This window comes from Crinia signifera, chromosome 8, assembly GCF_055691185.1.
Source record: "Crinia signifera chromosome 8, ASM5569118v1, whole genome shotgun sequence".
NCBI classification, from domain to species: Eukaryota; Metazoa; Chordata; class Amphibia; order Anura; family Myobatrachidae; genus Crinia; species Crinia signifera.
This window is the reverse complement of record NC_139224.1, coordinates 58,117,225-58,261,403: the sequence shown is the minus strand read 5'-3', so window position 1 is coordinate 58,261,403 and position 144,179 is coordinate 58,117,225. Positions and strand designations below refer to the sequence as shown.

Sequence of the window (144,179 nt, the reverse complement as noted above, 5' to 3'; positions counted from 1 at the left end):
TAGGTTGCATGACAGACCCCCTGGCAGAGATGATAGGTCTGCCAGGGGGTTTGTCCAACCTCTTGTGGACTTTTGGCAAAGAATATAAAATCGGACAAATGGGAGCATCAACCTTAAGATAATTGGCCACCATATCATCAATCCAGCCAGACACAGTGGCTTGTTCGATCAGACGATCAATTTTATTTTTGATTTGATACATTGGGTTCTTATTAACCCTCTCATATACTGTCGTATCGCTTAATTGATCACAGATATCCGAATGATAGTCAGTATAATTCATCACAACAACCGCTCCCCCCTTATCAGCGGGGCGTACAACTATTTCTCTGTTGTTTTTCAATGTACAAATAGCCTCACGCTGAATCGGGGTAAGATTGTCATGCATGTTGGTATCTGCACACTCATTCAGATCTATGTCAATCATGCGGAGGAAGGCCTTGATATTGGGGTTGTTGGTGGGGGGTCATAGGTACTAGGTCTTTTTAGTACCTGATTTAGTGTAGCACCAGTGACCTCTACAGTATCATTGAAGTGGTCTCTGAGCCTTAGTTTTCTGCCCAGTCTATAATGATCAATGACTGTGTCAAACTTGGGTCGTGAGAATATGGGCACAAAGCCCAATCCCATACTCAGCAGATTTTCTTCCCCCATAGTCAGAGTGTGATTGGAGATATTAATGACTGGATTTACCTCTGTCGATCTCTTCCCCTTCTTTTTGTAGCCGCCCCGCCGCGTTGGCGTCCTTGGGCGTTTCCCCTTTGGTGGTCCCTGGATGGACCACTCCGCTCCCCTAAAAAATGTTGCCTATTACCACTAGGTGGGAGGCTTTCAGACCCGTCGTTGTCTGTAGATGACTGTGAGGAGCAAGTGTCTACAGTGTATATTGGTCTACGTCTGTAGTTCCTACGGGGCCTATTCTGATTATCTCCCATGAGCCATCTATATACTGTGTGTTGTTTATAGTCCAAATTTACGGTCTCAAGTTTCCTCCTCTTAAAACTCACTAGTTCATTTTTATATTTCTCAACAGCGTTGTTTAATTTATCCAACCATTTTTCTGTTTTGTCCTCAATGAGGATGGAGTGGGCAACTTTTTTAGCTTCATTCAGCTCAATTCTGACTTTTGTTAGTTCTGTGCCTACTTCCTCCACCACCAATAAAACCAGATCCAAGGAGCATTTATTCAATACCCCGCACCATTTTGAGCAGAAGGTCGGATTAGTACGACCTATGGTGGGGGTATTGGATATCCTAAATCCCCTTGGAATCTTCTTGTTCCGATAATAATCGGACAAGAATTGTCCGTGCAGGACCAAATCGGTCTCCTTTTTAGTTAGACGCAACAGTTTATGATACTGATCAATTGGTGTCTCTGCCGGAAGACTGCCAAAGTCATCCTGCTGGAATAATACCTTGGCAGCATCATCCTCAGACAGAGAGATCAGGCCAGTTTCTGCTTGGTATAGCAATGCTTCATCCAATACTGGTCTCTGAGACATACCAAATGAATATTGCACAGCCGACACAATTAGTGAATGTACAGGCAAAAAATATACAGTAATAATATGCTCCAATTAAAAACAATTGATATACAGGGTATTAGTCATCTACATGTATTCTATTTTGCTTAGTGACACATCCTTTTACCTCCTGTATATTCCAAAAAAATGTTGTTTTACTATTCACAGCAAGACAATCGCCTCATAGAGAAAAAAATCATCCTCAGAGAAAAAAACCTCATATATCCAGGTGCAGAGTCTCATATATCCTCCCCATAGGTTGGTATATTTTTCATGCAATATTGTTTCCAGTGCACTCACGGTAAAAAGATCAACATGGGTGGTGCTCCCATCAGGCACATGTTACTCCAACATGGTCCAAATCCACATAATTTGAAATCAGGGCACTCACCAAGCAGCAGTATTTCAAGTGCTTTTTTATTCCACCATATTCATTTGCTGTAAGCCGACGTTTCGGACCTGTTACAGGCCCTTAATCATGGCGTCCTGTGTCCCACATAGAAGGCAAATGATCTACAAGCCACAAACAACACACCTATATAGGGCAGTAATTAAGCCAATATAATCCACCTGTACAGACAGGGAATACCCAATTACATGTACCCTACCACAGCACATAATGGGTTAACTCCAATATCACAGGACATAAAATCAATACTATAGATGGAGGGTCTGAGTTGCAAGAATATCGCTATGAAAAAAACAGTGTAAAAATAATAAATAACATACCCAGCGTCTAATGAGCAAATCACGAAGAAAGCACTCACTTCCGGGTGGGTGGTGACAACCAACTTGTCATTAATGACACTATCAGGTATTGCACCAATAGCGCCCTCTATCCCTTCAAAAGTGGGCCGTCATACTCCTCTCATAGGTCAGTGAGTAACATACTCAGGTGCGCCCTTTTCCAATATGGCGCCTCAGCATTCAATCACATGTTGCGCATGTCCCAACTGGTATGCACCTCACTGAATTCACTACGTGATGCGCATCACGCGTGCGCGTCATCGCGCATCACACACAGTGCGTGTCCCTCTGTATATTGTCTCCATATGAATCAGCCTCATAAAGGAAGTGGGCTAATAAAACGTAAATGTGCGTTCCAACACAATGGAACGCAAATCAGGGGGAGTATGTATATAGTCTCTGGCATGTCCTCAAACAGTCTGTTTTAGAAAAAAATCTGTTTTAGAAAAAATGTATCCCCATAGGTGGTTTGTTCATGGCTTACAGTCAATATACCAATAAAACAACATATATAGTTACAAACAATACAAACATATGTACATATTAAAAAGAGCAAGGTATACTAATATGGTCACATCAATACCATTCTAACTAGAATACTTTCCACTTTTTAATATGTACATATGTTTGTATTGTTTGTAACTATATATGTTGTTTTATTGGTATATTGACTGTAAGCCATGAACAAACCACCTATGGGGATACATTTTTTCTAAAAAAGACTGTTTGAGGACATGCCAGAGGCTTTATACATACTCCCCCTGATTTGCGTTCCATTGTGTTGGAACGCACATTTACGTTATAGCAGCCCACTTCCTGTATGAGGCTGATTCATATGGAGACAATATACAGAGGGACGCGCACTGTGTGTGATGCGCGATGACGCGCACGCGTGATGCGCATCACGTAGTGAATTCAGTGAGGTGCATACCAGTTGGGACATGCGCAACATGTGATTGAATGCTGAGGCGCCATATTGGAAAAGGGCGCACCTGAGTATGTTACTCACTGACCTATGAGAGGAGTATGACGGCCCACTTTTGAAGGGATAGAGGGCGCTATTGGTGCAATACCTGATAGTGTCATTAATGACAAGTTGGTTGTCACCACCCACCCGGAAGTGAGTGTTTTCTTCGTGATTTGCTCATTAGACGCTGGGTATGTTATTTATTATTTTTACACTGTTTTTTTCATAGCGATATTCTTGCAACTCAGACCCTCCATCTATAGTATTGATATTATGTCCTGTGATATTGGAGTTAACCCATTATGTGCTGTGGTAGGGTACATGTAATTGGGTATTCCCTGTCTGTACAGGTGGATTATATTGGCTTAATTACTGCCCTATATAGGTGTGTTGTTTGTGGCTTGTAGATCAGTTGCCTTCTATGTGGGACACAGGACGCCATGATTAAGGGCCTGAAACAGGTCCGAAACGTCGGCTTACAGCAAATGAATTTGGTGGAATAAAAAAGCACTTGAAATACTGCTGCTTGGTGAGTGCCCTGATTTCAAATTATGTGGATTTGGACCATGTTGGAGTAACATGTGCCTGATGGGAGCACCACCCATGTTGATCTTTTTACCGTGAGTGCACTGGAAACAATATTGCATGAAAAATATACCAACCTATGGGGAGGATATATGAGACTCTGCACCTGGATATATGAGGTTTTTTTCTCTGAGGATGATTTTTTTCTCTATGAGGCGATTGTCTTGCTGTGAATAGTAAAACAACATTTTTTTTGAATATACAGGAGGTAAAAGGATGTGTCACTAAGCAAAATAGAATACATGTAGATGACTAATACCCTGTATATCAATTGTTTTTAATTGGAGCATATTATTACTGTATATTTTTTGTCTGTACATTCACTAATTGTGTCGGCTGTGCAATATTCATTTGTTATGTCTCAGAGACCAGTATTGGATGAAGCATTGCTATACCAAGCAGAAACTGGCCTGATCTCTCTGTCTGAGGATGATGCTGCCAAGGTATTATTCCAGCAGGATGACTTTGGCAGTCTTCCGGCAGAGACACCAATTGATCAGTATCATAAACTGTTGCGTCTAACTAAAAAGGAGACCGATTTGGTCCTGCACGGACAATTCTTGTCCGATTATTATCGGAACAAGAAGATTCCAAGGGGATTTAGGATATCCAATACCCCCACCATAGGTCGTACTAATCCGACCTTCTGCTCAAAATGGTGCGGGGTATTGAATAAATGCTCCTTGGATCTGGTTTTATTGGTGGTGGAGGAAGTAGGCACAGAACTAACAAAAGTCAGAATTGAGCTGAATGAAGCTAAAAAAGTTGCCCACTCCATCCTCAGTGAGGACAAAACAGAAAAATGGTTGGATAAATTAAACAACGCTGTTGAGAAATATAAAAATGAACTAGTGAGTTTTAAGAGGAGGAAACTTGAGACCGTAAATTTGGACTATAAACAACACACAGTATATAGATGGCTCATGGGAGATAATCAGAATAGGCCCCGTAGGAACTACAGACGTAGACCAATATACACTGTAGACACTTGCTCCTCACAGTCATCTACAGACAACGACGGGTCTGAAAGCCTCCCACCTAGTGGTAATAGGCAACATTTTTTAGGGGAGCGGAGTGGTCCATCCAGGGACCACCAAAGGGGAAACGCCCAAGGACGCCAACGCGGCGGGGCGGCTACAAAAAGAAGGGGAAGAGATCGACAGAGGTAAATCCAGTCATTAATATCTCCAATCACACTCTGACTATGGGGGAAGAAAATCTGCTGAGTATGGGATTGGGCTTTGTGCCCATATTCTCACGACCCAAGTTTGACACAGTCATTGATCATTATAGACTGGGCAGAAAACTAAGGCTCAGAGACCACTTCAATGATACTGTAGAGGTCACTGGTGCTACACTAAATCAGGTACTAAAAAGACCTAGTACCTATGACCCCCCCACCAACAACCCCAATATCAAGGCCTTCCTCCGCATGATTGACATAGATCTGAATGAGTGTGCAGATACCAACATGCATGACAATCTTACCCCGATTCAGCGTGAGGCTATTTGTACATTGAAAAACAACAGAGAAATAGTTGTACACCCCGCTGATAAGGGGGGAGCGGTTGTTGTGATGAATTATACTAACTATCATTCGGATATCTGTGATCAATTAAGCGATACAACAGTATATGAGAGGGTTAATAAGAACCCAATGTATCAAATCAAAAATAAAATTGATCGTCTGATCGAACAAGCCACTGTGTCTGGCTGGATTGATGATATGGTGGCCAATTATCTTAAGGTTGATGCTCCCATTTGTCCGATTTTATATTCTTTGCCAAAAGTCCACAAGAGGTTGGACAAACCCCCTGGCAGACCTATCATCTCTGCCAGGGGGTCTGTCATGCAACCTATGGCTCAGTTTGTGGACCAGATCCTTCAGCCTATTGTTAAAGCTATTCCTAGCTACATTCGGGACACCCCTGATTTCCTTATGAAAATAAGGAACATTGAATTCACAGGATCAGAGATAATCTTAGCGACTATGGATGTCTCATCCCTCTACACGGTAATACCGCATGAAGAGGGGATTGAGGCAGTAAGAAATCGTATGATAAAAGCCAATCATAACACACCACCTATTGAATTTATTTGTACCTTAATTGAAGAGGTTTTGACTAACAACCATTTTCTATATGGCGCTAATTACTATGTCCAACGCAGAGGGACGGCCATGGGCTCAAATTTGGCCCCCGTATATGCCAATATCTATATGGCGGAATATGAAGAAAACAATATCCTAATCCCATATGGTTGTAACATCATGCAATATTATCGATTCATCGACGACGTCTTTTTGATGTGGCGAGGCACCATGGATACCTTTGAGGAAATGGTGCACAACCTAAATGAACTGCCTTCCCCCATTCGTTTTACCCACACTGCAAGTGCCACGGCCATTGACTTTCTGGACGTAACGGTCTACAGAGATGGTGACATGATTGGCACAAAGTTATACAAAAAACCATCTGACCGAAATTCTCTTTTACACTATACGAGCTATCATCCTACTAATTTGAAGAATGGACTGCCAATATCTCAGTTCTTGAGGGTGTTCAGAACGAATTCTGATATAGAGAACACACAAGCCCAAGTTGAAGAGATGTGGATAAAGTTCGAAGAAAGGGGGTACTCACCACAAATTATAAATAGCAGCTTGAAACGTGCTAAAGAGATCCATCAGAGAGAAAAGACCGCGAAAGATAAAAAGAAGTTGGATCTCATGATTGTGACAACAACACATGATACAGGGGCACCAAGATTCAGGAGTAATATCAAAAGACATTGGGATATAGTGTCATCCGACCCAAAGCTAAAACTGAACAACAAACAGCCCATGATTGCCTACAGACGGGGTAGGAATCTCCGTGACCTGTTAATGAGACCTATGTTGAATTTCAAGGAATCAACTGGCAGCCAATGGCTGAGAACACCACGTTTGGGATGCTACCGATGCGTCGGTTGCACCACATGTCAATCGATGAACACGGGAGAATTCTTTTACCATCCACAAAGTGGTCGCAAAATTAAGATCAGATACAGGCTCACATGCTCGTCTGACCATGTAATATATCTTTTGAAATGCCCGTGTGGGTTGACATACGTGGGGAAGACGGTCAGCTCATTCAAGGAGCGTATGGCCAACCACCGCTCGAGCATTAGAGCGGCGTTACTGACCAAATCCAGTGATAAACCAGTGGCGCGCCACTTTCTGGAGAGACAGCATGCCTTATCCACATTGAAGAGCATCATTATTGATCAGGTCCCGGTGCTGGATCGTGGTGGAGACCGAGCAAAATTGCTCCTCCAAAAGGAGGCGAGATGGATATACTCGCTGGACACCATCAGCCCTAGAGGCCTTAATGAATATAATTCATTTAAATGCTTTTTATGATCCTCAACCTTGGAACTTACTTTTTCACGATTTTTTCATTTTTTCATTTTCTCAATTTTCTTCAATTTTTCATTTTTTTTGACCATCCTCTTTATCCTCCTTCATAATATTTGAAATATTGGTCACTGCTGGCCTTTAGGTGGATGTGTGACACTAAATGGAGCTATATAATAGTTAGGGATCTATATGGTTTACTGAATTACTAGTCTACCCTTGATAGTGGAAAGTATTCTAGTTAGAATGGTATTGATGTGACCATATTAGTATACCTTGCTCTTTTTAATATGTACATATGTTTGTATTGTTTGTAACTATATATGTTGTTTTATTGGTATATTGACTGTAAGCCATGAACAAACCACCTATGGGGATACATTTTTTCTAAAACAGATTTTTTTCTAAAACAGACTGTTTGAGGACATGCCAGAGGCTATATACATACTCCCCCTGATTTGCGTTCTATTGTGTTGGAACGCACATTTACGTTATAGCAGCCCACTTCCTGTATGAGGCTGATTCATATGGAGACAATATACAGAGGGACGCGCACTGTGTGTGATGCGCGATGACGCGCACGCGTGATGCGCATCACGTAGTGAATTCAGTGAGGTGCATACCAGTTGGGACATGCGCAACATGTGATTGAATGCTGAGGCGCCATATTGGAAAAGGGCGCACCTGAGTATGTTACTCACTGACCTATGAGAGGAGTATGACGGCCCACTTTTGAAGGGATAGAGGGCGCTATTGGTGCAATACCTGATAGTGTCATTAATGACAAGTTGGTTGTCACCACCCACCCGGAAGTGAGTGCTTTCTTCGTGATTTGCTCATTAGACGCTGGGTATGTTATTTATTATTTTTACACTGTTTTTTTCATAGCGATATTCTTGCAACTCAGACCCTCCATCTATAGTATTGATATTATGTCCTGTGATATTGGAGTTAACCCATTATGTGCTGTGGTAGGGTACATGTAATTGGGTATTCCCTGTCTGTACAGGTGGATTATATTGGCTTAATTACTGCCCTATATAGGTGTGTTGTTTGTGGCTTGTAGATCAGTTGCCTTCTATGTGGGACACAGGACGCCATGATTAAGGGCCTGTAACAGGTCCGAAACGTCGGCTTACAGCAAATGAATTTGGTGGAATAAAAAAGCACTTGAAATACTGCTGCTTGGTGAGTGCCCTGATTTCAAATTATGTATATATATATATATATATATATATATATATAGACTTTTGGTTTGCAGGATGGCACTCTAAATAGAAAAAATCCCGGTGCCAGGAACATAAAGTTTTAGATCTTGAAAAGCACTTACCCCTCTTGGTTGTAGAAGGATAGAAACCGGCACACGGGTGGATGGTAAGGAAAAGTTGATTTATTGTACAAACATGATTGCACACAACGACAGCTGTACACCTGACAGCTGTTTCAACCGAAATAAATGGTTTGACCTCTGATGAAAACCGTTCATTTTGGTTGAAACAGCTGTCAGATGTACAGCTGTCGTTGTGTGCAATCATGTTTGTACAATAAATCAACTTTTCTTCACCATCCACCCGTGTGCCGGTTCCTATCCTTCTACAACCAAGGGGGGTAATTGCTTAATATATATATATATATATATATATATATATATATATATATATATATATATATATATTAGGTACAGCACAGCACCAGAGGTAGGCCCCAGCACAGAGGAGACAGTAGTACTACAAGTACACAGTTAGAGCCGACTGTCATCCTTGCTAGGGTGATCCCACCCTAAGCAGAGAGGAGAGCAGTACTGAGGGAGACAGACAGCAGACAGCCCCAGCGAAAAAAATATTGCGGTTTCAAGGTCAAGCTCAAGTTTAAGTTTAAGCCCCAGCAGCAGCACCAGCACACCCTCTCCCAACCCGCTCCTAGACTGGAGTGAAGATGGCGGGCGCGGGAGCCTCTATTTAAAGTCTCGAGAAATCCGGCGCCAGGCGATGACGTTTTGCCCGCGCGGCCGGACCCTCAGCGCTGCTCGGACCTGTGCTCTGATTGATGTCGTCCGTGGGGGCTCGGATCTCCGGAATCCGAGTCCGCACATGCCTAATAAAAACCCACATATTATTTAAAGGAAGGTTGGAAAGATGTCATTATCAGCACACTCATTGAGTAACTTGAAATAACAAGACTGACAATATGAAAAAATCAAGGTCACATTTAATGTTACAGTATGAACAATTATACATAAAATTAAAAAAAGTATTTCACAAAATTAATACATGGACAAATGACATTCTTATGGTATGTGGTGTAATGAAATATGCTGTGTGAGGCAGTGGCGGAACTTGTGAGTAGTTGGCCCAGGTGCAAAAATATAATTTAGGCCTCCCACCTCCAGTCCAACCTAAGTTCAGAATATGCCACACAGCAGTGGTTGGCAGCAGTGGGCCCCTTAGTCCTTATGGGCCCCGGTGCAATGCACCTGCTGCACCCACGACCCCTCCTCCCATGATTCGCGGACACCCCTCCCCCCCCACCCCGCACGCGATTCAAAGCAACCCCAGGATTAATTGGCACATGCACGGCTATGGTCGACAATGAAAAAGGTTGACATGAGTTTTTGAAGATTTATTTTTCTTTTTTTGAATGTTTTCATATTCATTCTCATGTGTCGACATGGACACCGATGAAGTGCCACACTTATGTCAACATTTACATGTGTTGAACTTTCTATGTTGATTTTTTCTTGTGGCAATTTTTTTCCAGTGACAACTATGTGCACGTCAATCTAGACATCATCAACCAATTCTTTGTATAATATATAACACCTGTTCTGTTTTACTGTAGGTGCCCCCCCCTCCCGCAATTCACAGACCCCCCGCGCACCCCCCTCCCGCGATTAGCAACCCCCCCTCGCGCAATTCACACCCCCTCCCACGCTTTGTGGACCAACGCCCTCTCCCGCGATTCGCCGACACCTGCGCCCCCTCCCTCCCTTGATTCACGGCACCCCCCGCGCCCCTCCCGTAATTCACGGCACCCCTAAGCCCCTTTTTAGTCCCCCGTATACTCACACACCCCTCATCACTACCCAGCTTCCTGCTCTCCTGAACCGTAACTTCCACCACTGGGGAGTCGCCGACGCTGTTTTGCCCACATGCCCCTATCATGCCTCATAGCCCAGCCTCCTGCTCTCATGCACCCGAACTCCCACCCAGTAGGAGGAGACACTGACTAAGGGCCACCATCCTGTACTGCCACGCTGGACCCTCACCCACTGGCAGAAGCTGCACAGTATCTCCTACCCTCCTCTTTAGTCCCACTTATGCCCACACACCCCTATCACTACCCAGCCTCCTGTTTTCCTGTGTCGTGACCTCCGCCAGTGGGGAGCCGCTGACTCAGAAACACCCTACTATACTATTGCACACACACACACACACCTAAACAACATGTACACACAGCCCCCCCCCACACTCACAAATGTCACTGTACCCTCCACACTATCAATGTACATCTTACTCTGTAACCGCTTTTTAATTAAACAAAACAATACACACCCCCTTCCACATCATATGCTCTCTATTTAACACATTTCACCTATAACTGAAGTTGCAATACAGGCCATCTTTCATACAATTCTAACCATCTTTCTCATATAAAAATGTTCACAAATTAAGGGGGCACAGCCCCTTACGCCGGTGTGAAGAGCGCCCGTAGGGCGCAATGAATCACCTAGTATATATATATATATATATATATATATATATATATATATATATATATATAGACTTTTGGTTTGCAGGATGGCACTCTAAATAGAAAAAATCCCGGTGCCAGGAACATAAAGTTTTAGAACTTGAAAAGCACTTACCCCTCTTGGTTGTAGAAGGATAGAAACCGGCACACGGGTGGATGGTGAAGAAAAGTTGATTTATTGTACAAACATGATTGCACACAACGACAGCTGTACACCTGACAGCTGTTTCAACCGAAATAAATGGTTTGACCTCTGATGAAAACCGTTCATTTTGGTTGAAACAGCTGTCAGATGTACAGCTGTCGTTGTGTGCAATCATGTTTGTACAATAAATCAACTTTTCTTCACCATCCACCCGTGTGCCGGTTCCTATCCTTCTACAACCAAGGGGGGTAATTGCTTAATATATATATATATATATATATATAATATATATAAGGTACAGCACAGCACCAGAGGTAGGCCCCAGCACAGAGGAGACAGTAGTACTACAAGTACACAGTTAGAGCCGACTGTCATCCTTGCTAGGGTGATCCCACCCTAAGCAGAGAGGAGAGCAGTACTGAGGGAGACAGACAGCAGACAGCCCCAGCGAAAAAAATATTGCGGTTTCAAGGTCAAGCTCAAGTTTAAGTTTAAGCCCCAGCTGCAGCACCAGCACACCCTCTCCCAACCCGCTCCTAGACTGGAGTGAAGATGGCGGGAGCGGGAGCCGCTATTTAAAGCCTAGAGAAATCCGGCGCCAGGCGATGACGTTTTGCCGGCGCGGCCGGACCCTCAGCGCTGCTCGGACCTGTGCTCTGATTTATGTCGTCCGTGGGGGCTCGGATCTCCGGAATCCGAGTCCGCACATGCCTAATAAAAACCCACATATTATTTAAAGGAAGGTTGGAAAGATGTCATTATCAGCACACTCATTGAGTAACTTGAAATAACAAGACTGACAATATGAAAAAATCAAGGTCACATTTAATGTTACAGTATGAACAATTATACATAAAATTCAAAAATGTATTTCACAAAATTAATACATGGACAAATGACATTCTTATTGTATGTGGTGTAATGAAATATGCTGTGTGAGGCAGTGGCGGAACTTGTGAGTAGTTGGCCCAGGTGCAAAAATATAATTTAGGCCTCCCACCTCCAGTCCAACCTAAGTTCAGAATATGCCACACAGCAGTGGTTGGCAGCAGTGGGCCCCTTAGTCCTTATGGGCCCCGGTGCAATGCACCTGCTGCACCAATGGTAGTTCCGCCTCTGGTGTGAGGGTTATCACCATACCTCCCATCTGTCCTGCTTACTGCGGGAACGTCCCGGTATTTGTCCCGTGTGTGTGTGTGTGTGGGGGGGGTCAGTTGGGAGTCCCCCCTAGCCTGAAGAGAATAGATGCTGTGCGCATGCGCAAAACGTCTATTCAGCGGTGAAAAATGGGGGCGCGTCATCCCATGAGGCCACGCGCCATTTTCATAGGCCACTCCCCATTTTTGGGCGCGCGTCTGTCCCGATCCAGGAAGACAAAAAGTTGGGAGGTATGTAACACATCAGAGCAGATTACAATAAAAACGATAAAATTTATTTAGTGAGATTCAGATCTCCAGTAACCAGCAGCAGGATGATACAAACAATGTCAGTTCACAGTTCAGCAAAGTCTCTTAGCAGCACTGTCAGCTATAGCAGGGCACACAGAATGGCTGATCACTGATAGCACTGAGAGAGGATGGCACCCCAACCTCCAGTGAGTTTAGCTGTGCACCTCACCTCACACAGTCTCCCCCTCTCTCCACTTCCTCACTCCCACAATCCTCCTCTGCTGGTTTTTCCCATTTTCTCCTTTCTGATTTGTGGTACAAGCTGTAAATCTTTTTTTATATTTCAGTAATTTTTATTGCGATTTTTTGCATAGAACACAAACTACAAACACCCCATATATATATATATATATATATATATATATATATATATATATATATATATATATATATATATAGGCAGTTAGGGCAGGAGAAAATACAGCATAAATATATGGTCGTATGTGGATGAGCAAGGTTTGTGTATCACATGGACACAGACTACAGTAACTCCGGAAAACAATCATGGAACTTCATTCCCCGAAGGCGCCATTCGGGCATGACCGAGCAAAAGCATTATAGAGTGTATAGTGAAATATTAATTGCAGACTGGGGTGCGCAGCATCCTCCCACACAGAAGGGATCGCTTATTATATTTTGCAGTGACCAAGTTAACCGAGAAAGAAAAATATATGCCCAACTACGCAAAATAGAAAGTAAAATGAATCCCAAAGCAACCCTTCCCCAAAACCTTCCACCCTGTATATCCTACCCCCAACTTAGGCATACCTGGAGCCCTCAAACCATCTAACCCCCACCCCACTAACTATACTATGTCCTAAACTACAGTATACTAACCTAGTTAGACCCTCCCTCCCCGATAAGAAGCAATCAACTAGTGGTTCTTAACTAGACTAATATAATACCCAGCAGGATAGAAACATCTACATCATAACTAAACTATACCAATCTAGTTAACCCCTTCTAACCCCCCACCATCCCACCCACCCATTTGAAGGATAATAGCATTATGGATAGACTGGGACAGTGGACCTGCGGTATTAGGTAGGGCGAACCTAACCCTCTAATAGCAAGCAGGAGAAAAGTCTACTTTTGCCCTGTTGCACAAAAACATAAGAGCAGGATAATAGGAAGAAGCTATAAGTAGGATATACTTGTTAGACCGGCCAGGTCCTCCAGAGTAAACTAACGGTCCCTAGCCAGACCAACTTGACTCCCATATCAGCAATAGGATACAAACATCTTCATCTGAGCTAATCTATACCATTCAGACATATTTTTACGATAACTGATAGGATATAGTGCACAAGTAAATCTATGAACATAAGAAGGGTACTCAAAATATGATAATAATAATAATAATAATAATAAAGGAACAAACAAATGCTATGCACTGAGGAAAGGTATGGGTATGTGCTGGAAGACATAAGTCTGGCCAAAGTTCCATGTTTGGAGAGGATGGAAACGATACACTAATCCGGCCAGTGCTTGAGATTTTGAAAGGATTGAGGTGAGATGAGGGACTCACTTCCAGCCATACATAGATATTTAGGAATTAGCCCAGGATGTGCATACAACAAAATGTAGAGAGAGTAGCAAAACATTAGAATCATATAAAGGAGCCATTATTCAAGCAGACCAGTAGAGCATAGGAGCTAAAAATATTTAGTCTAGCCAGGCCCTTTTCCCATGCGTAGCCATATGGGTAGCAAACCGTCCATTGTATGCCCTAAAACACACACAGAGAAGTCTGTAGTACTGGGATAAAAGTTCCCGGGCTATCCCATCCAGCCAAGGATATGGAAACACATAGAAGAAGTAGGCAAAGAGGGATTTTTTTATCGACAACACAGCCGTTGGAGCCGTAGGATGGATCACAGGACAAGGAGTAAGGAGAGAGGTCGGAGATACCTGCTGGATACCATGGCAGGGGTCAGCAGGAGCCGTTACTGCCGCTACTCAGGACAGCGGAGGAGAATGAGAGCAGGATGGGATGAAAAAGCCCATCGTCATGCCTGGGCAGAGGACCAATAAATCCACCTCTACGGTCTAAAATTTTTTTTATCCGAATCCGGACAACAAATGTATTGCCATATGTAGCTTATGTAAAGCTCCAATAAGCAGGGATAAGGATCTTGCGCACCTAGGGACATCCTCCCTTATATGTCACCTGAAGACCCTACATAAATCCCTGGATTGCGGCTAGCATAGCCAGGTTACAAGGGTGGTCAGTCTGTTAAAGTCCGAGGAATACATTCTGGCCACCGTGCTCGATCCTCGGTTTAAAGCATATGTTGTGTCTCTGTTTCCGGCGGACACAAGTCTACAAAGGTGCAAAGACCTGCTGGTCCGGAGAGTGTCATCTGAAGGGGACCATGACAGGGCCCCAGCTCCTCCTTAATTGTCTCCCGCACCTGTGTCTGCAAAGAAACAGCTGCAATTTCCCACACAACCCGCTGGCGGGGATGCAGGGCAGGCAGGAGGGAGTTTGGACATATGGTCCGGACTAAAGGACCTGCCAACGATTGCTGAATGTCTACTGTGGCTGCATTGGATTAAAAAAAAAATTGTGGAGGATTACTTTGGTGACAGCATCCAAGTAGACATGTCAGACAGCCCTTACCTGTACTGGCAGGAAAAAAGGCTGTTTGGTAGCCCCTGTACAAACTGGCTCTATTTTACCTGAGTTGTCCCCCCTCCAGTGTGTACTCCGAATTAGGTTTTAGTGCAGCGGGGAACCTGGTCAGTGAGCGGTGAAGGAGGTTGCTTCTGTGGTGCACCGGAAAAGACGGCCAGTAACCCTTTACCTTTCTCTTGACTGCAGGAGCTTGACCGCGACGTGTCCTTCGGGCTTGAGGCTCGGCTGAGACAGGAATGAGGCTAGAGTAACGGTTCAAGGGTGTTTATTAACAACAACGACAATATCTGAGCCAGATAGCCAGCCGGCTTACCAGCGATATTAATCAGGATGACAAAGTGAAATGAAACTCTATCGAATGCGATATCACAGGATAAGGCACCAGTGACTATCCAATCAGTTCCTAAAGGCAACTTACATGCAATTACAGTGTTTTAGTGTAACATCTAACACTTCATCTTTGGTAGTCACTCTCCTTGGCGTAGCCGACCAACACTGGTACAATCGACCCAATAATGCAGGGACTGGCTTAGGGATAAAGTGACGCTAATTAAAGATTGCAGTCCTGGTGCGAATCCGCTGAGTCGCCAAGAGCGTGCTAACAACTCTCCCTAATCAATTACCAAGTCTAAGGTGGTCAACGCTAAATCAATACATTCACTGTAACGGCAAAATATGGCAACAAGAAGTTATAACAAATTGCTATATCACATCAATCGCAGTATCACTTAAGACCACACGTTAATACTATACTGTAAACACGGTCACGTGACTGGGTACCCAATGAGTGTGTCCTTAACCACTGCCTCTGAGGCAGGCCTGTGCACAGGGCTAGCGTGGAAGTCTGTTAGAGGCCTCTATTCCGCTACTGCGCAGTCCTTTAGAACCTGAAACAGTCTCCCTGGTTGGATACCGATGACACGGAAGGAAAAATGTCCTAAATCCGGAAGCAAGTCTCTGCCTGAGGGTTGGCAAGGGGAGTTCCTGATTTGAGCCACAAGATGGCGCTGTAGGACCTCTAATAAGTAAATGACAGTACTCTGTCTAGCGAGGTGGCCTGGTTTCACAGGGCAGGGGCCACTTGGATATCAGGAGAGTTCTTCAGCCACTATGGAGCAATGGGGTCCCTGGGATGGGGGAGTAAAGGTACTAGGCTGACAGGAGAGTACATGAAGGGGCCTCAGCCAGGAGGGCAAGGTGTCGGTCCTTCTGGGCTGGCCTGTGGTGAGCCTTGGGTAGTGTCCCTGGGTCCCCAAAAGATAGGGGTGAGCTGGGGAATCAGGCTGGCTTGGGGCTGCTGTGCAGCACTTACGTTTAGTTGCGGCACCTGCCGTCTGGGTCCGCTGCTGGGCACTTGCAAGGAGCTGGTCCCTGGAGCTATCTGCCGGGTGCTGCTCTGGCGCTATCTTCCAGGAGGACTGCGGCGCTGCCAGGGCCGCGTCACTCACTCCGGTGGATCTGTGTGCAGCTTGCGTCGGGTCCCTCTGCGGTCAGCTGGACTCAGGGCAGTGTGCGCTGTGCTTCCTCTCGGTGTAGCAGCCAGGCGCGGGTGACGTACGCTGCCCGAGCTGCTGCTGGATCACGCCGCCTTCTTCCTTCCCCGCCGAATCTTCTCCTCAGCGCCGGACTCTGCTGTGGATCGGGGACCTTCGTGCACGTCACGCACCGCCGGGACCTCTCTCTGCAGGTAACGCTGTTCCTGCCGCGCCACCGCACACTCCTCCCCTCTCCCCTTCACGCTCTCCTCGTTCCACCAATCACTGGGCGCCTCCGTTCGCGCCCTTCTCCTCCTGCATGGTTAACCCTTCAAGGTCCTGCGACCCCTCTGTGGCAGTGAGTGTGGTTGCCTAGCAACCCTCCGGTGGTGCCTGGTGTGTGTAATATGCTGGGGGGACAGGGTACTCCCAGCCAGGGCAGTGTAAAAGGGGCACCCCCAAAGTCTGGGGTGTCACACTTCCACAAAATGTGGAGAAGATGATGTTTATAAAAATGAATTATCAATTATTTAATGAAGACCAGGAATTGGCTTCAGAGATTATAACGGGATCTGTGATTGTGGAGTCCAGCAGGGACGAATTGATAATGTGTGAGGATGAGGAAGTACACACTGAAGGGGGCGAGGAATCAGAGGAGGAGGAGGATGATGAGTGACGATGACATCTTTTCTCTGTAGAGCCAGTTTATACAGGGAGATATGAATTGTTTTTTCTGTGTGGGGGCCCAAACAAACCAATCATTTCAGCCACAGTTTTGTAGGCCCTGTCGCTGAAATGTTTGGTTTGTTAAAGTGTGCATGTCCTATTTCGCAAAATAAGGGTGGGTGGGGGGGCCCAAGGACAATTGCATCTTGCATCACCATTCATTAATCCCACTGCTGAGAGTCATTGATATGTGAGATAAGTGGACTCGTCTTTAATCACATACAACTGTTTGCGCTCAAGTGGTAATAATCACAATTATTCACATCAATAATGCATTCAAATAATAATCACAGAGCTGACCAATCCCACTGCTGAGAGTCATTGATTGCTGCACAAATCACCCACTGCTCCTTAGCTGGTGGTAAACATGATCAAGCCATCACCATTCATTAATCCTACTGCTGACAGTCATTCATATATGGGACTTGTCTTTTGACGCATAAAACTGTTTGCATTCTTGACAGTGATAATGGAATTGTCTTTAAATGCATACAACTGTTTGCATTCAAATAATAATCACAGAGCTGACCAATCCCACTGCTGAGAGTCATTGATGCTGCACAAATTGCCCACTGCTCCTCGGCTGGTGGTAAACAACACAATCAAGCCAGATAGTAGTCTTATTAGATATTAAACTGATAAAAACAGATACACAGCACAGCACACTCGCAGACCAACTCAGTGCTGCACCAATCCCTCACTGCTCCTCGGCTGGTCGCTGCCTGTGGTCAGAAGATTCCACTCCTTTGCAGCTATTGCATTGCTGCACCAATCGCCCACTGCTCCTCGGCTGGTGGTAAACACAATCAAGCCAGATAGGGGTCTTTTTGGGGCTTAGTTATTCAAACTGCCATCATGTCTGCCGCTGCAGTGCCACTCCTAGATGAGCCACGTGTTTGTGCCGGACACTTGTGTGGCTTAGCATAGTTATCCAGCTACCTTGGTGCAACCTTTTGCCCTAAAAACAATTTTGTGAGGTGTTCAGAATAGACTGGAAATGAGTGGAAATTAATGTTATTGATGTTAATAATAGCGTAGGAGCAAACAAACCACAATAATTCGGCGATTTTAGTCGTTTTTATGTTTTAAAGAAAAAAATCAGAACCCAAAACCCAAAACGTTTAGGGGGTGTTTTGGCAAAACCCATTAGAACCCAATACCTGAAGGTAATCAGAACCCAAAACCCAAAAAGTGGCCGGTGCACATGCCTAGTCAGAATTGTGTTTTTTCGTAATGGGAGTAATCAGAATCAGAATCAACTTTATTGGCCATGTGTGCTTGCGCACACTAGGAATTTTTTGTGGATTACAGTGCAGCATCAATCAGGGATGAAGGGGGGGGGGGGGGATTTACAAACATTACATTAAAACATTGCGTGCGGGGGACACATGCTCACCAAGCTGCACAGCGCCTAGGCAGCCATCAGCGGCGCCACTGGTCGTTGCAGCAGCCAGGTGGGCAACAATATAAGCAGGGAACGGGAACACATACTGACCAAGCTGCACAGCGCCTAGGCAGCCATCGGCGGCGCCATTGGACGTTGCAGCAGACAGGTAGGTAACAGTATAGGCAAAGACAGTACAGTTATAGCGGACAGTACAGTTATCACACTGGGGACACAGGGTTACATATGGCTGCAGCAGCCAGGTAGGTAACAATATGAGCAGAAACAGTAGACTTTTAGCGGAGACAGAACAGTTATCACACAGGGACACTTACCCGCAGAGCTGCACAGCGCCTAGGCAGCCATCAACGGCACCATTGGACGTTGCAGCAGACAGGTAGGTAACAGTATAGGCAAAGACAGTACAGTTATAGCGGACAGTACAGTTATCACACTGGGGACACAGGGTTACATATGGCTGAGTGCACAGTTCCTAGGCAGCCATTTGCGGCGCCATCTTCCTGTAGGGGGAGCCAGCATGGGGGGGAGGAAGAGTTGGTCAGTGAGGCTGGGGGAGAGTCAGTGATAGGGGGGGGGGGGGGTGCGCTGCCGCAGAGTTCAACCATAGCTAGTGCAGCCTACTGGGGGTTGGGGGCTTCCATGGGGAGAATCCTACCGTCCTCTGGGTGTCATACAGGGGCCCCCGTGGCTGATGTGCCTCCTGTCCCCCTCCTGTCCGACGGGAGGGGGGGTTTTGATGAGCCCTCCTCACCGAGTGCTGGGTCCCGCTTGCCTGTGTGTGTGCCGGGCCCTCCCATCCATGGAGGGAGCTACATGTGATCTTCCACCTCCGGTGGGGGGTCCCCGGGTCGGTGATGCCGCCGGGGGATGGTGCCGGGGTTGCAGCGCTGCGATCCTCCGGCCGGATGCCGAAGCACTCGGCGCTCACCGGCAGACACAGCAGCCTCCTCTCTCCTTCAGCCGGGTCGCCGCAGCAGCAGCCTCCGCTCTCTCCCCCTGCCTCTTCTCCGCCACTCCGCACGCTGCTCCGGAGGCCGGGGATAGTGGAGCTCCGTGGATGGGGGATCGGAGCTCCACGTGCATGCGACCATCCCCGGCCTCCACCGGAAGTAACAGCTCACTGCATGTTTGAACTGAGAAGGAATAGTACAAGTAGCAAAAGAGAGATTGCAGATTTTTGTTAAAGTTGGGACAAGCGCAGGAGATACTTTTAGTTTTTTTTAGATCAAGGGGAGAGGTAGTGGAGTAGGAGGACACGAAGAGTGTGTATACAGTACTTCCTTTTCATTCATGTGCTCAAATGAAGAGAAAGTATCAGAGGGTTCAGGTGGGGAAGAAAGTGGGTTAGAGGTTGTGGAAGCGCATACCATTTCATCTTGGATGTTATCAATCTTGTCCTTAAAGTATCTACGCCTGCATGGGGTGTAATGGGAAGCTGGAGCCATTTCATCAAGGGCTGTTTCAAGAGTCTGGTACAGGGGGGAAAAAGCAGCGTCAGGATTGGTAACTGTAGAGATTGGCGAGAGCTGTTGTTGCCGAGTAGTTCTAGGCTTGCATGATTTCAGTGTCAATTAGCTTGGGTTAATGTAGGGGAGTGAGATGGTAATGACATTGTGATCAGAGAGAGGGATTGGAGTGTTAGTAAAATCAGAGACTGAGCAGAGCCTGGTGAAAACAAGGTCTAGGCAGTGGCCTTCCTCATGAGTAGAGGAGTCGGACCACTGGGAGAGGCCAAGAGAGGAAGATAGAGAGAGGAGTTTGGAAGCATGCAGAGATGGTGGACTGACAATAACAATATTGAAGGTGGGGGAGCCAGGCAGAGAAATCTTCCAGAAATTGAGTGTCACGGTAGAAGGTTCTGATGGGGTGTGTGATGTTCAGGAACTGGAGACGAGGCAGCAGCAGTAGGGTTAAAATGAGCGGGTTTAATAAATTAGGTCATACAGGTGCTCAAATACTTCTTTGAGGGAAAGGCAGGCAAAATAATAATAAATAGCAACTTGCTGAATATTTGACAAATACTTATGGTGCTTCAGTAGGAGAAATAAAGTCTCTGCAAAGTTCTGTAACAAGAAAATGAATGTCCAGATAACAATGATGAGGAATCTCCAGATAACAATGATGAGGAATATCCAGATAAAAAGGTGAAAATATGGCAACAACAATGGATCCGGTGACTGAAAGAATTATGGAGAATAACTGAGACCTGAAGATTCTGGAACTGTATTCCTGAGGTCCGGGAACGGATCTGGAGTTGGGAATCCAGGAGATAGCACCCAGGAGTTCCAGGAGGGAGCTGGCGTCCAGCGTGACTGGAAAGAAGCAATGGGGTCTATGGGCCAATAGCAACAACAGCGGGAACAGCAAGGGCACAATGCGTCAGGAGCCTTCCAGGAAGTGCACAGCACAGAAGACTTTTGCACTGACACTGAGCTACCTAGGTAGATCCCCTTTATGCATAGAGGGCGGCTGCCATTGGCTGTCACAGTGGAACAGGTGAGTATACCTGACCTGGCCCAATTCCCTGTTTGCCCTCAATCAAGATGGCGGCGCAGGTCTCCCGGCGTCTATAGCCTTAGAGCGGGACCACGCTGCAGACTCCCATGCTGCCCTCCAACACTGATGGACCTCTGCCTGCCTCCTCACCTGTCATGGAAACCGACAAACACCAGGCGGCGGCGGGCACAGACGGGTGAGTACAGTACCTGCCGTGCACCGATGCAACGGCATGTGACATTGAGGTTTGAGAAGCCCAGGTGGCTGAAAGTTAGCAGCAACACACGGGCCCTTATTCTGATCGGTGCGGCCCGATCAGAATAACCGTGCAGGCGAATCCCCGCCTTCCATACGGATCGCCACCTGCCGTCCGTATGCGGATATGTGGCGATCCGCATGAAATTGGACGGGGATACGCCTCCTCCGTCTTGGGAGCAGCCCCTGCATTCGATGGTCGCCGAACATCGAATGCAGGGCCGCACGCTCCACCAGGTCCCGCAACACAAGACCACACGGACACTTGTCCGTGTGAAATCATGTATGGGGGCGGGCAGCTGACATCCGGCGATGTCAGATGCCCGCCCCGTACCCACGCGTCACGGCCTCATTACCATGCATACGCCCCGCGTTTGCATGGGAACGCCCATGAAACGCGGGGCGTATGCATAGGGTAATGAGGCTAAGTAGCCCCTCACGCCCCTCTACGCCCCCTGTGCGGCGTATAAAGAATCCGTGCGGCGAAATCGCCTGCACATGCGCAGATTGACCTCTGCACATGCGCAGACGAGCAACATCGGCGGTCCGTCCGCATGCGGGAATTTCCGCACCGATCAGAATAAGGGCCACAGAGAGAAAGGATAAAAAATCTTATTAGAATGAACTTCAAATGATGTAAATGTGAGTGAAGGAACTGGTGGTAGAACTGAGTATGTGAAGGATTGGGACAGTAATATACAAACACCACTTCCTTTACAGTTACCAGGCCTGGAGGTGTGAGTGAAGTGGAAACAACCACAGTACCAAATTCTGCTTAGATGTCTGAATTGAGGTAATAGCCCCTAGTTCATAGTTTTCCAATAGCTTTCATTAATTCATTTTTTATTTCTTAATGCCTTCAAATAGCCCGTACATCAGAGAACTAGACTAAAACAATTCTAATGCGTGTTTCTCTGTGCTGGAAAAGCAAACAGGAGCCTGATCCATTTACCTAAACTATTTTCGGAAAGTCTCCTAGCAACATCTGATAGCTGCTTTGGGTTCTTTTATAGGTACTAGGTTTGGTCGTCATTTACCAAAATGATGATCAAGATGGTGATGTGATTAACCCTTTGAAGTACATTTTTTTTTTTTTGCAATCCAGTCTGGATTAAATGTTTAAATTGTAATTTTTTTTTATTAAAAAATGGTCTACATTGATTGTTGAACAATGTTAATGTTCTTATTTTAAAGTGGCTCACCATTGGATGTGCTACTAGCGCTAGGGCTGTTGAGCCTGACTAGATGTTGGACCTGAAAGGTTTAGATTAATGTAATGCCAGCACTAGGCATGGAATGGGTTAAACATCCCAGGCTGTGTGTGTGACCATTAGGGAGCATGTGACTCAGGGATCCTTTCCTGAGGACGCCCAGCTGCCCGCCGCCGCGCTTACCACGCGGTCGCCCACTGCAACGGCGTCCGCGCCTCCCGCAGGTCGGCGTGTGAGGAGGGCTGTGTCTGCTAGCCCCAGCCCCCGGGCTGCGGGTGCAGCTGCAGCCTCCTCCGGGTCGGCTGGTGGGCGGGGGCCTAATGCTGCCTCAGCTCCCCCGGCCCCTGCTAGGAGTCGGCGGGGGGGTCCCGGGAGGGGTGAATCCGCGGGGTCCCAGAGGAGCGTGTCTCCTCTGCCTGATAGGGGCCTCATTCAGAGCACCCAGCCTGCTGCTTGGGCTCAGAGGGCATTGCTTGCACGCACGCCAGCTAGGGCACGGGGAGGTGTGGGGGCACGGCGGTATCTGGGAATAGCGAGGGATTCCCCGCCGGGGTCCCCGAGGCCATATATGCCCACCTTGCTGGGCAATAGGTCCCAGCTTGCCGGGGGTGACGCTGCGGAGGGGGGTCCTGGGCGTTCTGGACATGCTCGGGGCAGTAGCTCCGCCCGCGGGGGTCGACACGGTCGGAGGACTGGTCGGGGCTCTGCCGACATGGCCTTTGACACTGAGGCCCTCTCTGCTGCTTGGTCCTCGGTTGCTGGGGCTCTGGCTCCTTTGGTGCAGGCAATGCCACGGGACGCAAGGGGTGACGGTGCTAGTGGGAGGTCACCTGCTTCGGCCAGTAGGAGTGTCATCCGGGGCTGCTCCCAGTTCATGCGGGTCATTCAGGATATGGGGGACGCAGTAGCGGTGCTGGGGGGGGAGGTCTGCCCGTAACCCCAATACTGTTGATTCCACCCCACGGCAGGCCAGTAGGCGGGGTCCCTCACGCCGGGCCTCAGGCCGCTCAGCCCCCGACCCGGATGAGCATGATACGGCCATGGAGGAGGATTTCCCCGATGTCGATGAGGAGGTCAACACGGCAGACGATGCCCACACGGATGATGATACCTGGGCTGCTCAGCCAGAGTTGGCAGGTGAGGCCTCTGATGAGGACGGGGTGGGTTTGCTTCTGGGGGTCTTCAGGCAGTTCCCAGGGTACCCGATCCACCTCTTCTTCCTCTTCTTCTGCCGGTGGGTCTGACCACGGCATCGCGGCGAAGGACCGCAAGCGGGTCTCCAAGTATGCTAAGAAGGCCGCAGGGCGCTTGGCGCAGGGGACAAAACGGAGGAAGAAGGCGGCCTTATCACGTAGGGAACGCAAGAGGCGTAACCTTCCCGGGGTGGTGCACTGTGACTACACGGCGGTGTTGAGGGGCCTTAGAGAGAGCTGTAGGGTAAAAATTCAGAAAGGAGATTTTGTGGATGTATTTAGCCTTACGGAGGAGTCCAAAAAGGCGTTTAAAGAGGCCAAGGGTAAAGGGGGGATAGGGGCGGAGGCGTACCGCTCCTACGATCATTTGCTGGCAGGTTTCTGTGTCTTCGCGGCCTGCTATCTGGAGGACAGGCCAGAGGAGCATATGAATGTCATAAGGTACATCCATATGGTCCATGACATGCACCTCAAGTATGGGGGCACTGCTTGGCGTACTTACGATGAGCAGTTCCGACGCAAGCAGGATTGTTTGCACATATTGGACCTGGGGTGTAAGGATGTGGAGGTGTGGATGGAAGTGGTCAGGGTCCATCTGAGTGCAGTCGAGGGTGTAGCTACAGCGGCAGCCGCGGCCCCCTCCACTGCTCCCAGGGTTTCACCGGGCACCCCACAGGCGCAACGTCCTGCCCCTGGGGCCAGGCCTGCAGGAACAGGACAGGCGAAGGGGAAGTGTTTTGCCTATAACAACTCCTCTTGCCAGCTGGGACAGAAATGCAGGTTTAGACATGTCTGCATCAATTGTTCCGGGAACCACCCAGCCTCCAATTGCTTTCAGGGGGGCCGCCCCGGTAGAGGGGCGGGCGCAGGTTCCTCCTCCAAGGCGGGTCCCTCCGGGAACCCTTGATAGGGCTCATACCCCGGTTAGGGTCGAGGCGATGGCCGGCTGGCTTAGCCGATACCCAGATAGGGCGACTGCAGAGTTTTTGTTTCAGGGTTTTAGTCAGGGGTTCCAGTTGCCAGTTCAGGGCATAGTTAGAGGGGGCTCCTTCAGAAACCTGCAGTCTGCTCGTTCACTCTCTGAAGTGTTAAGGGATAAAGTGGACAAAGAGTTACAGTTGGGGCGTATGGCTGGCCCTTTCGATCAGCCCCCAGTTGATGGCTTGGTTATCTCCCCCGTAGGAGTCGTGCCCAAGAAGGTCCCTGGCAAATTTCGCCTAATTCAACACCTGTCTTACCCTGCGGGTTTCTCTGTCAATGACGCCATCCCAGAAGCGTGCTGTTCAGTGGCTTGTCAGTCATTTGACGACGCCCTGGCTATGGTTAGGTCGTACGGCGCAGGGGCCCTTATGGCTAAGATCGATGTTGAGTCCGCGTTCCGGCTGCTCCCTTTGCACCCCAATGCTTTCAGGTTAATGGGCTTTCGCATAGGAGAGGAGTATTTCATCGACAAATGCTTGCCGATGGGGTGTTCGGTATCCTGTGCGTTTTTTGAAAGGTTCAGTACCTTTTTGCATTGGTGTGTGGTGCAGTCGTCAGGGGAGATCGGGATCGCTCATTACCTCGACGACTTTCTGTGTGTGGGGCCGGCTAGGTCCACCCGTTGTGCGGCCATCCTAGAAAATATCCGTTCTCTTTTCCATCAATTCGGGGTTCCGATTGCGGAAGAGAAAACGGAGGGCCCTGTCACGTGCCTTTCCTTTCTGGGGATCCAGATTGACTCAGTGCAGGGGCTTTGCTCGCTGCCTTTGGATAAGGTCACGAAACTCGGGGAGGCCATAGAAGTGTGTCGCCAAGCCAGAAAAGTCCCATTACGTCAAGCTCAGTCTTTGCTTGGGCAGCTGAATTTCGCCTGCAAAGTTGTCCCTATGGGCAGGTTGTTTTGTAGGAAGTTGGAGCGTGCCACTGCTGGGGTGGCCAGAGCGCATCACCTAGTCCGCCTGTCGAGCGAGATCAGGCGAGACCTGGAGGTCTGGGCTGCTTTCCTCCAGCATTTCAATGGTGTGCGGATCTGGTTGGCTCCGGTAGTGGACAATCTTCAGTTGCAGTTGTTCACTGATGCCGCAGGTTCCACTGGTTTCGGTTGTTTTTTAGCTGGTAGTTGGTGTGTTGCTCCTTGGCCCCCTGTTTGGTTTGAGTCTGACCTGACGCGTGACTTGCTGCTGTTGGAGTTGTTCCCCATTATAGTTTCCATGGAAATCTGGGGGCCTCGTCTGGCAAACAGGAGTCTGCTTTTCTGGTGTGATAATTTAGGGGCGGTTCACGCCATTAACAACCAGAGGGCCAAGTCGCTTGTTGTGTTGCGTGTGTTGAGCCATCTGTTTCTTCAATGTTTGCGCTTCAACATATTGTTCAGGGCACGGCACGTGCCCGGGGTCGAGAACGAGGTGGCTGATGCCCTTTCTCACTTCCAGTGGCAGTGCTTTCGGGAACTAGCCCCCGATGCTGACTCTGTGGGGGTTCCCTGTCCCTCTTCTGTTTGGCAGGTGATCGGGCCGGAATGGAGGGGTTAGCCGAGTCCTCCCTGGTGCCTGCTACCCTTAGGACATATCGTCAGGCCTGGACGGAGTGGGAGGAGTTCTCTGGAGGGGCCATGCGTGCAGGTAGGCAGGGGTACAAGCGCTTGTCGTCCTTCTTGTGGCATTTGTACAGCTCTGGCAGGTCCAGGGCAGTGGCGTCCCGCTATTTAGCAGGGATATCCTTTTTCTGTAGGCTTAAGGGCTACCCTGACTACACAAAAAGTTTCTTAGTTACCAGAGCAATGAAGGGCTGGTCCCGTGTTTCCCCAGTCCCCCCAGGTGCCCGGCGTCCTATAGATGCTTCCATGCTCCCGGCCCTGATAGATGGGGTGGGTCGCTGCGCTGACTCAGTATATGAGACCCTCTTATTTCGCCTGGCTTTTTCTTTGGCATTCCATGGGGCTTTCCGGGTATCTGAAATTGTGGCACCGGCTAAGACCAGGGAAGCAGTCCTTTTGCTGTCAGATGTGCGTTTAGATTCTGGGACACTATGGGTAAGGCTTAGGCGGTCCAAAACAGATCAAGCGGCTAGGGGTAGATGGGTATCATTAGCGCCCGTGAGTCCGGAGGGGGTCTACCCGGTGGCTCTTGCCTCGCAGTATGCATTAGTGCGGCCGCCCCGCGAGGGCTCTTGGCTCTTGCATTATGATGAGTCCCCGGTGACTCTTTATCAGTTTCGCTGGATGTCGCGTCACTGTTTGGCAGGGATGGGTCTCTCCCCTCGGGAGTTTGGTACCCATTCCTTTCGCATTGGGGCGGCCACATCTGCTGCTGTGGCCGGGCGATCTATTGGGGACATTAAGGCCTTAGGTAGGTGGCGCTCTGCTAGCTATAAGAAATATATTAGGCCTCACCTCCTGCCCTAAGCGCGCTGTGCTGTCTTGTTTGTTTGTTTGGATGCTGAATGATCCTTTGTTACCCCTACCCTTGTCCTTCCTACTCGGGGATTAGCTATGCTCTGCTGTTGTTTCTCGCATTTTGCCTGACCTGACGGACTGAATTGACCTTTTAATTCGGCTATAGTCTTAATTAAGAGTCCCTCAGCAGGTCCAGTCGTTTTTTCTCCGGCCGGGTACACCTTTCATTCCGCATTCCCCTTCCACGTATTTGTTACCCCCAATTGTTTGTGACTCTTCCCTTTTGTGTCCTGGTATGGCTTCAATTGTGATTGAAGCAAGTCTCCGGCACCAATATGTGCCACAATCAGAATCTAAAATTTTTTTTTTTTTTGGCAGATCCTCTAGTCCATTACCATGTCCCTTCATAACAATTCAACCGTACTAATGGCTTATTTTTTCTTCTCCTTTATAGGTGTGGGGTACGATAGGTTAAAGGTGTGGGTAGTGGGTCACTCCTTTATCTATTGGGCTGCTAGGTTGGTTGCCTCTGGGGGGGGGCCTGAGTTTCCTTGCTCCCAATCCATTAGGTGGTTGGGTGTTAGGGGAATGACTTGGGGCGCCCTGAAGTCATTCCTTATGGTGAATGTTCACAGGTTTGGTGTGCCCGAAGTCCTGGTGCTTCATCTCGGTGGCAACGACCTCGGGAAAATGTCCCAATTGAGATTGCGGGCCCAGATCTTGAGTGATCTGGAGGCCATTTGTGCAGCCTGGCCACACTGTACGTTAGTGTGGTCTTTTATTGTGCCTCGTATCTGTTGGAGAGGGGCCAGAGATGCTAAGGTGGTTGACGAGGCCAGACAGAAGCTTAATTCGGCTGTTACAAGGTGGGTTTTAACGGCCGGCGGTGCTGTTATACCTCATACTCGGATTAAGTTTAAGTGCCGTCACCTGTATAGGCCTGATGGGGTTCATTTAGTTCCAAAGGGGCTGTTTATGTTTCTGGAGGATCTGCTTCTGGTTGTTGCTAGGGTGTCTTAGACTGGTGGCGGGGCTGTACCCTGGGATCAGGGTTCATGCCTTGGCGGGAAAGAATGGCAGGTTAATAGTTTATTAGCCTTCATTAACCGTTTATGCAACGTATATAGATTGTTTTCGGTGCGCTCGCCTATTCATTGACTTAGGCCTTTCGCGCGATCTCCCGCTCGGGGGCAGCGAGACCACCTGGCTGGGTGGTAGTCAATGTAGTAGGTCGAGTGGATACCGCTTGGTAGGGTAGTTTGATTACGTATGCTGAGTTTGGGGGTGGAGTTTAGTTTAGTAGCCGTTCTTTCTTGGCCACCATTTATTTAAATTAGTTTAATCAAATCAAAAACTAGCTTAAATATTCAAATAATAAATCAGCTAACAATTTCTGCCAAACCTATGTCTCCGAGTCTTTATTTCAGGTTTAATGTTAAGATAAGTTAAGTTAAGGTTTAACATGCTAGAGGTACACACACATGAGGTGCTAGGATGTTTAGATTAATGTAATGCCAGCACTAGGCATGGAATGGGTTAAACATCCCAGGCTGTGTGTGTGACCATTAGGGAGCATGTGACTCGGGGATCCAATAAGGTGCTTGGGAATGGCAGAGCTAGCTGAATATGGGGTCAGGAAAGGGAGGAGTCTTCCTCTCTTTCCTGCTGAGATTTTCCCGCCCTCCCTTCCCTGTGATAATCGGTTTTAAATGTGTTTTTTTTCGGGGTGTTTTAATCGCGTTGGCTGATAGGCGGGAAAGAACGGCAGGTTAATAGTTTATTAGCCTTCATTACCCGTTTATGCAACGTATATAGATTGTTTTCGGTGCGCTCGCCTATTCATTGACTTAGGCCTTTTGCTCGATCTCCCGCTCGGGGGCAGCGAGACCACCTGGCTGGGTGGTAGTCAATGTAGTAGGTCGAGTGGATACCGCTTGGTAGGGTAGTTTGATTACGTATGCTAAGTTTGGGGGTGGAGTTTAGTTTAGTAGCCGTTCTTTCTTGGCCACCATTTATTTAAATTAGTTTAATCAAATCAAAAACTAGCTTAAATATTCAAATAATAAATCAGCTAACAATTCTGCCAAACCTCTGTCTCCGAGTCTTTATTTCAGGTTTAATGTTAAGATAAGTTAAGTTAAGGTTTAACATGCTAGAGGTACACACACATGAGGTGCTAGGATGTTTAACCTAATGGTGCCCTGACCGGATACAAAATATTTATTGAATAGTTTAATCTGCTGTTGATTCCGCAATGTATGATGAAAGATTCGGCCTTGGTGGAATCTACATATTTGGCCATTATTAACATACGCGTTCAACTTTATCTGGCTTATACAGACATTCCTCACTTAACAACCTACCTGTTTATCGAACACCCAGATTTACAACCCGAGCCTTCATTCAGCAACCGTGCTGTGCCTCCTCGGACTTACGACCCCGCCTGCTCTGATTTACGACCTGCCTGCCTACCCTCTCCCAGTTACGACCTGCCCAGCCTGTTTAGCGACCCAGGTCTCAGTAGTATTAAGGGGTATTATATAGGTTTGTTTAACGACCAATTCGCTTAACGACCGGGTCGTAGGAACGGAACCTGGTCATTAAGTGAGGAATGTCTGTATATAAAAGGGCTTTCTAAGTATGAAGGAGTTCATATAGGTACATTATTACTTGTTAGGTAAAGCAAACCATGTGGTGTCATTGTGTGCTACACATAGAAAATCATGCATAACAAAGAATAATAATAATATACTGTAACAAGCTAAATATAACTAAAGTTTTGCTGGGCGTTACATTTCACCCCTTTTCCATCCCCTGAGGAATTTCAAACAATCCCTGCTTAGTTGGTGGCTGCAAATAACTGTCACAGTTAGCACACCCCTTGTAATGCTTCTAAACACATGTGGATGGGCGCTCAGGGACTTCCCAGTCATACTGCCCACATGCATGTAATGAAGGTTATACAACTGGCATGTAGGATCAAATTCCAAGCGGTGTGTGAAGGAGACTTGCCTTTAGGCAGAATCAGTGGAGTCGAGACGGTGGGGAGTGGGAACTTTTTACCCATGCCCAGGCTGATAGAGGCGCCCGGGTTCCATGCCCCCCTGTGGCCCGCTGTAGAGAGCTGGGCAGTGGGAGTAGAGTAAACAGTGTCTCTCCCCAGCACATGCTGCTCAGTGCTGTGTGCTGAGCGAGGGAGAGAGAGAGGCAGCTGCAGCAGACTACCGTCCTCTCTCTCCCTGAGCGGGTGTACCTTCGCCGGATGGTCGCCCTCACATGGCCCTCACCCCCTGCTTATAATTTATTTTTAACAGGGGTGTGACCATACCCCCTCCCATTATCCAAGTCTCTTTTTTACCAACCCTTAGTGGCCCTGGGCAGAACAGCTGGCACTGTAGCCCAATGTACATAAAATAATGGTTCCATTAAAGTTACATTGGCACAGCCATCTGGCAGTCACTTTAAGAACTGTACCCCCCCCCCCCCCCCACAGTACATCGGGAGGGTGATAGATAACAGGCATGGAATAAATGAGGCATTCATTTTATTCCTAGGCTGTCACCTGAAAGCCCCCCCCCCCCCCCCCCCCTCCAGCCTATTGGTTAATCAGGCACTGGTAACAGCTTCCAGACCACCCAGCAAGTCCAATTTTTCATGTCACATGTGTGAACACTTCTCTGTGTAGTGAAGAACTTGCACTTTATTGAACGGCCCGCAAAATTTAACAGGCACATATCGAGGAGGGACCCGGTGAATGGGGTCATCCGTGCACTGTGCTCTAGACTCCTCCCCCCCCCCCCCTGCAACCTGCCTCCATGGGTTGAAGTAGCCAAGATACACAAAACCACAACCCAGAGTGAATCAAGCTGCAAGACCTTTAATTTGGTATATAAAGTACCGAACTCAGAGAATGGCATCATAGAAATATGTCACTCATCCTTCTGTTTTTAATATATACATAATATCCTGTTTAGAACAAACTGTCTTAGTCAGAATCTAATTATATAAATGTAATAGAACAACCTGCTTTTTCCTCATCAAATTACCATATGGGAGAATTCCTATTCATTCAATAGAAATCATTGGAGATCATTTGCAAGGAGAAGGAATATGTTTGGACCTGCTTTATACCTTACTTTGTATTTTGTTGAGTAAGATATCATTGCAGAGGCAGAAAGGGGGGATTTGGGCAAAGTGAAGACTTGGTGCTTTATGTGGTGTTACTTTGGCAGACTAGGTTTTTTTTTTGCATTCTCCAAACCATTTAATACAACGATTCGCACAATTAGGACAGTCCCGATGTCCCCTCACTCATATAACTAATGAGCCATAAGGCATTACTGAGTATTACATCACTTCAGGCATAGGCGTGCGCAGCACATTTTATTAGGGGGTGCACCACCTATTGTGCATGTCTAACAACACCCATTGGGTGCATCTAACACCACCAATCAGGCGTGTCTACCATCATCTATTGGCACTCACTACAATATAAAAGTCTCTCGGCCACAACATAATCTCCGGCCTTTTTCAGTCAGTTTTTAATCTTATTACTATCTGTAACAGTTCATGCAAATAAAGTCACAAACATATATGGATGACACAGGTATGTAGTGATATGACAATGGTCTAGTACAATTAACAATGCAAAACATACATAATTGAATGATAGGCTCTTCTTTTAATAGAATACAGTTCTAAAAAGCAAGAATCTTTGGTAAAAGGTATTGCTTGTTGCTAGCGGCAGGGAGGTGTTTATAAGGGCGGGCACAGCATTAGGGGGTGCCTGTGCACCCCTGACACTATATGTGTGCACGCCTATGACTTCAGGCATCGAACTGAAAAGTTAATCTTCCCAGTCATGGTGGTAATAAAGGCTAAGGGGTCCAATTCATCATTCATTTCATCTTCTTTTCAAATTAAGTATCAGTGCAATTAATTTTAAAGGTAATACAGGAGATGAATAATAAAACATACATATTGAATTGCTTTGGCACGCACAGGGAGCTCAATACTTAATTATCAGCGGCCATCTTTTGCATACGATAAATCGCATGCGATCCCAGCCAAGCCTGGATCTCTCCTGCTGGTATGCAACATGCAGGCTCCAATGCAATGTGCATGGGAATGCGCATCGCATTGGACGTGCTGTCAAATACATATGATTTTGATGCTTTTTATGCGTTTTGATCGCCGCAATAGCAGAACGAGAGGAAAAAAGGAGAGTGAGAAGGAGAGAGAGAGAGCAGAGAGGGAGAGAAAGAAAGAGAGGGAAGAGTGGTGGAAAAGGAGAGGAGAAGGTTGAGAATTGTATGTGTCCCCCCTCCCACACGTGTTGTACAGAACTCAGCAAACCCCACTTCTTCACTTCTTCACATTCAATATACAAGACAAGTAGTATACCTAAAGGCCCCCATACATCAGAAAGATATTGTAATCAATCGTACAATCTCAGCTGGTTGTATGATTGATTGTATGACAGATTGTGAGTACATTGTGTGTCCAAAAGCCACCAACAACTGCCGGGGAGTTGAAGGGAAAGTTGGACACAATCGTGATTGTAAGACAGGTCTTTCTGATGTATGGACACCTTAATACTGGTCTTTCTGATGTATGGCCACCTTAAGGCAGCAGGGCAGCAGCAGGGGTTCCAATGATTAGTGCTGGGCAACAGTGTGTCTCACAGAGGAGGCTGAGGTGGCAGGTCCAGTGGAGGAGGTAGAGGCGGCGGGTCCTGTGGAGGAGGCGGCAGGTCCCATGGAGAAGACAGTCAGTGGGTTCCATAGGGAAGACTGAGGTGGCGGGTCCCATGGATGAGGCAGAGGTGGTATGTTCCATGGAGAAGACTAAGGCAGTCAGTCATGTGGAGACAGGGCCGACAACAGAAACTCTTGGGGCCCGGTACACTTATATTTATGGGGGCTCCCAACCCCACACCCCCTTGAATCTCAGACCCACACCACAAGATTGAGGGGGGTATTTAATACCGGCCATGAGAAGGCTGCTGAGAGGCGGGGCGGCTATGTGGCGGGGTGCCTGAGCAGCGAGGAGGCTGAGAAAGAGGCTCAGCAGGTGGCTGAGTGGCTGGGGGAAGTGTACATGGATGAACGGCCGGGGAACTGTGCAGTCAATGGACGGCTTTGTGACCAGAGGGCTGAGCAGGCGGTCAGGTGATTGATTGCGCAGACAGGCAACTGAGTAAGCTGCTGAGCAGTCGGAGTCTGTGCAGGCAGTGTGGCCAGGGTGAGAGTGAGCATGCAGCTGAGCGCCCTGTCCTCTCGCTGTCTGCTGTAGTGCTTCTAGCAGTGTGGTCTGTATATCAGCACTGATATGCAAACCAGACCAGTGCTAGAACTACCACAGCAGACAGCGACACCCCAGGCAGGGAACAGGAACAGCATGGGTTTTCAAAGATAGCGGGTGCTAGAATGAACACTAGGCTGTGCGGTCGGAGGGCAGAATGGGCTGTCGAGTGGCTGTGAATCCGAAGGCTTAGCAGGCTGCTGGAGGGACTGAGCAGTCGGAGGGCAGTGCAGGCGGCTGAGCGGATGGAGGGCTGTGTGAGGCTGAGGGAGATGAGCATGTAGCAGGTCACATCATCAGCTCCTCTCCTCTGTTTCTCGCGCTAGGGCAGTAACTAGAACATGACCTCAAGCCACGGCAGCAGCATTAAGAGAACAAGGGAGGGTCTGAAACGGGCTGTACTGTAGCTGTAATAGGGGAGAAAAATGACAGAAATGACAGGAGGGGGGGAACTTGTCCGGATGCCCCCCTAAATCCGCCAATGTGAGCTAATCGCCAGCACATTTCAAATGGCAAACAAATGCTTGTGTGGAGCTTTTCACCCTGGTGGCCTTAGCAAATTACATTTTTTACAGTGTTTACCTTAGCCCTGTGGACCATCTGTGCTTGATCCAATGTATGTCAACCTTATTTTGTTGGATGGAATCACATATATCCCAACAAATTACACCACCGCAGCCTCAAAGCTACCTGCTTCTATAAGCAGTTGCTTATATAAAATGCTTATATATATATATTATTAGTACATTTTTAAATTCCATGGAGTAAATGGGAAATGCAAGTCGTATTCTTTTGATGGCGTATATATTCATATTATCGGCCGTTAAAAAGGAAAAATGCTAATGACCTTATCCATTAGTAAATTTCAAAAATATGAGTACGAGGCCCTATTAAAATACGACTGCATACGAATATGCCAAATCCAACCGCGAGTAAGAGGCTCTACATGTGGTGGATGATCTGATTTAATTGTTCTCCTGAGCATTCGCACAGCAATGTTTCTTGACTGCACATGCGCATCAACATTACTGTACATGTGCAGCCGCTTGGTGCGAGCGGCCACGGCGAATTGATTATTCACTGGCCACTCACACACAGCACTGCGGGTAGGGGGCATGGGGTGGCGGGCCGTGGTAGCACCCATGGGAACGTCCAGCGTTTCATGGGCATTCCCATTGAAATTCGGCTGTGGCATGGGTGCGGGTGGTGGTGATGATGTCAGCTGCCCGCTCTCTTCGAGTACAGGGAGTCCTCAGATCGGGTGTGGTATATTTCCCCGACAGTAGGGATTCCGACAGTCATTACTCAGATGTCGGAATCCCGACTGCACAGCAGGGGGAGTGCAATGAAGCCCCTTGCGGGCTCGCTGCTCTCACCACCTATTTTATTCTCCCTCTATGGGGGTAGTGGACCCCCACGAGAGAGCAGTTGGGATTCCAATGTTGGAGTAATGACAGTCGGAATCCCGACTGTCGGGAAGCCGTCCGGCACCCCTCAGATATAAGACACCAGAGAGGTGTCTTATATCTGCGATCGCTGTCGATATGGTTCAAAGGGAAGGGGAAATTATTTCAACCCCCTCCCAATGACCACTTTAAGCCCTGAACATAGATGGCTCCTGATTCCCCTTACATTCCACACTGAGTGGCCCTCATTAATGTTAGTCTCCGATGAACGTTTTATGTATCATAAAAGTAATGCCCTTGAAAGTTTGATAGGATTTGGAATCTCTGGTAAGAATCTTGGAATGCTCTTGAACCCTCTTCCCCAGATAATTTCTAATCTGTTAATGACTCTGTATGTAGTGCAACCACCAGTCCATGCCCCTTAATATGGTATCACTGCTGGCACCGAGGGAGTGGAGTGGGGGGGGGGGGGGGGGGTACCTTTTACCTGGGCCCAGGTCTGATGGAGGGGCCTGGATCTCACTCTCAGCATACAGCCTCTCTCCCCAGCCCAGCACATGCTGCTCAGTGTTGTGTGCTGAGCTGGGGAGAGAGGCAGCTGCAGCAGCAGCCTGTCCTCTCTCCCCTGTGCTGGGGTGCGATAACACCCGCTGCCCCTATCAGCGCCTCGACCGCACTTAAAAACAATGTTTTCCCACAGGGGTATGACCACGCCCCCTTTGCAGTAGACACGCACCCTCTGGTGGCCATGCCATTCATTTTACTGGGGCCACTACCATATATCGTAATGAAGAGAGGGCATAACCACATTTCTTAAAATGGGACGCTACAGGTTGGTCCATGGGCTTGTCTGCCAGGGCAGCCTTGATAGCTGACCTGTGCATAGCCATGCACTCTTTAAATTGTCTAGTCGACATTCCGACATAGTACAGTCCGCATGGACAGATAATATAAATGATGTACTTAGTACTACAGGTTAATACATGTCTAATTTTGTATTCCTTGTATTCCTTATGGTTACGAATTGCCGGTGATGAGATATTGACAAGTCACACATTTCACACATTTATAGCAGCCAGGCGCTTTGACTCTGGAATTAGTGCACAAACTATTATCAAACCCCGTGATGTCGGTGTGGACCAGTTTATCTCTCAGCTTTCTTCCACGATGGTAGCAAACCATGGACCTAGTAGAATTGAAACATTTAAGATCTTGATCGGTGGCTATAATTGGCCATAAGGCCCTGTTTGCCACTGGTAGTACTGTACTATTAGAGATGTCAGTGGTGGTCCATGGGAAGACATTTGTCGTGCTACGTTTAACTGGTTTTAGTAATGTATTTCTATCCAGTTTGAGAACCCTTTGTTTAGATGCCTTTAGCTGTTTCAAAGGATAGTTTTGCTGATAAAATCTGGACCATAGTTTGTAAATGTCTTATTTATCAATAAATGGCTAACATATCATATAAAGTTCCTATCGATTTTTGATCATTGTCAGATTTAAAACCTGCTCCAGAGTGCTCTGAGTAGAGATACTTGAATATTAGAAGCCCTCTGTAAGTCATACTTGCCTACTTTTGAAAACTAGTTTCATGGAGATTATAGTTGGTTGTAGAATTTTGCACAGCGCCCCATTGAGGGGGCGTGTCATTCTTCACCCAAAGGGCGTGTCTAGTTCCATATATGGAAAGATTGTGAAAAGAGATTGTCAACGTGGCACCTAGAATCATGGGTGTGTACTGCCAGAGGAGTATTTAGGATTCAGGCCGCCCCAAGGCACAACTGTTTTGCACCCCCGTATACACACACATACTGTGAAGGCACCGGCTGAAGTACTGGTATTTATTGGGAGTGCCGGACCCCACGACTGCTATACATATACTGTATATATATATATATATATATATATAAATACTGTGTGTGTATGTATGTATATATATATATATATTTATATATATATATTAGAAAAATGCTGGCACTCAGCCCCTATGTCTGTATCTTTGTGCCCGGTGCCTTCGTTGTGGATACTGCAGCAGTACCATGTATATAATAGATAGAGACACGGCACTCAGAATTGGACAAAAAATCAATACGTATAACTCGGTTAACGTTTCAGCCTTTAATGTGGCTTTTTTCAAAACAGCTTACATAATGAAAAAGTGGACACTCACCTCTATAAGTAGAGTTGAATCAATAATCTGTGTAGGGACAGCGGCCATTGATTGTCACCCTCTTTGGGCGTGCTGTGATGACCTCACTGTCCGCGTGAGTGCCGCTTCCTCGACCCCTATCTTCATCTTCTGGTGTGCACCCCGGCAGATATACAGCATCATTATTATACCCACGGAGTGCCAGCTTATTGCATCCCTGTTTGTTGGCTGAGAGACCTTGGCATTCTCACCCCAGCCGCGCACCTGTGAATTTATCGGCTTGGGATTGCCGATTTGCACCTTGAAGTCTGCACCGCCGTTATTTTCTCTACTAAGAGGCATCTAGCATGGATTCAGTATTAAATCCCGGCGGTCGGGATCACGGCGTTCAAAATCCCGATGCCGGAATCCCGACCTCCAAAATCCCGACAAGGGGGGGGGGACATGGATCGCCCCCCCCCCTTGCGGGCTCGCTGCACTCGCCACGCAGCGGGCACGGTGCCTCGCCACGCAGCGGGCACGGTGCCTCGCTACGCTCGGCACACTAATTTATTCTCCCTCCGTGGGTGTCGTGGACACCCACGGAGGGAGAAAGTGTCGGGATTTCGGCGGTCGGGATTCCGGCTTCGGGGTTTTGAACGCCTGGATCCTGACCGCCGGGATTTACACTGCATCCCTCCAGCATAACGGCTGACTAACACACCTGGGTGAAAACTGCAAGTATCATCACAGAGACAGTGCGTCAGAAGCGTGTGGCAAATCATGATGGAAGCTAGACGAGCTGCCTCTGATTATGATGGTATTAATCCAACTGCGTTCCCGATAGGAGAACGTCTAAGGTTCTCTGAGGAAGAATCATCTGCAGTGGTATTTTCTGAAAGACTGATTGAAAGTTCAGAGCCTGCTACTCCTTCAGAGATTTTTGACAACCTATTTAAACTTAAAAAGAAAGAGGTTGAATTCCTGATGCACGGAGTAACGCTCTCTGAGTACTATCAAGAAAAAAAGATACCCAGAGGGTTCAGGATCAAAAACATGCCCACCATTGTTCGCTATAATAGCGATTTTTGCAGAAAATGGGTGGCGGTTCTTAATAACTGCTCTTTCAATTTAATGACTTTAGAGATTGAAGAGTCGGCTCGTGAAATGACACTCATGCAGTCTAAGATTGCTAATTACGAAAAAGATTTCAAACAAGTTTAAGTGGACGACAAATCGGACGATTGGATGGTTAAATTGGATGCACAAATAGTGACATTCAAAAAAGAGCTAGTTGCTTTTAAAAGACAAAAGACAAATTTGATAAAGTGAACAGAGACTATGCTGAACAGAGGGTTTACATGTGGACATCTGGCTCTACCAGAGCAACAAGGAGATATGGGTGACAAAGAAATCAACATCGTTGGAATAAAGGGACTGACTCCAGCAGTGAATCTGTGGCGTCTCAAAACGAATCCAGCAATGAGCCTCAGTCGTCAAAAAACCCTCAGCGCCCCCCAACAGGGGTACGTACAGGAGCGGGCATAGGAAAAAATCAACGACCCCAACGCAGGGGCGGGCAGGGGCGAAGGATCAAAAACAAGGAGACGCAACAACAAACCTTAATCTTTAATCTTTCTAAGAGGATCCTGACAGACTGCGATTGGGGTACTAAACCAGGGATTATCCTTTGTACCCACTCAAAGATTTGACAATTTCAAATGGAAGACAGACCTCAACAGACTTCATAGAAATTTAAAATTGAAGGACTTTTTCAAACAAGAGGTGGTATCCTTAACTCCAAAAGCCACTACTCCATTTGATTCATTTAAAAGAAAATCTCACTTTGATCCTCCATCAAATAATACAGCTATCCAAAGCTTTATTAAAGTATTGGATGTACAAGTTAACACAGCTGCGACCCTACTTCAACCCTACTCTAATCTATCCAAGACTGAATGGCAAGCCCTGAAAAATCTTAAATCATATAAGGACATTATGATTCTCCCCGCCGACAAAGGTGGGGGTATTGTACTTTGGGACCTTGAGGCCTACAAGGAAGAGGTGTATTCTCAAATTAAGAATCCTGACACCTATGATCACCTCGCCATGGATCCTACAAAAGCATATAAAAATTAGCTGGACAAAATATTGTCTGACGCGGTGTTGAATCAAGAAATACCGTTGAGTGCCAAAGAATACCTGACAACAGAATTCCCAAAAACTCCGCTACTATATTGTTTGCCAAAAGTCCATAAGAATTTGGAAAAACCTCCAGGGCGGTCAATAATTTCGGCTCGCTACTCTCTCTTCAGCCCAGTTTCTACCTTTCTAGATCACTTTCTACAGCCATGTGTGCAACGATTGTCGACTTACCTTCAAGACATGACAGATCTCCTCAATAAATTGGAACAATTTGGAGAAGCCATTCTAGAGATGTGGATGTGCTCTTTAGATATCAGTAGCCTCTACATGAGCATCCCCCATGGAGAAGGATTGCAAGCTACTGCTCGACTCCTTAATGAGGACTCTCTATATGTTGGACCTCCAGTCCAGTTGTTCATCCGCCTTCTTGAGCTTACATTAAAAAGAAACTTTTTCCTCTTTAACAACGAGTTTTTTCAGCAACGAACGGGGTGTGCGATGGGATCTCCCGTCGCACCCTCGTTCGCTAATACCTTCATGTACAGCATTGAGAGACCTTTTTCTGAATGATGAGGTGGCTCCGTTTGTAAAGTTCTATACTCATTTTATCGACGATGTACTGTTATTCTGGTGTGGGACAGAACAAGCATTCAGAGAACTGATGGATCAACTTGTTGAATTGTCCTATAAAGTTCACCTTTGAAATGAGCCAATCCTCTATCCATTATTTGGACGTGAACATCGCCATTCAAGGAACCAAGATTGCAACCCCTATCTTTTCAAAAGTGACTGATCGCAATACACTTTTGAGTGCGAATAGCCATCACCCTTCGGCTTTAGTGGGAGACTTACCCTTTTCCCAGCTGGGTGAAAAGAATAACCAGCGACAGCAATCAATTACCTATTGACTTGGACAAAATGATGTCTAAAATCAAAAAGAGATGATACCAATATGATACCTTGAAGATAGCCAGAGCCAAAATTGATGCTATCCCGAGAGACAACCTTCTCAAGAGAAAACCCCCCAATGAAGCGAAATGTACCAACAGGCTTGGGTGGGTGAGGAACTACAACACAGCAGATAAATGCATCTCTAAACTATCCAGCTAACTCTGGCCTGTAATACAGCAGGATAAGGATCTAAAAAAGCTCAAAAATGTGACCCTAATGCCGTGTTACAAACGCGGTCAGAACATACGTGATTGGGTGGTGAACACTGACATTTCAAATAGAACACCCCCTAACACAAGACTAAAAGCGGGGGGATGCTACAGGTATGTGGGATGCATCACCTGCAGCGGGATGACCCATTCAAGATTCTTTTGCCATCCACACTTGGGACATAAAATAATGATCAAACACCCAGTGACATATACCTCTACCCATGTAGTATATTTGATACACTGTCTGTGTGGTTTATGCTACGTGGGTAAAACCATCCGTACGTTTAGGGAACAAATTGCCATCCACCGTCATGCCATTAAATCTGCTTTGTTGAAGAAGGACAATGACCAGCCTTGCCAGGCACTTTGTTGAGGCGAGACATAGCTTGGCCAATTTAAAGTACATTATAATTGACCATGTCCCAGCTAGTAAAAGAGGTGGTGACCGCTCAAAAAGACTCTTACAGCTAGAATCATTCTGGATCCACAGATTGGGGACCATGAGTCCGAGAGGTCTTAACGAGCAATTGTCATATAATATGTTTCTCTAATATGGTTTTCTCATGTTTGCCTTGCCCTGACGGGATCACTGCACTGTGCCATTGTTGTCTTGTAATTTTATTTGTACTATTTATTATTTTGATTTACTGTATGTGTTCTTGTTCCCTTAGCGTCCTGTATATACCGGGTGCTAGGCAATTGGGTCACAGCTACGGTCCGACGCTGATGTGCTGACGCAGTGACGTCACTCAGAGGACGCACGGAAACCCGGAAGTCCCGGGCGGGCCGGGGACGGCGTCTGGAGGTGGAACAGTACTCTGAATGGTATTTAGGTAAGCACATTATCTGTACACTGTTGGTTCTATGATTTTGATAACGGAATTACATCCGAAACGTCAATCAGCACTTCGTGTGTAGTGTTTTCATTGCAAGTCCGCGTGAGTGCCGCTTCCTCGACCTCTATCTTCACCCTCTGGTGTGCACCCCGGCAGATATACAGCATAATTATTATACCCACTGAGTGCCAGCTTATTGCATCCCTATATATATATATATATATATATCTCAAGAGATATGGTCTAGGTATTGCGCTTTGTTTATAGAGTAACGAGCTGCGACTCCTAAATGTCTCTCCTGTTAGTGAGAGATATACAATCATATGGGTGAAAAAAGGGGGGGTTGTCAGGAGTGCGCTCTAATGGTACCACCTAGCATGTGCATACATCAGACATGATACAACAATCAATCAATATCTGGGATGGAATTCTTGATGTTTCAACAATATCACGAAGACTTCATTCAGAAAATGATCTTTTTATTGAAAATAGCCCAATGCATTTCGTCAACACGACTTCATCAGGGGCAACGCCTGTACCATATCTAGTGTTGCCCCGATGAAGTTGTGAACAAGAGGTTCAGCGGCTGAGAGGCTTGTGCTGAGCTCTGCTTGGTGGAGCTCATCATATGCTTCTCAGGCCCATGGAGGACAGCAGCAGCTTGGTCATGGGAGGGTTTTTAATTAGAGGCAGCGCTGACACTGTCAGGGCTCCTACAGAGTAAGGTACAGAGGGACAAACACAGGCTTTTCATGTGGTATTTTATATATATATATATATATATATATATATATATATATATATATATATATATATTTATGTTTATATTAACACACACACACACACCCCTGCAGTTATCCATTGACCAAGTTTTTACTGGCTTTACTCTGTGTTTTGACAGTGTAATATTCTCCCGTGCAGTTTGCGGCCAGTAAGTGGGAGGGGCTCCCAAAGGCTTAATCTGGCCCTGGGTATAAACAACTGCTCCATTTAATCTCTCTCCAAAATTTGATATACCTCACCCTTACTTTAACCCCTTCACTGGGAGTCCTGGAAAATTTCCGGGTGAAGCTTCAGTGGTAACACTGGCATTCCCGGAAAATGTCTGGGATTTCCAATGTCTCCCCCTCCTTGGCACCAGTCATGCCAACTATGCCTCCCCTCCAGGGCTTAAAGTGGTCCTGGGGAGGTGGTGGAACTCATTTCCCTCTCCCACCTAATTCCTCCCCCTCCCCTCCACCCATTAGCAAGAGCCAGGGCCTGTGGTAGGGTTTTTGGCACCCACCTGCAAACTACAATGCTTTTCTACTAGAATTACTATTGGAGGTTACCAAGGTGGAGGTTGAACCAGTTCAACCCTCACCATTAATCAGTTCCACCCCTTTCCTCTTCACTTTAACCCCTACTACCCTCTCTTCTGCAGACAGCTGCCTGTGGGAACAGCACAGGTATGAGAAGAGCTGTGGTTGGTTCTCTCAGGCAGAACACATAATTAACCTTTGGCCACCACTTTTCACTTACATATTTTTTTCACCCAAAACCAATAGATCCACTTTTCCTATAAGAGGCTGTAATCCAAGTCATATCCACATATGCAATACAGTTTTGTAGGACAAAATATTTCACTGATATCGCAATTTTTTTATCTATGAGGCACCAAAAATTTTGCAGCACTGAACAAATTAATACAGTTTTTGCATATAAGCAGAGGTGTAACTCTAGGAGGCAATGGAATCATCTGCCACCAGGCTCTTGCTCCCATGAGGGTACCTCTGTGACCCTGCAATTTTGAATCAGTTAATTGAAAGCCATTGATATCGCTTCTAGAAGGACTATAGATGATGTCACACTCTCTTTATTTTAAACATAATATCCATAACATACTTACATACATACATATATTTATATAAGGTGGGGTTTGTGTGGGGGGCACCAATATTTATCTTGCCTCGGTGCAACTGGGACAAACTTACGCCACTGCATATATGGAAAGAGTTTGTGCAAATAAAGAGTGCATGGATACTATTACTGACCAAATCACATGGTATATGTACAGGCAACATCTGTATAACAACATATATGAAAATTAAATGAATAGATATCATCATAAAAAAATAAATTATAAGACATCCCACATTAACCTGTTTGATGTTATAAAAGGTAATAATGGAAACCTATGGGATACTGCCAGGACAGGACACACAATTCAGTAAAGCCCAAATTATGACAGAAGCAAATCTGTGTGACAATTTGTGACCCTCCATGAGACCAGAGCCCCTCTTTCTCCCGCCAGGCTGCAGTGTGAAACCAAGCTGTGATCACATGTAGAGAAGAGATCATCCAGCCCAGTGCTGTCAGATTCCTGTGCACAGCCACTAACTGCTCAAACGAACAGCAAGAGATAGAGAGGGGAGAGGAGACGCAACGAGGAAGCAGCAGAGTGGGAGAGATACTGGGAGAAGCAGAACAACTGAGGGATAGGAAAGTGACACTGGAGCGTTTAAAGAGATGCAAAAAGATTCTTCGCTAGCTAAAAAGTAAAAGATACTCAGCAATAACCAGACACCACAGACTAACAAAACAAAGAAGCAGAATAATTATAAGATGTAGGGAATTAAAAAGAATGAACTGGTGAAGGAATAGTGGGCAGGGGCTACCTAGAGAATGGGGAAATTCACGTGGACAGCAATTAAAGGGATAAAACTACTAGAAAACATAAGCTAAGTGATAATTATATAGAGAACAACATGTTATCTGTCTGCAATATAAACCATGCAAAACACATAGTAAACTAGACAATGATTCAGGCACTCTAATGAAATGTGTGGCAAATGGGGAGTAAGGTGCTCTGCTGTAAGCTATCCAGGCAGCAAAGTTAGCATTCTGGGACAGAAAGTCAGAGCCTGAGGAAGGTGACAGGTATCTGTGCAGCACCTTCCGCATCTGCCCAGGTAAGACACTGTCCTTCTTCTTATATTAGCATGCTCTTTCCTGGTGCTGCCCATATATTGCCTTCATGTTATGTTATCATATTTAATTGTGTAATAGCAGTGGATGGATTACATGTGATAAATTTGAACTCTGATGTATTAGGACTTGTACATATGAATTACAGTGAACTTGTATTGCAATATATTATTAGTATTGCAATATATTATTAGTATTTTAGTTCATATTTGTTTAATTTTTTTCACACTTACTAAATTATTTATATAAGCTTAAAAGCATACATAACGATATGGGTTGAAAATATCTATTTACGGCTAAATATTATGGAGACAATGGTGTTATAAGTGTATGCAGATAGCATTATGCACTTTATTAGAAATAAATAATAACAGCTGTGTTGGATGATGGCGATAAAAATTATACATAGATACAGCAAACATACATAGTTTTAGTATGTGTGTCAGTGTGTGTGCGTGTGTGTGTGTGCGCGTGTTTCTATATATTGAAAATAGATGTGCATATATATATATATATAGTCACATTGTGCATTATTGTGTAATAATTGGACAGAAAATAATGACATCAATGTGAAAAAGTTATTTTTAGACATATGGCTGTATTTAAAAAGAGCAAATTATTATTATTATTATTATTATTATTATTATTATTATACCAATTCAACAAAGAATCCCATTATTTTATATAATCTGTGTCTAAAGTTCTTAACTTTGTGAAGTCAATTTTTTTTCCCCACACTTATTTGGTGTGCCCATTATGACATGTTTCATATATAAGATCTCAACTGTATCAGCTAAAAAATAAGCAGGTGCATTAACTATTATACTGTTATACATTCAGTGTTGTGATTATTATTCAGCAATTACTTCTAACTATTCAATATTAGCAATCCATGTCCTCTCTTTTTATTTCTCCCCTCCTGTCTTTTTATCTCTTCCCCTAGATCTCTCTCCTCTCACTATCTATCTATCTATCTATCTATCTATCTATCTATCTATCTATCTATCTATCTATCTATCAAGAGAGATTCACTACTAAAGTTCTCTATTTGTAAGTTATAGAGACCGTTCTTAAATACAGTTCTTCTTACCTACCTCAAAACAGTGCTAAATTATTAATGAACTTTCAATATAGAACAAGAACCCAATTACAATATACAATGTGCGCATTACTGTTGTGGTATCTTGGACGAAAGGCTGGTTGTATTTAGGATAAACATTAAGTCAAGCGCTTTGTCTAGCAGCCATATTTGAAAATCATTTCTAATATATTTCCATAGAAACACAGCATCTGACGTGTGTTAAGAGCCACTTAACTTACCCTTTCTTGTCTCCTGTAAAACCCCAACACCCTGTTTGATCTGTGACCTTATATTATATTCAGGATATTTTTAGCTCTATCAATACAGCTTACAATTACTTTATTCTATCATCTCCTAGCACTTCTGGAAGACACTTCTTTGTCCACTATCTTTGATGCTCAGGCAGTTCTATCATTTCCAACATTGGGGTTTATACATCATCACTTAATTTATACAAAACCAGGTGAAAAGTAAAATATTTACCTATTTTTGTATAAATCAAAAAGGTGACGTATAATATTGGGACCTACATTCGTCAAACTCTGAGATTACAGTATTGGGAAGATTGACTGCGGGAGGAATCTCAAACTCAAGATGGCGTTTGTTCCCGTAAACCGCTTTGGAATTTTAAAAAATGAAATGAAAATAAGATGAAAATAATTTTTAATATCCCTCGCTCCACCTACTCGCATTAGTCATCCAAGAACCCTTAAAATAAAATTGTCTAAAATTTAAACCAGCCAGTACTGTAATTACTGTTTGTCCTCCAGCACTCATATGAAATAGTAAAAACAGCATTATGGGAGTTTTCATTGCCGGGCTGTGTCCATTTAACACCTGTATTCACCTGGGTTGTCAGTGCCAAGGAAAGAAGAGAGGTGGGCACTGCTGACCCCCGGTGATGTCTTTTTAAAAGAAACAGCTCTGGCATGAGATCCTTACAATTTGGTGAAAATTAAGGAGTACCGTAATCATGGTGCTCTAGTGACTTACAATAAAATGACATTAGGCTACAAGCCACTTGTACACCGGGGCTGGACTAAGTTGAATATAGATACATATATTTGTGCAGTGTATCTTGGGTATTTTGGTTGCTATGGTCAACTTTTCCATTTTCCCAGTTGTCAGTGCCTGGCTATTTTTAAAGCAATAGAGTTTCTAATGTAAAGGTCATTTTTGGAATGTGCCATTTAATTGGTGTCATCTACAATACCTGTGAGGTTTCTATAGCTCTCTATGTACATGTCTGATTGGTTCCTGAAAGTTATATATAGATGTCAACAACATCAGTAAATGTCATGAGAAGCTGATCTCATTCATTAAAACATATTTTCAATATACTTATGCATGGATTTCAGTTGAGTTTTGTAAAATGTAAAACATCTTAGCATACAGTTTAAACATTGTAATATACAGCAGGGCTGTAACTAGGGTGCTCCGGAGTATGCCACAGCTCACAGTGCTGCAGGGAAGGGGCGCTGTTGGCAGCACTTGTCAATTATCTGTTTTGATTACTTACTTTGAGGCCTGGAATCTGCCGACTACCCCGTCTTCCCTTACTGTATCTCTTCTGTCGCTAATACCTATACAACATTCATGAACTTAACTTGAGAGCTCTTTGTTATTCAGCCTTTTATTTAAGGAATCCAACCCATCATCTATGCATAAATATATGGTCAGCATTGAAGCCTAGTAGATCTATGTAGTGTGGGGCTGCACAGGATTGGATGTGTGGATATACACTACATAGATCTACTCAACTGATATCCTTTTTTTTTACAATGTACATGTAGCTTCATATACAGTTGTTAGAAACCTCATACATTTTATGCAGGATCAAATAGTCCAATGAATAAGGTATTTTACTGGCATGCAACAGGTTATTTGTTAGAATCCTGTATATTACAGAATGTGTTATTTACTAAAGAATATTGTAACTGAATAAAAAAAAGAGTACATCAATGTGGTATAAAGAGGATTTATGTCCTAATACATTTCCATGCAGTGTTCTATAAATAGGTGTATAATATATGTGGGAAAGGGCATAATATCATGGACTTTCTCTGGGATTCGTTTTGTCAAGCCCCTTCCCCACAAGGGCATGTGCCTTATGTCCCTATTGTAAAAAAAGAGCGGAGAGTTGGGTTGCAAATTTTCTTTCTGGCACAGTCTAGTTATGGCTCTGACATACAGTAGAGGCTGATTCTCAGATGGGAGTGAAGCAAACAAAAAATGAGCAAGTAGCACCTGAGACAAACTGTATTGCAATGCTGGGGGTGCATATATATTTATAATTTGCATGCAGGATTGAAATTGGCTGTTTTTGTTGTTGCCCAAAACCGCTGGACAGATTTGTTTTCACAGACCAATCTAGACAAGCTCTCAAAGAAATCTCCGGTTTTATTTACGAAGTTCTTCCTGGCAGGTTGGGGTGAAAATTTAAAATGGCTCTTACAGTCAGTGTAACACATGCCAGCCAGTGCTGGTTAAGTTTTTACCTCCAACCCATCAGGAAGCCCCAACTTCAAGAGCTGCCGATTCATAAATAAAGACATAAATTTCTGCACATTTACATCTGCCCCACCTGCAGTGCATCCTGATTTTACCAACATATTTTGAACACTTGCTATTTTCTGCTTTACACCAACTTAGAATCAGGCACTTCTCCCCTATGCTGGAGAGGCTGTGGAGAGTTGGGCACTTTTTTACACATATGGTTGACTTGTCCTAAAATTACAGCTTATTGGGAAGAAGTGGCATATTTATTGGGTAAAGTGTTACTTACTAAAGTAAATAGGGACCCATTGTCCTTTCTTCTAGGACACCCCATAACCTCCCTAGACCCTCTTTTAGAAAAATTAGCAACACAGATACTCAGTGCTGCAAGGTGTCTAGTGGCCTCGCACTGGAAAAACCTGGACTTCCCTTCTGCTCAAACAGTGACTAATAAGATATGGTTTGTAGCTTTAATGGAGAAGATAACAGCATTTCTACAGAACAAATCCATAAAATTTATTCAAATATGGAATCCATGGTTTGTTTTTACCCAATCTCTTTGTGGCAGAAAAAACTCTGACCATCTTGAGAATTATGTATTCTTAATTTTAATTGAGACCTCTTCTATGGTAATTCTTTAAAATTCTTCTCTAAATTTCTTTCTTCCCTTTAAATACCCCCTTGCAAACATTCTTTTAACCTTAACACAGAAATACAAAAGATGGATTTTCCAAACTGTCTGAGGCGCAAAACTGTCCAGATGTTTTTCTAGCAGTCAATATTCCATTCAGTCTTCCTGACAATTATTCGATGGATCTCGGGGCAAGTCAAGAAAAGAAAAAGAACCACCAATTAGGTATGAACTGAATCAAGAGATTTTTACTTTTGGAGTGAAGTAGGAGAGCATAGACGGGCGTACCCAACTCACAGTGTGGATGGCACTATACGTGCACGTAGCGGATACTTGTTCCGTTGGTTTTATTCTTCTATGCCCTCCCTCTTGGCTCCCAATAGTATGTGTACCATACAAAAAATAAAAATTAAACAACAATGTGTAACTCTGTTGAAATAATACTGTGAGTATTTTTGTGACAGGAGAAGAATTTTGTAGGCGTACCTCACTCACTTATAACAAGGGGGAGGCACACATATAAAGGTTTCTTTTCCAGTATTAGTGTATCAAATATATACACAGGTGTAGTGAAGAATAATAGGCGTACCCCACTCACGGTAAAAGTAGAATGGTATAAGCCCGTAGCAGGTTCTTTGCCTTTCTTTTTGAGTGTTCGTAGTGGTCGTGGTTCTCTCCGTCCCACGTGTGTGAAAAATCCCACGTGTGTGGTTCTCTCCGTCCCAAACACGTGGGACGGAGAGAACCACGACCACTACGAACACTCAAAAAGAAAGGCAAAGAACCTGCTACGGGCTTATACCATTCTACTTTTACCGTGAGTGGGGTACGCCTATTATTCTTCACTACACCTGTGTATATATTTGATACACTAATACTGGAAAAGAAACCTTTATATGTGTGCCTCCCCCTTGTTATAAGTGAGTGGGGTGCGCCTACAAAATTCTTCTCCTGTCACAAAAATACTCACAGTATTATTTCAACAGAGTTACACATTGTTGTTTAATTTTAATTTTTTGTATGGTACACATACTATTGGGAGCCAAGAGGGAGAACATAGAAGAATAAAACCAACGGAACAAGTACCCGCTACGTGCACGTATAGTGCCATCCACACTGTGAGTTGGGTACGCCCGTCTATGCTCTCCTACTTCACTCCAAAAGTAAAAATCTCTTGATTCAGTTCATACCTAATTGGTGGTTCTTTTTTTTTTCTTGATCCATCGAATAATTGTCAGGAAAACTGAATGGAATATTGACTGCTAGAAAAACATCTGGACAGTTTTGCGCCTCAGACAGTTTGGAAAATCCATCTTTTGTATTTCTGTGTTATGGTTTTAGTTATTTAATGATAACTAGGGACTAATACGTACTAGAGGCAGCAGTGCGCCAAAGAGAGGTTATATCCTACAACTTGTTTTTGTATATTCTTTTAATCTTATTTTTTCTTTTTCCTTCTATATTATTCACCCTTATAACTTAAACTGTTAAGTAAGAGTAATTATGTTTGTAATGCTTTTGACAATTTTAAGAACATGTCTTAAAACATATAGTTTAGTGCAAAAATAAGTTTGAGTTAAGAATTTAAAGCGCCATGTACATGTGTTAGATTTTGAATAGTCACAGTGTACTTTGCAATATTTGGAAGGACATTGTCCCTTTTTATTGTATGTACTTCTTGAAACTCTTGTATATTGTGAGTTGTATATCAAAAGTTTAATTAAATAAAATATATTGATATAGAATCAGGCACTTAGAAAGCTAATGATAAGCTATAGAAAAACATGCAATTCTAAAGGTGCATACACATCATGCTTGCCGACTTTTCAGCTCCGGGAGAGGGCAGCCAGCTCTGGTAGGCAGGGGGGCCGGGGCCACAGCCGGGAGTGAAAAAGAGGCGGTTCGGGGGCGTGGTCACACAGATGCCCTGTTGGGGGGCGTGCCTAGAGTCGCGTCATTTTATTAAGAGCAATGTCTTATTAAAAGTCTTCTAAACTTTTTATTTCATTCTCCTAGCTGATACTTTCCAATAACTTCTCAGCTGTGCTTTGACTGCTCATTGATTTCTTGATGAAGCTCTTGTTTGAAAATATGCTACTTTGAGAATTCTCACAGACCTAAGCAGCAGTTATACTAAATCAAATGAAAAACTTTAATTGCATGCACATCCATGCCCATCAATGAATTCATTATGTGCACCACACAATACTTGGGTTGGGATCTTTGAGTCGACCTAAAGATGGTCGACAGTCATTAGGTCGACAACGTTGGGTCGACATACTGGAAGGTCGACAGGTGTCTAGGTCGACATGCCAAAAGGTCGACAGGTGTCTAGGTCGACATGGGACAAGGTAGACAGGTGTCTAGGTCGACACAATCCTTAGGTCGACATGGGTTAGGTTGACAGTCAAAAGGTCGACATGGGGTTTTTCACTGTTGACCCGAATGTCAACACCGTTGACATGGACACAGTTTTAAGTGCACCGTGTCCCCTCGCATGGCTCGCTGCTCTCATCATGCTTTGGGCATCAGATTTACATTACAGCTTATTTTGTATTGAATCATTATTATTCCATGGTATAAAAAAAAAAATTAAATGCCAAAAATGGGTAAATATATTTTTTTATGTAGCTAATGTAAATCATGCAATCCAAATACAACTTGAGGAAATTTATTACAATATATTATGTCTTCAAATAATGACATTGTAAATGTTAAGAAGTACACACCTCATGTACAGTATTACATAAGAACCATCAGGCTGCCAGTAAGTTACAGTAAACTGCACTTGCAATTACAGGTCGTGTCTACCATATCCGGAGATCTCTTATCCGAAATATTCCCCCAAACTTTTTTTTTTTCAGATCCCCCCCTCCTTTTTTCATACTTACCAAGTCCCCCGATGTCCACAGCGGCCTTCAGGATCTTCTTCAGCAGTCCCAGGAGTGCATTGCGGCGGTGCCGGCATTCCTGCAAACTCGCGCAATGCAACCCTGGGACCGCTGAAGAAGTTCCTGAGGGCCGCCGTGGACACCGGGGGAGCATCAGGGGGACCAGGTAAGTATGCTAAAAAAATATATCCAAAAACCGTAAAAATTCCTTATCCGAAATATGGAAATGGTCCCGAGCATTTCGGATAGGGGATACTCAACCTGTAGTAGTTCGGATTAGTCTCATGTGACGTCTCTTTCACGTGGCTAGTTGCCAAGGTCATCAAATAATACACTTGACACTATAATAGAATAGTAAACCTGTTTTATTGTGTTGAAAGAGGTGTGGCCTAACTGTACTGACTGTCGCCTGATTAGTTCATTTTTGAAGGCACTGAATGTATGGTAGTAAAGTATACATTTATTACACTGCAATGGGTCAGTTGTAGTGATTATGAAAATTACAATTAAACTGTTAATTAGGATCATATCAATTTAATATTTTAGGATTCAAAACCTGAAGATGATTTCTATTTTGTACTTTAAAATGAACCAAGAGGTTAATGAGCTGCTTCAGGCCTGCTCACTGGGTGTTCGGAGCCTAGGTTAACCCTTTGAATGCCAAGTGAATTTATCAAAATAGGTGTGAAAATTGCCTAGCAAACATTTTTATCTACATAAGTATAATTGAACTATGCTTGTGTGTGTGTGCTGTGTGTATGGATGTTGCACAATAACTCTTGAATGCTTGAAGTAACCGTCTTAAACTTTGTACACTATTATCATCTTAAGGGATGATCTAAGTTCAAAGATGGGTTTAATCAGCCGAGCCCTTAAGGGTGCTGTCATAAGGGTCCATGCTATTTCTGTTGTTTTCGTGCATTGTGATATGTCGTTGGAAAGCTTATGACTTTCTGAATACAACACTATAAACAGACTCTTTTCTGTGGACCCTTAAGGGCCTATAAGGGTCCATTAAATGAAAATACATTTCACTTTACAAACTTGACAAACTGAAATTAATAAGCGACTCGTCGGTAGAATGGTCTGTGAATCGCACACTATAGATATCAATGTGAAATCCATGTGAGATCATTCCCGTCAGTTATTTTTCTCTTGAATGTTTGCGTATTTTTTCAGGGTTTCAGGGCTGCTGCAGCAGCTCCTGCCCTGCTGTGGTTAGCAGGGGTAGTTGGATAGCTGGAGACTTGCTATAGCTTTGGCCCTGCTGTGGTTGGGAAGGGAAGGTGGATAGTTGGAGACTTGCTCTAGCTTCTGCAGCAGCGTCTGCCCTGCTGTGGTTAGGAAGGGAAGGTAGATAGTTAGAGACCTGTTCTGGTTGCTGCAGCAGCTTTTGCCCTGCTGTGGTTGAGAAAGGTAGGTGGAACAAGAATTGCATAAGCATAAACTTTCGCCCGTCCCTGTGTACTCATTTCAAGGTATGCATATCTCAGTTTTGGCTGTTTTGTCTTGTGCAATTTCCTTCCCTAATAGCTGATATGCAGCTGCAGAGGGTGAATTAGCTGAGGCAAAGGGGTACGAGCAGCTGGTGCAGGTGGGTGTAATGGGTGTAATGGGCCCCATACATCAGCAATCACAATTTATGGATTTCCAGATCCAGGGATTTTTTGGCCAGATAAATGGATTTTACAATCTATCTGATTTTGCCCACACATTACAGATTTATTTCAGCAGATTTTTCCATCTAAAGATTGCATCTTCATATCTGGAAATTGCCCAATCGATTGTCATTTCAGCTGTTCATAATGTAAATAGATGAAGAAGACGAATTGGGAATGCCCACACATCTAAAAAAGATCCGCAGATAATACCAGATTATTAAGCATGTTTGAAAATCTGATTAAGCAATCGATTGGCGATTTTGATTGGGATTGCCAAAAGGGGGAGCCCACACATATAATGGGCCCCATACATCAGCAATCACAATTTATGGATTTCCAGATATTGGGATTTTTGGGCCAGATAAATGGATTTTACAATCTATCTGACTTTGCCCACACATTACAGATTTATTTCAGTGATCGGCAGATTTTTCCATCTAAAGATTGCATCTTCATATCTGGAAATTGCCCAATCGATTGCTGTTCATAATGTAAATAGATGAAGACGAATTGGGAATGCCCACACATATAAAAAAGATCTGCAGATAATACCAGATTATTAAACATGTTTAAAAACCTGATTAAGCAATCGATTGGCGATTTTGATTGGGATTGCCAAAAGGGTGAGCCCACACATCTAATGGGCCCCATACATCAGCAATCACAATTTATGGATTTCCAGATACAGGGATTTTTTGGCCAGATAAATGGAGTTTACAGTCTATCTGACTTTGCCCACACATTACAGATTTATTTCAGTGATCGGCAGATTTTTCCATCTAAATATTGCATCTTGATATCTGGAAATTGCCCAATCGATTGCTGTTCATAATGTAAATAGATGAAGACGACGAATTGGGAATGCCCACACATATAAAAAAGATCTGCAGATAATACCAGATTATTAAACATGTTTAAAAACCTGATTAAGCAATCGATTGGTGATTTTGATTGGGATTGCCAAAAGGGGGAGCCCACACATCTAAAATTAATTGTGGCAATCATCTCCATATCTGAAAATTGTCACAATTAATTGCTGATATATGGGGCCCTTAATATTAATTGTGGCAATCATCTCCATATCTGAAAATTGTCACAATTAATTGCTGATATATGGGGCCCTTAATATTAATTGTGGCAATCATCTCCATATCTGAAAATTGTCACAATTAATTGCTGATGTATGGGGCCCTTAAGCCAGGTTTCCAAATGCTCGGGAGTACCATACAATTTTCAGGAGCCTTACCGTTGTTCGGTGAGAGCAGACGAGTATGAGGTTATGTTTGTTGGTTCCACAACATCCACAGTGCAGGACCGCCAGGAAACAGCTATAACGGTATAAAATGAAGCAAAAGAGACAGTGCGACTTTTGCGCATTAAGACCGGCATGTGTAAATTTGCAGAACAGGCAAACAGACATGAGACAAAGGTTCAGAGGACCCTGCTCCTGAAATGTAAAGTCTAAAGGAAAAGGGTAGAACCAGGTGTAGCTGGAGGGACAGTTGCACTCTCTGGTGGTGCACATTTTCCTTGCATATGTCTGCTTTATACTGGGTGACTTATACAGTATTCACATGGGGATACATATGATATCCCTGTGCTGTGGATGCCAGCGGTTAAAAGACTGACCTCGGTATCCCAATATGGAGAATCTCAACAGTGGCTCCTTTAGTAAGCTAACCTGCTCCTCGCAGCCTGACCCTAACCCTCCATTTATAATAAAATGCATGTAAAGGAGCAAAACAGAGGAAACCATTGTTTCTCATGCTTCCATACCCAATACCACTTTCATTCATACTTGCCTACTCTCCCGGAATGGCCGGGAGGGTCCTGCAAATCAGGTCCCCCTCCTGGCCCCCCAGGAAGGTGGGCAAGTCTCCTGCATTTTCACCACAGCCCCTGCTTCCCCCTTCCCCGCGGTATAAAACTCTGAATTTCATTGGTCCGCAGGGAGGGGCTAAATACAGCCTGTGACATGATAGTAAGGAGCTGATTGGTTAGTGGTTTAACACTCTCCATTTTAGCACTTTTCAAGGCTTAATACATCTCCCCCATTGTGTCCAGACTGGGAGTACAAACTCTTGTTTGCCTGCTGCTTTCGCTGTAATATTCTTCCATAGTTTGTTCAGAGACAGAGAGGCTACTGACTTATTATGCAAATAATATTAACTCATATGACGGGGATACTCGCAGAGGTCAGTGTTTCGTTATGCATTGGTCCATTGATTTTCTATGAGTGGCTGGTGGTAGACAGTGCTTAGGGGAATCAGCTGTATGTAAAACACATTGCCAGCTGCAGTCAGAGAAACATCATGGGCTCCCCATCGGTCAAACCAGCTTTAGCTCTGAATGTAGTTCATCATGAGAGATTTATTCAATATGACTCAACCATGGTCAGCTGATATTATTCACGCTTATTAATTGGAGGACTGTCCAATCTCACACTTAGTAATAGCTTTTCAATAGAGTTGAACGTCTCAGTAATATAGATCTAACAGTTGCATCAGCTGTATTATAGTACCCGTTATATTATAACCAGTGTGGTGTATGTCACATTATACCGCAGCACTAGAACTGACAGTACATCTTGAATTGTATTTAATCTCATGACCCTCTCTTGCCATTCACACTCCATTACTGTGGTTCTTCCTTCATCCGTTTCCTTACTTTCATGCTGCATTTCCCTCAACCTGTCTTCCGTTAGTTCTACCGCATTCTGTCTGTACCTCTCTTCCCCCTCTCAATTTGCCTCTTCCTCTTTAGATGTGTCTCTCTGTCTTGAGGCTATAACAACACAGCAGCATGAATGGGATCAATACGCTGACGCTATTAATTTTCCATCAATGCTGGCAGCCCCAGCCTGGCACTTCACATACAGAGAGAGGCACCAGAGGCTGCAAATGGCCAAATAGGAGAGGGACACTTAGATCTGAGGAACACTGAGTATTGACATGTGCGCATAAATGAACTATTGCTGGGTCACCATAGCAGACCTAGAGGTCACAGTTACAGAGAACAGAAGTCACTTCTGCTAAGATTTAGCGGAAAACGTCCCAAAGTTTCATTTTTACATATATATAAATATGCACAAATATGCTGCAGGAAAAATTGGAAGGTAAATTTCAGTTTGTTTTTACTGTTTTATTTTAGTGTTTCCATAGTAACGTGTTACTAAAAAAAGGCTTTCATAATCTCTATGTAAACTCATTCACAACAAACTTGCTTGTGCAGCTTAGAACCCCAGTGATTCTGGGTATGGGTCATTAGGTTGGCCTATATTACGGTGACATGCATTGGGTCGACCACTGAAGGTTGACATGGCTTAGGTTGACACTTGATATAGGTCGACGTGGCTAAGGTCAACATGTTGGAAGGTCGAAACAAGCTTTTGGTCGACAATGTCAAGGTCAAAAGTCAAAAGGTCGACATGAGTTTTTCACGCTTTGTCCCGAATGTCAACACAGTTGACGTGGACACCGTCAGTGTACCATGTCCCCTCGCATGGCTCGCTCCGCTTGGCACACTATTCTATTCTCCCTCCATGCCTTAGTGGATGGTAGGGCATCATGTTGGCTATAAAAATGTGAAAAACGCTTGTCGACCTTTTGACTGTTGACCTTGACATTGTCGACCAATGTCAAAATGTCCGGGATTGAAATCCCGGACATTTTGGGCCAAATCTCAGGATCCCGCCGATCCCGGGATTGGCCACCCTATCCAATATTGACTCTCAACCAAGTACAACATTTCTTGTACTTGGTCAAGAGAGTTGCCGCAATATCATAGTCTATACACAAGGGCGTAACTACCATGAATGCAAGGGGTGCAGCTGCTATGGGGCCCAGAGCTGAAGGGGTCCCACCTTTATTGTCTAAGTAATATGTTTTACATACATCACTTGCTATGAGGCCTACAAATATCTAGTTACGCCCCTGTCTATACAGTATCACTAAACAGGTTCCTCTATTTCTTTTCTTTTAAGTACATTTTTGTATGGAAGCACCATTTAATATAATCTTGTGCATTATGCAATTGTGTACAACAGACGTAAGTTATACAATATTCATACTATCATATACAAACCATTTCAAGCATCAAATATTCAATTGATACAGAAGAAAAAGAAAATGAGATACTTAATCATTTAGTGATAATCTCAATAAATAAAGAACTCAAAATGATTTATTTCCTATAGGACGATCGCCTGAAATTTCACTAATTGCATACCGAACCAATGTATGTTTCATCGTAATGATAAGGGTAAATCCCTAAAAAGCTTTCCCAAACACTTTTTCTCCCTCTCCAGAAGACATTCCACTCAATCCATGGTAAAGACATGGAGCGATTTGTCCCGGAAACGTTGTAAGGTTGGGGGTGTTGCATCGATCCATGTAGTATTACCTTCCAAGCCACAGCACTAAATATTAAAAGCAATCTTTTCCAGCCTATTTCCGCTTGTTTCCCCTCCGGAAGCATGCCCAAAATTGTCCATAAATCATTAAATGGAATATAATTTACCCGATGTACTAGTGCGTATTTCCTGACTTTAAGCCAGATGGCTCTTAACAAATAACAATCCTAAAAGTAATGGTAAAGGTTAGCTTCCTCTGAGATGACCGATGGCAAGATGCCGGATTTGTCATTCCCGGTAAAAATTGACGATGGGGTGAAAAATATGCCTTGTGATAAATATAAACAAATATTTCCAAGTATTTTATTGCAGGTAATAATTTTCTAGATAATTTAAGTGAACTAATTATCTTATCACACATTATAGAGGGCATGACCTTAACCACTTCTTCATGCACAAGAATAGGCCTTAGTAATGAGCAGTAGAGAGATATGGCTTTTTTTTCTGCAGGGTTTGAAGAAAGCATATTATTCAGGATACTATAACAGAGAAATCTTTTGTTACCGAAATGGCAAAATGTTTCATCTGCATATAAGCAAAATGGTGGCGTCCAAATATCAGGAACTTATTAGATGCTTGTTTGTATGTTAATGGTGATTTAGAATGCCCCAATGGTTAATAAGCCTTTGATCCTTAATTTAAGAATTGGTTGGGCTGCATTCCCTCCCTGAAAATCAGCATTTAAAAAATAAAAAAGGTAGAAAAGTTGATTTATGGGTATTTATTGGTATTTGTGACAGAGTATATGCCATAGTCATCTTGTGGACCACAATAAAGGATTGGAACTAACGGTATCCATTATTTCATCATCAGGCATATTTAAAAATCCAATCTACAATTTTCTAAGAATTTACCCTCTACTGACACATTAGCATATACATCCTTATTATTAATGCAGTCCCTGAGGAACTGTAATATGGAGGCATGATTGTTGTGCAATTAATTAGGAAAATGAATACCCCCATTATAATGAGGTTGCTGTAATTGAATGAGGACAATCCGCAGACACTTGGATCCCCGGATAAATTTCCAGAAATGTGAATTTAATACACATCTTGGAAAAGTCAGCATTTTGATAAAATTGGCCCTACCAACATAAGAAAGCTTTAAATGCTTCCAACCCTCTAATTCCCTAGATGTGTTAGTAAAAAGAAAAATGTAGTTTATATAACTGTTTGGGAAGTTGGATGCCCAAGTATTCAATTGCGGATTTAGCCCATTGAACATGGAAGGGGAGATTCCAAAGTGGAGTTGTGAACTCGTGGTCTAAATATAAAACCATACATTTAGAAAGATTTACTGTGTATCCACAGATCCCCCCATATTCTGTCTATTTATCTGGAATCATCCCAAGAGCCATATCTGGATTATCGATATATAAAGCAGACAATCGTCTTCAAATGCCGAAAACGTTACCTCAGTCCTACCTATCATCATGCCCCTAAACTCTGGCCAAGACTGCAGGATACAAAATAAAGGATCAATACAGACATTAAATATAAAGGGAGAGAAGGGGTACCTTTGACGTGTTCCTCTGTGCATGGTAATTGGGGGACTCTTCCTTCCGTTTATAAGTAATGACATGGAAGGATGATCTTAAAAATAGCATATTAGATCAATAAATGAACTGCCAAATTCTCTAGTCTCTAGCACTGAAAACAAATGAGGCCAGGCCACAGTGTGAAATGCTGTATTTGTATCCAAGCTTAGCAGCATTACCCTTGGTTGTTGTTTTTTGGTGTTCCCGCAACAACATCCGCAATTGCCATCCTATTGGCTCTGACAGCGTGTCTACCTCCAATTAAACCTGTTTGTGGGTTTGTCAGTAGCAGAGGGGCATTCATTGCAGTAAGTGCAAGTTTTGGCCACCACTGTCAAGATCCATTATACATTGTATATGATATCTTCTAAATCTTATGTAAGCAGTGTAAATTCATATAATGGGCCCAGAGGTGATAAAGAATTGATACCCCCTTAGTGACTCACACTTGAACAAGTACGACTTGAAGAGCACATCTGAATCTTTATTTTGGGTGCTGATTACGAATGATAATAAAAAGTGCCTTGAGTGGATGAAAGCTCAGACAAACTACCAGCAAATCAGCTTCTAAATTACATTTTGTATCTCTCTCCAAGCTTTGATAAACCCCTCTAAAAGTTTTATTATAATAATTAGTACAATTCCTTAACAACTTCTTCTCTCCTTTCTTTTATCAAATAAAACACAACAGCAGAGCTGTAGCTCACTATAAACACACTTTCATCTGTTATCACACATTCTGATACTCTTCGTATGAACTTCCCTGCCCTTTCCTCGTCACTATCCTTACTTCGTGAAATCACAGATCTGTTTGAAGAAATGTGCCAGATGAACTCTGTTTATTTGAACCCTGTTGATAACTTCTAGGAATCCCTAAGTGCACTGATCAATTATTGCTCATTATCAACTTTGAATTCAAATCTAGTGTAAGGCATACAAGTGGTCATGCACTTTTTTTTAGCATCCTTGGCAAGCTCTTATGGGTGTGGGGTATAAATGAGGGAGCATGTAGGGTCCCAGCATATGCAGGCTTCATAGCAAGTACACCTATGTAGACACAGATGTGAATGAGGGAGTGTGGATTAGCTCACAGTTGATGTCTAGTTACTGTTATGAACCACCTCTGGTGAATCTGTTTAAATGCAGCCTTACTCTTGTGTTCACCGAACCAGTGCTACGAGTTTTGGCTGATCCATCTTGCCTTGTTTCCATGCATACCCAAGCCACTGGGTATATAGGTATGCTTCAAGCAATAAACCCGGCCGGTTATAGTCCTATGTACTCGTTATACAGTTATTATATTCCTTGTTCCTGGTGATTTCCATGTCCCCAGAGATTCTAAGAGTTCCTAGCAAACTACTGTCTGAGATTATTCAAGAGTTCAGTGAATTCCAGCCTGTGTATCTAGGACCTCAGTGCAGCAGCTGTGGCCTAGATTGCTCCAGCCTGTGTCTGAGTATTCCGGTAAGCATACCTGCCATGCATCCTGTGAGATCCTGCCTGTATCAGAAATCCATTGCATCCAGTCTGTGAGATCTTGTCTGTGTCCAGCTTCTGTGAGTACATGGGACTCCCCCACACATTGTGGAGGAGGTAGCACCTTTCATTACTATCTGGCATTGGTATTCTCATGGCGCAAGCTGGAGCCATAGGTCTTGCGGCAGAGTCACGAAGGTGGTTAGCGCGCAGGCCTTACCACATGCTACTTGTCTTGTTTGTGTTTCTTGTTTGTTTGTCTCATGGCAGATGCCAGAAACATTGGTCTAGCTTTGATACTATGTCACATAGGCGGTTCATTTACAAACCTTTCCGCAATACCTTGGTTATAGTTTTTGTTTGGTTTATTGCAAAAGATTCACATTATAGTGGTAAAGGCAGCAAATCCTTGATGGATCCCTCACACAGTGCTGAGTCGAGAAGCCCATAGGCTTCTACAGGGTATTGCCAGCAAAAGCTGGCGAAACCCTCCACAGCTTTGAGGGGCATTAGAGCATACGAAAATGCGGTAAAAACTGCAAATTTGGAGAAATGGTCAACAATTGTTACTGCATACTGGTATCTGGTCTTGCTTGATTCAAGCTTGTCATGGTCGATGGAGACCAGGTCTAGTGGACAATGGCTTACAATGGGAGGAAGAGGCGCTCATTGACTGTGTACAGGTTTTCTTTTCATACCGCAATTGGTGCAGCTTCTACACCGCTCTTCCACATCTTTTCTTAGGTTGACCCAATAAAAACGCTGTCGAACAGTATCTTCTAACTTGTCAAACTCCATGTGGCCAGATTGATCATGGTAGGCCTGGAGTACTATATCATGCTGTTGGCACGGGATAATGATCTGATGAACATAACTGTGAGTCTTTGGGTCAACAACAGAACGTACCTTAATGAGTAAGTGATCTCTGCCTACACAGCTTGACAAGTTCTGGTTCAGCTCCCAAACATTTCCTTTTTTTCTAAACGGACCTTTGGAGATCAATAAAGTTTTTAATTTCTCAAAGGCTGGACTTGCTGCTTGCACCTGTCTCCACTCTATATTTGACTCTGTTCGAGTCGGATTATTGTCACTGGTAGATGATTCCTTTTGTTGATTCATCATTATGATTTGCTGTTATACAAAAAGAGTATGAACGTTGGGCATTTCAACTTCTTCCCATGTGTCTTCCTCGTTATCCAAAATAAGCCCACTGTGTAGACGGGAAAGAGTATCCTCATTACTGTTGCTTCGGCCACTGCGATATTTGATGGTGAATTGATAATTAATGAGGTTGGAGCACTAGCGCTGCTCAAGGGCTCTGAGTTGTGCTGAGCCTAAATGTGCTAGGGTTATTGTCCAAGTAAGCCACAAAGGGAGTTGCCAACAGATCATTTTTAAACTTTTCGGTAATGGCCCATACCAAAGCTAAAAGTTAGAGCTTAAAGGCACTATAATTTGCATCATTTCTCACAGTTCTTTTCAAACTTCTACTTGCATAAGCTATTATGCTTTCTTTTCCAAATTGTTTTTGTGATATACAGCACCAAGTCCCAGATAACTGGCATCAGTGTATAAGGCTGACTGTAATCTGGATATGGTACAGATAGAGAAAAGGTGAATCTGAAAGAATAGCGCTCAAAGGTAGCTATGCCCCAAGGTGAATAAACCTTATATAGTTAAAATACAAAACCAGGTACAACTTAGCAGATGTCACAAATGGATTGTATATGATGAAATATGTGGATGATCCCGATTATTCAAATCTTTTCCAATTCTCCCCTATTCTACATACAGGGGAGACATAATAGAAAGCAACATAGTGCTTCTTTTTTCTATGCAATTCTGTAAGATGTTCATACCAACAATAATGGCGGGGACATTTGGGTTACTCCTTGAGTGCCGAGAAACCCTTGACTAGGCAATACAGTCTTGCCCAAACGCATGTCAAAATATCCTTCACATATAATATCTAAGCCATTACTGGCTAGTAGTCATAGCCATGAAGGAGGAGGGGGTAAACTACTTTTCGTGTCCCAATAATGTTGGAAGGTGTCGCTTTGTATAGTTGAAATTTGTGAGCCTGTATCTAGAGTGGCCAACACCTCTACTCCATCAATGACAATCGGTAATACAGGACACGGACCCGCATATTTCTGGCACCATCCTCGGGTGTGGGACCTGTTAATTTGGTTTCCCCGAGGATTGGTCTCTGTCCCCGGGGCATGTGAGTTTAAATTCTCTTTGTGTCCTCAGAATCATTCAATGTGTCGGCCACATCTTCTACAAATGGGTCTCCCTTGCGAATCAAATTGATCTGTGGACCTACGGCCTCGCCCTGATGTAGATGCCGCCATTCATTCCTTGGTTGCCGATAACCAGAGCTCCAGTCCCTGTCATCTCTCACTGATGACCCTTGTCTTGCTAATCTTCGAATTTCTTTTTTTATCTCTTCAACTTGCCCCTTTATCACTAGAGAAATGTCTGATGAGGAAGCTTGAGCGTGTTGGACTGCAGTCTGAGCCTTTTTTCCTGCTTCTTCGAACTCAGAATGATCTTCAACTTGTTGTGGTGAATGCTCTTGATAGCCCGGTAACAACGGGAATGTCACTTTGTTAGATGTCATATTTCCCATTATCTTTATGGCGGCCTCCTTGAAATCTTAAAAGGAACGACCTTGTTTGTGGAGTCTCAAAAGCTTTAATTGCAACTTTAAACTGCTGCTATTCGTTCCTTCGATAAATCGATTGATTAAAGTATCATTTACTTCTAATTTGTCTTGACTACTGACTTCTTGAATAGCTTTAATTGACTTTTGTAGACTTAAGGCAAAGTCTCTTAAGTTCTCTCCAGCAATTTGTTTCCTTGCATAGAAATGGGATTTAAGCTCTGATAATGTTGAGGTGTCAAAGGTGGTCGCCAATCTCTTAAAAATTTGTTTTACATTCTTTATCTCCTCTTCCGGCCAGGACATCTCTTCTCTCAAAGCTGAGCCTTTCAGTTGTCCCACTAGAACTTCTACTTGTTGGTGAACTTCCATCGGACACAGTGTAAACATCCATTGTAACGGTCTTAAATTGAATCAAAGTACTAGTGTCTTTCTTCAGGATTTTCCCTGAGTAAATAGGTAGCCAAAGTGTTCCGAAATATTAGGGTAACGTGATAGCATTCACATTAATCACGGTTTCTTGTGTAGAAGAGGAACTGGCCTTAGTGGTAATGGTATGTTTACTGGAGTTTCCGAATCTGATTCCCCTGATGACATTTTCTGTGTGTATCCTGTTCGTCAGGCGCCAAGATTTGTGTATCACACGGGTAGGTATTAGACAGATATTCGGGTAAGTATCAGGTAAGTATTGAATTCCAAGAGGGTTTGTTTCTTTCTTTTAATAAAGTTTATTTAGTGAATACAACTCAATGAATTATATAAAACATAACACAAAGAGCTTTAACACCCTGTAACATTGTATTTGTAAGTGTTACTTACTACAGAAACATGTTACCACCATATTTACACAATACAATCTGGGGTTCTACACCAGATCTACCAGTCCCCATTAAGGAATCAGGAAAACACCCAGTGTTGCATGGGCGTTCCCATGAAAATGCTGGGCGTTCCCTTGGGAACACAAGCGTGTGATGTCTGCTTGCGCCGGACGGCTGATGTCACATGACATGGGATTCGGGCAGCAGGGAGCGTACGATCATCTGGCTTTTTTTTGTGTGGAGCTCTTCAACTTTAGGCCAATGGTTTGCAAACTTCTTGAATCATGGCCACCACAAGCATTAAAGTGTTTTATGAAAAAAATATTAAATAAAGTCAATTGTGCCTACCTATCATCCTTAGCGTAGTTATGTGATGGGATCCAGCTGTGTTTCTGATTGTCCACCTGTGTTATTATTGGCAGCCACTAGCAGTGGTTTTGCCTATCACTTTGATCACAAATACCTTGATTAGATCCTGGACCAGGAACTTAAGGCACCCCAACAAGAGCCTCATGGCACCCCAGGGGGGTAGCGACTGTCAGGGCTACAGTCAAAGGTCGACAACTATTGGTAGACAGTGTAAAGGTGAACACAGCAAAAGGTTTACATGCATTAGGTTGAAGTGGTCAAAAGGGCAACACAAGCAAACGGTTGACATGAGAAAAGGTCGACATGAGGTTTTCACTTTTTGTGGTGTCTATGTCAACATAGGCCAACATGGACACTGTATAAGTATATCACCTCCAATCGCTGTGCTCGCCATGCCACTATTTTTTCTCCCTCTGCTTTTGGCATGTAATGGAGACTTTGGCTTTAGGCTGCCCAGCTGGCGCTGTAGCAAAATGTAAAGAAAGTAATGGTTCCATCAGTAAGTTACATTGGCACAGCCATATCGCAGACACCTTAACAACTTTACCCCCACCCACCTTCACCGGTACATTGGGACAGGCGATAGCTAACAAACATGGAATAAATCAGGCCTTCATTGTATTCCTCGACTGTGACCCGCAAGATGCCTCTCCCCCAGTCCTGCCGCCCTGGGCTGCAGCCTAATCAGCCTATTGGTTAATCAGGCACCACCATTCAGATGCAGATGGAAATGTGATTGAGTTGCATAAGAATGGGAACACATTAGAACTAGGTAGTGGAAAGACAAATCAACTGCATCATCTATTGTGTGCACACAATTGCGCCCTCCCACTGGTTCCATGCAACACTATATGGTCGGCCATGCTGCATGATCAATCATACAATATTGTATGCCCAAATATATAATGAAGGACAGCACAAGGTATCATTGAGTCGTTCATTACATCCTGTAGTGTATATGCACAAATTGGCATTGTCCCGGCCGAAGGTATTTCTACATGACCATCGGGATGATTGGCCATCATTCTAGTGCAGCGGTTCTCAAACTGTGGGTCCCAACCTTCTCAGCATGGGGTCGCGACTCCATGTTGCTGACCATCAGGCTGATGAATTTTCTAATCAGTCAGTGATTCAAGGAGTCTGAAAAATCTATTGAATTGTCTGTTATTTCAGGCTCCTCTCATAATTTTGTGCCTCCACGATGTTACCATGTATGTGCCGTCTGCTGACTACACATGTGATGTGATGACCTTCTGCAGTAACTTGCTGGGGTCCTGTAATTATTTGTATTGTCTGATGGGGTCACAGAGCAAAATAGTTTGAGGATCCCTGTTCTAGAGTGTATCACCGGTAAGACTCGGAATTTCCCATCTTTTCTTATAATTCAGCAGTACTAAACACACAAAGATCCAAAACAGCAGCCTATTTGCAACTCTACATCAGCCCCTGGATGGGGGACATCATAAAACCTAGTCAGTGTTTTTTGGCACCCCAACCTTTTTGCGCACTAGGAAACCCCCTTGCAAGGGCGTAAATGCAAGGGGTGCAGTTGCTATGGGGCCCAGAGCTGAAGTGGGCCCATCTTTGCTGTCTAACTACTATGATTTACATACATTTATCACCATCAGTTGCTAAATAGGCGGCCCTTACAAACTGTTGCTATGGGGCCTATGAATATCTAGGTAATCCTCTGTTGGTTTGACTAATGATAGCTCTGGCTATGCCTACTGTAATTCAGTGTTCTATACAGCATTTGGCTTGTATCTCCAGCTTTGCAAATCATTTCAGGAAAATAAATTGGGGCTTCTGTGATGACTACAGCACAGCCACGCGCACAAATGTCAGTTATATTCCTAATATACAGTATTTTGTATGTAACTGTATTGTAAAACCTGTACAAGATAATGTGGAAAAGGTGGTTTTATGAGCTGGCTTGAAAAAAAAAAAACCAACAACAGCAGCTCATGCTCAGACTATTTATAGATTGTAGGATGAAGTTCAATTATTCTCGCACATGTGGGAGAAGGAGACCGGTTTCTTCAACAGATGCTCTGTGGCGTCATAATCCTCTTAAAATCAGAAGTGGATAGACTTTTTTTTATATCCTCTTAGGTGTATTGCAATGTATTATGGAGCAATATATTGCAGGAAACAAGTCATTGATTAATTACTTATTAAGGTTACTCTGAATGTTTCACTGGTACTTATGTATTAGCAGGGCGCCCATTATGTAGTTTGCGTAGTGGTGTATTGAGAATACCAATACACCACTATGCTGGCTACGTTAACTATGTAATTTACGCAAATACGTAACTTCCGTAAACTACGTAATTTACGTAAGTGGAGCTGTACTAATACATAATGGATCATATACCCACTATCCACGTCATACCCCCATTATCCACGTGGGCGTGGAGTTCATTTTGTAAAGTGTGGCGAGCGCAGCGAGCCACCGAGCTCGAAGGACGGCGAGCGCAGCGAGCCCCGCGAGGGGATGCGTATGTGCGTCCCCTCGCGGGGCTCACTATGCTCGCCACGCTTCGGGCTCGGTGGCTCGCCACACTTTACAAAATGAACTCCACGCCCACGTGGATAATGGGGGTATGACGTGGATAGTGGGGTATGATGTGGATAGTGCCTTGAAGACAGAGTTTGGGAACCCCTGATTTAACCCCTGTGGAGCGGGCAATAAATAATTTCAGTTGTTAAGTTCCGTTAGCCATTCGCACTGCAGAGCCACTCCAAAATAAAAAAGCTACAGGTCACTGGTGTCTAGTGATCAGCAGACAATTACATAAAACATTACCTTTTCCACATATTGAAGATGAATAATGTCCATATCTTTCTCATCCTGCGACACAAAAAACAGGGGCTATAGCATTATACAACAACATGGGAAAATGCATCACACCCACATACTGTTCTGGCAAAGAAAACAGTTAAGGTGCCCATACACGGTACAATTGTTGGGTGCGATGAGATGCGCGCTAACGCACACAACTCATCGTGAAACATATACGATGCGATCTAGTCCAAATTGCATGCAATAATTGTACCGTGTATGGGCACCTTTACTAGTGTCCGAAGTCCATCACACTCAACCATGTCAAACTATGGTGATAAATAAATAACATTGGTTAGAGACACCCCTTTCTCCCATGAGGAGTAATCATACAAGAATCTCCTTTTCAGGGTCAGCTCATTTGTTACTACCACAAAAACACAGATTTCAGAGTTTTGGCTGCATGTTCTGCTTTAGTAGATCCTGCATAGGAAGTAAAAAAGAGGTGGTGATAACAGGTATCAGGTAAAGGAGCGATAGGAAGAGCTGCTTGGCCAAGCTGCAGTGTACGTTTTAGGGGTTGTCTTGCCCGTAAATGAAATGGAAAGAAGAAAGGGGTGTACACCGCGCTTATTAATGGCTAATATAGATTCCAATAGGCAGATGTCTTAAACGTATAAAAAATATTTTAATGGTACAAATAAACAATAAAAAACTAAAACATGTTAGCAATGTGCACGAATTTAAGAAATTAAAATATTTTCATTTATGGAAGAACACTGATAAGATGTGTATATCTGAGAGGAAGTTTAGAGTAAGCCAGTCCATACGGTACCGTATTTTGCTCCTTTTGGTGTTTAAGATCCGGTCCTATGATGCCTCTTGTAACACGTCCTTAATGGATCCAGTGAGATGGTAAATTCAATGGTCAAAGCTTTGCCAAATGGATTATGATCCTTTTTAGGTGGTACTCATATCTGTGAGAGCACTCCCCAGCAGGTCTAGTGAAAGACCACCTGTTGATGTAGCCAGCTGTCTTAGTGCAAGCTGGGGATGAGAATCGGTTAAAAAAGTCTGTAAAGAGGCTGGTCCGGTCTTCTAAAGTAGTTCCAGGAGGTAATAGGTGGGGGGACTTGGCACAGTGGGCTTCCTCTCTCTCACCAACGCGTTTCACCAGTATATTGGCTTTATCAATCCACCTTGATAAATCCATCCTGTCCCGCGACACTGCAGCCAAATGTTAGGAGGTATGGGCTATATATCTCATCAACAATGCCTATTGTCAACTCTTACAACAGGTTTTGCTTATCTGGAGAATGCTAGAGACCACTAACACTTCACTTGGCTGGGCCATACATCTACGGGACAATTACCAGATGCCAATCTGATCCACCGAAGACTCGTGGATTTGTCAGGGGAATTGCGAATTGTAGCATGTTAAACCCCTGACTCGGTGATTACAATAATTTTTGGGTCTGACTGGGTAAACCATAGATTTTTAACATCATTTCCCTAATCCCAAGACACAGTCATTGTGAGAACAGAAAATTGGCCCGAAACACTTCTTTAAACATGGATTTTTACACAGATTTGCTGTAGAAGCCATCCTGGAACCTTTATTCCTAACAGAATGTGTGACTAATACAGGTTTATAATCAATACAATAAACAACAGATGCTTGTCTTGGGCTTTAAAAAGCTCTCGACATTTACTCCTTTGGGCTTGCAATTCACATGGAAATCCAGAAGTAGAAGGGGGCAGCCCTTAATATACCAATGTATAATTGCAGAGGGGATTCTATACACTGGATCCCACTTACAGAACACTTCAGAACACTTTCAGTATCCAGCACAAATCTACAGGTGCAGTCACGGCCAGTGGTGGTTCACCTCTGTGGAGAAGGGGGGCTGCTGCAATGCCGCCTCCCCCTCCGCCGATGCTGGACCCCTTTGCCCAGAGGTCATTGCCGCTGCTGCTAGTGCCTGCTGGTCCCCCTGCCAGTCCTGACCCCCTTTGCGATTGTGTGACCAGTGCATGCGTAGTAGCTTCTTCTTCTATGCTTTCTTGTCATTTCCATTAAACTAAATCAACTGGGCTTTTTTTTTGTCAATAATTGTACATTTTATTTGCCATTTGACCAAAGGAGCCATAAGAACAGGGCGCAGGATGGCAGTGCAAGCAGCAGGGCCATATGGACAGGGCACAGGGTGGCAATGTGACCAGCAGAACCATAGGGACACAGATGGTAATTCAGACCTGATTGCATGGCCACAAATGATCACGGGGGCCAATTATCATTGAACTGAACATGCATACGGCCCACAGTACGCATGTGCGAGGTCATCCTACGATGTCCTGCTACTTTTTTTGATCACTGGCCATACCCAAGGTGATTGACAGGAAGTAGGCATCTGTGGGTGGTACCGTTTCTTGCAGGTGACAAGATAAATGCTAGTTGTGCCAAAAAACACAGGAGATGGCGTGCGACGTCAGCAACAGGATGGATAGGCCTGGTTTACATTGCAGCCACTGAGGATATGCCGACTGTTCCCAGTGGAAAAGTCATTCGATGTTGAGGAGCTTACCAATGGTTTTGAAGATATTTGCACAGCTACGAATAGATCTGCAGCCGTACACAGCCATTCACACAGCGATCACATTAACTTGAAAGGCGCAATTTCACTCTAGCCGGCTGGCGTCTACCCGAACACTGACCACCGTGAAATTCATGGCTGTGTAATCAGATCTGAATTGTCCTCATGGTGCAGGGCATAGTATGGCAGTGTGACCAGCAGGGCCATAAGGACAGGGCATAGGATGGCAGTGTGACCAGCAGGGCCATAATGACAGGGCATAGTATGGCAGTGTGACCAGCAGGGCCATAAGGACAGGGCATAGTATGGCAGTGTGACCACCAGGATCATAGGGAAAGGGCATAGTATGGCAGTGTGACCAGCAGGGCCATAAGGACAGGGCATAGTATGGCAGTGTGGCCACCAGGATCATAGGGAAAGGGCATAGTATGGCAGTGTGACCAGCAGGGCCATAAGGACAGGGCATAGTATGGCAGTGTGGCCACCAGGATCATAGGGAAAGGGCACAGGGTGGCAGTGTGACCAGCAGAGGACAAGGTACAGGTGCAGCTTACCGGGAGCCCGACACGCCGACCTGCCAAATACCTGCCCCAGTTGTACCTGAGTCCCGTTGCTGCCATGCGGGGGGATGTGTAATGTAAAAACATTGCGGCAGGAGAATCATTTGATGGTCCCAGCCTTGCGAATCAACCAAAATAACCCCCTCTATCTATTATCTTCTAGAAGGTTCTAAATAAATAAGTAGAATCTGATTGGTTGCTATGGGCAACAACCCATCTTCAATAGATCTCCCATCTTAGTAAATTAGCTCCTCAGGGCCTAGTCAGTCAATAGGTCAGCCCCATAAGGTTACCATGCAGTTGGTCCACAGTTAAAAAAGTTGACTGTGTCTAAAGGGGATGCGGTCATTAGGTCGACAGTGTAAAGGTAAACCACTATTGGTCGACAGTCAAAAGGTTGATAAAAAAGGGTTAAACCTGCTTGTGCCTGGATATGTGGGAATGAGGAGGGTGCTGTAACATATGTCAGGTACTGTAAGGTCTATTTTACACACTCCGGCTCCTGCCGGACGGCGAAGTCCCGCACGGCCAAGAGCCGTGCCATGCACAGTAGTTGTCAATGGACACTATTGTGTCCATTCACGCGGGACGGCCATGGCCCAGCCGTCCAGTTGCAGCCTGATCCCACCACTGGAAGGGACAGCTGCCAGGCTATGGCCATCCCCTCCATTCTAAACTTCTTAGCGCGGCACAGCTTTCTGGCCGTGCGGGATTTCGCCGTCCGGCAGGAGCCGGAGTGTGTGAAATAGCCCTCTGTGTGTGTTGCAAACACATGCAGGGACAAAGATAAACACACTGTATGACTAGGGTGACCAACTCATCCCTTTAATCCGGGACACATATTAATTACACAGGTTCTGTGGCAGTTTAAAACCAGGTGAAATGGAGTCTTGAGGTGTGGCAGTTTAAAACCAGGTGAAAGCCAGCCACAGAACCTGTGTAATTAATATGTGTCCCGGATTAAAGGGATGAGTTGGCCACCCTATGTATGACTAACACTGCTTTCACACAGCGGCGGACGAATAACCCGGCAATTACCTGGCATTTGAAGTGCTGGGTTATTCGGCCATGTGTTGACAGACCCCTTCACACAGGAGAGCAAATTTCCGGGTCTAAAATTTAGACCCGGTAATTTGCTCTATTACACAGGTTTTACGCCCGTGTGAAACCCCTTTCACACAGAAAAATGACCTGTGTTTTTACGGAAATTCCCGGGAGGTACTGCTTCACCTGGTAATTTCATTATCTGTGTGAAAGCGGTATAAGAAAGTATTATTTGCGGGTGGGCAGGGGCATGTAACAGAGATGATGATGACCCATCCGGATTGACTTATTGCTGATTTCTTTATTGCTGTGTCAGATAGCTGCTTCCTCCCAGAGAGAGCAGCCATAAAGTAGGCAGGTGTGATTAAAATCGAACTTGAGAAAATTTACCTCAGATTAAGTACCATGAAATGTACCATACGTGGGCCAGGGTGCAAAATGTATGCAATGCAATCGACACTGCTCTGGTCCATGTCTGCCTTGTCCCTCTTGGGTTTTGCCTTCATTGTTTTTTCTTGTTTCCACCTCCTTTGCCTTTTTCTGCTCTTAGTTATATGTCTTCAATGACTACATTGTTTCCCTGAAGATTAATTTAAAAATATAGTTGAATATCTGGCAGAGACATCAATCCAAGTGCAATCTAAAATTAACCTTTGTAATACAGACTGTGGTTCATATGAAAATGGTTGGATGGTTTCCCCTCCGTCACATGATGCCGGGCTGTGGTTGTCCAATCTAAAAAATGTTATTGTTTATTCCTGTTCTATTTGTACCCCATTCTCTGACCATTGTCAGATTGGGCTGGTTAGAACAAAATCCTGGTAATATCTGAATGACAGTTTTTGGCAGTTTTCCAGCATTTCAAAGCAAATGGTCAACTGTCATTTGCTCTCATCCATTACCAGAATTTAGTTCCAACCAGACAGATCTGACAATCTGTAGATGTATGGCAGGCTTTAGACTTGGGTGAGTTATTTTGTTTCTGTGCAGGGAAAATACTGACTGCTTTATTTTGACACTGCAATATACTGTAGATCTCACTTTAAAGTAAAACCCCACCCAAATCTAATTCTCTCTGCACATGTTACTTCTGCCCCACCTGCAGTGCACATGGTTTTGTCCATTTGAGAAGGAATTTGCCTTTGTGAGTGAACCAAAATAAGGTGTAGACAGTTCAAAAAAAAATATGTTTTTTTTTGTTTTTTGTTTTTTAACAATAAAGAGATAGGCAGGTATAATAGCAGAATCAAATGAAATTATTCTTTGATTATCACATGCTTATTATTTTCTATTAGGATATGCATATACTGTATACTGAGAATGAAAATGATCTATGTGCTAAAAGGATCTTGGTTTTGTAATGCATTCAAAAGTTCACAACTTGTGTTACTCTACAGAAAGCTGATCCAAGGAGTTTACCCAAAAAGGCTACCCCAACCTGATTAATACTAACTAGTATCATGTTGTGGAAGCACGTACCCATAGCTTTATCTCCAGCACAGCTCTAAAACGATGCTGCTCACTTCATTAAGATGCTAATTGATATAATAATATGCCTGAACCCCTGAGTTGACGACACAGCTGGTTGTAGGAGCTATGAATATCTCTGAGTCAGGCTGTGCCGGCTGCGGCTTTAAACAGAAGATTAACCCCCTCTAATCCAGCTCTCCAACACTCTAGGTTGCTGCCAGATTACTGTGTGTCCTACTGAAGAGCTCAGACGACGGAGGCATGACAATGATGCTACATATTTAAACACTACTTTTAATGACATTTTTACAGTGTGCTCTTTTGGTCACATTTACTGTGGTACTCCAAAACAGTATTATTATGTGCTTTAAACATTATGACATACTGTAGAAACATTCATTATGATTAGCAGGGATTCTCAAACTCGGTCCTCAGGACCCCACACAGCTCACATTTTCCAGGTCACCTGGCAGGTGCACAAGATCCACAGGTGGAGCTAATTATTTCTTGTGATTACTTGTGATTCTGGAGTAATTTATTAACAGGGACATTTCGTTCCTTAAGTATCAGGAATCGCACCACCACATTGTTGTGAATCCGATAAGGGAGTGCGTGAACTTACTCCTCCCATATTGGATGCGCTTTGTGTCTCCAGCCTTCTAATGTTCTGCCAGCTTGCTGGTCTTTGGCGTCTTGAAATTAAAACAGCATATGCGCCAGGTATTGGTTGCATGGGATGCTGGGAAATGGACAGCGCTGTTAGGGTTACCACCTCATCCCTTAAATTCCGGACACATATTAATTACACAGGTTCTGTGGCTGGCTGACTTCAAGACTCCATTTCACCTGGCTTTCAATTAGTCAGAGAACCTGTGTAATTAATGTGTTTCCGGAACTAAAGGGATGAGGTGGTAACCCTAGGCGCTGTATGTCCGGCGCACGTGCTGTTTTAATTTGAAGACGCCACAGACCAGCAAGCACCACAGAGCATTAGAAAGCTGGAGAACAATGGTGCCACATCAAGATAGCAAAGAGGACGGTGATACGGGTGTACACATCCGTGGTTCATACATTTCAGGTATTATTTAAACAATGTATGCAATCAAGGATAGGGGTTCAGTGACTGTTCCTATACATATTATATAGGAAAAGACAATTATATCAAAATAATTATAAAATGTATTATTAAAAAAAGAGGGAGGGAGGGGGATAGGGAGTATTACACATATAACATGATCATAATATATGAATCAAATATTAGCATGAAAAAAATAAAAAGATTGCATTAAACCTCATAAAAAACTATATCTATTATCTTAGAGGTGGAGGTGACCATAGGCAGCACCCAACGCGTTTAGTCGTGTAGACTTCTTCAAGGGGTCACTATTTAAATAATACATCAGGGGAAGCGCTATCCCCTGACATAACGTGCAGGGATAGCGCACAAATCTCTTACCAACAGTTCATACATCTACAACTCTGTGAGGAGACCTGCAAAACATGCACTATGTGGGGTCCTCAGGACAGAGTTTGAGAATCTGCATAGTAGAGTAAAGGGCAAAATTACCATGATACACAAATAATGCAAGGGTGAAGAGTTTAAACACACAGTGCAAGGAGAAAAATCAAACAGTGAAATATTTAGGCAACTGAGTGGCAAGTAAAAATAATAGCACTCAGTTACCCAATGCCCTGAGGAGGCCAGACAGAATGGATCACTGACTGAGTGGGAGTGCAGTAGTGAGGTGAGCAGTATGGTGGAGGGCCCTGCTCATGAGAGTTAACAGTCTGGAATCACAAATCCATTCCAAATACCCATCTTATACTATAATTAGCATTTGATTATAAGGCACTGAAAATGTCTGAAGCACTGTACAGAGAAAATACATAAAAGGCCTTATTCTAGTTCGCTCTTTCTGACAATATCCTTCTTAGATGGACAATACCATGTGCACTGCAGGTGGGCAGATGTAAAATGTGCAGAGAGAATTAGATTTGGGTGAGTTATTTTGTTTCTGTGCAGGGTAAATACTAGCTGCTTTCTTTTTACACTGCAATATAGATCTCACTTTGAAGTAAAACTCCACCCAAATCAAATTCTCTCTGCACAAGTAAAATCTGCCCCACCTGCAGTGCACATGGTTTTGTCCATCTAAGAAGGATTTTGTCAGAAAGAGTGAACCAAAATAACCCCCAAAGTGTATTATCACATGTATTAACCCTTTGAGGGCCAAAATCTCTGTGAAGAGGTGTACACATGCTTTGATTTTGACAGGTTTTCGATTAGATTTCCTTATAGAAGCTAAATCGAATCAAAATCGAATGGTTTTTAAGATGCTTTCGATCTGCATTCGATTCGATGCCTGTTTTCGCTATATAGAAAAGAAAAAGGAAAGGAAATATCGAATTCTAGCCAGTAAAGCGAATATCTACACTGTACCTTGAATCAATATCAAAATCGATATATAATGCAAAAGTACAGATCTAATGCCAAATTGAATGCAAAGATCTAATGACAAATCTAATGGAAAATCGAATTGCACATCGAATCTCAAACAAATTGAAGCGTTTGTGTACACACCTTGAGAGATATGCAAAATATCTCCTAAAAATGCCAGCATCGCTCACATTTGTTATATAAATTCATATAAAAAAATTTCACACCTATTTTGATAAATTCACTTGGCACTCAAAGGGTTAATACATTGCGTAATAAAATGACATGTATACTAATTACATGTCTAGGCATAGCTGCATGTACCTATGGGTTAATTTAGTTGAACCCTCAGGTGCCCATACACGTTACAATTAGAGATGTGCAGACTCGGATTCCAGAGATCCGAGCCCCCACGGACGTCATCATTCCGAGCCCAGTTTCGAGCAGCGCTCAGAGATTCCCGCCTGACTCGGGTCCGTCCGCGTGGTCAGAACGTCATCTCCCGGCGCCGGATTTCGCGAGGCTTTAAAAGCGGCTGCTGTGCCCGCCATCTTCACTCCAGTCTAGTAGTGGGTTGGGAGAGGGTGTGTTGGTGCTGCTGCTGGGGCTTAAACTTGAGCTTGACCTTGAACGCAATATTTTTTAATCGCTGGGGCTGTCTCTCAGTGCTGCTGTGTAGTCTAACTGTGTACTTGTAGTACTACTGTCTCCACTGTGCGGTCTACCTCTGGTGTGCATACCTCCCAACAGTCCCGATTTCAGTGGGACAGTCCCGATTATCAGGGCCTGTCCCGCTGTCCCACCCGTGGCCGGCAGTGTCCCGCGGTGAGGGGGGGCTGTTGGGAGTCCCCTCTGTCGGCTGCTAAGCAGCGGGGAATAAACGCTGTGCGCATGCGCACAGCGTCTATTCCCGCAGCCAGGGGGCTGGGGGCATGGCTAGAGGCTCACAGAGCCTCTGGGTCATGCCCCCATAGCGGCAAAATGGGGGCGTGGCCTCGCGGGAGAGCCGCGGGTATAGGCCACGCCCTCGAAATTAGACCACACCCCCAAAATTTCAGGCACGCCTCCGGCGCGCAGCAGCTGTGTCCCGCATACAGCTCGGCAGAAGTTGGGAGGTATGGGTGTGCTGTGCTGTAATTAATTATTTTATTCGCTGGGGCTGTCTCCCTCAGTGCTGCTGTGTACTCTGTTCTCCTCTCTGCTTAGGAGAACAGTTTAACTGTGTACCTGTAGTACTACTGTCTCCTCTGTGCTGGGGCCTACCTCTGGTGCTGTGCTGTGCCTGTAATATTATAGTATATATTAATAATTAATTAATTATATTATATATATATAGTCCACTGGTACTGCCTGCACTGAATCTGCCAGTATTATTTAGTTGCTCAGTCCACTGTTGCCACTGGCAGTGCTACTGCCTACCTAGTGTACCTACCTAGTACATACTAGGCTGCTATATCTAATTTAATAAAAAAATAATACTTGTGCTGTGTGGGACTGTAAAAAATAATTCCATGCTGCTGGTGCACTGACGTGTGCCACTGCCAAGCAGTACCTAATATAAAATTAATTATTATATAAATTCTGCTGGTGCACTGCATAAAGCTACTGGTGGTGTGTAATATAATAATTACCTTTTGTGGTGACCACTGGCAGTGCTACTGCCTGCCTGCCTGCCTACCTACCTAGTACTTAGTAGTTTATTTTCTCTACCTACTAGGCTGCTATATTATTAATAATGAATTTAATTATATATAGTCCACTGGTGCTGCCTGCCTGCACTGAATACTGTGAATAGAGGTTGCCAGTATTATTTACTCAGTCCACTGTTGCCACTGGCAGTGTTACTGCCTAAGTGTACCTACCTAGTAGTACAAGTACATACTAGGCTGCTATATCAGATTTAATTTAAAAAAAAATTATACTTGTGCTGTGTGGGACTGTAAAAAATAATTCCATGCTGCTTGTGCACTGACGTGTGCCACTGAGTGCCACTGCCAAGCAGTACCTAATATAAAATTAATTATTATAAATTCTGCTGGTGCACTGCATAAAGCTACTGGTGGTGTGTAATATAATAACTACCTTTTGTGGTGACCACTGGCAGTGCTACTGTCTGCCTGCCTACCTACCTAGTATAGTAGTTTATTTTCTCTACCTACTAGGCTGCTATATTATTAATAACTAATTGAATTATATATAGTCCACTGGTGCTGCCTGCCTGCACTGAATACTGTGAATAGAGGTTGCCAGTATTATTTACTCAGTCCACTGTTGCCACTGGCAGTGTTACTGCCTAAGTGTACCTACCTAGTAGTACAAGTGCATACTAGGCTGCTATATCTAATCTAATAAAAAATAATAATAATACTTGTGCTGTGTGGGACTGTACAAAATAACTCCATGCTGCTTGTGCACTGATGTGTGCCACTGAGTGCCACTGCCAAGCAGTACCTAATGATAAAATTAATTATTATAAATTCTGCTGGTGCACAATACTAGTATTGCTGACTTATCTACCTTTCTTGTGCCTAGTACCAGGGGCAGAACTCTGGGAGGCAATGGAGTCATCTGCCGCCGGGCTCCTGCTCCCAAGGGGGCACCTCTTCTCCCCTGCTAGTTTAAATCAGTTAATTGATATCCCTTCTGTAGCTGATCGCTGAAATATATATGTGTTCTCTCTCTCTCTCTCTCTCTCTATATATATGTGTGTGTGTGTGTGTGTGTGTATAAAACACATATTTCAGAACAGACACATATACTATTATATTATATAAGGTTGGGGGGGGGCACCAATATATATCTTGCCTCCGGGCAACTGTGACAAACTTACGCCACTGCCTAGTACTGTCTTATCTACCTGTCTGGTGCCTAGTACTGCCATATCTACCGTCTGGTCTGGGGCTCACTGCCTTATACTGGCGTATCTACCGTCTGTTTTGGGGCTCACTGCCTAATACTGTCGTATCTACCGTCTGTTTTGGGGCTCACTGCCTAATACTGGTGTATCTACCGTCTGGTCTGGGGCTCACTGCCTAATACTGCCGTGTCTACCTGTCTGGTCTGGGGCTCACAGCCTAATACTGCCATATATACCGTCTGTTTTGGGGCTCACTGCCTAATACTGCCGTATCTACCGTCTGTTTTGGGGCTCACTGCCTAATACTGCCGTATTTACCGCTGCAGTGCCACTCTTACATGAGCCACGTGTTTGTGCTGCACACTTGTGTGGCTTATCATAGTTATCCAGCTACCTCGGTGCAACCTTTTGCCCTAAAAACAATATTGTGAGGTGTTCAGTATAGACTGGAAATGAGTGGAAATGAATGTTATTGAGGTTAATATAGCGTAGGAGCAAAAAAAACCCCAAAAAAATCCAAACACAAAACACTTAGGAGGTGTTTTGCCAAAACCCATTAGAACCCAAAACCTCAAGGTAATCAGAACCCAAAACCCAAAACCCGAAAAGTGGTCGGTGCACATCCCTTGTTACAATTATTGTATACAATATGGCATCTCATCGCATCTCGGTTTTGTGATGAGATCTAGTACAAAAAGTGCGGCACATACTTTTTGTACTAGATCTCATCGCAAAACCGAGATGCGATATTGTATACAATATTTGTAACGTGTATGGGCACCTTTAGGGGAAGGATGAAGCAAGAGGAAGGAGGGCCCTGCACATGAGAATTTGCATTCCAAATGGAAGATAAGCTTTAACTTACACTTTTTTTCTCCTTAGGGGCCAGATTCTCTAAGCTTCAAAAGTGATAAAATGGAGAGTGATAAACAGCCAGCCAATCTGCTCCTACCTGCCATGTCACAGACTGTGTTTGAAAAATGTCAGACAGGAGCTGATTGGCTGGCTGTTTATCACGCTCCATTTTATCACTTTTGAAGCTTAGAGAATCTGGCCGACTGGTGATGAACTCAAACTTGCTGAACCATTTTACTGGTTTGAAAATGAAGAGAGCCTTATAACTTGCTGCGTTAGTTTAACATTCAGTGCCAGACAGAACAAGACTGGTGAGTTGGTAGGGACCGGACAGAACAGACTACCAGTCCTAATATAGTTTTACAGTCACTTTAAGGGCAACACTTTGGTGTTTACTTACTAAGACAGGAGTTCTATAGAAGATGTGATGTTGTCCACAGCAACCAGTCAGACTCTACTTCTTATTTATTTAGCACTTTCTAAAAGATAATAGATTGAATCTGATTGGTTGCCCATAGTATCATCCCCACTTCAATAGAACTCTCATCTTAGTACATAAACCCATTCTAGGCTCAATAAAGACTGGATCATAAGTGAGAAGAGTGCACTAGATATTACGAGACTGACCTTAATTATGCCAACTTATAGTTTTATTCAATGTTCACCATGCTGCTGGCACCAGAAAACTAGTTGCCAGCAGGATGTGACCTGGGGGGTTATTCTGGTTGATTGCACCAAACCCCGCCTTGCGAATGGCCGGCCGCCCGCCCCCCCCTCACAGCGCAGGTTCACCCGCACAGGCTGCAAATGGATGTTTAGCATAAACATCAATTCGCATGTTGCGGAGAACGCCCACATCTTTCGATGGTCACCAACCACTGAAATATGTGTAAGGCACATGCATATAAAAGGGACTTTCAAGTCACTTCCATATGCGTGCACGCTGGAACAGATATGGGCGGGCTGTCTGCCCCCACACCCGCGCCATGGCCTCATTACCATGAGAACGCTGGGCATTCCTATATGGCTGCCCGGCTCCCCCCCCGCATGCCGTGTAGGGTGCATGCACCTGGCGAACCGAATGTTCGCCGTGGGTACACGCACCCTTTGTCTGAAACGTGCCTGCGCAGATGCACAACATCGGTCCGAATGTACGGAGGACCGAACAGATATGAATAAGGGCCCTAGTGCATCCAACAGTGCTGATACATTATAGAAACTTTATATTTTCAATATTACAAAACTGAGGAAGCCGCCGAGCGTGTTTTCAGGCGGAGAAACGCGTATTGGAGTGAGCCCCATATTGCCTGATCCTGCATTTGTATTCTCAAAGTCACCAGCGCTATATGTGGATTACAAATACCCGAATTGGGGTGCCTGGAAGCAGGAGTAAATCTCCCATTGGAAAAGCTTATCCGGATACTTATCTGGTAATTGGAGAGACTGATCCTGTTTTCTATCCCACAAGCGTCTGACCTAATAAAAGGGTCCCTATTCAAGTGCAGGACTGGTAACTATTAATGCCTCATAGCCTCATATATTGTGAACTGCAATTATAGCCTCAAAGCAAAAATTATATGCAAAACTGCAGTTTCTATATGTTACTTGTTGTATGTCTAGTCTGTCTATGTTGATATTGTGCACAATTCTATAATGAAATAATAATATATGTTTCTGATATTTTAAATAAATATTTTTTCATTTTTTACTAAATATCACTGTGTCATAATTGCTGAGCAGAACTGCGCTTCTTAAAAGCAACATACACCTAGGTGTCGGTTGCTTATCCTCTATCTGATACATTATAGGTTTTATCCTAACCCGATTCCCACTAAACCTCTAACCCTTCCAACCTGTAGCCTTATGGGGCCTACACATGGTGTGGTGTCAGCCCGTTTTCTCAGCAATCTGACTAGATCGCTTAGTAAATGTCCCCACATCGCTGTGTGTAAGGGTCGTAGTGATAGCGATGCACGGCCCCAAACACTGACCCTGACAGATTGCTCAGCACACTGTGCTGACACATCACTGTGCAGCACTGTGTGCTGAGCAATCTTGCTGAACGAACTGAGCGATCTAGTTGCCCTGTGAGTGGGCCCCATCACCCTCTACCTTGATGCTTATCACTAACCATACACCCTTAGGGGGCTCTTACTAAGATGGGAGTTCTACTTCACATAGGATGTTGCTATGGGCAACCAATCAGATACTATCTATTATCTTCTAAAGGGTGCTAAATAAATAAGAAATAGATTCTTATTGGTTCATATACAAAGAAATAATCAGTCCCAAGGCGCAAACACACTCCGTCTGCTGTGTCCAAATGGGGATCTTTTGGGTGCACTGTTTCTTTGGGTATGAGAATGTACCTATAGCCGTGTGCACAGGGTGTAGCAGGTGTGCACAGGCACACCCTAATGCACACACCCGGCACTGCCCACAGATATCGCCAGCACCACGCCCACCTGCCACATTATGCCCACCGCTGTTACTCACATCAAATCCGATGCTGCAGCCCCACTCTCTCCTGCCTGTTGTGTGCTGCGCTGCCTGTGCCTGGTGGAGGAGCAGGGCTGTTTCTGTGCTCCTCCGAGGACTCCTCATCATGCCCACCGACACACTCTCCCCCTCCTGTTGTGTGCTGCACTACCTGTGCCTGGTGGAGGAGGAGGGCTGCTTATGTGCTCCTCCGAGGACTCCTCATCATGCCCACCCACGCGGGTGCTGGGAACTGCTGGAAAAAATCTGGGTCTCTCGGCGCTTGCCGGAAAGTAGGTACATATACTGTAATTGAATGCAGTGATAGACACGTCCAGTAGGTGGCAATAGACACGCCCAGTAGGCATTGATAGACATGCCCAGTAGGTGGTTATAGGCACGCCCCTCCAAAGGTGCACCACCTACTAAAATGGGCTACACAAGCCTATGAGTGTACCATATTGTAGACTCTTTAATAATGCTCTATATTATGTTATGAAATTAACTGAAGTGATCACAGAATAAAGTTGACCCGTCACCCAACAAGTTTTCCTGCATGTTGATGCTTGAACAGAAAAGCATATTCTGCAACAGAGCCCAGAAATACAAAAGAAGAAGCAGAAAAGTTAAGCTAGCCATGGCTAAACAAAAGACAAAAATGATATATGAACATTTAAGGTTGAGATCATGTTATCCAGAAATGACTAATGGAAGGTATTTTAGACAGAAAAGATGTTAATAACCAATAGGCACTCCAAGGAGGAATACTAATGGTTTGCAGGACATTTTGATCCCTAGATCCAAGAAGGCGGATGGTAAATATACTGCCCTAAAACAGCCCTCAATTATCCCAGGCATATCTAGGAATGCACAATGGCCCTTATTCAGATCTGAACGCAGTACAAATTTATTCTCAAAATGGGTAAAACCATGTGCACTGCAGGTGGGGCAGATGTAACATATATAGAGAGAGTTAGATTTGAGTGAGTTATTTTGTTTTTGTGCAGGGTAAATACTGGCTGCATAATTTTTACATTGCAATTTAGATTTCAGTTTCAACACACCCCACCCAAATTTAACTCTCTCTGCACATGTTACATCTGCCCCACCTGCAGTGCACATGGTTTTGCCCATTTTGAGAACAAATTTGTACTGCAATCAGATCTGAATAAGGGCCAGTGCCATTAGTGCTGCAATATATTTTTATCATAGTGTGGTTTTCATATGTCCTAATGTAGTTGTTGTTATGTGTTTTTTATTATACCTATGATCCATCGATTAAAATGTATATAATTTGTTTAGATAAACTATGTATGTAAAGTCAATCCAATCGATTTTTATGTTTGCTGCTGATCGCTGCATACAGGGTGGGAGCTGACTCACAAAGGATTTGCATGGTGCAGACCCTCCAACATAGAAAATGGGTCCGAAAAGTGGTCTTGTATCTTGATACCAAGATACAAGACCACAAAAATGCATGTGGCATGCATTACAGAACCTGTATAAAGGCAGTGGCAGAACTACAGAGGGTGCAGGGAGTGCAGCTACTATCGGACCCAGTGACTGGGGGGCCCCATGGACAGCAAGCACTCCCCTGCACCCTCTTACTTTTTTATTACATTATAACTTGTGAGCTGCCAGCAGCCGCCTGTATTTCCAGGAAAGTGAGGAGTGCAGGGTCAGTGTCAAACGCAGGATTTTCAGAAGGGGGTTTCCAGAGAGGGGCGGAGCAAAGCATGGAGATGGACACTTAGGTGACCCAGTATAGATAGACCAAATGTAGATTAATGTAGATTAATAATTATATATATATATATATATATATATATATATATATATATATATATATATACAAACACAGGGGACCCAGCACTCACTACAACAAACTAACTCACCTTAACATTCAAATAATCAATAAATAAATAATGGGGTTTTAGTTCATGAATTGATCAATGCATTTAAGCTCGCAGCACATCGCCAAGGGACCCCATTTCACTGCAAGTGAAATGGGGTCCCTCGGCGATGGGCTGCAAGCTTAAATGCATTGATCAATTCATGAACTAAAACCCCATTATTTATTTATTGATTATTTGAATGTTAAGGTGAGTTAGTTTGTTGTAGTGAGTGCTGGGTCCCCTGTGTTTGTATTTACTAGAGTGTGTGGTCACAGGCCACCGCACCCCACCCTGGGATGTGGGTGCTGTTTGCACCCCATTCCTAGGAATGGCGAGTGTGTTGGTACTTCTGTATCTATATATATATATATATAGACTAGGGCCCTTAGATTCCTGGGGGGGTTTCTGGGTACTCAGAAACCCCCCCTGCGGTCGCACCTTGCTGCTGTGCCAGGCTGGGGAGAGAAGCCAGATGTTGATGATGCGCACGCCTGCCTGCTTGGAAGAGAGGGGGAGACCGGAAGACTGACAGGTCACCGTACCATCATTGGGATAGCCGTGCACTGCTGTAAAGACAGTGACAGTGAGGGTCCGGCCAGGAGAAGACAGTCCTGCTGGCTGCTTCTCTCTGGTGAGCTGGGCTACACGTTGCAGCAGCAGCAATATTATTATAATAACAAGTTTAAAAGGTTTTATTTTTTTTAATATGTGTTTCTCTGTCTGAGCTATACAAGTCTAATGTTTTCTGCAATGCGGCTTGCTGTGACGGGCTGTGAATATTCACAGGCAATGATCGTACAGTCCGGCGCAATATGCCGCATCGCAGCAAACAATAACTTGGCTATATTCAGTGGCATAACTGTGGTCCCGCAGACTCTGCGGTGGCAGCACCCATGTTCTGTCAGCAGTCAGGATGCTGACATTGGTATACTGAACTCCAACATACTGACTGTGTCCCATATATAACAGGCATTATGGTGTGTGTGGCATATTGTGTAATGGGCTTGCTGCATGTGGTATAATGGGTGAGGGGCAGTATGGTGTCTTGCATATTGTGTAAGGGGCATTACGTTGTGTTGCATAATGTGTAAGGGACATTACGGTGTGTCGCATAATGTGTAAGGGGAATTGCGGTGTGTAGCATAATGTGTAAGGGGCATTGTGGTGTGTCACAATGTGTAAATGGGCATTGCAGTGTAAAAGAAAAAAGGTGGGTGGGTTTGAGCAGCGCTAAAAGATGTATAATAAAATAAGTGAGATTGGTAGATCTAGTACAAAATATATTTTATTCTAAAATGGGGATAGCATATAGCCAGAATATATAAACTTATAAAAACAAAAATAAAATGTTCGTGTCTCACCAACCAACCAAGGTAGTCAGGTAGTTTGGGGGTTCCCGCAAGTCCACCGATAACTGAGATGGTGTCCCAAGGTAGGGTTGGAGGGAGGGAGGACCAGATATGGTATTAAGGAGCGGCCCAAGTTGGCTCGAATAACCGGCTCCCTCCGCTAGGTGGAATGTAGCGGGCTGGTAACCTCTACCTCTACCTTCAACAGATGTTGATGCCAAGTGGGGTCAGATTCTGGTGCGGAAGGTGGTTCAGTGGTCTCAGAATCTCCAACCGGCTGAGGGCTTGTGGTGACCTGGATGGTCTCGCAAGTTTGGACGGAGCTGTGGTAGTGCCCCCAATACGGCCGCGGGGAGGGAGGACAAGATGGAATGTCCAGGAGTGGCCCCAGGTGGTTCAGATAGCCGACTCCCTCCGCTTTGAATGGATTACAGCGGGTTGTTGTCCTCAACCTCTCCTTCGAGTGGCAAAATGTGGGTATCCAAATTGGACGGGGATCTGGGTGAAGAGTGAGCAGGTGGATGGTCCCAGAATCTTCAATGAGTGAGTATGTGGTATTGGGGAAGGTTGGTGAGAGAGTCCTGACCGGTTTCGCTGCTCCAGGCAGCTTTGTCAAAGGATAACTGGCTCTGAGGGCCGTCTGGCTTTTATTTCCTGTAACATGGGTCATGTGACCAATCAATTAGAACAACCAATCTCGTAATTAAATAAAAACACTTTAGAGTAGGAGGCAAATATTCTCTAATTATAGACAAATAAGGTGTAATACATTGCGCACTGTTTATAAACCTGAACATATTAGTAATGGAAGGTAAAGAACGGGGTTAAAAGAATGCGTGGTGTATAGGAGGGATATTTCCTGTTAGTACTCGGTAGTCATGGTGACCGTTCTGGCTGTTGCTATAACAGCCAATCTCTTTGCGAGGAGACACCTAGTAGTTCCGGGTCTTGTGGCTATAAGGTTGGGCTGTAGGGGTGAGAGGAGTGACAGAGTGTGATGACATCGGCATATGTCATATACCGTCCAATCTGTAGCCTGGTCCCACATCACGTGGGAGCGCTCATCACAGATAGAGCCAGGCACTGAGGGCGGAAGTCGTGACGCCGCGTCACGTAAACGAAGCCTCTTGGTCAATAGGGTGGGCGGGGTTTTCAAGGGGCATTGCAGTGTGTCGCATAATGTGTAATGGGCATTGCGGTGTGTCGCATGTGTATTGGGCATTACAGTGTGTCGCATAATGTGTAAGGGGCATTACGGTGTGTTGCATTATGTGTAAGGGGCATTGCAGTGTGTTGCATAATGTGTAAGGGGCGTTGCGGCATGTCACAATGTGTAAATGGACATTGCAGTGTGTCGCATAATGTGTAAGGGGCATTGTGGTGTGTCACATAATTTGTAAATGGGCAGTGCGGTGTGTCGCATAATGTGTAAGGGGCATTGTCGTGTGTCACATAATGGGGGTTATTCTAGTTCACTCCTTCTGGTAAATTCCTTCTCAAATGGACAAAACCATGTGCACTGCAGTTGGGGCAGATATAACATGTGCAGAGAGAGTTAGTTTTGGGTGGGGTTTTACTTTAAAGTTAGATCTATATTGCAGTGTAAAAATAAAGCAGTCAGTATTTTCCCTGCATAGAAACAAAATAACTCACCCAAATCTTATTATCTCTGCACATTTTGCATCTGCCCCCCTGCAGTGCACATGGTTTTGGTTATCTAAGAAGGAATTTGCCAGAAGGAGTGAACCAGAATAACCCCCAATGTGTAATGGGCATTGTGGGGGGAGGGGGGATTATAAATGTTGCTATGGGGCCCACAAAGTTCTAGTTACGCCTCTGTATAAAGGTAAGCTGTTTTTCCTGAGGAAACTATACTAAATGAAACTCGGTAAAACAGAGGATATGCAGGAACATATGATAGAATACTAGAGACAACTCTAGTCAATGGCTGAAAGCAACAAGTGTAACCATGTGGTAGGGCAATTTACCTGACACATTGATTACACTTAATAATGTCCTGGAAACCTGTCACTTTGTAACATAGTTGTCTACCCTCCCGCATCCCATGGGAGACTCCATTTTCAGTGTGGAGTCTTCCGTTCCCCACATTGTAAATCAAATCCCCCAGATTCTTCTAATTTTTTTTAACTACAGTTCAGCTCCACCTGATGGAGGCCACCAAGGAGTTTTTTTGCAAGCACAGTGATTTGCTGCTGACACTATGACTGCTGTTGATGCTCAGCAGCCCCTGCTGACAACTCTAATTAGCTCCTTGTTGGTCCTCGGCAGGAGAAAACACAGCTTGCCTAACCCCTGTGCAAAAGCCATTTCTTATCTCTGCACCTGTTGCTGCCGCTAGTGTGAGCTTTGGCTGATGGTAATAGTTTTTATTAGTCATTTTTAAACACACAAAAGGACAACACAGATGATCAATAGAGTAAGTTTTCTTGTCATATTTGGTGAATCGATGGTATGTAAGCGAAATTAAGGGGGAAATTTACTAAAGGAAATTTGTAAAAAAAAATAGGTGTATTTGTATCCAGAAATACACTTATTTTTGACATTTACTATCCCGAAAATAGGGCAATTCGTAGTCGTATTGATGTGCTATCAATACGAATACGAATTGCCGTATTTTCGGGATAGTAAATGTCAAAAATAAGTGTATTTCTGGATACAAATACACCTATTTTTTTTACAAATTTCCTTTAGTAAATTTCCCCCAAAGTTTCAAAAGTAGTTGAACAATATATACCAAGAAAACATACTAAACAACATCAGTCCACCAGTCAACAAAAATATGGTTAGGGATAAATTCACCCTGGGTCAAATTGCATTTTGAATGTATTGAACAAACAGCACATTTCATAATTTCTTGTATATTATTCTGAGCGAGAATATAATAAATATCACAGTGAATATCACAGTGAACAGTCAAGAAGTTAAGTGTTGAGTATTGCAGGCAGCAGTGTTAGTCTGGAAATATATGCAAAATTTCCAGAATATATGGTTACTAATGTTATCCTGCAACAAGCACTTAAACATAGATACATCCATATGTGCAGACACACCCTTTGAGTGTAGCATGACATTCTTCATCGACATTGCACTGCAATTTGTGCTGCACATTCTCCCTCAAACTAAGGGGGTAATTCTGATCACCATGCTCCCCTGCGTGTTCAAGCAGTACAGGGCGCCCGCAGATTTAAGACACCTGCAAAATCATTCGATGGTCGGTGAACATCAAATGATTCTGTCCCTGCACGCAAGGCTGCGAATGGATGTTTGTTTTAAACACTCATTTGCATGTATTGTGGGGATTTTCGGTGTGTGTGTGTTTGTGTGTGTGTGTGGGGGGGGGGGGGGGGGGGGGCGTTCATGCAGTTGGTGGTAAAATGACCTGCAAAGCTGCAGATTTCACAGATTTGTGTGTAAACCAGAATGACCGCCAAGGTTTCAAATGTAGGCAAGTATGGTTTGTAAAAACAAGTCATATAGATGGGCACCAGCAGTGGTGTAACAATAGCCCCGCAGACCCCGTGGCCGCGGGGAGGCGCTGATTAATGCGTGGGTGCCGGGAGGGTGATAAAGAGTGATAAAGTACAGGTCATTTAGCCCCTAATGGTCATTTTGCAAACCTAGGGGCAGATGTATTAAGCCTGGAGAAGAGATAAACTGGAGATCAAGTGGCGATAAAGGGAAAGGCCAATGAACTGTGCTTGAAAATGACAGTTGGGAGTTGGCTGGTGATTGCCTTTTTCTCCAGTTTATCTCTTCTCCAGGCTTAGTACATCTGCCCCCTAGTCTGTAACATGACAGTTATGAGCTGATTGGCTGGTCATTTATCTCTCTTTATCACCCTCCACTTTACAACTTATTAAGGCTTCATACATCTGGCCCACTATTTATATTTGTAGAATTGGGATGGAGTTCAGCATCCTTGTGGACGGGATGCCAGCAGTCCCAATACTGAAGCCGGCATCCTGACTACTGCCAGTAAGCAAGTGCCGGAATGCCGGCATCATTGAGGATGCCGGCGTAGGATCAAGACTGCCAGCATCCAGGAGTTAAGTATGCGGGGATTGGTAGTGTTAGGTCTGATGGGGGGTGTTAGGTTTAGGGGGGGACCTAGAGATAGGCTTTAAACTGTGTGGAAGGGTGGGTTAGGTTTAGGGTTAGGCATTAGTAGGGGGGTTAGAGTTAGCCTTTGGGGAGGGTGGGTTACGCTATGGGGGAGTTAGAATAAGGCTGTGGGGACAGAGGGTTCGGCTACTGGGGCACTTAAAATTAGGCTGCGGGGAGGGAGGGTTAGAGGTAGAGGGACAGGGGGAAGGTAAGTATAGTTATCTCCTTCCTGATGCTGTTGTCGGTATTCTGAAGGCCGGCACTCCCACCACCAGTCATCCATATGTATACCATAGAATTGATCTTAATCAGGTCAAATATATAATACTGGTTAAAAGTCCATCAAAATGACAGCTTCTGTAATGTACATTCACTTTGAGCTGTGACAGTTTTTAGCCCACAAACTTTCCACCCCACCCCCAATCCCTATCTGCTACTACCTCCAGCACCATCGGATATTTCTACCTTTATTTCGCTAGGACGGACTGTTGGTAACCAGCTGGGGGGCTGTATCTTTGGGTGCCTACTGGAGGTGGATGCTCATACAAGTTATTGAAAGACCAGCAGCAATTATGTCAGGGCTGCACGTACAGTGGTAACTATCATTAACACATTGACATCTATATACATTGACTGGGTGATTAAGTTCTAACACCTTTCACTTTTCCACTACTACTCAATCTGGATCTATTGACTGCTTCACTATTAGCATCATAGGTTAACACAACTCTACCTGATGCTTACTAACTACAGCTAACATTTGGACTTATGACTAATAATGCGCATACTGGTATTATTAATAATTGCATGCACTATTTTTTGATGGCCACAGTCTGATGTATTTTGTTGTAATTTTTGCTGGAGCAATTGATTTATTGTCTGTTTTAATAATGAGATCAGATATATTAGATTTATAATACTTTTTTTATTAAAAGTGTTTTCATTCCAGTGCAGTCTCCATTGTTGTTGATTTGATTTGAAATCCCCCTTAGAGGGCGCAATCACCCATACTGAATATAGTTGCTATTACGGATGTGACCGCCACTTCCGGCTTGCGTTGCACCGCTGTCGGAAGTACCAACCAAGCGGTGAAATTTAAATAAACCTATATAATAGTGTTCATTGTTGATTTATATGAACAACATTCCCTGACAATACTAACTGTATAGGGGCCCATTTTAGGAATATAAATCATATAAAGAAACTAGACAATTGTAGTGTGGATAGGAAGTGATGTCATATCCTTGCCCTATAAACACTGAGCCAGGTAGCTAACGTATCATGCACTGCCTGCAAACCACTCAGATGGAAAGACATAGCTGGTGGTTCTGGTAATTCTAGCTAGCAGGGTTGCTCTCTGGACCTTCACGGGTTGCTGGCTGGTGTGAAAGCAACTCACCCGGCTTCCTGGCTTTAATGCCAGGTGCCCATCTCACAGCTGCCATTGCTGGGGGGACTGCTGGGGACCTGGGGATGGAGCTGCCTGGTGCCCCCCCCCTCCCACCGCAACCCATTGCTGCCCAACTGCACAGAGTTGGTGGGTTCCCACTCACACCAGAATATTCAGGGACTAGGCTGGTGTGAAAGGGAATGTCCCTGCATGATCCAGGGACCATATTACCGGGTAAGTCCCTGCATTTTGTGGTTTGAAAGGGGTATTACATGTCTGGATGCCTGGGAGCCGTTGTATAAGCTGCTGTGGTGATTATTGCTGAAACTACAATTTTAAACCCCTGTGCATGTGATAATAATGGGTGACAATGCTAAACACCGGTAGTTAAAAAAGGATAACATATTTTAATCAAATTATATTAAAATCAGTAAATACTAAAGGTAAATAAATAATAAAAATTAAAAGAATAATTGAGGACTGTACGTATTGAAAACAACACGTATAGTATATTACAAGTGTATATTCACCCATTGGTTCCACATATGATTGCTGTAGTGTAGTTCTTGTGTGGGAGTCTGTTCCTTTAGAGACAAATTTTGTAGATATTGAATGGTGTATCCAGGTGACGTAAAGCCAGTGGTGAAAGTCCAGATCCCCAACCTGATGCCACGGGAAGAGGGCGGGGATATGGCGAAACACGTTAGAAGACATCCAACATATGCTGCTTAATCCACCTTTGTATCGGAGCCGATCTAGCAAGTGTGAAGGTATTGCTAACACACCTCCAGGACCAATTTCACCCTGAAACTTCACCATGTGTGAGGAATCAACCAAAAGCACTCAAGGGCTAAACCACCAGTGACATTCCACCTGGCCACCTTCCATCTGATACACTCTGGAGGTCAGGGGTGTGCTATCCCTCTCTGGCCACCAGGTTTGGGGATCTGGACCTTGGACATCAATTGCTAAAGATGTGAGTCCTTTCCCGCGCAGCCCTCAAAACATTGGGCACCCAAATACTTCCTTAATCACCTGGTCACTTTCCAACTGTGCATATCTCAGAAGGACAGGGGAGTGCTATCCCTCCATGGCATCAGGTTCGTGGATCTGGACTCACCACTGCATAAGGGATGCAACACACCCTCCACGTGGCTTTACGTCACAGGGTACCTGGATACACCATTCACAACCTACAAAATTTGGCTCTAAAGGAAAAGACTCCTACACAAGAACTACACTACAGCAATCATATGTGGAACCAGTGGGTGAATATACACTTGTAATATACTGAATGTGTTATTTTTAATACTTACAGTTAGAGTGGCCAATCCTGGGATCAGCGGGATCCTGGGATTTGGCCCCAAAATGTCTGGGATTTCGGGATTAGACTGCACATGCAATGCTGGGCATTTTTCAATCCAAATTCCCGGGATTGAAAAATTGCCCTGGGATTGGCATCCCTACTTACAGTCCTCCTTTTAATTTGTAGTATTTATTTACCTTTAGTATGTACTGATTTTAATATAATTTGATTATATAGGTTAGCATTTTTAACTACCAGTGTTTAGCGCTGTTACCCATTATTATTGCTTTATCCTGTTTCTGACTGGGGGAGTTACTACCCCCAGTAATTGTGATAGCAGCTAGCTGGTACATCAGCACATTGCGGAGTGCCCTCTCTATATATCACTTGATATATCATTCACTGTGTGTGTGTGTGTGTGTGTGTGTGTGTGTGTGTGAGCTTTTATTACTAGTAAACTTTGTTTTGCAAATTTACTCTGTGTGCACTTCTCCTGTTTTTTCCTATGTGACTTTCCTTATTTGCTTGGATAAGCCAACATTGGAGTAAGAGCTGCACTACACTATAAAAAGACTGGACAATCAAATCAATCCTTGTGGGACTTTGCACATTTGGACTATTTGTATGTATACATAAGGGCCCTTATTTAGATCTGATCACAGTACACATTTGTTCTCAAAATGGTCAAAACCATGTGCACTGCAGGTGGAGCAGATGTAACATGTATAGAGAGAGTTAGATTTGGGTGAGCTATTTTGTTTCTGTGCATGCTAAATACTGGCTGCATTATTTTTACACTGCAATTTAGATTTCAGTTTCAACACACCCCACCCAAATGTGCCTCTCTCTACACATGTTACATCTACCCCACCTGTAGGGTACATGGTTTTGCCCATTTTGAGAACAAATTTGTATTGTGATCAGATCTGAATAAGGGCCTGTGTGCCAAGCTTGTGGTATCATTATCAAAAAGACTTGTGGCTGTAATTCCTGCCAAAAGTGCATTGACACAGTATTTAGCAAAGGCTTTGAATATTGAATACCTATTTACATGTGATTTATTGGTTTTTATTTAAAAAAAATTAGCAAAAATCTCCCAAAAACTTTTTTCACGTTATCTTTATGGGGTATTGTGTCTAGAATTTTGAGGGTAAAATATATTGATTCTATTTTGAGATAAAGAAATAAAAAAATATTTATTTTATTTTGAGACACAACAAAATGTGGAACCTTGTCTAATCTTAAAACCTGGTGACACCGGAGTTGGGGCAGACTTAATTTGCCCGTTCAAATGTGGCTATTAAAGGTGAAGCCTTAGCATCTGCAGATACTAGCCATCTTTTATGACAGATCAACAGAGGCAGTGTAGGGTTCGCTGTGGTGGTCCTAAACAGCGGTCACAGCTGTGGGATAACACCCAGAATCATAACACCCAGTGGTGTAAGAATAGCCCTTGCAGACCCCGTAGGAGCTTGGAGGGGCTAGAGGTCTTTGGGTGCTATTGCTAACACTACTGGTGTCTGGTACCCGCTCCTGCCTTCGTTGGCAGCTGCATACACCTCCTGCTGGTGCTGATTACATCTCTAATGATCAGGTACCATCCAATTTATCTCTCTCCTCACGCTCTCTCTTATCCGTGGATATTTGAAATGGCCATTTCACACCGCACGCTGACCCAGCAACAACTCAGGATCAACCCAGGTTTTTTGTGCAATATGTAGGGTATAACAGGGACAGAAACGAAGAGTGTCTTTTCTTTTGCTTCTTCTTTTCCCATTTTTCTCCCCACCTCTGCAGGTACCTGTTAGCCATTATGCCCATGTCTAACTTATTGCCTGCTACCAAGGGCGGAGTAAATATTAGTGTAAAAATTGTGACCACTTTTTTAAATCTAAAATGATCTCCTAATTATATAATCTTGTGCCCATATAGCTAAAAATAAGTGGGATCAGTGTTTATTTCTCCCCACAGAGACGATACACTATTTGTGACTGCTGGTTGTTACCTAATGTTCTTCCATGAGTAATACTGTATGTTTTAACCTGCTGTTGCAAATTGTGAATACAATATGTGTAGAAAATATACAAATGTAACCATTAGAAATGATCACGCTATTGGAAAGGACAGAGCAGCAACTTGTGAACTCAGCATTCACTACTGAGACTAAAACGCTTGATGTATGTGCTGGTATATGGTCACTAGGTGGACTACAGGAAGGTCGACATTCGTTAGTTTGACCACTGAAGGTCGACAGGCCTTAGGTTGTTTTTTGTAGTTACGCTACTGACACTTTGCTTCTTATAACCACCATTATATCACTTTTATTGATAGGGGCCCCCATACAATTGTTGTACAGGGCCCACTCAGTCCTTAATCCGGCCCTACAAATAGGCATAGAAAGAGTATTGATACCGAAGTGCATATACAAAAAGAGGGATAAATAGGAATAGGCAACATAAACTGGAGAAAGAGATAAGAACACACCTGAGGGGCAAAGTTACACAAGTTTAGTCAAAGGAAGGAGAGAGACCGGCACAGACATCAGTGGTTTGCTGAGATGGGTGTGGGTTGATATCTGAGTGAATGATGTTTACTGACTTGAATTTGACTACTCTGAATTTTGGTTTCATCCCATGCTACTGTATTTTACCAACTTGGGGCCTGATTCTGAGTAAGATGCACAAAGGGGTAAATTTAATAATATGGGAGTTTTATAGAAGATTGGATGTTGCCAGTTGGTTCCAGAATACCAGGTACCCATTGAAGTTACACTTAGTCCTAGTCAGAAACAGGAAATTGTGAATTTGGTGGCACAGTACCAAGATATGTTTTTCTGCCATTCCGGGATAGACACAGCTTTTCCAACATGATGTTGTAACCACCATGGGTGGTCATTAAACAAGGGCAATATCGCATACCCATGGAAAAGCGGGCAGTGGTAAAGCAATAGGTGGAAGAGATGCTATGCCTAGGGTTCATGGAGGAGTCAACCAGTGAGTGGAATAATCCAATTGTCTTAGTACTTAAGCCTTCAGACGCTTTAAGATTCTGCAATAACTACAGTACATTAAATACATTCTCTCATTTTGATTCGTACCCTATGCCCCGGGTTGATGAGTTGGTAGAAAATTTAGTCAAGAGTCAGTATCTAACTAACTCTTGATTTGACAAAAGGATATTGGCAGATTCCTTTGACAGAAGCTTCTAAGGCAAAAAAAAAACAGCCTTCTCTACCCCAGAGGGCTTATTTCAGTACAAAATGTTGCCATTTGGTTTACATGGTGCCCCAGCAACTTTCCTATGAGAGCTATGAATATGTTGCTGTGGCCCCACAGGGAATATGTAGCTGCATATTTAGACACCATTGTTCATTTTAACTCTGAAGGGGAATCACACCTACCAAAGGTAGAGGCCATCTTAAAATCTCTACGGGTTTACCCAGAGGCAGAACTCTGGGAGGCAATGGAGGCATCTGCCGCCGGGCTCCTGCTCCCTAGGGGGCACTTCTCCTCTCCTTCAAGTTTAAATCAGTTAATTGAAAACTGTCAATATCTCTTTTGTAATGGAGTTCTGAAATATGTGTTCTCTCTTTCTATCTCTCTCTAAATATATATATATATAGAGCACACACATTTCAGAAAATATATATAATGTCAAATTTAAGGTTGTGTGTGTGAGAGGGAGGGGGGCACCAATATTAATCTTGCCTCCGGGCAACTGGGACAAACTTACGCCACTGGGTTTACCACCAACCCTGGGAATGTGCCATTGGTATAGTGGAAGTCAAGTATTTGGGGTACATTGTGGGCAGAGAACGGGTTAAACCTTAGCCTAGTACAGTAGAAACAGTTCTCACTTGGTCTAAACCCAAATGTAAGTCACAATTTAGGACATTTCTCGGTCTGGTGGGTTATTACCACAGGTTTATACAGGATTTTGCCACTAGAGTGGCTCCACTAACAGAATGTCTTAAAAAACAGTCTCAAAATACAAGTACAAATTAATGTGGTCTAGACCAGTGGAAGCTGCTTACAGGATTTAAGACAAGCTTTGTGTACTGAGCCTGTTTTGCAAACTCCTGACTTTAAAAAACAATTTGTGTTACAGGCGGATGCCTCTGGGACAGGATTAGGAGCAGTCCTTTCCCAGAAGGTAGATGGAGAGGAGAAGCCAATCCTCTACTTTAGCCAAAAATTACTGCCCAGAGAGTGCAAGTATTTAACTGTAGAGCAGGAGTGATTGGCAATTAGGTGGGCAGTGGAGTCCTTAAAATATTATTTGTTGGGACAAGAGTATTTGTTGGTCACAGACTATGCTACCTTGCAATGGATGCACATGAACAAAGAGGTGAATGCTCGTGTGACCAGTTGGCTTTTGGCCATATAAGTAAGAACCACAGGACCATGCTGTGTTTACCTGTACGCTGCTTGCTGTAACTATACTTGCTTATGCTGTGTAACTGGAATGCTGTGATCTGCTCCAAAAAGAAAGTACAAGACTTCATCTTGATCCAGTGTATGTGATTCCATGTCACAATAATAGGCGAATCGAAGGGATGGTCAGAGGGTGCACCACCCATTACCATATTTCTAGATTCACCAGTTGTCACAATATACAGTAAATGTATATTAGAGACTAGTCTTAAGGCCCACCCGATGGACTGGCGAAAGTTTATGCTTATGCAATTCTCAAAAGTCAAAATGTTTTTCATTTAGTGAACCCTTATAGTAATTTAAGGGTAAACTTATGGGAGTCTGTTTATTGTGTTGAATTCAGTGGCGTCGAGGGGGGTACTTTTCACCCTGGCCTGTTGGAGGGTCCCGGATCCCGTGCCCCCTCCCCTGCTGCAGAAACCGGGCGATGGAAGTAGAGAGCAGAGTATGCCGCAGCAGCACGGCTTCTATTCCCTACTCAGCACACTCTGCTCAGTGCCATGTGCTGAGCAGGGGGAGAGAGGCAGCTGCAGCAGCAGCCTGTGCGCCAGCACACAGCCCGCAGCCCCTGAAAAAGGTTTTTTACATGGAAGTGACCACGCCCCCTCCCATTTACCATGCCCCTTTTTACTGGGGCCCGTCTGCACTTTCAGCGGCCTTGGTTGTATTCAGAAAGTTATATGCTTTCCATTGACATATCACAATGCATTAAAACAACAGAAATAGCATGGACCCTTATGACAGGACCCTTAAGGGTCATCCAAACTTAGATTGTCCCTTAATACGATAAAGCAGTGTGCAAAGTTTGAAGACGATTAGTTAAAGTGTTTGACAGTTATCATGGAACATCCATACACAAACATCATTCAATTAAAGTTATGTAGATCTGCACCGGACACTTTTCGTGTTTTTGTTTTGCCAAAACAACCTTTTTCGGGTTTTGGATCTGTATTATTTTTTTTTTTAACAAAACAAAAAATAAAAACATCTTAAATCACCGAATTTTTGTTTTGTTCCTACAGTATTATTAACCTCATCAACATTCAATTTAAATCATTTCCAGTCTATTCTGAACACCTCACACCTCACTATATTGTTTTTAGGCCAAAAGGTTGCAATGAGGTAAATGGATGACTATGCTAACCGACACAAGTGGGCGGCACAAACATGTGGCCAATTTAGGAGTGGCACTGCAGTGGCAGACAGGATGGCAGTTTTAAATACTAGGCCCCAAACAGCACATAATGCAAAGAAAAAAGTTTACTAAACCTATCCTTTCTGCGACAGGTGGTCTCCCTGTAAAAAACTGGCTAAATTCTCGAAATCATACAACTTTTTTTTTTTAAAGAAGAAAATGAGTTTTGAAAAAGATGATTCTTAAAACAAAAGAGGCTTATAGCTGGTGATGAAAGTACAACACAAATTGAGCAGCACACAGGACAGTTTTCCTGCATATTTAAGATACAGACACTAGGTCTACAAGCATTAGGTCTGTTCCACACACTGACCTAAGACTGAGAGCGGGACAAGCTACCAGAATCCACAGCACATTTCCCCAGCCACAAATGCCCAGGGAAATTAAATGCACACAGCCGCATTTGAGTGTCGTGCAGGGGAGATAAACATACTTTAACTACAACAAATGTACCTATGCGAAGCATGGGTGGGTTTCTAACGTTGTATACACAGGACATGCACACTTCAACAAACCAATCATTTCAGCAACAGGGTCTGCCACACAACTGTGGCTGAAATGATTGGCTTGTTTGGGCCCCCACAAAACAAGCTGGCAATTACTCTCTGTTGCACAAACTGTCTCTACAGAGGCAAGATGTCCTCATATCCTCCGATTCCTCACACAGTGTCCAAAATGTAGTGCTCTGATTTCAACATATTGACCACCCATGAACCCTGGCAAAGAGAATGGAGGGCTCCATCCACAAGTCCGACATACTTGGTGGAAATGGTCTGTTTTAGCTCCTCCTTCAATTTCTCCAGCTTCTTCTGCAAAAGCCTGATAAGTGAAATGACCTGACTCAAGCTGGCAGTGTCATTACTGACTTCACATGGGGCAAGTTCAAAAAGGTTGGAGAACATTGCACAACACGGAAATCATTTTCCACCGTGCTGGAGTCCGGTGCATTTTCCCTCCTTTGCCTATATCATAGGTAGACCTTTTGCTGCTCCTCCATTCTCTAAAGCATATAGAGGGTTGAATTTCATTTGAATGTTGAAAGTGGGACAACATTTTTCGGGCCACCAAAAGCATCTCCTGCATGCCCCTGTCATTTTTCAAAATATTTGACACCACCAAATTTAATGTGCAAGCAAAACATGGGACATGCTGGAATTTGCCCAGATGTAATGCTCACGCAATATTGCTGCCGTTGTTAGATCCCCAGGAGGGTCTAGCCATGATGTTGGTGTTTGTGAGATGCCGCTGATGCTATTGTTGCTGCAGAAGGCAATACATCGACCCAGTGGGTTGTCACAGTCATGTAGTCCTTAGTTTGCCATGTTCCACTTGTCCACATGTCCGTGGTTAAGTGGACAGTGGGTACAACGGCATTTTAAGGACACTTTTCTTAATGACCCTGTACAGTCTGGGAATTGCTTGCATAGTATACTGGAATCTTGATGGGATTTGGTACCTCCATCAACTGTCTAAATCCCACTGCACCAATGGCGGATACTGGCCGCACATCTAACTCCAGAATAGCTGTTATGGCCTTGGTAATCTGCTTTGCAACAGGGTGACTGCTGTCATATTTCCTCTTCCTCGCAAAGTAATGTTGGACAGTCAGTTGCTTAGTTAATGTAGTGGAAGTGGTCTTTCAATTACACATCTGTGATGATGATTGGCTCCTGATCCTGATAGTGGAGAAATTGGTGAGGTGGGAGATGGTGGTGTAGATTGCAGGCAATTGGATACAACAGATAAAAAAGAATTTAGGTATCACTGGACTGCTTATGTTCTTAAGGGGGTATGCAATCCCGGATCACGGCTGTCTGTCCCTCCCAACAGCCGTGATCCTGGACCATTTGTGGTTTGTCCGACAGCAAATCGGCAGGGGGGATTCAATGTCCCTCCTGCCGATCAGCAAAAGGGAGACGTGTCCGCGTAAACGGACGGATATACGGCCGGGATCGCGACAATCCACGCCGTTATTGGCAAATCTTTAAAAGCTGTCAGGCACATTCTGCCGTGATTCCTCTTCAACGCTGTTGGTTGTTCCCCCGTCGGAAATAGTGGTGGAGGATTGCATACTCCCCTTAGCCAAAGTTTCTGAACTTTACAATGACTTATGATGAATGCATTGATGTTCCTAGGTGTTAGCAACCTTACTCCTGTCTGGATTTGGGTATAAATAATTACAGACCGAAGGTGTATTTTTTGGTCTTCTGTCCTTGCATGACAATGGGATTTTTCATCTCATGGACAACAACTGTCTCCAGCTGTGCCTTATTTAAACAAACCACATCACCATCAGAATCCTCCTCAGCAACCTCCTTCTCAGTGCCAGCTACACCACTATTCTCATCCCGGTGTCTACAGTGACATCCTCAATGTCAATAGCAACAACTGAACTCTTCTTGGGGATATGTGATACTTCTATAGAATGCACAATTGTTTCATGAGCTTTTGCAACCTTAATTGGTTTATTTTAAGGAGGGAGGAGGGCTTTCATCTGCATGAGAAGCTGAACCACTAGTCATGAACATACAGATGGAGCAGGCTCCATCTTTGCAGGGGCTGGCGATTCTATCGCCAGCCCCCACCAGCGGCTCTCACCAGGGGCGCGCGCACAAGACGATCGCGCGTGCCCCGTGGCTACGGAGCTGGTTCCGCTGCCCGCCGCCTCCCCTGGTGCCCCTCGCCGCCCCTCCTTCCCCCCTATCCCTGCCTCCATGAAGAGGAGACAGGCAGGTTGCCGCCACAACACCGTCCTAAAACTGGGACGCGTGTGCGTGTGAGACGCACGCGCGTCCCAGTCAGATGGAGCGCCTCTGCACCGGCAATTGTCAGCGCAGGCATGCTGGTGATACCCGGACAAGGTTTAGAGGCGCTCCATCTGTAGGCCCAGAGCTGGCAACAGAAAGCTTGTGACGGGGTACACTGACATACTGTATCTGGGGGCCAAATACCCCACCACCTTGAACAGAACATTTTTAGTACACTGCATATTGAACGTGTTTTTTTTTTATTGTTACAAAAGATTATTAATATTCACTAATACTGGAGGGGGGTTCCAGGCAAGTACACTTACAGGAATCCAGGCAGGTGCCTTTATAAACCATTGCTAGGCACTGCTGCAGCCATGCTTACAGCCCCTGAGCCCCTCAGAATCCCTTGACCCCCCGTCACCTTCCCTGCATAGGTCAAGCCCTTAACCTTTCCTTGCCACTTTGTGTCATGAATGGCATATTGCCAATTTTATGTTTCTCATTAAATAGTTTACATTTTATTTCGGTTATTAATTTTAGCTTCTTGGATTTTACACATCCTCTTTGACTTTGGACAGTGGCCTTAGCAGATGACTTTGATGGAATTGCATCATCAATGTCATGACTGGTGGCAGCAGCTTCAGCACTAGGAAGTGGTTCCTGATCTTTAAATTATGTGTATTCATCCTCCATATCTGTATCAACATGCACCACAGTGGCACTTATATGGCAGAGCCACTGGACTTATACACAGCACCCCTAACAGCACAGGACAGCAGCAGCCCTAACAGCACAGGACAGCAGCAGCCCTTTTTAGCACAGGGCAGCGCCTCTTTATTTTGATAGCACACACAACAGTGCCCCTTTACAGCAACAGCACACAGGACAGAAACCCTGCATTATTATTATTTCTACAGCATCCACAGGGCAGCGCCCCTTTATTTTTACAGCACACATGGCGGTGCCCCTTTATTTTTACAGCACACAAGACAATGCCCCTTTATTTTTAAAGCACACAGGGCAGCACCCCTCTACAGCAATAGCACACAGGATAGCAACTATGTATTATTAATTCTATGACACACAGAAGACAGCACCCATTTATTTTTACAGCACACAGGGCATCACCCCTTTATAGTAACAGCACACAGGACAGCAACCCTGTATTATTATTTCTATGGCACACACAGGACAATGCCCATTTATTTTGACAGCACACAGCACCCCTTTACAGCACAGCACAACACCCCTTTTAAAAACAGCACTGGCCAGCACAGGAGGACAGCAATGTCTTGGAGTGCTGCATCGGGGGGCTGTATTGGGGGGCTGTCTTGTACTGTACAGGGTACAGTAAAGACAGCCCCCCAATACAGCCCCCCCGATGCAGCACTCCAAGACAGCATCCAGTGCCCGCCCCATGCCACTAACAAACAGACAGAGGTTCATCCTCTGCCCTCTCTAATGCTAAGCAGCAAATGACTGCTACTTATCGAGCGGTACAGAATCACGCCCACAGAATGAATCCAAGAACAGCAAGGACAAGGCTAGCTTAGCTGGGATTCTTCGGGTACTTGAGAAGGAAAGGCAGTGTTCAGGGACAGACTGGCAAGGCTTCCAAACAATATCCTATGCAGAGGAATCAGGAACTAGAAGCAGGAGTACAGGAACTACAAATTCAGGGAATATCACCAGCAAGGATCTGCATACAGTATTATCAGGAGCAAAGACCAATAGTAGAGTTCCCCCTAATGATTAACAGATTGAAGTTGTAGAGTTCACAAAAACACAGGCATCCATGCTGCTTGGCAACAACCAAGACCTTAAAATAGCACATCCAGTGGAGTCCCTGTTGCTCGGCAATCGCCTTGCCCAACAACCCCTGTGGCTAGCAATGAGCTGTGTCTGCGGCTCATAATACAGAATTATCCTACATATCCAAGGACTTACCTTTAACTTGTACTAGCCTATGCAGACATCTCTCCAATTCCTGCACTGATAATTCCATTGGATTGGATTGCAAATTCTGCCACTTCTACAAGACCTCCTTCAAAGTAAATATCCCAGAGAAAGTTACAGTAGGAGAAAAAGGGGCTTCATTCAGCTACTCCATGAGTCACAATCACCTCAGTTATTTCTACAAGACAGAGCAGACACTGTTGAGTATCAATAATGGCTGATCCTTGGGGACTTCAATGCATACGTTGATGACAATCACACCAAACCCTCCCATACATAATGAATATCATAATGAATGAATTATTTCTTCTGCTACTCTTACCACTTACAATTGGTTACACCCTTGATCTTGTCTTCCAGATTGGATGTGAAGGTCATACCATAACTCAATTTGGTTGTCAGTCACAACCCCTTGAAATAGAACTTTGCCCATGGAGTTATCAGGTATCATCCAAGGAGGGGTACGACTGCCCAGCAATTCTGGATCTCTCTGCAGTATTGGCTGCATGTGAATATCCTTGTTCCCTAATCCATTACTATAACACGGATTCAATGGCTGCAGTATATATTAACATACCTCACTGCCAGGCTCCTCGGTTTAACAACGGTGTTAGGGAGCACAAGAAAATGGGTTCAAAGACAATGGAGAGAAACCAATCTGGTAGTTCAAACTAATCAAGAATATCAATACACAAACACCTGTATGAAAGCAGATTACCTGTCAATTTAGATCAGTGGTTCTCAACCTCGGTCCTCCAGGCCCCCCGACAGTTCACGTTCTCCAGGTCACACTGTAGGCGCACAGGTGCACTCATTATTCACTCATTAAGACACGTTTGAAAAGATCCACAGGTAGGGCTAATTACTTCACCTGTGATTCTGTGTGGAGACATGGAAAACATGAACTGTTGGGGGTCCTCCTGAAGACCAAGGTTGAAAACCAATGATTTAGATCATGGCAGCAAATAATAGGCCAGCTCAGCTTTTCCATCAGTGGAGATACTTTGCAAACCAGCATGCCTGTAGCCTGATTAAAGTCTATTCCAGTCAAGATGCAATGAGTTTTCAAACTTCTTTACAGGCAAATTGTCCTCTATCATTGCTGGAATTCCCACAGTACCATCAAAGCAGTATCATATTTCCAAGTCTGCCAGTGTAAGCCACCGGTCTTCATGGATCAGCTTTGACCCAATAGATGTAAAATACATTGCTGAAATTAACTCAATGTTGTGCCCCACCACCCATGATCTGGATTTGTATGATCCACGCTTCAAATAAGATGTATGGACATAATTGCAATTTACATGATTTGCAAAAGTAGTTCGATGCTCTTTACAGATAGACAATTTTCCTTAACCACTTAATGAAGCAATATTTGAATCCCAACTGTATAACAAACAACAGACTAGTATTAAACCTTCCTTTTCAATGAAATGTTATTGATATAGTGGTTGCAACTCAACTAGAATCTTGCGACCTCTTATTAAAAAATAATCTACTAACTGCATGACCAACTACAGACCAGCCCCACACCTTTATTTTCTAGGAAAGGTTATGGAGAAAGTGGCTGCAACTCAATTAGAAACCTTGCTGTCAACCCATGATATTTATGATCCATTCCAGTCAGGATTCAGGAAAATATATAGCACTGACATACCGCCCAACTGTCCTGCTTTTTACATCCCATTTTTGGGTAATATTCCCATGTCCTGCAGGGAGCCCCCCCTGTCACCCCCTTCCTGCTAGGCCATGCCCCCAGAATTTCCAGGCGCGCCTCCGCCGTGCAACAGCATCCCTCCTCCTCCCTCCTTAAAGTTGGGAGGTATGCACTGAATCAGCCCTGGTATGGCGTAACTAGATATTCATAGACCCCATAGCAAAAGTTTGTAAGGGCCCCCTATTTAGCAACTGATTATAATAAATATATATATATATATATATATATATATATATATATATATAGCAAATGTAATTTAAACAGCAAAGATGGGCCCCCTTCAGCTCTGGGCCCGATAGCAGCTGCACCCCTTGCACCTATGATAGTTACGCCCTTGTATGTGAGCTTGATATCTTGATGGTGAAGGACCTGTTACACAAATAAAAGTTTCTCCTGCTAATAAATCACTAGAATGAGTATGCCCCTAAATGTTGCTGCTAATGTAGTATCACATACATGTGTTTCTGATCTGCCTGGGTGCCTCCATTTTCTGGAAAACAAAAGGTAGCTAAATCAAAAGTAAATAAGCCAGATGCACCAAGCTTTAAAAAGTGATAAAGTGGAGAGTGATAAACAAACAGCCAATCAGCTTCTAACTTCCATGTTACAGGCTGGGTTTGAAAAATAAAACAACTCTCCAAAAAGTCAATTGAGCTCTAGTCTTTTATGCTATTCCAACCTGCTGCTGAGACAGAAAAGGGATACCTGCCCCTTTAAATGCAAAACCAAAAATATACAGTATGTAACAAACGAAACAGCGCTGGTTGGAATATTAAGCAAATGTTTTACTTTACCGTCAGTGGCTTCTTCAAGAAGTGCATCTGTTATGTGAATCAATATGTGAATCAATGGTCAGCTGATGTAGGCAGTTACTAAGGTAAATAGAGATAGTGCTTTTCTTTCTCTAATTGAAGGGAACTCAATATATCTGGAGATCTTATATTGCATATTATGGAAATTCATTTATTTAACTAGTAAGCCCACTCGAAGCAAATGCTTTGAAAGCTAGTCTGCTACCTTGAGATTGCATCTGTGTTTGTGCATGTGTGAAAGAGAAAGATATGTAGTTTCACTCGCTGCCAATAGATGGCAGTGTTTTGGCGACACACAAATGGACACTAGACATGTATAGATGATGGTCCAGTGAAAACGGACACCGATGTATCCCATTTTTCAAAATGAGCAGTAAGTTGAACAAATATCATCACGTGTCATATATGACTTGCTCTGTGCAGAATAAATGGTAACACGTATGAGTTTAAATACAGTAAAACCAGCGAATTCTGCAAGAAATATTATGAATAATATTTACTAATGTACATTTTTTTTAGTTAGAAAACCACCAAAATTTTTCCTTTTGGATGTGAAGCAGTTTGCAAACCCGAAAATGAGCTGTGCTTTAGGCCAAACCAAATGTGGTTTAAGCCAAGCCTCATTCACATACATGTTTTAATTTTCCATATTATCTAATCTCATCCTACTCCACTTTGGGTCTTCAAGAAGACATACAAAATAGATTAGGTCCCCTACCAGCAGATTACCAGTAGCTTCTGGGACCCTTTGCCAGTCAGTACCAGGGTATTACTCTCAAAATACATTTCATTCACTTGTAGTGCCCCAAGAATGTACTAGTTAATTAGTATACTAGTACCATACCTCCAAACTTTTGTATTTTCCAAATCGGGACAAAAAGGGAGGCGGAGTAGAGGTAGAAAGGGGGCTAGCATTGGGATCCCTTGTTTTTGTCATTTTAGGGGTGGGTCCAGTGCCCTCGAGCAGCTGGGCTGCCCCTGGCTCCCCTCCCTGCACTCTGACAGATTCTTGGCATATTTTCAGGGATCTCCAGAATAGCAATATTTACCAGCTCTCCCAACTGTTCCCCTACCCCCCCCCCCCCCCCTACAGGACACAGAGATCCGCAGGTGGGACAGTGGCCAATTAGCAGGATTGTCCTGCTGTTATTGGGACAGTTGAAAGGTATGAAGTAAAAATTAAGCACTATGGGCCTTATTTTGGTTCATTCTTTCTGACAAAATCCTTCTTAGATGGGCAAAACCATGTGCACTGCAGGTGGGGCAGATGTAACATGTGCAGAGAGAATTAGATTTGGGTGGGGTTTTACTTCAAAGTGAGATCTATATTGCAGTGTAAAAATAAAGCAGTCAGTATTTTCCCTGAACAGAAACAAAATTACTCACCCAAATCTAATTCTCTCTGCACATGTTACATCTGCCCCCCCCTGCAGTGCACATGGTTTTGTCCATCTAAGAAGGATTTTGTCAGAAAGAATGAACCAAAATAAGGCCCATAATCATGTTCCATATGACTGTGGTTGAGGTGGTAATAACATGATAATGTGCAAACTTTGCAGAACTAAATATCATTAAAGCTGCCAGAAGAAACCAACCAAAAATTGTATTATCCAACTTTCTTACTGTAGCCTAGCACTGTGATTTATAGTATAAAAAACAACAACAAATCTTATTTTTTTATGGTATTGTTTCTTTAAATTAGACTATTGGAATGCGTATATGTCATTTGTTCTGCTGTAACATGTTTCGTTTAATGGATAACGGGTTTCTGAGAGCCATATGTGTAATATATTCGGTAGCTAGACTGGTCTCCCTTTTTGTCCCGATTTGGAAACAGCCCTCGATGAAGTGGCTCCAGTTGCCCACTACACTCCACGTAGGCCTAGACGCCAACCGTGGCACTCTAAATTAATGAGACACCTACAAAATCTGTCACGCAAAGCTGAGCGTAAATCTCACAGTCCAATGGTTTTCTTTACATATAAGACTATCTACCAGTCATATAGTTATGCCCTGGAAACTGCCAAACAAACACATTTCCAATCTCTAATTTCTGCTCAAGCTTCTAACCCAAAACGTATTTTTAATACATTTAAATCCCTTCTCAACCCTCCCTCACCCAAGCCACCAGCCACTATCCATGCACAAGATCTTGCTTACTACTTCAGTGATAAGATTGACAAGATCAGAGATGAATTGGTATTCTCCAACTCAGTTGGTGATCTGTTCGATTCCAAACCTGAGCCCTCTGATGCATTTACATACATTTGATCCCATGAATGAAGATGAATTATCTGCACTTTTCTCTTCCTCCCACTCTACTACCTCTCCTCTTGACCCTATACCCTCAAAAAAAGGAAATCTCTGTCTCCTGTGCTCATCCCAATCTTAACTAAAATCTGTAACTTCTCTTTCTATACTGGTATCTTTCCTTCATTGTACAAAGATGCAGTTATTACTCCGATTATGAAAAAAACAGAATTCTGATCCAAGCTCTCTCTCAAACTACAGTCCCATTTTTCAACTTCCATGCACCTCCAAACTACTTGAAAGACTTGCATACACTCGCCTCACATGCTTTCTTAACTCGCACAACTTTCTGGACCCGCTTCAGTCAGGCTTTCGTGCCCAACACTCCACAGAGACAGCACTGACTAAAGTTGTGAATGATCTGGTCACTGCTAAGTCTAAAGGCCACTATTCACTACTAATTCTTCTAGATCTCTCTGTTGCTTTTGACACTGTTGACCACACACTTCTCATACAAACACTACAATCCCTAGGTCTTAAAGACACAGCCCTCTCTTGGTTCTCATCCTACCTATCTAACCGCTTCTTTAGTGTTCGTTTCTCTTATTCTACCTCCTCTTCGCTACCTCTTTCAGTTGGAGTTCCTCAGGGTTCAGTTTTAGGTCCTCTGCTTTTCTCAATCTATACCTCATCTCTTGGCAAACTAATCCGATCCTTTGGATTTCAGTATAATCTGTATGCGGATGATACTCAGCTCTACCTATCCTTACCAGAGCTGTCCCCATCTGTATTGAGCCGTGTCTCTGAATGCCTTTCTGCTGTTTCATCCTGGATGTCATCTCGCCAACTCAAACTTAATATCTCAAAAACCGAATGAATTATATTTCCGCCAATAAATAGTAGTTACCAACCTGATATCTCTATTGCTGTTGAGAAGATGACAATCACTCCTACCTCTCAAGCTCGCTGCCTAGGTGTTATTCTTGACTCTGAACTTTCCTTTGTACCCCACATTCAATCTGTCTCAAAATCATGCCACATGCTCCTAAAAACATATTTAAAATTCACCCTTACCTTACACAAGACACTGCAAAAACTCTAATCCATGCTCTCATCATCTCACGCATTGATTATTGCAATAGTCTCCTTATTGGCCTTTCCCAATACAGACTCTCACCACTACAGTCCATTATGAATGCAGCTGCGAGGCTAATCTTCCTAGCCAGACATTCATCGTCTGCAAAGCTACTCTGTCAGTCACTTCATTGGTTACCTGTATTCTACCGTACTCAATACAAAATTATTTTACTTATACACAAAGCCATAAACCAAACTACACCAACATATATATCTTCTCTTATCTCAAAATATCTTCCAACACGAACTCTACGCTCCTCCCAAGATCTGCGTCTCTCATGCACACTCATTACTCGCTCCCATTCCCGATTGCAAGACTTTCTTCGGGCTGCACCCACTATGTGGAATGCCCTCCCAAGCACAATAAGACTCTCCTCCAGTCTCCAAACCTATAAGCGTTCCCTAAAAACTCATCTCTTCAGGCAAGCTTATCAAATTCCAGAACCAGTCACAGAACCTTGCATTCTGGTGGAAACGATGCAATAAAGAATACAGTATCTATCCTTATGTATCAATACCTATTTCCCTATAGATTGTAAGCTTGCGAGCAGGGCCCTCCTACTTTTTAACTGTCTGTAAATACCCTGTTTGTTGTCTCCTTTGTAAAGCGCAATGGAATAAACTGCGCTACATAAGAAACTGTTAATACATAAATAAATAAAATAGTAAGAACAGATTCTTGTAGTGCTTCTCATTTATCAATACACAAAAAGATATAATTACTTTTACAATCAAACTTTAAGAGTTTATGGATAACCTTCTGTGTAGAAAATATATTAACCCATACCTCTACCATGTGCCAAACACGCGCAACCAGGCAGCATCCGCCAGAAGTAAAACAGTTAACTTTGTTCTCCTCCCCTCACACTCCTCCTGGTATCGCCGGGGAAACATACGTTGGTGACAGCTTGTTCTGAGCCTGCGTTGGCGAAACAAACCTTTACTTTAATATTATTTTGTATAATCAACATATTTCTACGTCATTAGTCTCGGGAGATATAAGGTAGAGATGTTTGGGCCATGTTCTCTGTATTCATTGTGAATTTTCGTCATTGGATCTTAAACTTGCTCTTTGCAATACAAAATATAATTTCATTTAAATTATCGCTGGTTTTGCACTGGATCTACATGATACTACTGGTGACAGGAAAGGCATCTTTAGCATATACTGAAAATGAGAACATTCACCTCTAGATCTAATATAGTTAGGTCATTTTACATTACAAGTCCAGCACTTATTTAAAAGAATTCTAAGAGTTTTACCCTCTGCCCTACAATATATAAACAGCTTCTATATTTAATTGTTTTGAGCAAATAGGTCTATTAGGCAGTTCACCTAATGCATGTAATATTATTGCTGATTTCAAATTTCCAGGTGAAAACTTCAGAGAATTTACGACTTGCTTAGTAAATCTAGCCCACAAAGCTGACTACTTTTGACTGTCGCTTTGCTTTCAGACATTCATAATGGGTGACAATTAATGAGATGAGATATCCAGGCTTTTGCGATTTTTAGTAACAAAACAGCCAAATTTGCACATTTTTGTGAAATAGACAACTTAATAGGATGCGAATTGCGCTTAATATCACATTTTTCTGCGGCCAATTTGCACATGGCTACCTGTCGACTTCAATTCAAACTTCATATCGCATCTAGATTTTTTCCCATTAAAAAGTATACAAATCGACAATTTAATAGGGTGCAAATTCGGAATTTGCCTCTGATTTTGTTTATTAAAAATCGCCACATGAACAGACAAAGTTCCGATGGGCGGTTTTGAAACAGACCAATTTGAAAATAAATGTAAATGGTTAATTTTTACACAGGTGTCCCCTACTATAATCAGAAACTTCCTTAATATGCCCCAACATCATCAAGGGTAACCGTAAGGGTTTGAGAGATGGAGTTTTTGCTGTGTGAATTTGAGCTGGTCATTTGTGATATTGCTTATTTGGAGGAGCTGCATAGAAGGAGGGAGCAAGCTGCACACCAGATCCAGGTCCCCTGAGAACTTTGTGCTTTACATAGGTACTGTGCAAGGGTGTACCTGGACTCACTCTCAGATCAACAGGAGGTGGGGATGTTTCGGCTGAACCGCACTAACCTGTTGAATTTCTATGGGCAGGTGAGAGATGATTTGGAGCCTTTTGGGGCTGCCAACTATGCTGTGTCTGGGCTGCAAAAATGAATGTGTGCCCTCTACTTGTTTGCCACAGGCTCCACTCAGTCTGTGACCTCATAGTCGTTGGGAGTTTCACAAGTCACATTCTTTAAGCATTTAACTTAGGTGTTATATGCCTTGAAGAAGCTGTGGCGCACATACATCGCATTCTCATGTTCTGAGTCTGAGTGGCAGGACCTGAAGGTGGTATTCTATCAGCTCTCAGCATTCCCTAATGTGCTGGGAGCCATAGACTGCACTCACACATGTGAGGGGGTACGTCTTTGTCAATAGTTCTGGACATCACTCCCTCAACGTGTAGGTGCAGCCGAGTACCTGGAAAGCCCCCCTGCCCACCGATCTATCGGCGCAGTTTACCAGGATTTTTTGGGAACAGAGCAGGGGCCAGCCGCAGTCACCGCACTGGCAGAACAGCAGCAGCTTAAATTCCATCTATTACAAGCTGAGGCCGCTGCACTGCCTGTAGGGGGAGCTCCAGTGCACAGCTCCTCCTCAGGCATTACTGCACTGCACTGGCCAGGTGAGGTAGCGTAGAAGGTGCTTGGTGGGGGTGGAGTGTTTTTGTTGGCTTTGTGTATGTATACTATGTGTGATGCCTGTATGTATATATACTATGTGTTTGTCGGTTTTGTGTATGTGTACTACAGTATGCATGTTGTACTACAGTATCCACACACACAGATACTTACCTACCTTGACACGTAGGTAGGTATCAGTGCGTCTGTCTGATGATCCTGAAGAAATCCATATAGGGTACCTGTGAAAGAAATGCATACTCACCAGGGTCCTCCAGCGTAGATCAAGTCCTCTTCTTTCCAAGCAGGCATACCACGGTCTTGGCAAAACAAAAAAACGACTACCTGACACCAGTATGAACTGAGGAGAAGCCGCAGGATGTGCTTACATCCTGCGGCTCCTCCTCCCGATTACCGCTATTGGCTGCCTATTTCCTGAATACCTCTATTGGCCGACAAGGCGCTAGAAACCTGCGCATGTGCAGTAGACGCTGGGACAGTGCTAGGGACCCCTAGTGACCCAGAGTTTATAGCACTGCCGGCTAGAGAGAAGGAGTCTGTGCACTGGCCTCCTCCACATTAGAAGCCCCTGTGCCCACTGCATTGCAATTTAGATGTTAGCCCTGATCCGCACGTCAGTGGAATATGTTGCCCTGCTGCATGCTGTGGACAAGGATGCCTAAATGGCATGTTGGGCCTGATTCAGGCAACATTGATGTTGTTGGGGTTATCACCGTAGCTTCCTTGCTTATACTACTGGTAAATGGCTGTAGGCAACCAGTAGGCTCTATCCGCATACCTTGGATGTGTTTGGGGTGCCGGCAGTCGGAATACTGATACCGGAATCCTGACACTGGGCAATTTCTAAGCTATCTCACTAGAGAATACTTTCCTAGCAGTTGTCAGGATTCTGCACCTTGGGATGCCACAGTCGGTCACCTGAGCACCAGCATCCCAAGCGTTGGGATTCCATCATTACCATCCCTGTAGTATAAACATGTGAATAGCAATATGATGGATAGAGGCTATGCCTAATGGGTACTTTATTTGTTATAAAAAGGTATGGCATAATGGTTACCTGCATAATATCACATTTATCTATTTCTACGTATAGCTGACACAGTGCCATCTGTAAATAAATCCAACTGTAAAGAACAGCTTCACTCATTGAGACACTGCTCACAGAGACATAGCCCATCATTGCCTCACTGACAGCTGCACTTCCCCAATCACTGACATCTACCTCAACTGCGATTGGCAAAAGTAACCTGTGCTGAGTGTAGCAGTACAGCGGATCGAGACACCTTCCTTGAATCACACTCTTCTTTTTACGGTTTTCTTTTTAGGTTGGTCCTTGTTTTATACAGTATCTTATAGAGGAAATACAAGTAACAGAAATACTGATACATAAGTTGTATTTTCTGATATACTGTTTCCTCTGCATCCATATCCCTCCTCTTCCCTTAAATATCTACACTGCTTCCCAATGTCTACATGTCTACACTGCTACCGTGTCTACATGTGTACACTGCTACATAAAGTCTACCTGTCTACACTGTTACCCAATGTCTACATGTTTACACTGCTACCGTGTCTACATGTGTACACTGCTACATAAAGTCTACCTGTCTACACTGTTACCCAATGTCTACATGTCTACACTGCTACCCAATGTCTACACTGCTGCTACCCAATGTCTGCATGTGTACACTGCTACCCAATGTCTGCATGTCTACACTGCTACCTTGTCTATATGTCTACACTGCTAAACAAATGTATACACTGCTGCTACTCAATGTCTACACTGCTGCTACCCAATGTCTGCATGTCTACACTGCTACCCAGTTTCCACATGTCTAAACTGCTACCAGTGTCTACATGTCTACACCTCTACCCAATGTGTACGTGTTTACACTGCTACCCAATTTCTTAGTGTCTACACTACTACCCAGTGGCGTAACTCTTGGAGGCAATGAAGACTTTTACTGCAGGGCGTTAGCCATCAGGGGGGCACAGAGAGCAGACACAATGCAGGTAACTCTGGCCCCCCCTCCCCCCGGCTCTGTAAAGGTCTCCTGTCACTCACTGAGGATCCGATCCGTGCGCTGCTTCCCTCCCTACTGCACTCTGGACAGAGCCAGTCTGGACAACTGAGCGATAGCTGAGCTGTCCAATGATATTTGATACTGCAGCCTGCGGCACTGTGATTGGCTGGTGCGCAGGCTGCCCGGTGGAAGGAGGCTGGATCCCTGAGCACAGACTCAGTAAAGGCGCTCCATGTACAGTATGACATGCAACTTGTGCTGCTGTTAGCCCCAGCTCTGTGTATAACTCACAGTCAGTCAGCAAAAGTAAGACTGGCTGAATGTTATGCATTAACTATACATATCTATACACACACACACATATATATATATATATATATATATATATATATATATATATATATACATGTACGATGAGGGTGGCACTCCAGCAGTAAATAATTTCAGCAGTCAAGCATCGTGAACCAACGTTTCAAATGTTATTTCAACATTTTTCATCAGGGAGATGGGCAGGATTAGTGGGAGGGTGCAGGGGGAGGGGGGCGGCGGTGACCGACGGGGTCACCCGACGTCTCCTACGCGTGCGCCCCCTTCCGATGGCTGGCGGGGGCTAGCGATTCCATTGACAGCCCCTGCAAGCATGAGAGGGGCTCCATCTGTACTTGTATTAAAAGAAACAGCAGTACTCCACAACTGGAATTATTTTGTAAATGTTATATATGACTATAACAAGTTGCTATAATAGAAAATATGTATTTATTTATTATTTTATTTATCTTCAGTATACCAAGGCAAAGATACCATTATATGCTTTACATCAGCATCATTGATCGTAACAAGTGGTATGCTCCATACCCTTGAAAAAATAAATCTTTGCTCGTTTTGCATATGGTGACGGAATATAAAGAAACCTTGATACGTTTCCTATTTCTTTTTTTTGCACTGTGAGTGTGGGTACGTCTATAAGTATTGACAGATTTAAAGATACCTAGATGTGCATTGTTTCATTTGAATGACTGCTAGCTAGTCTGTGGGTGCAGGAGAATCCACACTTCTTTGAAAAGTGATCTTGTATGTCAATTCTGTTTATCTGCTTAATTAAGATCTGCCCATCATGGTGAAGACCAGCAATCAACACTCTTTTGCTCCATCAATATAAGATAGACACTTGGGGACTCTTACATCTATAGTGCACTTTATTATAGAACATGCTACACATATATTTCATGTATGGTGCCCTGAACAACTACTGACAAGATTCTAATGTGAAATGACCACTTTCTATTTAATGGACAAGGAAGTATGGGGTGATACATAGAAACACAGTAACATATTAATAAGGTTGAAAAAAGATGTCAGTACAGATGGAGCCGGGCGAGATGCGCGCGCGTCCCCTTTCGACGGCTTCCCCCAGGTCCCCGCCGGCTTGTCGACGGTCACCCAGGGTCCCCACCGCCTCCCCGCACCCCCCCCCCCCTAACCCTGTCTGTCTCCCTGAAGCGGAGACGGACAGGGTCCCAATGCCCCGGTGCACGGACACTGAGACGCGAGCAGATGGCGAGCCGGGCTGCTGGTGGATCGCCAGCGGTGACGTTCTGGCGATTCGCCAGCAAAGATGAGCCCGGCCCCATCTGTACATCAAGTTTAACTTATTTGACTTGTAACTACTCACTTTACTACAGTAAGTCACATCTATTGATTCCCTTAGTGGCCAAAAATGTATGCAGTTTTGATTTAAATTCATTAACAGTAGTTGCTGTAACCACCCCCACTGGCAATGAGTTCCAGAATTGTACTGCTCTAATGGTGAAGAATCCTTTTCTTAATTCAGTATGGAATTTCCGGTACTTGTGTAGTTTCACGGCGCCAGTTTCACGCTGCGGGCTCGGTGGCTCGCTACGCTCGCCACGCTATTTAAAATCAACTCCATGCCAACATGGATAGTGGGGGTATGAACTATCCATGTTGGCATGGAGTTAAGTTACTTTTTTTAACATAGTTTGTGGCGAGCGTAGAACCCGGAAGTAGCACGGCGCCGTGAAACTACTCAAGTACCGAATTTCCTTTACTGAACAAGGAGGTATATTCAATAAAGAATATGATCGGGCACCTAGACAAGGGCTGGTCTTCGGGGAAGCAGCTGCTAAAAGGTAGGGATAGTCAGTCCCCACTAAGAAAAAAGCAATTACAAGAAATCACAAACGAATTGTGTAGCAGCGCTGATGGTGTTAAAAAATACTATATAAAACTACGCAAGTGTTTTATAGTATAATACCTAGTATAATACTAGGACAAATAAAATGGAATATAATCAATAAATCACATACTGTATAAACAATGAATACAAATAAAAATAAAAATAATACAAGAAGTAATAATTGATAAAAACTAAGTAGTGGAGAATTTTAGGTTTGCCAAAGTGGAATAAAATGTCACATAGGAAAGTGCACTTTACCAATTGAGAGTTGTTATACCACTAGTAGGTAAGTTTCAGTCCCCGAATAGGTTCAGTCCTCACTATTTCCATGGAGCTCCTTGGCAGCCGCTGGAGGAAGGCAGATGGAATAACCCAATAGGCTGGAGATCAGCATCCTCTCACACAGGTGGCCAAGAGAGTAGTAAGCCACTGGAGGATTTCAGAGTGGGGGTCCCAATTGGAAAATGGGGGTAATGGAAATAGAGCAGCGATTAATCAAAGTCCGCAGTAGGCAGTGATGTCTCCCATAAATTGCATAAATCCTGGAGGTGAAGGCTGGATGCCACTGGCGCGTTTCGCTATCCACTGTAGCTCTATAAAAGGTGTTACTGAACAAATAATCTCCCAGTTCCATATGATTCCCAATCCTGTATTTGAACATACTAATCAAATCACCTCTCAACTTCTGTTTCTCCAGTGAAAACATTTTCAGCCTGGCTAACCTATCTTTGTATTCTAGTGATGCGAGACCTTTTACTAGCTAAGTCGCCATTCTCTGTACCTGTTCATTTCATTTATGTCCTATTTAAGGACATAAATTAACACAGTATGCCAAGTGTGTTCTAACCAATGCCTTGTAAAGAGACACTATCACATTGGCATCCCTTGAATCCATTCCCTCTTTTAATGCATGCCAGTGTCCTGTTTGCTTTTGCTGCTGCACTTGAGCAGTGTGCACTATTACCCAATTTTTCATCTATGATGACCCCCAATTCCTTCTCTACAGCAGAGTTAACTCCATTTAGCCTTGTTTATTTTTGTTCCCATAATAATTACTTTACATTTACTTTACATTTTTCAACATTAAACTGCATTTTCCACCTTTCCGCCCACCTTTCCAGTCTACTTAAGTCGCTCTGTAGTGTGTCCACATCCGTTCCTGAGTTCGTTTCAGTAATGATTAGATGGCCCCATTTCGATAGTGGGGGGTCTGCACAGGCGCATGCGCGTATTTGCAAATGTCCAGACCCCAGGAGCCAACGGCTTTGGTGAGTTACACACTTGCTTGGCCGTTCACTGCAGGGAAGGGGGACCGGGGTGATTATTATTATTATTATTATTATTATAATTTTATTTATAAGGCGCCACAAGTGTTTCGCAGTGCCGTACAAAGGAACAATACAGGGAGACAAAGCTTGGCATAACATTTAATAAATAACAAAAATACAGTACAAATAAAGAGCACCACAGTTCAATACACATTACAGCTTAAATGTAAGTAGTGAGGACCCAATCAACATACAACTAGAGGCTTGATGCCAATGATGGAGATGAGTATGAAGATGGTCACTGAGTGTTGGAGTAAAGGAGAGCTGTGAGTGAAATGTGAAGAGAAGTGGGCTTTGACAACAGGAGGGAAGAGGGCCCTGCTCAGAGGATCTTACAATCTAGTAGGAAGGGGAGACAGACAGATTACAAGAGGTGTAAGCGAGTGGGTGGTGGTTAGATAGCAGGATGTAAAAAGGCAAGGGGTCGGAGAACTAGCTGGTTTATGCAGTGATCTAGCTGGCAGCAGCAGGGGAACACCCAGCATTTTATGGTTGTCCCCATAAAAATGCTGGGCATTCCCCTGGGAATGCAGGTGGGATGCCCGTGCCCACCCGCTATTCGGCGGACTCTGACGAAAAAAAAAATGTCACTTTAAACCATGGGTCTTCAAACTGTGGCCCTCCAGATGTTGTGAAACTACAAATCCCAGCATGCCTTGCCACAGTTTTAACACTCCCTTATAGCAAAACTGTGGCAAGGCATGCTGGGATTTGTAGTTTCACAACATCTGGAGGGCCACGGTTTGAAGACCCATGGTTTAAAGTGACTTTTATTACCAAAAGGGAGAGAAATCTCATCAAATGTTTTCTCTCCCCTTCTCGTACTTCCCCGCGCATGGTATCAAAGGGATTCGTTGTGGTAGGGGTGGTGCGGATGTTTGACTGGGTGGCGTTAAACCCACTCGATAAGCAGAGAATTACTGAGGCTTATCAAGTGAACCTGAATCAGGCCCTTTATGTGCTGTATACAGTATGTTGACCCTTTTGTATATCATTACCTGTTTTTCTCCTGCAATTTATTAGCTTTAATTTATTTGAAATAAATTGTTAAAAAAAAAGTATGCAAACTTGTATGACACTAAAAAAACACATTAAAAACTACTTGAAATTAAGCTTTAATTTGAATCATGTCAGACTTAAGACATACAGCCCCTTCCTTCCTTCTCCTGCTACAAGTTCTCCCTTACCTGACAACGTGTCATTGAATAGAGACCCAAGTGTGTATTTGTCATCAAACAATATGCAGCCAACAGATGTTCATTCTCTACTGCATCAGCTTGAGAGTTTGGCTACTGTTACATCGGAGAATTTAAGGAGTTGATGCAAGTTGTGTTCTGATGGAATGTGTCAGATTTATAATGTTTGCCATCATGTTTCATTTTGTTAAGGGCACAAAGAAAATTAGTACCTGGTAATCTGACTCATGAGGTTTTTTTTTTTTTTTGGGGGGGGGGGGGGGTGAAACACATGAACAATAAATTATTAACCTCTTGCAGTTATGCATAAACTAATAAAAACATGTCCGAAACATTAGACATGCAGACGATTTAGTTGTACTGAAACTGCAAATGCTAGGAGACATCAAATCAAGGCAATAAAATCTGCTTTCTCTTAATGACATTATTGCACTTCTGCGCGTGTGTTTGCAGATGGTTCTGCAGGTGAAGATAACGTAGGATGGTCTGGAGCACTCATTAGTCGATGTTCCTATTTTTGTAAGTGGAAGATTAAGACTCTTAACACCGGGCACATTAAGCACAATGGAGGTGTTCTGCAGTGTGTAAATCACGTTTGAATATAGCTGTACTTTTTGGGGGGCTTTTGTGCTCATCTTCTCTGGCAGGGGTAAGCATCCTGTGGGACCCCAGCTACTGTAGAACTACCCTAACAGCAAATCAGTGGCTGGGCTTATGACGCCCATACACGGTACGTTTTGTACCGTTTGAGGTGATGCGCGCTCCCATGCATCGCATGGTACAAAGAGTATAGGTGCCCATACATGGTGCGATGGGGCAGTGCGATGAGATGCGCGCTCCCGAGCACATCCCATCGCACAGCACATAGGCCCTTATTCAGATCTGATTGCACTGCAGGTGGGGTAGATGTAACATGTGCAGAGAGAGTTAAATTTGGGTGGGGTGTGTTGAAACTGAAATCTAAATTGCAGTGTGCAGCCAGTATTTACCCTGCACAGAAACAAATTAACTTACACAAATCTAACCCTCTATGCACATGTTACATCTGCCCCACCTGCAGTGCACATGGGTTTTGCCCATTTTCCAAACAAATTTGTACTGCGATCAGATCTGAATAAGGCCATAAAGTCTGTGCTGCCTGTGCTTTTAAGGTGCCCATAGACGGTCCATTCCGTCCGTTCTGTACTATGAGATGCGTGCTCCCGCGCATCTCATTGTATGGTACAAAAAGTATGTGCTGCACATACTTTTTGTACTAGCTGTTCATCGCATCGCATCGCATCGCATCGCATCGCATCGCATCGCATGCACAATGCATGCACAAGGCATGCAATGCAATGTGATGTGTACTATATAAGTACTATATAAGTGCCGAACGGATCCGATGAACGGACCATCTATGGGCACCTTTAGTACTAGATTCCATCATATCTAGTACAAAAAGCACGGTGCTAGAGCACATTGTATGCTTTATGTACTAGATGCTACGCAATCTAGTACTAAAAGCACAGAGTCCATTGCACCGTGTATGGGCACCGTAAGTGCTGCCTGTGCTTTATTAACTAGATTGCATCACATCTAGTTTAAAACGCACGGTGCTTTAGCACATCGGTATGCATTTTGAACTATTGTAGATGTGATGCACTGTGTATGGGCATCATTACTGGGTGGTGTAGTTTCACAGCAGCTGCACTACACTTGCTCTATGGAAACATGATGGGTTGTGCTGTATAAAGTAATTCTTAGGAAACATTTATTTTTTTACAATAGTTAAATTAAACTTTAGTGGAGAGTAGATCATATATTACAAAAACTGTCAATATGCTACAGGTCTATGTGTATTTATTTTACATCATTTCACATACAATAAAATACTTTTTTGTCACATTCAGGCTTGTTGTGTTGATCCAGATGAAGGCAAAACAGCCCTTTATAGCCTTTTACACAGAGGAGGTCATTCTGGTTGGCTCGCTAAGCAGCATCATTTTGCTGCTTACCGAGCCTTGTAACATGGATGTTATGTATAAACATCAATTCGCAGGGTAGCATGTGGGCCTGAAATCATTTGATGGTAGCTGATCATTAAATGATTTCTTCAGTGATCACAAATCTAAGTCAGACTCTGCTGATTTAGATCTACTGGCGTCCTGCTCTTAGAACTGGGCAGGCAGCTGACGTCTGTGTTTTCATGGGTACACCCTCTGTCGGTCTCCTACACGCCTCCCTTTTGTGAGGGCCTCAGAGACTCTACAAAGGTGCCCACATAGAAGCCCTGCATATGCGCATAAGCGAATCTGAACATCCACAGAGCTTCAACATCGAACCCCCGTGCAAATGTACAGGCAAGTTCGCAAACCAGAATGACCTCCAGAGCCAAGAACAAGGATTATTGGTGGGGGGGAGAAGTCGCAGCCAATCCCCCTTGAGCCGCCTTGGACCATCCTAGGCAGCAGGATCGCATGAGATATATCACATGCAATCCCATTCCCCACTGTCACAAGGCGGTCCAAGTCGAAGTTCGGATGTGCAAGCAGGTCTGATTTCCAACTCAAATCCGATGCACACGGGACTGCAGATCGGATCAGATCTAGGGCGGGATGTATTAAAATACATCGCCGCCCATCGCGGCCCCCCCCCGCCGCGATGCCGCCGCATATGTACTAACATATGTGGCTGGCATCGCGATGCGGTGACGGAGGCCCCCCGCGATACCTGGAATGTGGTGTGCGGGGGGTCTCCGTCACCTCTCTGCCCCCTTCTGCATCCCTCACGCCGGGGACAGCTATGCAAGCTGTCCCCGGCGCCTCTTCCTCCCCCCCTGCAGCCGGAAGGACGTCCGGCTGCGTCACTAGGGGGAGGAAGGTGTTACCTTCCAGGTCCAGGAGGACCTGGACCAGGTAAGAGAGGGAGGGGGAGAGGGGGGTCGGCGGGTTTTTCGGCGGAGGCGTCGGGCGGCGAAAAGAAGCCCATAGGCTTCTATAGGGTATCGCCACCCAAAGGTGGCGATACCCTACACTGCGGTGACGGTGCGGTCGGGTAATAGTACATAGGAAAATGCGGTAAAACTGGGGTTTTACCGCATTTTCCCTTTAGTACATCTCGCCCCTAATGTGAAACACATTTGATTTGTTGTCCTGATCTGTTGGAATTGGGTAAAAAGTGGCCAAATCGCACTAGTGTATTGCCAGCTTTATGCTGACTACACATGCTTACTATTTTATTGTAACTGATTTCAGGCAACATACCATAGCATGTATAACCCAGAAAGTACAACAATGCCTGCTAGTAATTGGTCGAGATCATTTTTGTATCATCTTTCCATTGGCATGTCTATAATTTGCTGCAGGTTGTACATTTCATACAAGCTTCTGGGTCTAGGGATCCCAAACTGTACAGTGTGCACCCATAATATACTTAGTCCAGTCCAGCACTGGCCAGCACTGAAGAACAGCAGAAATCATGTAGTAATAGAGAAATCTCTGGGAACATGGAAAAGTGCCATGTTACTGGAGACATGTACATGCCAGAAGGAGGATACCCACAAAGATTTTGCACGAGTCCTCTCAAACCACCTCTGCATGTTTGCATATATGGACATAAGATGACCACAAATAGTCTTTTTGTACAGTCATTTAGGGCCTTATTCTAGTTCACTCTTAGAGGCAAATTCCTTCTCAGGTGGACAAAACCATGTGCACTGCAGGTGGGGCAGATGAAATTTGTGCAGAGAGAATTAGATTTGGGTGGGGGTTTTCTTCAAAGTGAGATCTATATTGCAATGTAAAAATAAAGCAGCCAGTATTTATTCTGCACAGAAACAAAATATCTCATCCAAATCTAATTCTCTCTGCACATTTTACATATGCCCCACCTGCAGTGCACATGGTTTTGTCCATCTAAGAAGGATTTTGTCAGAAAGAGTGAACTAGAATAAGGCCCTTAGTGACAACAGTGATAGGCCTTAATCATGTCAGGAGTGGGCCAGTAGATCAGCCAGCAGCTATGCATGTCTGGCCCTCGTACCTGTTGCTTACACAAACTGTGGGGTTGTGGCTGTACAGCTAATGTACTCTTTTCCAAAGTGAACTATCCCATTTTGTTTAGTCTGTCATTGTATGCAAACCCTCTTTTTAGTATAAAAGCCCACCTTAGGATTGCAAGATTTTAATATACAGCAGGTTGTAAGATCTTTCCAGATACTTCAGACAAGTTGAATCTGATTTTATCTCACAGTATAATTATGCAAGAATAGATTTTATTTTATAAATGAATGCACTTGCTGTCCACATTAATTACTGTATATGTATTTTGCATTTGAGAGTATCAGTCGTCTACCCAGCGGCGTAGCTACGTTTTGTGCGCCCCCCCCGCCGTCAGGGGGGGGGCGCCCCCCGCCGCCCATGCAAACCCCCCCAATCCCCCGCAGCCTTACCTTTCGCGCTGGTCCCGGCAGCTCCGTTCTTCTGCTGAGGACCACCACAAAATGGCCGCCCCCATACAGCAGACAGTAGGTAAGGTAAGCCTGCGGGGGATTGGGGGGAGGTGTAACTATAGCACCGCAGCCCCCGGCGCCCCCATATGCACAGTGCCCCCCCGCGGTGGCGGGGGCTGTGGTGCTATAGTTACGCCACTGCGTCTACCATGCAATGCAGGTAGATATTGCAAATAACAAACAATCAGCTGCATTGCAAACTAACGCCTGTCAAATATGGCTTTGATGTCTCTTGTACCCAGGGCAGGCGACAGGGGGGGGGGTCAAATGGGACACTTGTACCGGGCCCCAACCTTGTGAGGGGCCCCAATGCTCTGAGGGGCTCAGGGGATGTAAGCATGGCTGCTGCCCTAGCAATAGTTTATAAAGGTGCTGCCTGCCCACCTGGCTTCCTGGAAGGAAACTTACATGGACCCTAATCCAGTATTCCTCCTCAGTCTGGTCACCTGTCCAACTACCAGTACAAATGAGTTACGTGACATCACAAAACACAGTGAACCATTCGATGCACAATGCTGCGCCCTCCCATCTGCCCTGCTATATTATATTGCATAGTGAATATCAATTATCCTTTATTTCTAATTATAAAAACACATTCAATGCAATAAAAATCTTGGTGTGACGTTGGGGGGGCCCCAGAGATATCAGTGTACCGGGCCCCAAGATTTCTGTTGCCGGCCCTGCTTGTACCCAGGAACATCACATGATATTAAACATCCTGATTTTTCTCAGCCTTTAAAATTCATATTCATATGCAGTAATGTCTATCAAGAATTATTATGCAACTGGAAGATGAAGAAACAGATAAAAATAACCCACGTTCTCCACTGTGAACATTACAGCAGATGGTTTTTAGATGGATTTGGCTTGGTATTTCTTTTATCTGTTGCTATTTTTCTTTTTCCTACAGTAAGAATATGGATTGTCGATTACAGTGCAGCCTGAGATTCGGCTGCTAAGTCTATGTGGAGTTCTCTTACATTACCAGATAAAGCAACAATACCAAGATACTCATGCGGAACCACAAAGAACAACTTTGCGCTAAGACAGCCGTGGCGGAAATTCCACTTCTCACACCACTGAAGAGTTTTTAAAGGATCTCCTATTACCACATTGCTAAATTGAGGATGAAGATTATAGGAATTCATCTCTTAAATCAAAATCCTACATTAAAATAAATCTGGATTGTGTGCATTAACCCCACTTCAAACACCACATTGTCACCTTTCTACATTCTGCATTCATAGAGAAAAATCAGGAATAACATTTTTGAATCAAATTAAGTTTCCAAGAAATAAAACAAGCAGAAATGAAATTGTAGGAAAAGATACTGCTTTAAAAATATTGTCACGTTTTCTGATCTGCAATGATGTCTTTGGATGCACATTGGATGGCCAGCTCAGAAGGCCTCAGCTAAGCAGGATTCTGTGCTGCAGAGAGACTTCAATATCTGTCTCCTTGGGCATAAGTATTAGCAATGGATACAGTACGTAGCAGGTAAGAAAACAGCTCCAGAATTCACACCCCTGCAAACATTGGCTTTGATGATCCCATCCAATATGTCATTTTAACACCAATTCATTTTTTTTTTTTTTTTTTAATAAAGAAATGTGCTAGTATTAACATTATTGAAAAATAATATAGAAAGGCTTCCATACCTGGACAAAATCTTCATACACTTATTTTATTAATTTCTGAAATGAATTCACTGCTTTATATCTGTCTCAGGAACTTAAAAAAAAAAAATGATATAAATAAACACACACCTGAGCACCTTCAGAAAAATGCCAGAGGTTAATTGCGGCAGAAGCTCAAAAGTGATATATATGTATATATATATTCTGCCTTGACAATGGGGCTACAGGCCCCAAAACATTGTCCTTATTTATATACAAGAGGTTTGTACTTCAGAGTCTTAGTGCCATGAACGCCCATTACTTATCACGGATGTCGCATACACGATGCAGGGACTAGCCATGTAAGTGTCTTTTCCTCCTCAGGAGGATGTAAGCAGAAATCTGATATATGCAATGGGCACAGGTGGCACTCACGTCCAGTGGTACAAGTAATCATCACTTTATACTTTAGAAGAGAGGTGATGCCGCAATAAAACAAATAAATTCCCCCCTAACTGTACTTTACTTCTTACTCCACCCATCTCCACCTCCTCTTCTTCTTTACTCCACCCGTCACTAAATATGACATCTTTTATTGATATTAATATTTTCAAGCTGTTTGTTTTATAAATGTGTACATTTTGCAAATGATTACTTATGCTTTTCAATTATTTCCAAATGAATGCATGATATTGTCTGCAAACCTATTTGTAGACAGTATACTGAAAGAATGGTATACAGATGTCAGACAATGTCTAGGTCAGCACTTAATAGATTGACACCAAATAGTCAACATGCACAATGTTGATATTTACAAACGGTCAACACAAGGTTGATATGGCAAAGGTTAACATATGAAAAGGTTATATGAGTTTTTTGGGGATTTTTAAATTTTTTGAACTTGCTTTCAACAAACAATCATCAACAAAACAAGCCAAACAAGGGGAATAATTGGGCATCCACATACTCAGGTGTCGACATTAACACCAATAAGAATGTTGTGCTTTTCATGTTTCGACCTTTTCCATATCGAACTTTTGCTTGTGTCAACCTTTTGTCAATGTTGATCTTCTACATGCCGCTCTTTTACTGTTAACATAAAAACTGTCAACTAAGACATTATCTTTGAGGTATACCACACTTGAATAATCATGGGACAGTAAACACATTGATAAAGCAGTACAGACCAGAAGGGTACAGTAGGTTACAGAACCCTGCCACTACTATAAATGCTTATTAACTAGTGACAAAATAGTTTGATGGTGTAAGTTCGCGCAAGGTACAAAACTCGTACACTTCGCCTTCAATTCAGTTAGAAATTACAATTTTGCACTACTCTTTGGGAATTTTGTATAAAAACCGCATGGAAAAGTAGAGAGACCTTCCTAGACTCAACTTTGTTACAAGAATTATATAGAAGACTATACATGGGCAAAAGGAAAGTACTGTACCTTTTAAAAGGTGGAATTTATTAATAAAGAAAAATGAATAAAGAAAAATAATTTAAAATATATAATATATTTAAAGTAAAAGCATGTAAAAAGCCTATAATTTTTGTTTATTTGCAAAGGAATTTAAAGTAAAATACAAAATAGAAATAGAAAAAGGGATATTTGGTGTAATTTGAGGCCACATTTAATTTATTTTAAAACAAAATAATAAAAAAATATTTTCATTGAATTAAATAGTTGTATTTCATTTGGGGTGCATAAATTAATGACAAAGTTGATTTTGCGCTACTTCAAGGCCATTTCTTTCACCCCCAAAGTGACATGTAATTATTTGTCCAATTAAAGTGAAAAATGTAAAATGCCTATTTATTAGTCTTTACGGGGGGTGTCCAGAGGGTTCTAACGCAAGTCCCGACATTTTTACCTTGAGATAAAAAATGTCCCTACCTTTTCACATGCTCATGGGGGGTACAGACAAAAACAGGCACATTTGCACTAAAAACGAATGTGAGTTTGCAATTTGGATTGCGGGACCAAACTCTTACCAAAGGTTTTATGTGTTGTTCTCACTTTTGCATTGTCGCATGACCTACAATATAACTATGTGTTCACACTGTTTTGCTCTCATTTAATGCATTGCAGACACAAAAATGTTGTGTTCAAGAAAAAAAACAATGACAATTTTGTTTGAGCAATATATGTATATACAGTATGTATATATGATATTTATGTTTAAGGGGTAGATTTATCTATGATCTACATTGTTATTACTCTTTATAAATAATGAAAATTAAAAAATGTAAATAAAATAATGACTGAGGCTCCAGCCAATCAACTTCTTTTATGTGTTTGAAAAATGAGCTAATTGTCTGGAGCACCATTTATCATTCATCATGAGTGATAACAACAATATCTGACCCTAAATAGTTTTAATATTTGAAGGAACTGATTTTCAGCCTTTCCTGATATTGTTCTTTTGCTATCAAATGTAGCTAATATAGATAATTTGTAAACCTCAAACAACGAATATTGGCCCTTATTCTAGTTGGATCGATGTATGGCAGTGATTTTCAACCTTTTTACCTTGCGGCACACTAAATAAGATTCTAAAATTGCCAAGGCACACCATGAGATCCCAACAGGGCAAAAACTTTGGCCCCCACAGGAAAAAAACTAACCTGTTGGTCCCCATATAAAAAACAAACTCACTGGTAACAACATAAAATACATTGGCCCTTCACATGAAAAGTAGAGACCAGTAAATAACAGTTGAACTGGTGATTGCTGTAAACTGGTTTGGGCATCTCTAGATCTGGGGGCACACTTGAGAACAGCTCAAGGCACACTGGTGTGCCACGGCACAGTGGTTGAAAAACACTGATGTATGGGCATGTGCCGCCACATTGTGCGAGCCACAGCGAATTGATTGTTCACAGGCCGCTCGCACACAGCAGTGCAGGTGTGGGCCAGTGCAGCTGATGTCAGCAGATGTCAGCTGCTCGCACACTTCCCGAACAGAGACCACCAGATCTAAGACACCAGAGAGGTGTCTTTGATCTGCGAGCGCTTGCAAAATGATTTGATGGTCAGCGACCATTGAATGATTTTGCCCCATTAAACATCCATTCGCAGGTATGCGGGGAAATCTGCGTGCGAGGGGGGCATTTGTGTGGGCGGCGTTTAGAGGACCCGCAAAGCTGCGTCAACCAGAATCACCCCATAATATGGCTCATTTCTTTGTTGATTACAAAATATGGCTGTGCTTTACGGTATAGCTATAATTTAGAGATCCATTTATACTAAATAAAAGTGCAGCAGCAGCTTTGGCAACTATTAATTTAAGTAGCACAGATTAAACATTGGCTGAGCTAGAAGAAAGTTTATTTGTAACACAATTATTAAAGACGAAAGAATAATGTACAAATAATGAAAGGTAAAAATGAATTGACAACAAAAATTTAATTCTAAATTGGGACGCCAGCAGCCAATAATAAGGAATTTTGTGTGTTTTTATACTCCAATTTCTGTTTATTACCCACCTATTTATTATTAATATTTTTGATGTCTTTATATATATAAAATATTCTTGATATATACAGCGTGTCCTCCATCATTGTGCACAGCGTGATTGAACCAATGTATTGGATATTTTTTATTACCTCCTCTTTTTGACAGCGCAGTGTATACCCCCCAATCCAACAGAAATTGAATTGGCTAGATTCAATGACTGTGAGTTTTCAAATTATATTTAAGTTTAAGGGGGGTATTCAATCCCGGCCACTATTTCTGCTGATGGAAATAGCGACCCTGGCCTATTCAATACTGCTGTTACCGACAACATTGAAGACCGTTTCCGACAAAACAAATCCAACTTGTTGAATCTGTTTGGTCAGAAATGGCTGCGGTTGGTGAAACCTCCCAGCCGTTTTTACCTATACGCGGAGTTTCCAATACTCAACAGCCAGAACACTGAATTCTGGCTGTCAAATTACAGTCCAACAGAACGAAAACAGGGGCATTCCGACAGTCGGAATCGCAGATTGAATACTCCCCTAAATGTGAAATTCTGCTTATGATTAAAAAAAAAAAAAAAAAACATTGTACTGCATTGAATAAGTTGTATTTTAATAAAAAATAAATTTAAATTAGATTTAAAAGTTATGTAAGTTATCAGTCCCAAAAAAACTAGTACTCAGCGTTATTCTATAACCCTGACTATTATTTCATCATGATGTCATGTAGTGACATCACTCCCCCACTCAGAGTACATGTAGATAAGGGTGAGTCAGGGTTGCGTGGGCCAAGCAGTTGGAGGATGTATTAGAATAAGGTGCATTTGGGTCCCCCGTTGTGTCCCTGCCTGCAACTTGATGCTGAAATTACAGCCCTGAACTGCTGTTAGACGCCACCAAGGCCTCAAGTTGCCATGACAACATAGTTATGCTGAGTGTGGAACAGTCACAGATGGTTCTTGATAAAGCCTGAGAGAGCAAAAAATAGGATCCTGCGTTACATAAGATGCAGAGCTTTGAGAAGTCATTAGAGTCTCACGATTGTGTCCTGTCACTATCTGAACAATCAAGAAGTTCCATGTTACTGTGACAGCTCCTCAAACAACACCATTACCATAAGCCCAACAAAATGGTATGATTAATAGTGTATAACTGGATAATAATGCCATCTTAGTCTCACAGAAAAGGGTAGCTTCCCTAATTGATATATTCATAAATCTAATTCTGTTCATTTTGTCATTACTAGGAAAAGAATACCATAAAATCTAAAATATAACTAATATAGAATCTAATCCTAAAGTGTCACAGTAAAAAAAACAACATTGAAATTATGAAATTGGTTGTGGTACAAGTGTATAGATTTTATAATCAATGCTTGGAAATAAAATGTACTGATATGATTAAAGTTTTAGATATTTCTATATTGTCATATGAAATACAGAAACATAAAAAAACTAACATAATCGTGGGTAAAAATCTGTAAAAGTTACAATAATAAAATATAAATATACATCAATGTTATTTTTAAATAAAAAAAGGTCAGTTATAAAAAAAGAAATGCAAAATGTGTAATAAATAAAATAATATAAAAATAATAAGTGAAAAATAAATGAAACAGAAAAATAAATGAATGGTTACAGAAACAAAAAAAAATCTCATATGAAAATTGTCTAACAGAAAATGGAGGACAGACAATGGGCAGTATTCAATGAGAATACAGATGACGTGCAGCGAATCCTGTTTAGGATCCGCTGCACATTTGCCACTGCCCGCCGCGTTCCGGAGCCTAGCCGGCTCCAGTATTCAACGAGTCAGGGGCTCGCTGCCCCTGACCAGCGAATTTGAGCTTCTGTGGCGATGCCGCAAGGAGCCTGAGGACGATGGCAGGCAGGGAGATGGAAATCTCCCTGCCTGCCCCAGAACGTTTGTGGGGGGAAGGTGGGCTCCCCGGGTGCCAGGCAGCACAGGCTGCCCCCCCGGGGGTGTCAGCAGGGGACCGGGTATATTCACTACACCCGATCATGCATATGTAATGATCGGGTGAAGTGAATATATGAATATCTAATGAGCGGCTCGGCTCCGGCCCCCTGCTGGCTGGTCTGTGTAAAAAAATAAATATATATATATATTTTTTTTAATTATATATATATTCATGTGCTTACAGCACATGAATAAAAATAGCATGCCCCTCCTCAGAATAAAATTCCTGATTTTTTTACACCAAATGTAAAAAACAAAACACTTTATTTTAAAAGTTCACATTCCACTTCACCATAAAAAAATAGCGATTGAATATAGCGGTGAATCATGGCGAAAAAAACCTTGAAATGTATTCGCCATCTGGTCATTGAATTGGGTGATTCACCGTTTTAGTCAAAAATTCGCCTTACAGCACAAAATCGCCATAAAAACATGGCGAATCAGCCTCATTGAATACCGCCCAATGCAGTACGAAGTATTTATCTGCAGGGTTCTCTATTTTCTATTAGTCCTCATAATTAATAATAATAAAAAACAATAGCATGCAGTCAATGAATAGTCTGGCAATGGCTTCGGCACACCTCTAGTGTCTGCTTATGGTTGGAGATAAAGTACCAACAAACCAGCAACTAACTTTCACTTTATCACCGGCCTCTTTATCTCCATTCAATGCTTAGTAAATAAATCCCAAAATATCATATTCTAGCATGCTATGATGAGCCTATTTACCAAAATTTTAAAAATGCTGCTGCTAATTATTAGTCCTTATGGTGCATATACTTGCTGAGAGCTAGAGTCCTGCTGTTGTTGCTGCAAAAAAAAAAAAAAAAACATTTAATTTTGGGAGATTGATAAACAGCATGCATTTTATTGTGTGCTCTGATACTTGCATTATATCCTGAAATATAGGCTCAATAAATAGCCTTCTTCCTTAAGTTACTGATAATGACCACAGGGTCAAAGGGGTTAATAAATGCACCCCTTGCACAAGCTGATAGAAGTTAAGGTGCAGATGCGCTAGCTGTGTATTAGTACAATAACCTGATAACCTAACGCATGCCTGTCTCGTTTTTCATGTCCTGCAGCAGGGGGGGGGGGGGGGGGGGGGCAGTTGGAAGTCCCCCCCCCCCAACCTGAAGGGAATACGCATGCGCACATCATCTATTCAGCAGCACAGAAGGTGAAAAATGGGTGTGTGGCCAGATGGTGCCCTCATTTGCATAGATCACGCCTATTTGTATAGGCCACACTCCCTTTTCGACACACGTGCGGCTGCTTCGCGCGAGTGTCCCTCTTCAGAAGGTTCAAAAGTTGGGAAGTATGCCTAATGGTTGTGCCTGGGCCTCAGGGCTAGAAACCCTGTTCCCACCATCCTGCCAGGTCAGGGGATCGGAGGATTTCCCCTGCTGCGGTATGGACCCCTTTAGTCTAGTTTTAAATCACACAATCATTAAACTTATACTAAAAACTTTTAATAAATCACACAACTTAGATACTGGGGAGCGATTTAATTGTTTTCCTCCCGGCAGCCACTAGGAGGTGCAAAATGCAGCAATTCAATTTTTGCTTAGTTTAGATGCCCCTAGCTGTGAAGGTGCCATTTTTTCTAACAGCTTCCTGAGGTGCAAGAAAAAGTGTGAGCTAATTTGGAACTTTCTGCATCCAAATGGGAGTTAGGATGTCCAAAGCAGAACTTCATACTGGTTTTACCATTTTATACATGGGTGCCAAAAATGTAAATCCTGACTGTTGTTTGGGCATCTAAACATAATTAAATGTCTCCCAAATGTCCTGCCAAACATATGATGCCGTGGCTAGTAATGTTTTTCTCAATCAGGCGCTCAATTAGTGGGGGCCAGATGTATCAAGCTTCAAAAAGTCATAAAGTGAGAGTAAAAAAAACAGCCAATCAGCTCCAATGGGTTTGAAAAATGACATGTAGGAGCTGATTGGCTGGTGGTTTATCACTCTCCACTTTATCACTTTTTGAAGCTTGATATATTTGGCCCTTGGTCTATAGTTGAAATGTGTACACAGCCAATTACTACTGATGAATAAAAGAGCTCTGGGTGCCAAGCTACCGCATCAATCATCATTCAAAAATATGAGGTGTCCATGTTAAGTAGGCGTATCATAGCATTTGGGACACTTATGGATTACGCAGGTTCTGTGGCTGATTAATACCAGATGAAATGCAGGCTTGATGTCAGCCAGCCACACAACTTGTGTAATTCATGACAGTGGGGTAACTAAGTTTTGGGCGCCCCCCCCCCCCCCCCGCCGTTAGGGGGGGGGGGGGCCCCCACCGCCGCCCGGCCAAGCACCCCCAATCCCTCGCCGCCCCGCCGCCCATGCAAACTTCCCCCCCAATCCCCTGCAGCCTTACCTATCGCGCTGGTCCCGGCGGCTCCGTTCTTCTTCTGCTGAGGACCACCACAAAATGGCCGCCCCCATACAGCAGACAGTTTCAGAGAACAGTATGCTATATGGGGGCGGCCATTTTGTGGTGGTCCTCAGCAGAAGAACGGAGCCGCCGGGACCAGCGAGATAGGTAAGTCTGCGGGGGATTGGGGGGGGGTGTAACTATAGCACCGCAGCCCCCGGCGCCCCCACATGCACAGCGCCCCCCCGCGGTGGCGGGGGCTGCGGTGCTATAGTTACGCCGCTGATTCATGAGTGTCGCAGGTTAAAGGGAGAGTAAGGTAAGCGGTACTCTTTACCTAGAAGGGCGCCCATCGCGGCCATCGCGGGCATCGCATGTACTAAAAAATCGCATGCGATGCGACCGACGCGATGACCGCGATTTCCCATAGGGAACAATGTTAAATGTCCCAATTGACCCGATTTTCCTGTTCAATGTCCCAATTGACCCGATTTTCCCTAGGGAACAATGTTAAATGGCCCACAGAGGCCAAATAGGCACCCTGAAGTGTGAAATGCCCCCCCCCCAATTGTTAACGTTACCCCACGATCAACGTCAACCCGAAGCGTGGCGAGCGCAGCGTGCCCGCGAGGTCCGGCGGTACGCGTCCTACGACCTTTTCATACCCCCACTATCCACGTCGGCGTGGAGTTTAGGATAGAAAGTGTGGCGAGCGCAGCGAGCCACCGAGCCCGAAGCGTGGCGAGGGGACGCGGACACCTTCACAGGTATACGTGTCCCCTCGCGGGCTTCACAGCTGTCCGCGTGCGCTCGCCACGCTTCGGGCTCGCTGGCTCGCTGCGCTCGCCACACTTTTTATTCTCAACTCCACGCCGACGTGGATAGTGGGGGTATGAAAAGGTCGTAGGACGCGTACCGCCACCCCTCAAGCCTATTGTTAAGTGATCTGCTGTTATTCCAAATGCTTTATAAACTCTTTATAACTTCACAGTGGTGTAAGTTTGTCCCAATTGCCCGGAGACAAGATAAATATTGGTGCCCCCCCCAATAGCTCAATCATTAAGGTGTCTATCTCCAGTAAGACAGGTCATGGGTTCTTCTAATACAGAGTGACAATTGTAAAAATGATGTTAGGAGGGGGAGACAGCCACAGAGATGATATTGACAGCTTTCAATTAACTGATTCAAACTCGCATGGAAGGAGAGGTGCCCCCTTGGTAGCAGGAGCCCGGCGACAGATGACTCCATAGCCTCCCAGAGTTACGCCTCTGTAACCGCATAATAAACTGTCTCAATAAATGGATTTAAAAGTAATTAACATCACTGTATTTTACATCACAAAATGTAAATTGTTATGCAGCTTGTAGACTTTTAACTTTTTCTTCATATAATTAACTTTCTTTGTGTCTCCTACAGTAGGTACAGTATTGTATCCACAGATGAAGAAGGTCTCCGCTTGCCAACTCTGGGTCTTAATGGTCATTGGACTTCTTCACTCCACCATCCTCATTCCCGGCGGAAACTGCGTAACCGTTATGTTAAAAAGAATGGTCAATGTAATGTCTATTTTGCAAATCTCAGCAACAAGTCACAACGTTACATGGCTGACATCTTCACCACATGTGTGGACACACGTTGGCGCTATATGCTGCTCATTTTTTCTGCCGCTTTCCTAGCTTCTTGGCTTTTCTTTGCCTTTCTCTTCTGGTGCATTGCTTTCTTCCATGGGGATTTAGCTGTTGTTGTGACATCTGGAGGAAAATCAGGTCCACCAAAACCATGCCTGATGCACGTGAGCAGCTTTGTGGAAGCTTTTCTCTTCTCCGTAGAGACACAGACCACAATAGGGTATGGATTCCGTTGTGTGACTGATGAGTGCCCTTTAGCTATACTTGCAGTAGTGGCACAATCTATCCTTGGATGCCTCATCGACTCTTTTATGATTGGAACAATCATGGCCAAAATGGCCCGGCCTAAGAAACGGGCCCAAACATTACTTTTCAGTCATCATGCTGTAATTGCCCAAAGAGACGGTAAACTCTGTTTAATGTGGAGGGTTGGCAATTTGCGCAAAAGTCACATTGTAGAGGCTCACGTAAGAGCACAACTTATCCGACCGTATGTTACCCAAGAGGGTGAGTACCTCCCTGTGGATCAGAAGGACCTGAATGTGGGATATGACAGTGGGTTGGATCGTATCTTTCTAGTTTCCCCCATAATTATAGTGCATGAGATTGATGAGGAGAGTCCACTTTATACAATGGGGAAAGAGCAGCTGGAGGAAGAAGACTTTGAAATTGTTGTTATTTTGGAAGGGATGGTGGAGGCCACAGCTATGACAACTCAAGCACGGAGCTCATATCTAGCAAGTGAGATCCGTTGGGGACACAGATTTGAGCCTGTTGTATTTGAGGAAAAGAGTCATTATAAAGTTGACTATTCACACTTCCACAAAACCTACCAGGTTCCTGGAACCCCAGTCTGCAGTGCACGGGAACTGCACGAGAGTCGTATAACTGCTTTACCTTCCCCAAGCGCCTTCTGCTATGAAAATGAGCTGGCTCTTCTCAGCCAAGAGGAGGATGAGGATGAAGAAGCTATTGGTGGTGGTCCAGATGAAGGAGTCATTCACGTCATGGGAAGTCATTTAGAACTAGATCGCCTCCAGGCCTCCATGGCTCTAGATAACATTTCTTATAGAAGGGAGTCAGCCATATAATGTCAGTCCAAGGATTGGCAGTGCGTCCTATGACTAAGCTTTTCAGGGTGGTGGTGTATTTATACTTGTGTGTCTGAAGTCTCTAATCCCTATAAAAGTACAGACATTTTGCACTGCAACAATATAGAATTGGATATGTATTAACTTCTCCAGCAATGTTTCCACTTCAACAAGTTTGAATGAGTATTCTCTTTAAACAGGGCACCTTGCCAATTTTTCTTGTGGTGAAACAGGGAACAGGGCAGGGTTCATCTATTGTATATATTTTTGTACAGATGCAAATGAAAATTAAATCTTAAATCTGTGCTCTTCCAAGCCACACATGCTTCTATAGTGATTTTTTTTTCTGGCATTCATACATAATGGCATACAGGTGGCAGCTGTAATGAGAATAAAGATAAACAGGGTTAAATGAAGACAGAAAAATGTATTTGTGCAGACATCAGCATATATGTCACCATATTCTTTCATGTAAATATCATCATAGGACTTTCTGTAGGTCCTTATCAGTTATATTACTAAAATCTGCTAGAAGAGCTCACTATTTATCAAGAACAAAAGAATGGAATATATGACCTAGCCGGTGCTCTTTTTTTCCGGTAGCCAAATCAATATGATATCACTCCGCCATGGATTTTACATGAAAGAAAGGAGTGTCATATATAGTGAAGTACAGTAAAATTTATATATACATTGTACACACAAAACATATAAAACTGTAATATCTTAAAATGCACTGGGCAAAGAATAAGGTGCATCAATTTTCCATAAATTCATATACATGGGTGGCAGTGGTGCATAATTACCGGGTTCAACAGAACTGGTTTTAATCAGTTCTTAAATAGCTCAATTCAAATATCCATTTCTCAACTACTGGATACAAGGTCCCCTGGGCTGCTGTCCTTGGTGTAAAGCTTATCTCCTCCACTGCTTCCGAATGAAACACAAAACTCACCAACGCGTTTCTTCCCATATGGGGACTTTATCAAGGTGTAGAGATTTGTGTAAAATAGGTCCTTATTTATATGTTCTCCATCCAATCCCTTTGTCCGTGGCCCAGCTGGAAGCTAATTACTAAGCACTACATGTCCCCTAGTCCTCCTTGGGGCCGCAAACTTCCTGTATCCAGTATGACACTGGCATACAGGATTGTTAGATGCACACTAGATGTCTCCTTCCTCCATTGCTAATACCTATACAGAATTTATGAACTTAACTTGTAAGCTTTTTGTTATTTGGTCACACTGTCCGTTATTACACTTCAAGGTGCTAACATACCTTAAATTCGAACCCATCATCTTTGGCATTGCAGTCAGACACTCTATACATAAGCTACAGTATCTGACCCTGCATTGAAAGCTAGACAATTCCAGATATTTTAAGTTCACCTTGTACATCATGAAAAAATGATTTTCATTGCAGCTAAGTATATTATGTTGTATGTGGTAGCTCTTAAGTTAACTGCATGAATGTGGTATAAATAGGATTTGTGTCCAAATACATTTCCTATAAACAATGTGGGAAGAGGCTAAGGCTTTCTTTGGGATCAGTTTTGTCATGCCCCTTACCCATGAGGGCATCTACATAATGCCTCTAGTAAAAACTGGAGAGAGACGGGGTGGGGGCAATAATCCTCTTTCTGACACAGAGCACTAACAACTCTAGTTACAGCTCTGAGTAGAGAAGCCATGGCTACTCTTCCATTCCCCAGGCCTGTGTCTGACTTACTGTAAACTTTGTATTTACGAATGGCAACTTCAGCCGAATTCAGGTGTACAAATGAGTACACCATTGATAGAACTCAGCCGTATATGGCCCTGAGTTCTATGGTGGTCGGCTCATTTACTAACATTCGTATTGCTGAATTCGGCTATGAATTCTGCAGAAAATACAAATGGGAAATAGACCACATTTTCTAGTAGTATCGTCCTGCGGCCTGGGGTCTCCCCTAAGAGTATGACCAGACCCAGGGTCTTTGGGCCAGTACAGGGTGCAGAAATACAGTGGAACAAAAAACTGGGGTACCAGCACCGGGCTCTTGGACAGGTCCTGGTTCCCAAAATATGGGGGACAAAAGGAATAGAGGTCCCCCATATTTCGGAAACCAGCACCAGGCTCCAGCAGCCAGAGGTATCATGCCACATCCAGGGGACATACCTACCATGACTGTTCATCCCTGGCCAGGTTACTGGGGGAGTGGGAACCCCCCAATAAAGGGGTAGACCCCCTCCAGTGTAACCCCAGCCTGGATGCCCCTGGTGCCCGTTGGTGGTGGGCTCCAGGTTGATGGCAGTGGAAGCGTTAAACAAAAATTAAAATAAGGTATTGAGTTTTGTAGTAGGACTATAACCCCAGCAGGCCTCCCAGCATGCTGCAAACCGGGTTTTTTAAAATTATTTATTTTTTTCTCTATTTTTACACATATCTGACTGATACCGGGCCAAAAAGTGAGGGGGAATGGGTGGAACTGAGTTCCACCACCTCTAATGGTGAGGTGGAACATTTTCACCTCCACATTAGCCCTGCAAAATAATTCTCACAGAAAAACATTATAGTTTGCAGGGGGATGCCAAAAACCCTACCACTGGCCCTGTCTTTGCCTAATGGGCAGGGGTTAAAGTGAGGGGGAACTGGGTGGAACTGAGTTCCACCACCTCTAATGGTAGGGGGAACTGAGTTCCACCTCTACCACTGCCCTTAACAGTAATTGTAACACAAAAGTATGTGATATCATGCCATCATCTCCGCTGAAGTGAAGAAGAGCCACTAAGAGGAGCAGGCACTGTGCTTGTTGAAGACAGGGTGAGAGGGGGCTGGAGGAACTCAGAGGTGATGAAGCTGCTGGAGGTACATAGGGCATGGAGCTGCTGGAGTGAATGAGACAGATGTGTATAAGCAGTACAACTGTGGACGTTATGTGTATAAGGAGCACTACTGTGTGATTTAATATGAATCAAGGGCACTACATGTGGTGTAATGTGTATATGATTGTGTATATGATTGTGTTCCGTGTGCAAATTCCCTGGTCTAAACTCTGCCTAATGAGGGGGTGGGGCTGAGGTGGGGGGGGGGAGTGTTAGGGGAAAATGGGCATGGCCTCTAGAAAAGGGACAAGTAGCCAGGCTGTTATTGCTGCTTGCTCCACACATCAGGTGAGTGTTGCACTTATGTCACCAGTAATTGCTTTCCACAGGAGGTTAAAGAAGTGTTCGTCTTCCCCTCACTTCCTATTGGATTCTTAGGTTTGTAATTTTTGGGTCCTTCTCTTGTACTTTATAACTCTATGGAATCAGCAGAGCGTTGGTGACTTTTACACACCATGCACTGTAGCAGTCGATGACCCCATCCTGTGATTTTACATGGTCATCTGCTTCATGGGTCAGATCAGTGATGACTAACCTTGACCCTCCAGCTGTTGTTGAATTACACATCCCAGCATGCCCTGCATCAATTTTAACATGGCCAAGTAGAAAAACTGTAGCAGGGCATGCTGGGATGTGTAATTCAACAACATCTGGAGTGTCAAGGTTGGCCATCACTGGCTTAGATGCTGTTGTTCCTAAACACTTCCACTTTCCCTTACAGCTGACCATATAATATGCAGCAGCAGAGCCGGCCTTAGGCATAGGCAAACTTGGCAATTGCCTATGGCATTTGGAATGCCTAGGGGCATCAGCAGCTTCTGCTGATTAAAATGATATGCAGCATGCCTATATTCTGTGTGTGAGTGAGGCTGTATCTGCATATGAATTAGTGTATTCATGGAAATCACTGTAACATAACATTCTGTATGCAGGTACAGCCACAGGCGCACACAGAATATATTCATGCCACATATCATTTTAATCATCGGAAGCTCCTTGTGTATCCTGGTCACATAACAATGCAAATAAGATGAATTTTCAGCAAAAAAGGCACCCAACGTTAGCAGAACTGGCCAGGAGCTGCATGGTTTATTGAGTTAAGATGTATGAGGAAACATCTGTATCCAAGCAGAGGCAGAGGTCACAGTGTCTGCGGGTGGGTTAATTGTGCAATAGTGTTCGGCATATGTGTAAGGGGCATTATGTGTGTCATGTATAAATGCATTAATAATGTGCGACATATGTGTAACAGGCATTATGTGTGTCATGTGTATAAGGGCATTAATAATGTGCAACATATGTGTAATGGGCATTATGTGTGTCATGTGTAAGGTTATAAGGACATTAATAATGTGTGTCATGTGTAAGGGGCATTACTGTGTGGTATTATCAGGGGTGCCGAGAGAAAGGGGTAGGGGGTACAAATTACCTAGACCAAAGTCTGACTGAAGGGCGCAGTGGGGGGCCCTGGGCCCCCTCCCCTTAAGTGACAGCTGCAGCTGCAGCTCTTCTCCTCTGCCCAGCACACACTGCTTTGTGCTGGGTTGCAGTGTGGCCATGGAGGGTGCTTAAAATACAATATTTTCTCAGGATTTTTTTCTAAGGGTATAATGTGAATAATGTGAGGAGTAATGTACATAAGGTAAAGTGGTACTACTGTGTGATGTAACGTGAATAAGGGACACCATCGCATGATATAATGTGAATAAAGTTGCACTACTGTGTGGCATAATTTGAATTGGGGGTACTATTGGGTGGCCATGCCCCTTCCCAGCAAGAACAGACCCCTGTTTGGGCTGCGCACCAAATGTGTGCACTGTTTCTATTTAAAATATTGCGGGTAGGAACACCAAAATGATGACTGCTATGATGAGGGTTGATGGTGCTGGGAAAGTGGAGCAGGGTCAGAGGCGGAACTAGTGGCGGTGCTGGGGGGCACCAGCCAAAATCTTGCCTAGGGCGTCATTTAGGCTAGGGCCGGCTCTGTTCAGCAGGGATGAAATTCACAAACCGTGAATACTTAAAGGTGGCATCCTATCACAGTATCACACAAAGGTGACATCCTATCACATTACCACACAAAGGTGGCATCCTATCACAGTACCACACTTGAAGTCACTGAGGGGTAGATATATGAAACTGTGATAAGGGAGGAGCAGTGATAAAGTACATGGTACTTTATCACCGGACAATCAGCTCTTAACTGCTGCTTTTTAAACCCAGCCTGTAACTTAACAGTCAGGAGCTGATTAGCTGATGATAAAGTACCAGGCACTCATACATCTTCATCTGTACTCTTTAGAAAGAACCATGTTGTATCACAAATGTTTGCAAATGGAGACTGCATGACTAGGTGCTTGAATTTATACACCTGTGGCAACGGGTATGAATGAAACATCTGAGTCCAATAATTAACAGGTGTGGCCAAATACTATTGTCCATATGGGTTCAGTATGATTTTCCGACAATTAAAATACTGATAATCACTTGGCCAACGTTGCAGGATGTAAATTCTGCTGATCAATATCCCAAAAGGTACATAAGACAGTTGAAATACTGACATGTAGGGGGAAATTTGCTAAGAAAAATTTGTGAAAAAAAAATCGTATTTTCGTACGAAAATACGATTTTTGGGGCGTATTCGTATTGATGGGACATTCGTATTTGTATTTACAAATACGAATGAACACACCATCGATAGAATATGACAGAAATCACCATTCAAAAGAATGGTGGTTCCTGATTTACTACGCGGCCGTATTGAAAATTGAAAAAAAGCCTGGTGCTGTCCTCGATGCCCCTGAGCGGTGGGCATCGAGCTGATTGCAGTGCAAAAAATAAAATAAACTATTGGTTAATACTGTGGAACTATGAGTCCCAGCAAGCCTCCCCCGCAAGCTGGGACTTGGAGAACCACAAGTCCCAGCATGCGGGGCATTAAAGGGCCCGCTGGTACTTGTAGTTCCACAGTATGAAAAATAGTCAAATAAATACACACTGACACATAAAAAAATAAAACTTTAACCCCTTACCGACGCAGCATGTTTTTGCCTTCCTGACAGAGGCCTTTTTTTCAAATCTGACAGGTATCACTTAAGTGGGGATAACTTTTTTTTGCTTTTACTTATCCCAGTGATTTTGAGATTGTTTTCCCGTGACACATTGTACTTTAAGTTAGTGATAAATTTTGGTCGATACAGTTTTTTTTTTTTTGTGAAAAATACCAAAATGTCGTAAAAAAAATGAACATTTTGCAATTTGCAAAATGTTACATTTTCTGCTTGTGAAACAAATAATCATACCACTCAAAATAGTTAATAACTAACATAGACCATATCTAAACTTTATTATTACATCATTATTTCAACTTTCTTTTATTTTTTTTGGACGCTAGGGGGCAGCAGAGTCTAAATTTTACACATTACACAGTAAACGCTGCTTTTGGCTGTTCACGTTTGAACAGCCAATCGCAGCGATCGCCCATGGCGGGGGGCATCGCTGCCCCCCCTGGGCAATGAGGGAAGATGTCTGCTGTCAGGGACAGCAGACATCGTCCCTCTGTCACCGCGTCCCTAGACGCGGTGACACTTTGAAGTCATGACGTACATTTACGTCATGTGTCAGGAAGTACAGCCCGACCATGACGTAAATGTACGTCAAATGTCGGGAAGGGGTTAATACATCTAAAGCCCACACATACTGATACTTACCTATCTTGAGCCCGTCGGTAGGTCCCTGGGTCCGGGGTCCGGGGATTCATGGTCCAGGGTCCGGTGCTGCAGAGACCTGGGGTCCGGTGGCTTGGTTCCGGGGCTGAAGAGTCCGGGGCTGAAGAGTCCGGGGTCCAGGATCCGAAGAAATCCATTTGGGGACCTGTGGAAGGAAATCCTACTCACCAGGTCCTCTGGCGAAGATCCCGTCTTCTTCTCTCCGCCGCAGTCCAAGTCGCGCATCACCCCGCTCGGACTGAGGAGAGACGCAGAGATCTTTCATCTTCCGTGCCTCTCCTCCAAATGATTCTATTGGCCGCCTAGCAGCCAATCAGGAGCCGACTTTCTCGGCTCCTGATTGGCCGCGGGACCTTATTTTATAAGTGTCCCCCGGCTGTGACATTACCCTGCTGGCTGGTTTGGCCTGGGGCTGGTTCTTAAAATACGCAGACCCTATTAATTTTGTCCCCCCATATTTTGGGAACCAGTCCTGGACCTGGAGTCTGGGGTTGGTTGTACAAAATCGGGGAACCCCTATTTGTCGGGTTTCCTGATTTTTTATTACCAGTCTTTCAGCCTGGTGCTGGTTACAGCTGTGGGGGGACCCCACGCCGTTTAAAAAAAAAAATTGGTACTTATGTAATATCTGGGCTCCCGTTTTTCTTATGAGACCGCATCCCCTCGCCATGCTTCGGGCTTGGTGGCTCGCTGCGCTCGCCACACTATATAAAATCAACTCCATGCGTAGTTGGATAGTAGGGGAATGAAAAAATGGGGTGCATTTAACATGGGAGCCCAGATAATACATAAGTACCAAAAATGTATTTATTGATTTTTCTATTTTTTTTACACTCTGCAGCCTGCACGGATCAGACTGCCTGCACGAATTCGTATTAGCAACTGTATATACGGCCGCTAATACGAATCATTACGCCATCGGAGGGTTACAAAGCAGTCGTATTTGACTGCTTTGTAAATTCCCCTCTGGAACACGACTTTGCATACGGCTGAAACAGCCGTATGCAGTCGTATTCATTCGTATTAAGAATACGAATACGTAGTATACCAACATGATCATAATGCGAACATGTTAAAATGCTGACAGTTGTAATGTTGATATGGACACCATATTGGTTACTGTGTCCCCTCACTGCGATTGATCAAAAGGTCGACATGGAAAAGGTCAACAGGGTCAAAATGTTGCAGAGTCATATTGGCAACATGAAAAAAGGTAGACACATGAAAAAGGTAGACATCATTTTTTTTTTTTTTTGTATAATTGTGACGTGGATCCCCAAGTAGTGTAACGCATTCCCTCACATGGCTTGGTTTTATTTGTGTCTATATTTTGGCTGTCGGCATTGTGGTTGCATCAGTGTTTTAGACCGGTCTCTTTTTCAATTGTCAGTATTGATATTGTCTGTATTTCTATTGTCGGTGTTCTGTACGGTGCGTGTGCCTGTCGGTATTTTGTCAGTCCGCATTTGCTTGTGAGAATTCTGTAAATCTGTATTTCTTCTGTTGACATCTTAACTACATACCATCCACATGGTGTATGGAGCATGGTTGTATAGTGACATTACAATCAAGGATGTAGAAGTCCATTTAATATGGCTATGCAGTAGGCTAATGCTATGTTACTTGTGTACCGGTGGATTGAGTTAATCCTACATTCTCCGTTCATGCACATAGTTGCCCACAGGGAAGCAGTATGAAATCCCGGCGGTCGGGATCCCGGCGTTCAAAATCCCGACGCCGGAATCCCGACCGCCGAAATATCGACAAGGGGGGGACGTGGATCGCCCCCCCTTGCGGGCTCGCTGCGCTCGCCACGCAGCAGGCCCGGTGCCTCGCTACGCTCGGCACACTAATTTATTCTCCCTCCAGGGGTGTCGTGGACACCCCAGGAGGGAGAAAGTGTCGGGATTTCGGCGGTCGGGATTCCGGCGTCGGGATTCTGAACGCTGGGATCCCGACCGCCGGGATTTTAACTGCATCCCGCCCACAGCTGCAGATACAGCATTGGGATTTCAACATTTGAGCCAGAAAATTTCAAAGACGTTTTTCAGTATTTACCAACAACACAATAAACTTCCTATATTTCTGTGTTTTAAATACATTTCTTACCATCTATCCCTACTCTATGGTCCTTATTAAGATCTGATCGCAGTACAAATTTGTTCTCAAAATGGTTAAAACCATCAACGAATGGTTTACTATATTTTATGCTCGGACCCTCTATTCCCTGTCCTGACAAGTTTGACTTTTATAATGCAACCTTCCCATATAGCTCAACTAATTCTTGTTAGTTTTTTCATCCTACAACGGGAAATTTTTGAACTACATTAAGATGTTTCAACATTCTTGATCAAGATGGGACAATTTCCATTTAACAACCTCCCTACCATCGATGTTTCAACAATCACTTGTGAATGGTGCTCTGGGACACGTTTTTCACAGGTTTTCTCTGTTCTTCTGCAGTTCATTTGGTGACGCAGGTTTAAGTTTATCTTTAAGCTCCTAGCAGCCTAGGCTGCATATGTATAAATTTGGAGGCTGGGGCGAGCCACCTTGTTTCTCAGTTTCTCAGGTTGTGATAGATATCATAGTTTACTCCGTAAAACCGGAGCGCCTGTTGGCTCTCTGACTGTCTGAAAGTCGTGCTTTAGTAGTAATTAAAGCTCATGTAGAGAATGGATTCAGTATAAAATTCTGACGCTGGAATCCCGACCGCCGAAATCCCGACAAGGGGGGGATGTGGATCGCCCCCCCTTGCGGGCTCGCTGCGCTCGCCAGGCTAATTTATTCTCCCTCCAGGGGTGTCGTGGACACCCACGGAGGGAGAATGTGTCGGGATTTCGGCGGTCGGGATTCCAGCGTCGGGATTCTGAACGCCGGGATCCTGACCGCCGGGATTTAACTGCATCCCGTAGAGAATATTTATTTTCAGATTTTACAGGTTTTCTATCTACACAAGGAAAATGCTACCATTGCTATTTGTGTTGTTTTTCTTTTGCCCCCCATCGACTCCCCTTGTTTTACCCTCATGTGTATTGTCTCCCCACCCCCCCACCCCCACCCCGGCTGTTTACTTGAACTACTGTATATAACAAAGGTTATACATATCTATGTCAATGTTCATTGTTCTTTAAAACCACCACTATTCTTATAACACTGTTGAATCATACCTCACTTATTACGATGATACATCAGTTAAGATACATCAGTTAAGAGTGGGCACATTTAACATCAGTTAAGATACATCAGTTAAGAGGGGGCACATTTAACGTGTGGGCTTTTATTTACCCTCAAAACGTAAGAAGGTACTACTCTACTTGAATAAATTGAACATTGACATAGCATAGCTCCAGGAAACACATTTGTCTCCATCTGAATTATGAAAGTTGAACACTTTAGGCTGGGCTCTGGTTGCCTCAGCCCCGTTTAACACAGAATCTCGTGGAGTAGCAATACCAATTATTGTACATTCCATATTTTAGCTCCTTTTTCTGACAAATATATTATATTAGCAGGTGACTTCAATACCGTTTCCTCCTCTTTCCTTGATAGGACACCCCATATCTCAGGTCGAAGGTCAGTCCCTAAATCAGGTATTCCTTTCCTATTGTCTCAGTTACACCTAATTGATACTTGGCGGTCCCAGTACCCATTAGAGTGGGAATATGCTTGCCATTCTACAACACATAACACCCTAACCCGCATAGACAATATATTATTATCCTCAACTCTCTTTCCATGAATTTCTGAGACAGGT

General features: G+C 43.8%; 1 protein-coding gene across 1 annotated transcript; it reads left to right on the top strand.

Moving 5' to 3' along the window:
• The first annotated feature begins 43,698 nt into the window (after positions 1-43,698).
• Positions 43,699-134,140, top strand: KCNJ4 (potassium inwardly rectifying channel subfamily J member 4). Its single transcript, XM_083156480.1, has 3 exons — positions 43,699-44,266; positions 122,580-123,166; positions 132,528-134,140. The coding sequence occupies exons 2-3, from the start codon at positions 123,147-123,149 to the stop codon at positions 133,828-133,830; spliced, it is 1,323 nt and encodes a 440-aa protein (XP_083012606.1). The 5' UTR covers positions 43,699-44,266; positions 122,580-123,146; the 3' UTR covers positions 133,831-134,140.
• The last annotated feature ends 10,039 nt before the right edge of the window (positions 134,141-144,179 follow it).

Excerpts from the sequence above, each read along its gene's own strand:
- KCNJ4 (XM_083156480.1), top strand. The coding sequence starts at position 123,147 with ATGGATACAGTACGTAGCAG. Across the intron at positions 123,167-132,527 it reads ATGGATACAGTACGTAGCAG|TAGGTACAGTATTGTATCCA; the intron begins GTAAGAAAACAG and ends TGTCTCCTACAG.